General features: G+C 37.5%; 1 protein-coding gene across 3 annotated transcripts; it reads right to left on the bottom strand.

Moving 5' to 3' along the window:
* Positions 1-39829: 39829 nt before the first annotated feature.
* RSPO3 (R-spondin 3) lies at positions 39830-126828 on the bottom strand. Of its 3 annotated transcripts, XM_073219569.1 has the most exons (6): positions 126231-126828; positions 96575-96766; positions 94861-95007; positions 90080-90277; positions 85561-85697; positions 39830-41048 (listed from the first exon to the last, which is right to left on the bottom strand). In XM_073219569.1, exons 1-6 carry the CDS (start codon positions 126325-126327, stop codon positions 40824-40826), a joined length of 996 nt encoding a protein of 331 aa, XP_073075670.1. In that variant the 5' UTR covers positions 126328-126828; the 3' UTR covers positions 39830-40823. The 3 variants fall into 3 exon arrangements, with proteins under 3 accessions (XP_073075670.1, XP_017511042.1, XP_073075671.1); XM_017655553.3 differs by lacking the exon at positions 85561-85697; XM_073219570.1 differs by lacking the exon at positions 96575-96766.
* Positions 126829-144179: the final 17351 nt, after the last annotated feature.

The raw sequence follows: 144179 nt of genomic DNA, 5'->3' as shown, positions 1-144179 counted from the left end.
GTACATTTATTTACTCCTTTTGTGCTTCTGAAAATGTTTAATTCCTTAAACTCTTTTGTGTTATATTTTTAGTGGTTTTAAAATAAATGGTAATTTATTCAAATGATAGTTAAATAAATTAGTTGAAAAAGTGGTGTGATATATAAGAGATGCAATAGTATATAAACTTACATGATTATTAGATAGTCATGTGGCTTTTCCTCTTTGTCACTATACATCACTCTTTACCTATTATACTTGCTTTGCATGTATTATAATTCGTTATTTGAATATTCCACAAATAAAGAATGAATTGCATCCTCTTTATTTTCTACATTGTCCACTTATTTATAGTGATTGAGACAATCAGTTCTGGAAATACACCATGTATACATCTCAGGTCTGTGATATACTCATTGTGTATCTCTTTAACTATCTATTTCCTCAAAAGTAATGTGAAAATTGGTGTAGACTCTACTTTATTGGATTGTATTAAAATTAAACACTGTATTATATGTAAAGTGCTTAAGCACTGTATTACATATAACCCTATATTATCTATCATCTATCATCAGCAAATACTGAACATTCAATAAATGATAGAAAAAAAAATGAGAATTATTCCTAAAGCATCTTTCAAATACTAACAAATAAATTAAAAAACCCAGGAAGATAAACATATCCCAGTTTAATATCACTGAGTCTGTGACTCATGCTATTAGTGAAAATGTTACAGTTTTTAAATTTAGGCAGAGTATAATTCTATTAATATTTAACATATGTTTTGTGGGATGTTTATCAGTTCAAATATTGGAAGTTTTGATTTAATTATGTAAGCAGTAGAAAGTTATCCTTCAGTTTTGAGGAGGGTAATATCATGGTGAAGACAGTGGTAAAGGACAATCTGGCATGATGGGCAAGAGATCTGAAATGCGGTTGAAAGTAGAACTAGAAAGATAAGATAAGAAGTTTATTTTTATCTAGAGCTATGTGATGACAAGAGATTTGTAAGAGAGAATTGAGAAAAAATAGGAAATATTGCCAAGGAATAATGTACATCTTGGTAAAAATTGACAGTTTCCAGGATTTCAAAGTAAGTCTTTAAAACCTAAGTCCTTTACGCATCTATGAATTCTCAGAATTTTCAAAGGATAACTTTGCTTTTATTTATTTTTGGAAACTAAATACTTTTTAAAATTTTATGAGCACACAATTATTTCTTAAAAATGCAATTTAAAATTTTAAATTAGAACTTTCTCTACTAGTCAAGATTAACTAATAGGGACCCGATTTGACCCACATTTGTTGCCTTAAACAATTACAGAAAGAGACACATGAGAAATAAGTTTTCAGACATTGGACAACAAACAGCACAAGGCTGTGACTCCTGAGAGAAAGGAAATAAACAGTGAGAATCCTATGATTCTACCGGTTTATTGCTTAGAGACATGCTGTAGTAGTTATAGGGACCCAAACAGAGCTCAAGAATCTTGCTAAGTTGAAGAGAAAGGGTCAGGTTTTGGGGAGGCTGAGTTGGCTAGAATTTGCTGGTGAGATTACTGGGAGAGAAAAAAAACTGCAAAGAAAGAGTTACGGAGATTTTTAGAAGGCTTTCTTGAGTCTTTGGTTGAAAGTGATCTGCATGAGAGGAAAACTACCCAAGGATCACAGAAAGAAGTACCATGAAAGAGTGGGCAGAATAATTCCTAGAAATGACATAGGGTTGGGAATTGTTTGTTTTCCTATGGCAAACATGTGAAGACCACATAATACAAAGTTCATCAGATAGAATTCTCAAGAAAGCATCACCTTAGCAGAACTACATTAGCCCTAAATGGAAGGCTGCTTTGGAAACTGTTCACTCTGTTGGTGAAGGAGGGCTCCCCAACATCAAATAGTATAAGATGGTCAAATGCATGGCACCCAATAATGGACAGAAGAGATTGGTCTAAGTTTACTAACCACATAGATGACCATCTGGGGAGTGGACACCATCTGCCTCTCAGGGCCACATGGGGGTTGTACTTGAGAGCAAAGTAATCCCAAAGGACCTGTGGAAGGCAGGCTTTATTGTCACAAGATTTATCCCCTGATTCTTGTGGGATGTTATTATTACCTTGATTGAATAATTTCATGGGTTGAAACAATAAGATGAAACATGTTAAGTTGAGGACCAAAAGTGGTGCACCTGGTCTAGCTGATCAGGGGAACTAGACGGGCAGCCTTTCCCAGTCGGCAGGGGGCATATCTGATGAGTGCAGAGAAACTCACAGCAAGGCCTTTGGAGCCCTGTGAAGCTCAAAGATATCAAGGCAGCACTTGAAATTTTAGATTTTATATTACAGACTATGAAAAAGTACAAAATATTATAAAAGAAGACTCAAAATGATCTGATTATAAGTAACTTATCTATTATGTAATTTATCTGTAACTTACATGTTACAAGAAACATGCCAGAACAAAAATCAACACATGTTAAAGAAATATTACAAAATAGAGCAAATGATAGTATAAAATCCATAATGTCCATCACCAACCAGAGTTAAAATTAAAATTTAAAAAGTCTGCAAATGAGTAGAAAAATATAACCCATAACTACTAGAAAGATCAAGCAATAGAATTTGATCCAGAAGTGATAGGGATGATAAAATTAGCAATGATGTATAAACAGCTCTTATAAATATGACCCCATGGACATGAAGTAAGAACAAAAGATGAAATAATGAGGAGAAAATCTTCTTTTATGTAAAAGATATAAAAAATCCCACATGTAACTTCTTGAAATTGAAAAATACAGTATCAGAAATGAAAAATGCAAATGCACTGTATGGAATTAAAACAGACTAGACACAGTTGAAAAAGAGATCAGTGAACTTGAAGACATAGCAATAGAAACTAACTACAGTGAAGCACAAAGAGGAAAAATACATTTAATAAACAAAGTGAAGAATCAATATCCAATAGGACACTATCTAGCAGTATAATATATAAGTAATTGAAATCTCAGAGAAAAAGGATGGGGCTGGAGGGGTGTCAGAAAATAATCTGCAGTAATAATAGGAGAACATTTTCCAAATTTGATGAAATCACTGATCCAGGAAGATCAATTAAAAGTAACTCAGAAAACGATGCCCAATCACATTATAATCAAATTACAGAAAATCAGAGGAAATGAGAAAACCTTGAGACATAACCAGAGAAAAAGTCATAATGCTAGTGGAACATATCTAAGAATAACAGCAGAAATATTCAGAAGCCAGAAAACAGTGGCTATAGTACCATCTTCAAAACACTGAAAGAAAACATGGAAAATCTAGAATTTTAGCCAGTGAAAGTATGTCTTGAATACAGAAGAAAAATAAAATGTTTTCTCCAGATTAATAAAAGTTGAGAGAATTCATTGTTACCGAACATATACAACAAGAAATGTGGGAAATGGAAAATGATATCAGAAGGAAATTTGGATTTAAACTAAGGAATGAAAAGCATCTTAAATAATAAATAGATGGAAGATGGATATCTTATTCCTAACTAATCTTTTAATCTCCTTAAGCTATGAAGACTGTTTAAAGCAAACATAATAACAATGCATCGTGTAATTTAAATCATTTTTAGAATAAAATATATGACAAACATAGCAAAGGATGAGATGGGTAAATGGAAGAAATGGTTCTTAGACTACACATGAGTTTAAAAAATTATTTGAAGGTGAACTGAAATATTGAGGTATATTGTAGCCCTAAAGCAGTCACTAAACAATTAAATAAAAAAGGAAATGGTAATAAATCAGCAGTAGGAACAAAACAGAATAAAGAACGATCCACAATCCAAAAGAAGGAAGAAAAAAATGGGTCAAATTGCAGATGGGACAATTAGAAAACAAATGGCAAGACAAAAGATTTAAATTAAAAAGTATTGATAATTATATTTAATGTGAATAACCTGACACACCAATTAAAATGAAGAGAATTCAGAGATAGATTGGATTGTTTTTTAAAAGGTACAGCTATAGGCTGTCTCCAAGAAATGTAATATAAATAGAAAAGAGCAGAGGTTAAAAGTAAAAGCATGGGAAAAGATATGCCAGACATGGGAAAATATATACCATGTAAACACTAAACAAAAGAATGCTGGAAGACTTTCACTTCTGGTCAAGGTGAAGAACTATGGATGGGGTTTACCCATACATATGAAACAAATTTTAAAAATGTATAAATAACATGAAACAATAATTTTCAAAACACTGTACGTAAGGCTACAAAGACATTGATTTCTGACAAATGGGGAACCAATGAGGTGAGTCCTGTGATTTCCTTATTATAATGTTTTGAGAGTTTCTAGGCCATGGAGGGAGGAAATTGTCAAATTCCTTTAAAGATTTTAGTTATCAAAGCTAACCCAAGCAGGAATAGATAATCTGAACACTGCTATTATCTGTTACAGAGATTGAAGTTGTAGTTATAAAACTTCCCATAAAGATAACTCCAGGCTCAGATTGTTTACTTGATGAGTTCTAACAAATATTTAAAGGTAAAACAATATTAATTCCACACAACGTATTCCAAAAATTAATGAGTAAGGAATATTTTCTATCTTGTTTTATGAGGCTAAAAGTAAACGGACGCCCAAACCAGGCAAAGGCACTCCAAGAACAAAACAAAGAAATAAGAGAAAGTACAGATCAGTATTCCTCAGAATAATCTGTAGAAAAATTCCAAATGAAATTTTAGCAAATTGAGCCCTATATATTATAACAATATATTATAATATGTGGACTTTATCCCAGGAATACAAGGGTGGTTTAACAGAAAACAGACCAATGTATTTACTCTTACGAAGTAAAAAAGAAAAAAATCATATAAAAACTCATCTCAACAAAAACAGAAAAGTACTTAACACAATCTAATTCTAACAAAACAATCAGGATAAAAATGTTCAGCAAGGAAAGAACAAAAGAATATTTCCTCAACCTGAAGAAGGAAATCTACAAAACCTTAGTTAACATAATTCTTAGTGGTGAAAGAACAAATGTCTTCCCTCTAAGGTAGAACAGGATACAGTTATCTACTCTTAAATCCATCATTGGGAGGAAGGGCTTCATCATGACGGAGCTGCGTATTTGGAACAAAATTTCTCCTGTGTTTAACTGTGTGTGTACATGCACGTGCCTAAGTGTTTCTTACTCAGTGACAGAAGGAATAGAAAGATCATACACTGCATGATTCCTTCCCAGCAGCCAAAAGAATACAACCTTTCTTTCCATGCTTCCTTTTACTTAATAACTTTTGGTTAACTTGACAATTTATAACAAGTGGTGACTATATTTTGGATCCCAAATTTCGCCTAGTGTGGATTCAAATTCCACGTGGTATCAGTTCAAAGCCATTTTGTTTTGTTTTAAGAGAAACTGCTTTTTTTAAAGGAGGGATTAAAGTGAAAAGAACATTGGTCTACAATCAAAAGTTCTGGCTGTGATCTTGGTTCTGCCACTTAGGCAAGTACCTTAACCCTTCTTGGCCTCACTGCCTCATCCAATAAGTAAAGGACTAGACTAAAAGACTCCTTAATTCTTTTCTAGCTTGTAGTTTATACAAGTATTTAGAATAGTATCTCTCAAACTTTAGAGTGCATCAAAATCACCTGGAGAGTTTGTTAAAAACAGAGATTCCTGATTCCAGATCCAGAGATTTTGACTTAGTGTATTTAGGGTGAAGCCAGATAAATTTTCATTTCTGACACATTCCAAGGTTAAGATGCTACTACTGATTGCAAATCTGTTTCAAGACACTAGAATTGCAGTGCTGTATATTTTTTGATTAAAACTAGTTCAGAAACACTCCAGTAAGGCTATATGTTTTAAATAGCCCATCATAAAAATACATTTGTTGCTATAAAAAACTAGTATTTATTGATTATATTATCATCTATTTTTGGTTGATTTAGTACATGGTTGTTTTATGTGTGCATTAATAAATTTAGTACCTTTGTGTTTTTGATATTATATTTTACATTAAAAATATCTTTTATACACAATGTCTTTTGATTTGTATTTTGGTTGGTATTTTGAACATAGGCTCATGGTCTTTGGCCTTTCGTGAGCTCATAATGAAGTGGGGGAGACAAGCATAAACACAAACTCTTAAAGTATTAAATAACAATACTAAGTATTTCCTTAAAAAACACAACATACTCCTCTTAAAAGCGTGAGACGGACAGATTAATTCTAATTGGAGGGTGCAGAAAAGAGGAAACAAATATTACGTGCTGACTGGTGCCCAGGTCCTGATAATAAAGAGGAAATGCCATACTAAGGGAAACTATAAAATAGATGTGTGGACTTTTCTATATTAGAAGACGACTAACCTATTAGGAATTTTCTTTTGATGTGTTGTGTACAATTTTCAGGTGTATTACTTTTCAGTATACTAAGAATAATTAAGAAATGATTGTTCTCTAAAAAATATGTTTGGACATGAAAGCAGTCCCTCAAAAATGTTACTTTTAAATCCATTACTTCCCATTAACAATAATATCTTCTAAATTTTCATGTTCATGAAGAATAGATGAACAAACAGATAGTTAGCCAAATCAGACACTGGTCAAATTTACCATAAAATGAACAATATTTCTAAAAATGGATTTTGGTAAAAGCCATAACATAACATACATTTTCTGATTTACTTACAATACACAATTATATGAGTTACACATATAAACTCATACACATATGCATAATATGAGTTACACATATAAAATAAAATATTAAGAAATTTAAATTCTAGAGGTACACAGGTTTAGCCAGATCCATGTGCTACTCCTATGAGTTTTATTCTGCATTCTTTTATTCTAATTTCCTATTTGCATTATGATATTAGGGTTCATATGATATTCATAATGCTTGCTATAATTTATTGAATGATTAGTATGTGCTATTCACATAATATATATTTTCTTAAATGATCCCAACAATTCTAGAAAATAACTGGTACTAAGTTCATATCGAGTATGCCTTAAACAAGTCACCTATTTTGCAAATGGTAGTTTTTACTTGACTCCAGAGTAAATGCTTTGCCCACATCATCTGTTTAGCTTTGAACTATTCTATTTGGACTGGGAAGAAGAAATCCTGCTGATATAATTACCAATGGTGCAGTGCTGTTACCAGGTAGGTAGGTGTCCACTCCTACTTTTGTGGATGCCTCTTGATTAGCAAATAGAGCAGATGTTATGCTGAATTGGAGCTAGGTACTATTAACAGATCATATATATCAGATAGATTTACAGATTGAAATTCCTTTAGAATCATAAAGGACAATGAAAAGTTCTGAAATTTATGATCTTAAAAACAAGACTATGGAGTCTGAACAAGAAAGCCATGTAGGCAGGCAACACAACATTCACAATGTAAACACGTAATCCAGAGCATGAAGACAACTTTTTGGGCCAAGTAATGCAGCCTGTATGGTTAGTTCCAAATAAAACATGTGACTGTAGCCACACAGTCTCATTTTCTTTCCTTTTCTATAATTATCCAACCCTCCGGTTTACTAGATGCCTCAGAGACATTTTTTGCTCTTAAACTGTAGCTTCCCCTGACACTTCCTTCTGGAAAGTGTCCATGCTTGAACCCTTGATGGTTTCTCAAACATCCGTGCATTCCTAGGCTGCCTCTGCTTGAATAGTGTGGCAGCTGAATAATAGCCACAAGCTCTTTGACACTCCTTCTGTCAGGAAGTAGGGTCTATTTGCCCTCTTCTTGAACTTGGGCTGGCACTGTTGCCAGAACTATGAAAAAGGAGTGGGGACACCGAGCTGTTTGGCGAGAACTGAGTTTATTAGCATCAGCACTGGCTCAGTGGATTCCTATCCAAAGGCTGGGCCCCGAGTTCAGCAGGGCCATGCCTTTTACACATTTTCTAAAAAGTTAGCAGGGCAGAGGCCAGCACCCAGGAACCGTTGCAGTGGGAGCTATTGGATCACTATAGGTGTATTCAGGATTCTAGTTATATTTTAATTTATCTCTGTAAAGGTTACCCTGGTACCATTTTATAAACTAATGGGCTTCCATGGCTATGATCAACAAGCTGTTCCATACGACTGAGTCCCAGTGGTGGGGGTGGGAGAAATATATTGTTACATTGTTTCAACCTCAAGCATCCAAGCACCTTGTAATTCCTCTGCATTCTTGAAGCCTCAACAGCAACTTTGTGTCCTTGGCTTCCTTGGCTTCTCCACAGCACAAGGTTGTTTTGACTAATGGAACACGTGAAAGAGGCTTGGCCACTTCTAGATCTAGACCTTGATTTTATGAGACTAGCTTCTGGTTTGGTTTTCTGAAACCCCAAGCCACACAATGAGAAATCAGACTATGCTGCTGAGACCATTTGGAAAGGCTTGAGAATACATGGAAAGAGACAGACATCTAGCAGAGCTCAGCTTTCCAGTTAACAGTGGCTAGGTGTCATTCATGAAAGTGAAGCTACCTTAGATTTTCCAGCTCAGCACAGCCACCAGGTTAAAATCAGTTAGTCAGCACCCGGAGGAACAGAACAATTGCCTAGTTGTATATGTTCAAATCAGTGACCTACAAAATGATGATATGTAATAAAATGGTTATTGAGTCCTCCAGCTCCATCTATGTTGTTGCAAATGGTAATTTGTTTCTTTCTTATGGCTGAATAGTATTATGCTAAGTGAAATAAGCCAGGCAGAGAAAGACAAGTACCAAATGATTTCCCTCATTTGTGGAGTATAACAACAAAGCATAACTGAAGGAACAAAACAGCAGCACACTCATAAACTCCAAGAAGGGACTAGCTGTTACCAAAGGAGAGGGGTGTGGGATGGCAGATGGGGAGGGAGGGAGAACGTGATTGAGGGGTATTATGATTGGCACACATGGTGTGGGGGGTATCATGGGGAAGGCAGTGTAGCACAGAGAAGACAAGTAGTGACTCTGTGCCATCTTACTACACTGATGGACAGTGACTGCAATGGGGTATGGGGCGGACTCAATAATATGGGTGAATGTAGTAACCACATTGTTTTTCATGTGAAACCTTTATAAGAGTGTATATCAATAGTATCTTAATTAAAAAAATTGTAAAAAGAAAAGAAGACACAAATTACCAAAATCAGAAAAAAGAAGGTTATTGTGTCAAGTCATTAAATTTTGGAGTTGTTTTTACACAGCAAAAGATAATGGAAACAAATGGATATTCCAAATCAAGGACTTAGTTTTCCCTTCTAGGATAGTTCATGGGGGCTCCCCTCTGTTCTCTATTCCTAAAGATGGATAGTTCCCTTCAAATCCTACCAATGAAGCCATTCTTGCAATAGTAGCCTGGCTGCCTGAATTCCAGCTCCCAGTCTCATTATGCTGATCCTGTCCATTCTTTCTTAGTCCTGCTTATTTGTAAGTGCATCCTTTACTGAGTTGGTTTGTATATTGGAATGTCTTTATAAGTAGGCATGCCTTTTTTGTGTGTAAATCTCTGCAATTGTGTTACAATATGAGTCTTTTTGTATCAGTTTTCCATTACCTTGTGTCTGTTGATACCTTTCTGCCCAATCCTTTATCTTCACGTAGGGATCAGTTTTTACGTGCTTAGCTACCTTTCCATTTTTTTCTTTTCTGTATCTGCCTCTTTTTACTTATTTCTTTCAGTCTCTCCAGGGACAGGTAGTATAGCAAAGCAGATTAGTGTGCAGACAATGGAACCAGACTGCCTGGGATCAGACCACGGGTCTGTCATCTACTGCATGATGACCTTGTACAAATCTCTTAACATCTCAGTGTTGCAGTTTTCCCATCTGAAATATGAAGATGACACTAGTCCCCAACCTGTAGACTTGTTGGGTGATAAATACATACATGTGTATATATGTGCAGGTATTCAAATGATGCATGGGCCACAATAAGCACTTACTAAGCAAAAGGCATGATTGTTAAGTTTTGATTCTCATGCCTCCATTCCCTGTCCCCTGCCCTTTTCTTCCTCTGCTTTTCACCTTCCTCTGGAAAGCACCTAAAGTGGAAATTTTATCATCTTCAGAATAGATCAGTAGAATGCAACATTCTCATTAATAATTTTAAAGGATGAATAGATTGTGATACATTTCTCTCTCTTAAAAAATTCCATAATTGATACAAGAATCTTTAAACTTGTGTGGACATTGACTTATTTTTTCCTCTCTCCTGTGGTACAAAGACTGAATATATAAAAATATTACTCCTACAGGTTTAGTTTAGGGAAGGATTTCAACTTTTTTTTTTTTGGAGTGACACATCTGAGATGACAGTCCTACGAGGGACAGTTCTGTGGGTGGACTGTGAAATTTCTGACAGATCATCTCCAAGTTTATAATTACCTCTTGTATTCAAGACAGTATTTTCTTAAGCCAGGTTTTTCAGAAGCATTAGCATACTGATCTCCAGCCTTGTGATTTGTGAAGAAAGTGCTTGCAGGGGACCCCAGGAAGGGAGTAGGGTTAGCAGGACAGGGAAGCAAAAGAAACCAGGCAGGAGCCTCAGCCTAATTTGCAGACAATGTCAAATTCTTTGGAATGTAAAATTCACTCAGCGTTTGTCCTGATTGGAGAGGAAAAGAGCTTCATATTTCTGTGTCAGTGATAATTGGCCAAGGAGGCGTGGGAAGTACAGAAGCTCTCAGGCACCTTCAGTTCCTTTGCCTCAAATCTGTGGAGAAAACCACTTCAGTTGGTCTCAGGCAGCTTTCAAGGGTTTCCTGTATTGGGCAGAAACTGGTGGAGGGGTCCTTCAGGGATGGTAAAGGGGATCCAAGGAGAGGAAATCAGAACCCTAAGAGTGTCCTTGGCCTTACACATATCAAAAGGAAAGAAAGGAGAGTGACAATATTTTAGGAATAAAATTTGAATCAGTTCAAAGTTGCTTTTAAAGTGTAGTCTCACGTATGTTGGTGTTGTAATACACAGCAGCGGCATCCTCTGTGTCTGGTTGGTTTACCTCTTGCATCATGACAACACAGTTCATATGTAACTAGGTTAGACACTTGTTCTATTTTATTTTGTAGGAGTAGTAACTATAGTCTATCAGCACCTTAATTCAAACTCATTTTCCTTATAATTGTACTTACAAGCTGGCATAAGTAATAACGATGTAGGGAAGAGAAGACAGTCACTCCAAAGTTAACTGTATCACAGCTTCACTAACATTTTCAGGTCATCAACATTTCTAAGTGAGGTGGCAATATTTAACTTTTTCTGACTGTGGATTATCTGACATATCCCAGGGCCACCACGAAACAATGGGAATCAATGACTTCCCTGATTTCAGAGGTGCCAGATGGACCCTTAAACCTATTTGTAGGCTCTGCAAAGCCTTTCCATGATCATTAGAAAAGGCCAAGCAGTGTGGTAGTGAAGTTTGTATTTGGTAGCCTCAGTTTCTCTTTTGCGAGCCTTTTTTACGCCCTCTGGGAGTCCTGTGACTCCCCTGCCTTTGTGGCTATCCTCTACCGCAGGAGAAGAAAACTAATACTGAAGTTTATGCATAACCTGTATGGTGTTGTGTGTGACACTGTTACATAGATACATCCTCAACTGCTGTTTCTTTTTCTTCTCTCTGTCCTTTCCCTCCCTCCCCTCCTTTCTTTCCTCCTATCTGCTGTCCATCCAACCCTTCATCTATCCATCCATCCATAGAAGAAAGAAACTACCAGAGACAGGAAGAAAGAAGAGAGAGAGCATTTCAAGGTTAAGAAGTAAAACAGGCTGAAAGTATTTTATAGAACAAATGAGAAGAGTCAACTCTCTATAGAAATGAACTGATAGGGAAATTTGAGCAAGTAGATATAAAAAACCAAAGACTACTCTGAAAATAGTAATGAGGACTTTTAAACAAGATACAAATCCCAATGTAGGTGGCCTGATAAAAACTATCACAGTTATGGAAGAGAATGTAAGGTTATTCCAGATTGAAGTCATATAGATGCTATATATCCTTATTTATATTGGCTAAGTGTACACATGGTCCCCTTAGGAAAAAGGAACTAAAAGTCTATTTTAAAACTCCACCAAATTAGTATATCAGAATGCTGTATATATATTTAGTTGTAATAAAGTATATGAGTTTCTGAGTGTGCATATATATGTAGTGTGAACTTTAAGAGATTTTTATGGAAACAAACCAAACAAAGGAAGACTGGTGCTACCTGAGGTTGGCTGGAAACACCCACCGAGAACTCCAGTGGCTGAACTAGCCTCTACTAGCCTGCACTGATTTTTTTTTGACTTTGTTAATTGGGCCTAAATGGCCTAGAACCAAATTTCAATGAAAGACTCCCTTGCTTTGTTTCCTTCTGCTGCGAATGCACAGAAAACCAATAAAGCATTTGGTCCAAGGCATAGGGCAGAGCTGGTTGGATCCTCTTCCTCTGTATTTTCTTAGGTTGGCTGGGAGGAAAGCTCAAGGGATCTTCCTTGGCTGTCCTTATGCAGCTGGGTGGAAGCACTAGCCAGGGTTGTGCAACATGAATCAGATAAAAACCCAGCTCAGATTATATGAGGCCAAAAATATAAAGTATCTGAAAATTGTTTTCTTTCCATAAAACTAAACAAAATGAACCTCTTCTCTTAATCAAGAACATCCTTTGTTCCCACAGAGAAATGAAAAAAAAGTCCCTTAAATGGATCACACTCTCAAATTCTTCCTGAAGAAATACTAAAATTCTAAAATGTATATGGACACAGTTATTCCCTTTTTGCCTCTAATTCTGCTGTTGGAACTGATGTTGGACTGATGTTGGACTTCCCATGCTTTAGTAAGTCAACCCCAAGCCTAGCAGACCTTGAGCTTTTCTGCTCAGTAGGCTGCTTCCTTCTTCATGTACAGCTCTCATGCATTCCTGTTCTCATCCACCTGGTTCACTTGGGTGCTTGGTCCATGAATGGGAATATTCCCAAGCTGGGAAAACCAGAATCTCTTTCCAGGAACTGAATTTCTTTCTATCTCCTCTCTGGGCAGGAACTGTGGGACATGATTGAGTAGTTGGGAAGCATTCCACCTATTCATCATAATAAGAAATCCAAGAAAATAAAGCTGACCTCTCAGCTCCCTGATATAGAGATGAGATGTGGAGAGAATGTCTTGAGAATATTGCCATATATAATGGTAATACTATATATTATATATTAGCATACCATGACACCCTTTCCCTCAAATAAGGCACTTGAAATGAGCTTTTATAAAAAGGGCTGCTTGGTTTAGTCTTTCTGATAAAATAGAATCTTGATGATATTGAATAATCAATGCAGTCTAGAAGCAAAAATTTATGAATTTAAGAAATCTTTGAGGTAACACTAATTATTAATGATACCTAGGCTGAACTGATTATTCAATACGGTCAAAATTCTGGTATGTCAAAAAGATTAAACCAAGCCACACTTCTTATAATATCTATTTTAAGTGTCCTTTTTGAGGGGAGTGGGTGTCATGTATGCCACATCCAACAGGCAGAATTCCAAGAAAACTCCCAGGGACCCATGGTCATGTATAGCACATCCTCCCCACCCCCATGAATGTGCTGTAACTGTAAATATGATGGGCTATCACTCTTATGATTAGGTTACTAACCAGCTGACTAATCAGTCTCAAAATGAAATTATTCTCAGTGGGTTTAACTGAGAGTCAGCTCTTAAAAGAGTTGAGAAGCACGAGCATATCCTCTCTTACTGGCCTTCACTCCTACTTCAACATTCACGCTGTGTATTGACTCTGGGAGCCACAAGGCAACAAACTGCAGATGGCCTCTGGTTACCAGTCAATAGCCAGAAAGCAAACAGCTACCTCAGTCCTACAACTGCAAGGAGCTGAATTTTTCAAACAATCTGAATAAGCTCAGAAGAAAACATTCCAAATGAGAATGGCATCATTGTCAAGACCTTGACTGCAAAACAGTGAAACCCCAAGCAGAGGATTCAGCTAAGCCATGCTGACTCCTGAACTCTGGGGCATTTGAGATAAATTTGCATTGTCTTAGTAAGTCTCTGAGTTTGTGGCAATGTTGCTATATGGCAATAGACAACTATTATATTTGCTCATATATTATTTTATTCTTATAGCAATACACACATTTATGTTTTATCTCAGTGTTTGTAGATAATGAAACTGAGTTCAGAGGAATTAAACAACTTGCCAATGTTTACCTACTTAGGAAGTGCATAAAAGAATAGGGAGGGTTTAGAAATGCCATAGTAGGAGTGGAAATACCTATATCACGTGTGCAAATTGTGGAGCAGACTAAGAAAGAAAGAAGAAAATAAGGAAGGAAAAAAGAAAAAAGAGAGGGAAGAAGTGGACAGAAGGAGTCAAAGAAAATAAAGATGAAAGTAAAAATAAATAAGATAAACAGGGAGAAAAGAAAATAAAAAATTATAGAATGATATGTTGAAACTGAGGAAACTGTGACTCAGAGAGGGTAAAGTACTTGCCAAAAGTTAGCTTTTAAGGCATAAGGCATAGTTCTCAAGTCTTCTGGCTTTAAAATTCATGCATTTTTTTTTCAGGTTGACATAAATATTTGATTCTCTTTATTCGAAGACTTTCTATTTTTAAAGCAGTTGTGTATATTCTGCTCAGGCAAACCATGGGGCAAGTGCCTATTCCACCTACTCTCAACAAAAGAGTCATCAGTATCCCTCTGTTACCTATTGGGCTTTGTGGCAGATTTCTGGTTTTTTGCATTGCTAGTAGGAAGAGGCTGATTAAGATAAAACATGATAGATGTGGATGAGCTTTAATTCACACATTTTAACCTCAGTAAAAAGTTAATGCCTTGATGATTCAATGGGCTACAGAGAGATCAAGAAAAAGATGTGATTTTAGAAAGGAGAAAATAATAATAAAGCAGAAGGTAATAAAAGAAAGGAGGAGAGGGAAAGTTATAAAACAAAACTAAAGCAAAATAGATTTTTCACAATAAATCTTAAAATCCACTTTGGTATTTGTATTGTATTTTTGCAAGTCTTCAGTAGCTCTTGTTTGTGACTCATTTATTGTGGATGCAGTTTAATTGCACTATGCTTTAGACCATATGGACTATCAGAGTATCTAGAACACACTGATCCGTCCAACTTGTCATTATTTCATTGTACAACTTGACATGGGATTGCTTGCTTCAGATTATTTTTTGCTCCAGGGTTCAAAGTTTTTGATGGTTTTGATACATAATAACAATTACTTTCTTTGTTTTTTGAGGAGTAAGGTAAGCTTGTAGAGAAATAATGAATGCTAAGACCTATCCATAGTCTTCCCCATCACAGTTAATAGCCACTCCATCCCTCTAGTTGCTCAGACCAAAAAATATTGCAGTCATTCCTAACTCCTTCATTTCTTCCATACACTACTTATAATCTATGAGCAAATCTGGTAGCTCTGTTTTCATAATGATTCCAGGATCTGACTTACCACCAGCTCTGCTGCTACCACCCAATTCTAAGAGACCAGCTTTTCTTAACTACTTCCTTTGTTCCTTGTCCCATGCTATCTATTCTCAGTCTAGAAGCTAGAGTGGTTCCATTGAAATATCAGGCAGATCATGGCACTTCTCTGATCAAACTTCCAACACTCTTCATTGATCCTAGAGTAAAATCCCAAACTCATTCAGTATCACTTCCCTGAAATATCTAGCCACTCCATTTAAAGTTGCCAGCTGCCACCTTACCTCCTCTAGAATGAAATTTCACAAACACAGGGATTTTGTGTGTGTGTATTTTATTTACTGATGTACCCCAAGTACTTAGAAAAATGTCAGACTCTGAGTGAGTATGTACAAAATACTTGTTGAAGGAATAAAATAAATGATTACTGACTTGAGCCTCCTCTGAGGAATATAGCAGAAAGTTATCAAACCTTTTATTAACCTTGGTTGATCTGACCTTTTCTACTGATATTTGGGTATTATTTTATTATCCAATAGAGAAGTTATCAAAGGACTAAGATGAGACAGAATATGGCCATTTGAAGAAATGCAATGAAAGGGTTATTGCAGGAATTTAACAGGTACAAAGAGAAGTATCTGCAAGAAGTGGACTAGAGAAACAGACCAGGTGATGAATTCTCTGATCTCTGCTAAGTTTGGCTTTTATCCTGAAATGAGTATAGTAGGCCATTGCCAGGGTTCATGGGATTTGTGGGTCATCAAGGAAAAAATATGCTGATGAGAGGCAGTACCACACAGCAGACTTTCCTGGGGAGTGCTTGGACAGGGTCACATGAGGAGGGAAGCCTCTTGTAGTATGAGACTGTCTGGAGGTTTCTGGACAAAGGAGTCCATAAGAGGTTACTTGGTACATTTCTAATAAATGGTAGTTGCTACTAATTGTGTTAAAGCAATGGAGAACACTGGGAGGAAGTCCCATGGTGGGGGGTACCTGGCAGCAGTGTGGATTATGTGTGCGGCTCCAGCGACTTTTGACAGACACAATGAGGAATATCTTGTAGAAAACTACACAGAAGGCCAAATGTACGAGAGTGATCATGGAATAACATAAGGAACGTTATGGAAGTTAAATGGAAATAAAATAAGGACTATTATGGAAAAAAAGTGAATGGGTAAATGTGAAGGTTGAATGCAATTTCTGACTTGAAAAAATCATTGGGAAGTGGTGTTTGCCAAGTTCAGAAAAACAGATGAGCAAATTTAAAGGCAGGAGGAAGATGGTGAGTTCAATTTGGGACACACCTCTGAAACACTAAAGGCATCTAAGTCAGGAAGTTTTATTTGTTTTTCTTGAATTATGCTTTAGCTGGAGTTGGCCTGGACTGGAGATTTAGACATTGGAGTGTTAATATTCAGGGCCAGTTAAAATTCTGTAAATGAATGAGATTTTTCTTTCTGGGAGATAAAGGAGGAACTTCAAGGGTAGTTGATGTCACAATAATCATATGAGGAAAGATTTTCAAGAAGAAAAATGATAAATAAAATCATGAGTAGTAGAGAGGTCCTGTAAGGGAAGGACTGAAATGTGTCTACTGATTTTAGCAACAAGAAAGACATTTGTGGAAGGATCATGGGAAGATGGTGGCGTGAGTAGTTCAGAGGAAATCTCCTCGCTAAAACATATATATTTATGAAAATACAATAAATACAACTATTCCTAAAAGAGACACCAGTGGATGCAGTACAACAGCCAGGATACATCTACATCTGTGACAACTCAGCATCACAAGAAGGGGGTAAGATACAAGCCGTGGCCAGGCGGGACCTGAACGCTCCCCCACCCCAAAACCCAGTGGCAAGAAAGGAGTCAGAACAGGGAGGGAGTGAAAGCCCAGGACTGCTAAACATCCAGCTCTAGAAATCCACACCTGGAACGCAGACACAAGGTGAATGGGGTGCTGGATATTAGAGAAACAGTAAAGCAAAGCCTGTGGGCAGGTCCCCGCAACCGGTGCCCCTGCGACAAAAGAAAAGCAAGTGCTCTCTGCAAGTCTTAAAGTGACAGGGACCCCATAGCTGGACGAAGTTGTCCCGGCAGCTGGGAACAATGGGGAAACTTAGGCACCCTAAATGGAGGCAGTGCAGCTCTGAAGTCCCTCACAGGACTAGGAAGCCTGCCAGTCATTCCTCCAACTGGTGCAGACCCCAACACATGGGCCCAGTAGCAGGAGAGTGGGAGAGCTCACCAGGGGCAGAAGCACTAGAAGGAACAGAGAGCAGATCCGTGTGCTGCAGGGCTAGCCTGCAGCGGTGCTACCGAACAGCCTGGGCGTGACTTGCACGCACCGGCAGCAGTGAATCCAGAGCCTCGTAGAAGCCTGTGCGGAAAAGCTGCGCATGCACCAGCAGCAGAGCCAGAGGGAGCAGGCACGCTCCCAGGAGCCGACTGGAATACCAGCCCAATGCACAGCTGCCCGGGTCAGACCCAAAGGCTGCTGCTGCCACACAGCTGCCTGGCAGGGTCACCGCTAGCATGGAGGAGCACACCTGGCATGCCTGCCCCTCCCCGCAGGGCTCTGCACAGCTCTGACAGACACCCCATCCACAGCAGCTTAGGAGAATAACCCAGTGGCTGCTCCAGAGGTGCAGGTAGCCATCACAGGCAGTGGAGAAAGGCAAGGCATCCAGCAAGCAGGAAAGGACTTTCTTCTCCCAGCTGACACACCCACAACCTGCCTACAGCCACTGCAATCACCATGAAAAGGCAAAAAAATCTGGTCCAGACCAGGATAGTTACACCTGAGAAAGGATCTGCAGAGGCAGACCTAACCAGTCTCCCTGAAAAACAATTCAAAATAAAAATCATAAACATGCTGACAGAGCTGCAGAGAAATATGCAAGAGCTAAGGGATGAAGTCCAGAGGGAGATCACAGATGTCTGGAAGGAGATTACAGAAGTGAAACAAACTCTGGAAGGATTTATAAGCAGAATGGATAAGATGCAAGAGGCCATTGATGGAATAGAAACCAGAGAACAGGAATGCATAGAAGCTGATGCAGAGAGAGATAAAAGCATCTCCAGGAATGAAACAATATTAAGAGAACTGTGTGACCAATCCAAAAGGAACAATATCCACATTATAGGGGTACCAGAGGAAGAAGAGAGAGAAAAAGGGATAGAAAGTGTCTTTGAAGAAATAATTGCTGAGAACTTCCCCAAACTGGGGGAGGAAATAGTTGCTCAGACTATGGAGGCACACAGAACTCCTGAGAGATGGAATCCAAAGAGGTCAACACCAAGACACATAATTAAAATGGCAAAGATCAAGGACAGGGACAGAGTATTAAAGGCAGTCAGAGAGAGTAAAAAGGTCACCTACAAAGGAAAACCCATCAGGCTATCATCAGACTTCTCAACAGAAACCTTACAGGCCAGAAGAGAATGGCATGATATATTTAATGCAATGAAACAGAAGGGCCTTGAACCAAGGATACTGTATCCAGCACGATGATCATTTAAATATGATGGTGGGATTAAACAATTCCCAGACAAGCAAAAGTTGATGGAATTTGCCTCCCACAAACCACCTCTACAGGGCATCTTACAGGGACTGCTCTAGATGGGAGCACACCTAAAAAGAGCACAGAACAAAACACCCAATATATGAAGAATGGAGGAAGAGAAAAAAGAAGGGAAAGAAAAAATTATCAGACTGTGTTTATAACAGCTCAATAAGTGAGTGAGGTCAGACAGTAAGGTCAGTAAGATAATAAACAAGTTCACCTTGAACCTTTGGTAACCACAAATCTAAAGCCTGCAATGGCAACAAGTACATATCTTTCAATAATCACCCTAAATGTAAATGGACTAAGTGCACCAATCAAAAGACACAGAGTAATAGAATGGATAAAAAAGCAAGACCCATCTATATGCTGCTTACAAGAGACTCACCTCAAACCCAAAGACATGCAGACTGAAAGTCAAGGGATGGAAAAAGATATTTCATGCAAACAACAGGGAGAAAAGAGCAGCTGTTGCAGTACTAGTATCAGACAAAATAGACTTCAAAACAAAGAAAGTAACAAGAGATAAAGAAGGACATTACATAATGACAAAGGACTCAGTCCAACAAGAGGATATAACCATTATAAACATATATGCACCCAATAAAGGAGCACCAATATATGTGAAACAAATACTAACAGAATTAAAGGAGGAAATAGAATGCAATGCATTCATTTTGGGAGACTCCAACACACCACTCACCCCAAAGGACAGATCCACCAGACAGAAAATACGTAAGGACACAGGCACTGAACAACACACTAGAAAAGATGGACCTAAAAGACATCTATAGAACTCTACATCCAAAAGCAACAGGATACACATTCTTCTCAAGTGCTCATGGAACATTCTCCAGAATAGACCACATACTAGGCCACAAAAAGAGCCTCAGTAAATTCAAAAAGATGGAAATCCTACCAACCAACTTTTCAGACCACAAAGGTATAAAACTAGAAATAAATTGTACAAAGAAAGCAAAAAGGCTCACAAACACATGGAGGCTTAACAACATGCTCCTAAATAATCAATGGATCAATGAACAAATTAAAATAGAGATCAAGGAATATTTGGAAACAAATGACAACAATAACACAAAGCCCCAACTTCTGTGGGACGCAGCAAAAGCAGTCTTAAGAGGAAAGTATATAGCAATCCAGGCATATTTAAAGAAGGAAGAACAATTCCAAATGAATAGTCTAATGTCACAATTATCAAAATTGGAAAAAGAAGAACAAATGAAGCCTAAGGTCAGCAGATGGAGGGACATAATAAAGATCAGAGAAGAAATAAATAAAATTGAGAAGAATAATACAATAGAAAAAAATCAATGAAACCAAGAGCTGTTTCTTTGAGAAAATAAACAAAATAGATAAGCCTTTAGCCAGACTTATTAAGAGAAAAAGAGAGTCAACACACATCAACAGAATTAGAAATGAGAAAGGAAAAGTCATGACGGACCACACAGAAATACAAAGAATTATTAGAGAATACTATGAAAACCTATATGCTAACAAGCAGGAAAACCTAGGAGAAATGGACAACTTCTTAGAAAAATACAACCTTCCAAGACTGACACAGAAAGAAACAGAAAATCTAAACAGACCAATTACCAGCAACGAAATTGAAGCGGTAATCAAAAACCTACCAAAGAACAAAACCCCCGGGCCAGATGGATTTACCTCGGAATTTTATCAAACATACAGAGAAGACATAACACCCATTCTCCTTAAAGTTTTCTAAAAAATAGAAGAGGAGGGAATACTCCCAAACTGATTCTATGAAGCCAACATCACCCTAATACCAAAACCAGGCAAAGACCCTACCAAAAAAGAAAACTACAGACCAATATCCCTGGTGAACGTAGATGTAAAAATACTCAACAAAATATTAGCAAACCGAATTCAAAAATACATCAAGAGGATCATACACCATGACCAAGTGGGATTCATCCCAGGGATGCAAGGATGGTACAACATTGGAAAATCCATCAACATCATCCACCACATAAACAAAAAGAAGGACAAAAACCACATGATCATCTCCATAGATGCTGACAAAGCATTAAACAAAATTCAACATCCATTCATGATAAAAAATCTCAACAAAATGGGCATAGAGGGCAAGTACCTCAACATAATAAAGGCCATATATGATAAACCCACAGCTAACATTATACTGAACAGCGAGAAGCTGAAAGCTTTTCCTCTGAGATCGGGAACTAGACAGGGATGCCCACCCTCCCCACTGTTATTCAAAGTGGTACTGGAGGTCCTAGCCATGGCAATCAGACAAAACAAAGAAATATAAGGAATCCAGATTGGTAAAGAAGAAAATAAACTGTCACTATTTGCAGGTGACATGATATTGTACATAAAAAACCCTAAAGACTCCACTGCAAAACTACTAGAACTAATATTGGAATTCAGCAAAGTTGCAGGATACAAAATTAACACACAGAAATCTGTAGCTTTCCTATACACTAACAATGAACTAATAGAAAGAGAAATCAGGAAAACAATTCCATTCACAATAGTGTCAAAAAGAGTAAAATACCAAGGAATAAACCTAACCAAGGAAGTGAAAGACCTATACCCTGAAAACTATAAGACACTCTTAAGAGAAATTAAAGAGGTCACTAACAAATGGAAACTCATCCCTTGCTCCCGGCTAGGAAGAATTAATATTGTCGAAATGGCCATCCTGCCCAAAGCAATACACAGATTCAATGAAATCCCTGTCAAATTACCAACAGCATTCTTCAATGAACTGGAAAAAATAGTTCAAAAATTCATATGGAACCATCAAAGACCCTGAATAGCCAAAGCAATCCTGAGAAAGAAGAATAAAGTGGGGGGGGGTCTCGCTCCCCAACTTCAAGCTCTACTACAAAGCCACAGTAATCAAGACAATTTGGGCCTGCACAAGAACAGAGCCACAGACCAGTGGAACAGATAAGAGAGTCCAGACATTAACCCAAACATATATGGCCAATTAATATTTGATAAAGGAGCCATGGACATACAATGGGGAAATGACAGCTTCTTCAACAGATGGTGCTGGCAAAACAGGACAGCTACATGTAAGAGAATGAAACTGGATCACTGTCTAACCCCATATACAAAAGTAACTCCAAATGGATCAAAGACCTGAATGAAAGTCATGAAACCATAAAACTCTTAGAAAAAAACAGGCAAATATCTCATGGACATAAACATGAGTGACTTCTTCATGAACATATCTCCCCGGGTAAGGGAAACAAAGGCAAAAATGAACAAGTGGGACTATATCAAGCTGAAAAGCTTCTGTATAGCAAAGGACACCATCAATAGAACAAAAAGTTATCCTACAGTATGGGAGAACATATTCATAAATGACAGATCCGATAAAGGATTGACATCCAAAATATATAAAGAGCTCACACACCTCAACAAACAAAAAGCAAAAAATCCAATTAAAAAATGGGCAAAGGATCTGAACAGCACCTCTGCCAAGAAGAAGTTCAGATGACCAACAGACACATGAAAAGATGCTCCACATTGCTAATCATCAGAGAAATGCAAATTAAAACCACAATGAGATATCACCTCACACCAGTAAGGATCGCCATCATCGAAAAGACAAACAACAACAAATGTTGGCGAGGTTGTGGAGAAAGGGGAACCCTCCTACACTGCTGGTGGGAATGCAAACTATTTCAACCATTGTGGAAAGCAGTATGGAGGTTCCTCATATTGCTCAAAATAGAAATACCATTTGAACCAGAATTCCACTTCTAGGATTTACCCTAAGAATGCAGCACTACAGTTTGAAAAAGACAGATGCACCCCTATGTTTATCACTGCACTATTTACAATAGCCAAGAAATGGAAGCAACCTAAGTGTCCATCAGTAGATGAATGGATAAAGAAGATGAGGTACATATACACAATGGAAGATTACACAGCCATAAGAAAAAAACAGATGCTACCATTCGCAACAACATGGATGGAGCTAGAGGGTATTATGCTCAGTGAAATAAGCCAAGCAGAGAAGGACAAGTACCAAATGATTTCACTCGTATGTGGAGTATAAGAACAAAGGAAAACTGAAGGAACAAAACAGCAGCAGAATCACAGAACCCAAGAATGTACTAATAGTTACCAAAGGGAAAGGGACTGGGGACGATGGGTGGGAAAGGAGGGATAAGGGCAGGGAAAAAATAAGAGGGCATTACGATTAGCATGTATAGTGCGTGGGGGACACGGGGAGGGCTGCGCAGCACAGAGAAGACAAGTAGTGATTTTATAGCATCTTACTATGCAGATGGACAGTGACTGTGAAGGGGTATGTGGGGGGGACTTGGTGAAGGGGGGAACCTAGTAAACATAATGTTCTTTCTGTAGTTGTAGATTAATGATACCAAAAAAAAAAAAAAGAAAGACATTTGTGACATTGGATTTAATGAAGGTAAAGAAGCTAGTAGCTGAGATCTAATTGTTGAGACAGTCTTAGGGAATGGGGAAGTGGATGTAAATACATATTGCTCTTTGGAGGAATATGACTCTAAGAGGAAAAGGAAAAATAAGGTGATCACCACAAGTAGAGAAACAATACGGGAGATGCTGAAAGGAAAAGAGAAGTTAAAGAATCAGAAGAGTGGAAATATGCTTGATTTAAGAAAGGTTCCCAAGGAAATAGAAAGACATGATTTAAAGAACAGATGGAAGGATTAACATTAGAAATGCAGAACAACCATTTAGCTAACACAGATAGAGAAGGGGTAAATCTGGCTCTGACTATACACTTGCTTGTGTTGTACAGACAGGAAGTGGAGAACAGTCTTCAATGATGGTCTCTATTCTCTCTTTAAAGTGAAACTCATTTACTGAGAATGATGGAGAAAATTGTAGTGGTGAAGGTTTGAAAATATTGTGGAGAATGAGAGGGAAAGTAAACTAGGGAGAGTTAGAAGTTTTACTGTGTAGTATTAATAGCTCAACTGATGTGGCCGACCATGAATTTGTAGTGGCACCCATCCACATGGTTGTGCCATTTGTTTTCAGCAGACCTCGGCAGTCAGATATGAAACTGGAAAAGGAGTGACTGGTTGATCCAAGGCTAGAGTTTTGTTAAATAGGTGCAGAGGAAGGGCAAAGGGTAAGGGGCTCTGATCGTTTATGGCAGAAGTTTTTAAGTAAAAAATCCTTAGGGCTAAGTGCCCCATGGTTGATAATGATCCTTTATGCCTACTCTTAGCAAGGAGCAATGCTGTGTGTTTTACATATTTTAGTTCTTAATCCTCACATCAAATATGTGAGGTGGGTATTACCACTTTTATTTACAAATTAAGTCCAGCTAAACAATTTAATAAAATGAGCAGGAAAATAAGAGATTATGATAAGGTGAAGGACCAAGGACTAGAGTCGCTAATGAGATTGTGGAATACTGGTAGACCAACAGGATGAGAGGCAGAAATCTGAGGAAACTGTGGACAGAATGTGGCAATCTGGAAACCCAAACCTGGAAGAATTCTGGTTGCGGTACGTGTCAGGGAGTCCATACAGAGATATAGAGATGACAGTGTTGGAGTGTGGGATATAGTGTCTGGTCAGCTCAGAAGTGGTGGACATCCAAGACATGTAGGAATGGAGGTGAAAAGCTGACCTTGTGATCGATCTGCTCAAGGCTTTGATAAACGAATGTTGAGTGAATGAGTAGGGAGGGAGTCAGTTAATGGCAAGTGCAAATAAGTGTAAACATGCTTATTCTAGATATCCTGCATTTCAGGAAGTGAAGGTTTAAGAACAGCAACAGGAAATTTCATCCTTCTGGCTCTTCCTCCTCCACGCACACATCCTTCTCATACTTGGTGACTGCCCCTCCCAGAGTTGATTCTTTCCTTCTTTAATCTGTGTTGCTTCAAGTCTAAATTAAATTTCTACTTCTTACTTTCATCTCTCCCAGGCCATACCTAGAATATAGCTTATTACCAAACTGTTTGTACATTGAGCCCTCCATGTCTTTGTTTTATCTGACATTTGAGTGATTCTCTCAAAGACATAGGTGGACTGCAGAGAGGAGCTGGTGTGTAATTAGGGAAACCTGAATCCTCTCCCCTGCTGTGAAAATCCCACCACATGTGCAGGGATTCATGGGCCTCACATTTCCCAGTGAAGCTCAGGGCCAAACTTAAGCAGGCAGTGGAGTAAGGACACAAGTAAACTGTCACTTTTCAAGATTCCAGACTAACACATGTGGGGATTTTGTTATGAGTTTCTAAAGAAATTCTATCCTAGGTATGCAGATACCCCATTTAGCTAGTTCCCAGGACTTGAACCTGAGATGGAAATATCCTCAGCCCTGAGGGATGGCAAGCTGTCCACAGCACCATTGCTTTATCAGCTCCTTCTGACACCACATTGGACTCCTAGCTCCTATTAAGCTTGTGGTCAAGTAAAACCTCTAAGACTTGATTTCTTCCATGCCCATGCCTATTAATTCTCCTGCTCCTAAGTGGTTTGTTGTATTTAAATTAGGCCTAGGTTTTCTTTTATTAATGATCTTATCATTCTGGTCCCAGCCTATCATTCAGTATGTTTGGCTGTTCTACAATTTTTATTTTTTGATCTAAAGCATCAGTTATTTCTCGAGCATTGTCTTATTTTTTCCTAGACAAGCATGCTTTCTTTAGCTTCATACAAGCTATTGAGCTGAGGTGATAGTAAAGGATAACTGACAAAGACTGATGCACCATCATAGAACCTGCAGGATGACTTAGATAATTGTATCAATATTCTTTATATAGGTTTGCTCAGCCAGATTTGGAGCCATTTAATTATGGCTGCTTCTGTCAATCTTACTCATAAAAATATTTAGAGAAACTCTGTCCATTTTTTTGTTAAATTCAAGAAATAGCTTATGAGATTCCCTAATTTCTTATTTTAAAGACTCTAAAAAAACAAACCAAAACAAAACAAAAACCTCCCATACCAAAAAACATGGCAGAAAAGTGCAATTTGTAAGGTAGAGCCTTATGTCGGAGGGCTGTGGTGATTCCAGGGGTCCCGTATAGTCTCCTCTGATGGTGAGGTCTGCTATTTTTGCTACTACATCAATAGCTTACTATTAGTTTTAGACTTTTGCCAAATGTAAATACACAACTTTAGTGTTGTCTTCAGAATCTACATTTGTTCCTCATGACCAGGCTCTGTTAATCAGACAAAAGAATGTTTTGAAAATACAGTAAGTTTTAAAAATGAGCACTTTTTAAGAGGTGAAATAAGGTAACTGATGTTCTTTTTCAAAAGTTGTACAATCAATGTTAGAAAATTGCTTGACTTTGTGATCCTTGTATACCTGGTAAGATGATTTAGAATCTGACTTGAAAGCAAGCATTTCTCTTTTTATTTAGGAATTGTGAAGATACATAATTTTTACTGATTATCTGTGTTTCTATTGGACAGAAAACTAGAATTTTATACTTATCATTGGATCTGTATTCTATGCCTTACATTAGGTTTTTGTTTTTAGACATGAAAAAAGTTAATGGAGATAATTGAACCCTATTTTTGCTGAATATGTAGGCATAAGATACTTCCTATCAGCAAGTGAACACATTAATAAAACATATTATTTCTTAACTGAATAGCTGAAACCATGCCAATATGTAACAAAACAACAGTTTCATTAAACAGAATTCCGTATAGTGGACTGCTGCTGCATGTATTTGTAAAAAGAAAAGCAAATATGGAAAAAAAATTATGTTTCATATAAAATATACTTAAAGGTCTAAACTTTTCTTAGCAAATATTTTCAAGAAGGTAGTGATAGATTTTCTAGCAGGTAGTGATAGTTTACTTAGACATTTTTCTTTCTTATGAATGATTTGTATTCATAATTTAAACACTAGCTTACAACTTGACTGAGAAGGTGATAAGGCACTCTTAAATTGATATTAGTAATATTATATTTTATATTAAATATATACTCTATGTATTTTATTATTATACTTCATATTTACAGCATTTAGATTTTTAAAAGGACTATTGAATCCATTTTTAAATTTATCTGTAATCCATTTATAAATGTATCCATTGTACAAAAAGGTAGAAATTAATATAGTATATATAAGTTTTGGGAAAAAAATTGAGTAGATGATATAAGATAATTGACGTTCTTTTTCAAAAGTTGTACAATCGATGTTAGAAAATTGCTTGACTTTGTGATCCTTGTATACCTTGTTAGATTATTTAGAATACGACTTGAAAGCAAGCATTTCTCTTTTTTTATTGAGTTGAGAAAGTTGAGAACCTCCCAAAAGTTGAGAACCTTGACTGAGGTGTTAAGAAGAGCAGTACAATAGATTGCTTTCAGGCAGAAAAAACAATTAAGGCAAAACAGCATTACCAAATGTGTTCTTATAGAAAAGGAGGTAAAGAGATGGCCAAAAAAGAAATATCCTGTTGAGAATTATGAAGTGAGAAGGAAATTCAAGAAAGAACTGGAAGATGTGCTAGAGGAAATCAGGTTAGAATGGAAATACTGTTTGAACTGATGTCTGTTCACCAAGCTTACAACATTTGTGGTTGCACTTTTAGTCTTATTACAGTTTAGCGTAATCCCACTCCTAGTAAGTTCCTTTTTCTGCTTTGCTTGAGCAGGTGACCATTTTTTGTCTAATTTCTTTCCTCACAAAGAATCCAAGTCAGTCACAACTTGGCTGCCTGCGCCCTGCTTTGAGTTTGTTTTCTCCTCCACTTAACAGAAGAGTTTCTCTATGGCACTGCCTACGTTCCACACCTGCCATTCCCTGCCTCTGTTCTTAACATAGGGAGATCTGAATTCTGTCCTCACAGCGTTTTTGAAACACTTTTTTTTTGAAACCATTACCAGGTTGGCCAATCCTGAGAACACGCGGTCTTTAGACTGATTGATTTTGCTGCAGTGTTAAATATAATCGCACATTTTTTTAATGCCCACTCCCAGGGTTTCCATGTTGTTCTGTCTTTGTTCTTTACTTTCCTCTCAGTCTGTCTTCCTCAATTTCCTTCATTACTTTCTTTTCCTTTACTCACTCTTTAAATATTGCTGATTGGGTTCAGTCTCACTTCTCTTTTGCTGTATTCTCCTCAGGCCTACTCACCCATGCCCTCGGACTTGTTTATGAGATGATTAGTCCTAAATCATTATCTCCACATTTTATACATTTTAATCAACACCAGACCTATATTTTAGACTTCCATGAGTTCATCTCCACTGAATGTCTCACCCACCTCAAAATCCACAAAGCAGACAAGAATCCCGCTTTTGCCTGCACCGATTCCCCGGGTAGTGACTCTGCTCTCTTTGGGCCAAGAGAAAAGTGGGGTTCCTGGCACTCACCTGCTCCCTCCTACTGGCCACCACCACATGTTGGGGCTGCCTCCTCCAAATGACCTCTGATCTCTCTCCTCTCCTCTCTTCCACCTTTCTCTGTGAGTTAATTCATGCCCTGTTTATTTGGGAGTTGAGCAGTAAAATTTTATACCCCATCCTTAACACTGCTGCTCATCTGAGTCTTCTTTTCTTCATTCTTTAAAAAATTCCATCCTTTCATTGACACCAAAGCTATCTTTGTAAGGCAAAGAGAATCATTCGGTAGCCCTTAAAACCCTTAGCAAACTCGTTGCTCTTTGCAAGATGAAGTCCAGAGCCTTTCACACGGCATCTAAGGCCATCTGTCACCTGTGCCCTGCCCACGCACCTCCCAAACCTCCCGCCAGAACACAAGTCACTTTGATTTCCCCAAACAGCAAATGCTCTCTGTGCCCGACTCTTCTCATGGCCTGTGGTGCCATCGCTCCTTTCCTACCTTGTTTCTCTGGCAAGAACTCCTCGTACTTGAGGAATTAGCTCAGGTTGCCGGCCGCGCACCCTCTCCTGCCCCTGCACCACAGGCAGAGTTAGAGGCTTGTTCCTCTTGGCCTGCACACAAACATGCACATACTTAGGTAAGAGACATTAATAGCATTTGGTTACCTTATCTTTTTCTTGCATGAAGAAGATTTAAAGATAAGGGTTTTGTTTTGTGGATTTGTATTTAGCAGTATCGAGAATGCTACCTTGCAAATAGTAGGTAAATAATTCATTGGTTTAATAATTTCATTAAACAGTAAAGATTCGCTGATTCAACTGAATATTACAGGAAGTTTAATCATGGGAAATATATATGTGGTATATGTATGTGTGTCTAAGTATGTTTGTATACACTTACGTAAGTATGTCTATGAATTTGTTACACAGTGGTTTGGAAATTCTGAATATTTTAAACAAAGCACATACCAAATCTGATGATGATAGTGATAATTTACCGAGTATGGACTATGTGCCTGGCAAGCTAACTACTTTGTTTCCTTTAATCCTCACAACACCTCTGTAGAGACTGTATATCTACTTTATACAAGAGGATACCAAGAGTCAATGAAGTTAAATTACTTTTCAGAGATTGCACAGTTGAGTCTGGTGAAGGGTTTTAAAAATGCAAGTCTTCCCATCTCCAAAGCTTGGCCTCTTTCCACCAAATTTTGCTCAGTAAAGCAACTCCAAACTAATTTCCCCTTATTTTCCAATGATTCCCTCTAACTATTCATCTTGACTGTTCCTTCCAAAGTGCATTTGGATTGTTTTGTGTGCAAATGGAGTGTACTGACCGGGAGAGAAACAGGAGCCAGGAGCCCCGGGAGAGAGCACTCTGGGGGTTGGGGGAAGAGATACACATAAAGGCTAACACTGAGCCCCCCGTGTTTGTACTTCCCCTTCCTCCCTTTCTGTTGAGTTATGGAGTATTTGTTTTTGGCTAAATATACTTTGTTTTGCCACATTTAGAAGCTTTCAGAAATGACAAGAAAATGCTCTTCCTTAAACTTGCAATATAAATGCATTTTTGGTTTTGTTTGCTGAATTTCTGTTTGTTAAAAGAGAGGAAATGGTTACTCATTGACGCTGAGGATGATTCTGGAGGCTGGGTACATGTGATCTACCTCCAACCTTCATATCTCTTGCACACACAAGAGAGACTAGAATTTAGAATACCTTTCTGCATCCTGTTTCTAACTGGCATTTTGGTTAATCAGAAAAAAGGGAGAAGAAAAACAGGATGTATAAATGACTGTAATTTTCAAAAGACATTTTTTTTTAAAGGAAAACCGAGTTCCTCATTTTGCTGGTATATTTTAGGCCATATGTGAGAAATACAATAAATATATTTTATTTTATCAGGAGCAGACTTAGCAGATGAGATAATATCTCAGACTAAATATCAGCAGTTTTCCTCTGCCAAACTCTAAACCTACAGAAAGAGAAATTAGTACACTTTTTAAAAACACTTATATGAGATTAAATATCCTTCCATACTTATTTGATTAAATGAGAAATATATATTATCCCACTGGTACTGGTAATTAACAGGTTTGTTTCATTTTTTTAAAACCAAGCTTTATGACCTGAAAACAAGAAACAATTGAGGATATATCCTTTCAGAAAAACTTAGCTGATTATTAATAAAGATTTTAGGAGGTACAACAATTTTCTCACAAATTATCTAAGTTTCTAATACTTTTCTTTCTTTGACATGGCAAATACAATGCCTACTTTGTTACCTACAAAAATTTTACCAGCTTATTCCATAAACTAAGCAAAGTGACTTCTAAGTAAGTATGTACCTAACAATCCTTAAACTTACTAGGAGAGACTCAAGCATTCCATATACTGATTTGGTACAGGAAGATAGCTTGACCAGTCACTGTAGGTTCTCTATAAATATTAATTAAATGATTTCACTACACATAAGCTGGATGCATATCAGAAGCACATGAAACAGATCTTTTTGTTCATCATAGCAATGAGAAATAACAATTAATATTCTCTTACAATGAAAGTGTTGCATTTTCCTAGTACATTATGCTGGAGGGTTGGTTTTCCAAGGTCACAATACAGTAGTTTTCTTGTTTAACAGTACTAACAACAATTTGAGCTAAAGATAAACCATTTTCATATCTAAATGAACTGGCTTAGTTACTGAATGCTTATTATCAGAGTTTCAAATAGCAGAAAACAAGAGAATTAACATACTATTAAGATGAGCTCAAATGAAAAGACATTCTGTACAGGTAGATTTATATTCTTTGGGATTTTACAGTACATCTTTAGTTTGTGCTTGGTTAATCATGGAAAGCATTTCTTATGTTAAAGAAATGAAATCCATTATTAACAACACTAAGAACAGTTAGCACTGTCTCTCATCCCACTCCATCCAAAACTTTGCCTCCAGATTTTATTTTGTACTTATTTTGCAATGTTATTATTATGACAGTCCAAGCTGTTCATGTTTTAAAGTTACATTGGTCAGTTTATTTATAGAGAGATAGTTTTTTGAAGTGAAGACAATGTACTCTGGGTGTGGGTTAAGCTACATAGCACTAGAAAGAACGGGTGTGGCTGGTTTTCTCTTTTCATTTCCTTTCATTATGTGGATTTTGTTTCTTTTTTTTTTCCTTTTCTTTTTCTTTAATTCTGTAAGGTTTTACATGATTTACTCTGTGAGGAATAGTTGAGCTTCTGGAACTGCACAGGAAATGAAGGAAACACAAGACAGAATGGTTGACGGGGCCCTAGAATGTTTGTTTCCAAATCTGGCTCCTGTGAAAAGTGAAATGAGATTTTCCCAAGGCACCCATTATACAGAGCAGTTTGTTATGCTTTGATTGAATAACTAGTACTCCTCAAACCGGGCTTCATCTGGGCCACCAGGCAAGGGGTGGCTGGGGGACCAGGTGGGTGTGTGTGCAGTTTGGCTCCATCAAGGTTGAGGAGGCCCTATGTGCTGAAAGGCTTTGCTATCCTTTATCTTTATGTACTGTAAAATAAAGCAATATTGAACTGTAACAGCAATATGAGAAAGTTCAACAAAGTTCTCATTTTTTGCATCATGACTACGTCAATGCCACTTGGTAATATTGAATCTTTCTTTCAAAACTTGATTTATAATGTAAAACAACAATTTTCTTTTTCAAAAGTGGTCTCTCCTTACTTCTGCTTCGCCATGTTTCTCAGAGTGTGCTTAGTCTTTCTATTGGTAAATCTGGCACTAAGTTGGTGGTAGTACAGGCTGGGGGTATTGCAAATTGAAGCTGAGAATCCAGGGAGGCCAGGGGAAGCACTGAGAGTTTTGGATTAGGGCTGGTGTGGTGTCTTTAGAACCATTATGCACACTTTGCAGTTAGACTGACGCACATCTGACACACTAGAATACATAGTGGATTCCATTTTTAATTATTTCCCTCTGCTTTAGCATTATTTTTCTTTCCACACTTCAAGAAGTGATTTGGAATGCATTTGTTCTCTGAAATATTTTTCTTAATTCACTTTTCACTTAATGATTGAGTTTGGTGCAGTGTTTCAAGGCTGATTTGCTACTTTCTCTTTGAGGATCTGAAATAATCTTACACCCAGCTACTTCTCCAGTCAAAATGCTACTTAAAGGTATAGTTTATTTTTTTCAGTCCTCTGAAGCACTGCTTAGGGAGTACATCAGGTCCTTAGCTCTGCTAGCTAGTTCAGTAGTTCAGTTATGATAGTTTTTTATAGATAATGATGCTTTCTTTCAAAGTGGTAATTAAATCACCCTATCTCTGCAAAATTAGATTTCTGTGTTTTCGCATTTTCTGGGTTTTGTTTTTTTCTGGTATCAAAACTCGTTAAGTTATATAACTATGAAAGCAGTCATATGTTTTATCATTTTTACAGGTTGGAAAACATTAATGCTTACTTTGGATGCCAGGATTGGGAGACCAATTATTACAAAAAACCACAAGGCCTTTAACCTCTATCTAGAGACCTGACAGAAAAATTTTAGAGGCTATTAATATAGCCAATATAGCCCTTACATATCAAAATACTATTTTGAATTGGGTATCTCTGTTGGCCCCTCAAAGAACAATTGCTAATTAGCTATATTATAAAGATCAGAATCTATATTTTGATTTTTAATTTATTTAAATGATACTTCATTAATGAATGGTGATATCATCTCAGTGTGTTCCTACCTGCCTACCCCAATCATATGTTGAAATACTGATGTCCAATTGAGAGTGGGACCTTTGGGAGGGACCTAATGAGGATGGAGCCCTCACAAATATGATTATTGCCCTATAAAAGAGACCCCACAGAGCTCCCTATCTCCTTCCACCATTTGAGGACACAGAAAGAAGTTGGCATCTATGGATTAAAAAGTGGACCCTCACTAGACACCAAATCTGCTAGCTCCTTGATCTTGGACTTCCAGCTTCTGGAAGTGTTAATCTATAAGCTCCCCAGTCTCTGGTATTTGTTATAGCAGTCCAAATGGACTAAGATAAACAGGAAGTGCCTCCACTGACTGGTTTTATATTCATTTTTCAAAGTAACTGTATTAAACCTGAAACAAGTGATGCTTTTCTATAGTAATTTCTCTATAAGTTTACTAATTTTCCCTTATTCTTTGTCAATTTAGACTTAACATATTTATTATTTAACTGGCTGGATATTTTGGGGGTGTGGAAAGGGTAGAGTCAAGAAAACTGATACTGGCCCTGAATTTCATATTGCTCAGGCCTGCAGGAATGTCTATGACCAAATAATCTATTCTGATGATTACAAAAAGGATAATTTTCATAATAAGTTTGGAAAGATAATCTAATGACCTCTTCCTTTCTATAAATAATACCATTTTGGATTTGACTGGATTATGTAGATATAGAAATTAAGCTCAATTCTCTTGACATTTCACATGTGGCATATTACATTGCTATACTTCAAATATTGTAAATAGTAGAAATACTGGCTTACCACAATAATTCATTCTTCTCCCCTCCCATCCTTAAAACTCCAACATTTAAAGAAATACTAGGATAGCAATCAAGAAAGTAGAATTTATTTGCATGAAGATGACTCACTTACCTAAACTGATTCTGCTGGTCTGTGGCCTTTTGGAATCATAAAACTGGTTTGCATAAAACTAAAATTCATTTTCCTGTAGCATTTGGTGTGATCCTAAAGTAAGTCATAAGCATTTTTTTTTACTATGGGTAAAAGATCAGTAGGGGCAACCTTAGTGATAAATAATGACCTGCTCCTAAATAGTTACCATATGAGGAAAATCCCTTGATGTGAAATACCAAGTGTTTTTTTTTCTTTTTTGCTTTTATTTAACTGTTGATTTAATAAGTGTAAATAATATTTGTTCCTTTGTTTTATGTTAGTAGAGGAACTTCTCCAACTTATTCCTAGATAAATTTTTAAACCATTAGGTTGTGTTTTGCCTTCTCTAGTTAATCAAAAACCATAAACAAGCAAAGTATAGGACCAAAGCTGAGAAAGAAGCCAATGGTCTGGACGATTGCTATTCCAGCCATGGAGAGCCCAGTGCAGCAGTATGTTTTATCTGCTGTTGTTTTTTGCACAGCATTCTTGGGGAGAGGCTGTCACTGACCTATAGATGAGAGTAAGGGTCCCCATTCTTTTTTGGGATCAGAAGTTTTCTTTTCATTTTTTTCAAACTTTTAGACTGTCATGACCAAATAAATGGTTGATTGAGCTGCTGCTGAACTTCCTATCTCTTGGGAGGTTGGGACCAACCGAGAATATGCATGGTTCTCAGAGGAGAGAAAGACACATAGTTGTGTCAACTGACTCAAACATGTCTCTCCTAAAGATTCAAGTTTCAGTGGGCCCTTATGTGACCATGTTTGGGTGCCACAAATTTACAAAGTGAAGTGGTATCTCCTACTCCACTTTAGCTTCAGTGATAGCATCTAAAGAAGAAGACACCAGAAGGAAATGCTGCAGGCTGCATTCTCATATATGTGGTCACCTCAAGAATTAGTACTTTTATTAACTCCTTCTTGGGAAGGATGTGGATAATCTCCTCTAAGAATAAAGTCTCCTGTGAGGTCAACAGTGTGAAGGATGGGCAGGAGAGACAATTTGTTGCTGCAGCAAGTGACTAGCTAGCAAAAATAGTAATTTATATGTTTATTGTGCTTTACAATGTCAAAGCACTTATAAACGTATGATTTCAGATTTTGTTGCGAAGGTAAATGTCTCTGTTAAATTTTTAATGAGTTGTTAAATTGGTTGAAACAATCTTAAAATTGTTAAAATCTATTTGTAATGGAAATTTGATAGGGATAAGTAAAATAGTAACTCATACTAATTGTAGAAAAGTACATTAGTATTATTTTTATTTTTAATAAAATGCTGAAGTGGTAGGTAGATGCAAGATAAAGGTAGAAAACATAGTTTAGTGTTGTAAGAGAGCAAATGTAGATGATCAGGTGTGTGCCTGTAGACTATGTGTTAATCCAAGCTAGACAAGGGCATTAAAACATCCACGGATGCAGAAGATTGACCTGATTGTTTATAGTTCATAATGCGTGATCAAAACCAAAAGTTTCTGTGATGACTGCCCTTGTACTGTTCACCATGTAAGAACTTATTCACTATGTAAGAATTTGTTCACTATATAAGAACTTGTTCGCTATGCTTCAGAAGATTGGAGACTGATGAGAATTAGGCTTGGGGTGGATTAATGATTGTGCATTGAGCATTGACTCCCCTATACAGAATTTTATTGTTGTTAACAACCATTTGATCAATAAATATGAGAGATGCCCTCTCAAAAAAAGAAGTGGAAAAATAAATAAATAAATTAGAAAATTAAGACAAAAAAAATATTAACGTAACATATGCTCAATAAATATTTATTGAATAAAAAAAAGTACATTATTTAAACCTCACTTAGAGCACTGATAATTAAAGCTACTTTAAAATAATTAAAACAAATTTTTAAAAATTTGTTTAAAAATTTTTCTAATATGTATATGCCAATTCTTTATTTTTAAAAATAAAACTTGTTAGTAGATGACTCAGTATCTTGGATTGTCTCAATATCATTTTGAATAATATTTTTTTGAACAAGTTTAAGATATTTTTCAAACTGTTTATATATCAAATTATTTTATGATCATGTAATTCTCTCTTCTGAAATTATGGTGCCAGTTTTCCAGTCTATGGATATTCTTACTAGTTGAGGTTCTCTTACAACTGTATTTTCATGGCTATGAAAAAAAGGGGTTACTATTTTTTGTCTTCCTTACTTCTTTTCTCCCTCCCTCCCTTTTTTCCTTCCTTCATTTTTTTAACCTGCTTTGGGATGGATATGTTCCTCTCTGAATTACTTGAGAGACAGGACAGGCAAGGAAAGGTGTGTGATGATTAAAATATTGATCCTGAATGTCTGAAGTAGATGGGAGAAAGTGAGGTATTATCTGAGGGAAGTTGTTTCTGCAGTTTCAACAGTAAGAAAGACCTGCTGATGTTTGCTCCTGTGTCATTTCAGTTCTGAAAAGGACTCAGGGGAAGGATGATAGTGTTGGCAGATGTCCTGCTACCACCACAAGAGAACCGAAGTGAGAGTGCTGTCATGGAGCAGTAGAGCGGTCCAGACATCCCCAGGGAGCCACACCTGCTGCTCCCTTTCTGTTTGACTTTTGTCCTTTTCTGATGGCACCTGATTCTCATTTCTTCTTTTTTGCTCCAAACATTTGCCTCTTCCCCTCCACTGCCCAACCAGCCAGCTTACAGGCCCTCTGGACTGCACACACAGATACAGACAGAGACACACACTCGCACTCACACATATGATCACATTTGAGTTCAGATTCAGAGCTGAGGTTTACAGTGGGTTGAGGCCTCTGTGATTTGACTTCTCAGCTTCTTCATGAGGCACTAGTTCAGATCATGGGAAACTACTTCCATAATGAGTGTCATGGACACTCTTGGAACTAATAAGAAGTAGGATTTTGAAGGGATATGATGTAGGGGAAGGAGCATGTTCTTTGGAGCCAGCCAGAGCTGGGAGTGACTGCCAGGCTCACTGGTAGCTGATTGTGTGACTTTCGGCATTTTTCTTTGCCTCAGTTTCCTCATTTGAAAACAAGGATATAAATAACTCTCAGAGGGCTTGGGGATGATTACATTATATAACTTAGTCAAAGAGTAAGTGGCTAGCCCAAAGGAGGCAAAATTATTTTTTGTTTCTCTTTTTCAAAGAAGTCTAGAAATATAGTAAAAATGATAATACACTTAGTGAGATGAAGTGTCATTACTTGTAATGGGAAAAGTCTCAATTGATTTGACCACCATATTTATTTAATCTTATTCTTTCAATGGAGTAGGATTTATATTAGCTTCCAGTAGAACTCTGCATTACAAGAAATAACAAAATCAGCCTTAAAAAGAGGCCCTCTCTCCCAATTTGCCCAGATATAATTGCAGTTATATTGAGAAAGAGCCCAGTCAATCTCTCTGCTATTAAAATATGTCCATGGGAAGATGGAGTGTCTTTATCTATGCCCACTGATTAAAAAATGTATACTTTGAAGAATACTACTTAGTTTCTTAATTTTAAGAGGATGGAAGACAAAACTGGCACTTACATTTTAGTTACTATGATTCATTTAGTTTCTATGATTTTCACATATATAGTTATTCCTTGAATGGTTATATGTGTACACTTATATGGATATTACACATATTAATCATGAAATAAAGTTCATTTATATGTATGACTTGTAGAAGGAGTCATTACTTTATATCAATATTTATATACAGAATAGTTACTATTATATTGAATGATGAACCTTTACTTCTTGTTACAATTTCACAGAATAGATGTTGTCACTTCCATCCTGCCAATGAGGGATGAACGCTTTGAGGGATCGTACAACTGATGCAAGGTCACACAAGTTACAGCCAGTTAAGGACCAGAGCTGGATGTGACCCAGGCTGCCTGACGTTAGCTATGGGGAACTTTCTACTTTCTTGGCTGTCTCACTTCATGGCGATCAGCCCCTATTGCTGGTATTAGCTATATTTAAATATTCCTTTTTTTCCTTACCAATGTTGCTTATTTCACTATTTTAATGACCATTATGTGAACAACTTTTAATTCAGTATCATCAGAGCAGCAGAGTTTGGCCCATATGCTCTAAGAGCCTATACATTTCTACTCTGGGGAAAAGCCGGGTTGGGGAACCCAAAGGACACTGTCACTAATGGGAACTCATTAGGGTCGTCGCCCTGAACTAACAGACAAGTCATATCTTTCCCTGCTAGTGATCATCTCCAGCCCACTTTCATGGTGCACATAAGATATGGGGACCCAGAGCAGTTAAGTGATTAGCCAACGGCTAACACCTGGGCCCAGAACCTAACTGCCAAAAGAAGACAGAGACCTCCCCTTGGCTATAAAGCAGAGTTTGGAGACCAGGAGTGTGAATTAGACCTAGATTTATGTTGCGATTCTCTCTTGATTCTCTCTGTATAATGTACCAGCCATCTATTACCATCAGTAGTTTACGGTATCTTAGAGACAGAATCAGAGCAGCAAGTTAATGCCTTTTGTGACTAGTACAGGACCTTTACCAGAAGTTCACCATGAGTTTTTGCTCAAACTTGAGTAGGTGCTAGTTTGAAGATCATAATGTTCCATGTACCTAAAGATCTATTACAGGTGGACTGAGAATTGCAGTTAAAATTGATGTCATCTTTGTCCTCACTTATATTTCACCCGGTGTATGAATATTAATGCTAATTTTCATTTCTCTTTTGTTTGTAGTAATTCTACTTTTATTTAAGTGCTGCATTAAGGATTCAGATTATGTACTAGTACCTGGAGGACCACAGGGTAAACATCTTAAGCCAAGACACATGGGAAGACATGATAGCCATTTGCCACAGTTGCTGTGTCCTTGTTTATTTAACCCTTTTTTCCATGCTGCATATGCAGGCATAGATCTTCTCAGTAACTTCTTATTGAAAGAATGAAGACAATGATAAACATGGAAAAATAATCTGGCTTCTTATGCTTGACTAGATAAGATTGAGGACAAAGATAGTGTTGAAACCATCCAAAAGTTCTAGAGCATGGGAATAAATTGTTTAACTTCCAGCTTATATAATTCTGTAGGAAAAGATTTGCTGCTCCTTGATGACGTAATTTGTATTTGAAGATAGAATTGTTTGTTTTTATACATTAAGACTAGATCTAGTTAGTCAAAACACTTATCTAATGTGGACAAGGAAAGAAATAGGAATATATCATTCCAAAATTTTATATCTTGGGAAAGGAAAAATAAGTGAAAAACAAATTAAGCCAAGCAGTCCACATGAGCTGTACAGTTGGTAGAGAAAGAGTCACTAGAGACGGGCAGGCAGAAGCCAGAATTACTGTCAGTTCTTCAGAAAGCAGTGATCTCTAGAGGGGTAGGAAGTATAGTGCACAGAGCAGCTGAGCATCCTTCCATTACAACAGGAAGGTTAAGGTAGGTCATGAGATTCTGTGCTCCTTTCTCAGAGATGTCTCCTCCTGCCCTGTGATGGCTGTGTCTTCTGTGAAACACTGGTGAGGCCTTGCCTTCAGCTAGGGTGACTTCAATCCCCAAAAGAGATTCACAGACTGAGAAAATATGGAGAAGAAAAGGCCAAATGTTCAAGATGCAGGAGAAACGAACATAAAAGATGCTGAATTCTAAGCAATGAAGGAGTAGTGGTGAAATCATTTGGGGAAAGGGGGTCATGTGTCTATAACTATACTTTTGTTGATTAAAGTGAGAAAGAAGTTGAATAAATATCTCCTAAAACCCTATTAAATCTCCATCTGTTCAGATAAAGGCAGATTCAAAAAGCCAACACTGAGAAATGTAAGATGTTTTGAATTACATAGGATATAGAATCCTCTTTCCTAATTCATAAGTCTGTGAGAGCAACATTTTTCAACAAAACAAACAATAAAGCAAAATGAACATAATTTTAAAAACTATCAACAAATATATTTATTGTGGTGGCTTTCCCCCCTACTAGATACACCTTATTAGAAAGTAGTATCCCTTTTAGTTCCAGATGGACCATTAAGCAGGTAACAAAATTGTTTTTCCCTCAGTTGAGAAAGAAAACTCATGACTTTGCAAACATGTTATTTTCTCCTTGCTCTAGTTTTTGTTTTCTATGACATTAGAATTTTCTTCTAATAAGTATGCTTTTGTTTCTGGGAGTAGTTACAGGTACATGTTTACAGACTTATATAACCCAAGGGTAGCAGAGGCTGAACCTCACAGTGCTGATATAGATTGGAGACCTGTTCCAGGTAATCACAACCCTTCACAGTTTTTGTACAGCACAAAAATTATCTCCAACTCTATGCTTTCTTCCACATTTTGCTTTTCTCCAATCCCATCTGTTGTATGTAACTCTCATGCTTCTTGCTGAAGGACAGGATGAGGGCAAAAGAACCAATCTTAAAACAGTTGTTTCTGTGGTGGTAATTCCTAGGATTCCAAATGCCGGGCCCTAACATCTGAGCACTTTCTAGATCTTGTGGACAAAACAACACTGTCCTTTGAAAGATATTTCTCTCCCCACATCTCTCCTTTGTTTTGAAGGGACACTACATCTTTGAATTTGCAAAACTATCTTTTGCTTCTTAAAGCAGTAGCTTGAAAAAACCTTTTTATAGGGAAATGATGTTGCTTCTCTAGATGTCATCCTTATGCTTATATCTTCCTGCCTATTGAAAGTTATGTACAAAATTTATTGTCTCTTAAAAATGCACAGAAGCATGTAAGATAGCCATTTGAAAGCATCCCTTCTTTGAATTTTTGGCTCTTTGTTGTTAACTATGCTTGTATGAAGAATATAGCAACTTTTCAGAATGTTGTTTAGACTGAGCAGTAGCTGATACGTTGTCCATTTGTGGTCCTAATGGCTAGAGCACCTGTCCTGGGCATCTGGTTGAGATAGCAGCATCATGAGTCTATAAAAATCTCATGGGACCTTCTAGTGTACAGTGCTGACTGATACCGATTTCTGTTGTTTATCTTGGACCTTCCGCTTCTTCTGCTGCTGTTTGTCTTTGTTTTCTTGTTGTTCTGGAGTTTCTCTGCTAGGTTCCAGACCTTTGTTATCAGGTATTGCGTCCTTATTTTCTTCTTTATTAATTTTTTTCCTTTTTCTCTCCCTTCCTTTTTTTCCTGAAATGAAAGGATACACCTTTAAAAAAATAACATTCAATCATGTTCTGTTTGGTCATTCTAAGTTTTTAAAAAGGAATCAGATTTCTCTAGTTCAATTAGGTTGCATACCATACCTGTAGATACCAAAAAAATCTATTTAAATGATTCACTCAACTGCTTCTTATTAAGTCTGTACTATATTTCAAAGCAATGTAAACATGAAACACATACAAACTGTAATGAAGTAATTCATATATTTTTATAGTTCTGAATTCTAGAGGGTTATATTGTTATAACTGGTAATTATTTTACATGATATATATTTATGGATATTTAATACAAAGTCTTGAGAAGATTTCTTGCCATGTAGGAAAGATATTTATTAGTGTGTATATGGTATCTGGCTCCTATTTAAGGCACTACTTTGTGATCAAGTTTTTCTAAGTAGCAGTCAACTATTTGCAATCTGCTGATATATATGTATGCTATGTACTAGAACTGAACTGATTTGGTTACAAATATGCAAATAAGAGCTCATGAGGAATACTAAGATAACTGTATTTTAACACAAATACTTATATGTTAAAATTAATTTCCATTGCAGTTTCTCTACATGCAGAGGGCATTTTGACTACAAGTTACCAATAAGCCTCTGAAATAAGCTTACAACAGCAAGGACTTTGTGTCTTTATCAATCAAATGAGTTGATGTGTATTGGATATATACTGGAATATATGGAGGCCCCTGACCTTGAATTGGGTTTGAAGCATAGATTTAATTCAGATTCACACTATGAGGTATTTTAAAAAGTGGCAACACCATGACTTTAAAGGTTTTTGATATGGGAAGACATATTGAAAGGTAGACTGGAGTCAAGGTGAATTGAATTTCATTCTGTTGGCATTGGAGAACCACTCAGACTTTTATAGGAAGAGAATATTTCAATCAAAGTGCATGAGCTTCGCACCAACTTGGATGGATTGGTTAATTTATGTCTAAATAGTGAATTTACTAGATTACTTATTTTCATGTAAACATTTTATGTATACAATCTACACCATAAAATAATTTCTGAGGGAATGGTTTTAATAATGTCCATTAACACATATACCCTAGTGAAAAATCACTGATTTAAATCAATATTATGGTAAATGAAAACTAGGAACTGATGACTCCTTGATATGGGACAAATTCTGATAATACATATTGCCCCATACTGAGCCATGTAAAATTTTAAATTAGTCTCTGTCTACAAAAAGTCACTTCGGAAAAAAAATTTTAGAGAAATTATTTGCATGCGAGAACCAAAATATTTCCATGTCCTGAAATAAGCTGCAAATATTAAATTCTGTGGTTTGGCTTTCCTTTTCTTGAGCTCTGGTTTCAGAATCTTAGGGAGCAATATTATTAATACTGTTTATGTATAGTTGGCCAACATAGTCTCCTTGGATTAATGATTTTATGCCACAGCACAATGACTTTATGCTCAGCTTAGTCTGAGACTGTATTTACAAAACCTTTCAGTTCCTTTTTGTAAATTCTCCATGTTGGGCTCAACATAACATATTTCCAAATTCCAAATATGATAGGAGAAGAGATAACAAAAATGAGAATATTCAGACCACTGTAAAGCAAATTTCAGTCAAATTGTTCTGGATATGTAGAGCCGAAAAAAGAATATCAGAGTCAACTCTTAGGCCTAGGGTTGAGCTAGTTGTATACTGATTCACCAATTCCATTCTTCTTGGTCACTGAACAGACAAAATTGAAGAGTGAATTTACCTTCATGAATATGTAGCATAATTTAATTTCATAAAGCTGTACAAACCGAAAGAGAGAAATGCTGACTTACACAGTATATATTTGGTTTTCAGAAGGACATGACTGCAAAGGTTAGATTACATAAGATTTCCATTTTGAGGAGCATTTTGGAGGTGTTCAAGTTCAACTCTAAAAACATTGTCAGTGAAAATTATTCCAAAGGTCCGTGAAAACTATTGATCCCAAACAAAATGTTACTTTTGCGGAAATCATCTAAAAGTTCAGTGTTTGACATTGTTCTCTTTATGATGGTCCAACATCTTACAGCTGTGATCCCAACTATAATGCTTTGGACACATTAAGAAATATATTGCTTTGATCTTGGTCACAGATTGATTTATCTGTTTTTTTAGCTACACGTGACAACATACTAGATTTAGAGTGCATTTCTGCTTATTAGCAAACTGATAGGATTATTTCTTAAGACAGGCAGAAACATTTTTGGAAGTAGCTTGAAACTCAGCATTATAGTTTTATTATCCAAGGAATAACTGTTTAGTCTGGGCAGTGAGTGAAAGGGGAGGTGCTAGTAAAGTAACAGGAAACTAGCACATTGTACATTGTTGTTGCCCCACAGAGGGTTATTGCACAACAGAAAAATGGGATTATTATTTTTTACATGCCATGTGTTAGTGGTTGGAAATGTTAACTACCCCTTTTCATAAATAATATATTTTTCCCTTGTCCAAGAAATAAAATAGCAGTGCAGAAAAGTGGCTCTAGTCCATTAAAAATCACGTGTAATTTGGGAAATTTTGTAAGGTTTTCATTAAAGGGGACTTTTTTCTATGCTGATGACTTTTCATTGATGTGGTCAGTAGTTATTTTTATACTTTTATGGAGTAATTTTGCAAATTAAGCATTCCAGTTATCACAATCTAGCATATATGTTTGTATTTTGTCATTCTCTGATTACCCATGCATTCCCATGATTAAAAGAAAGTCCATTTTTTCTTGATGTTCTAACTATGAGAGTGGTGTTTGGATAGAAACCATCCAAGAGAAATTGCTATTACCAATCAAATTTAACCTGAGCCTTTTGAGGGAAGCACTATGGTGTAACATTTTTGTTTATAGAGTCAGAAAAACACAGTCATATTCTAGGTCTGCTACCAATAGGTTGTGTGACTTTTGGCAAGTTGTTGATATCTCTCAGGATTAGCTGTCTGATATTAAAAATGTGGATAATCATTACTATTTGCTTAAGTTTGTGAGGATTACACAAGATGCTTATAAAGCACTTAACAAAGTGCCTGGTACATATTAATCAAGGGAGAAATGAAAGCTAATGTCATTAGCTCATGATGCAAACATGAATTAAACCTCTACCCCATGCCAAAAATGTGCTAAAACTTGGGGATACAAGTGAGATACAAAGACAGACACAATATAGTTACGTGCTAATGCTTATATAAGGGCAGGTACACGATCCTTTTGGCAGTACAGGAAGGAAAGCATTGACTCTGCCAATGGAGATCAAAAAAGACTCCCCAGCTGGGGTGATGTCTGAGCTGGGTAAAGAATGACAGAGTTTTTGCCAGGGTGATGAGGGAAAAAGGACATGTCAGGCAGTGAACAACATGTCAATGGCATGAAGGCATGCAAGGCCACGGTGAATCCAGGGAACTGAAAGTAGACTTCCTTGGTTTGATCAGAGTCTATATATAGGCTATTACCCAGAGATGCTTGAACGATACACTGGACTTGATTGCCATGTTGGGAGTTTGTCCTGAGGATGAAAGGTACTGAAACCTGGAGAAGGGCAAGTACCAGAATCTGAGAGTAGGGCAGAGTTTGGATGTTTCTGTGACTAGTTTAGAAAAGGCCAATAGGATATTCTGACATTTGACCTTATTTCCTATTTCAGAAACACTTCTGTAAGTAATAAGAACCCACAGAGCAAGTGTAGGTAGTGACTGGTATTTATTCTTTTAACTTTAATGTTTTAATAATAGTAACTGAAATCTCTGTGCAGCTCATATAGCCACATATCATTTAAGATTTCACTGCAAACCAATATCACATGGTTGAATATATGATAGGCATTTAAAAAATTCTGGAATTATTTCCAATTAATACAAAAATACATAGTCATTTATACAAGCACCTCCTAAGGTCTTCTGCAGACCAGGTTTCCAAGCATAGACGACTTTGAAAAACACAGATTCCCAGGCACCTTCCTAGAGATTATGATTCAGTAGTTCTTATGATGGGCCCAGGAACTTGTAGTTAATAACAAGTTCACCCTCAGTTTACTCTGATAGGCAGCCTCAGTTAAGAGCCAAAGCTCTAGATCAATAGAAAGATCCAGTATCTTTAAACATATACCCTCAAATTTTCACATCGCATGTTTTTCATTTAATTTCTAGTATTTTTTACCCAATGGAAATCAAGTACATTTTTAAAACTTAGGGTTGCTACTCATTTTTAAGGCATTAGGTACATTTAGAATAGACACATAAAAAATGAAAATTCATTGCAGATTGTTTTTCTAAAACTTGTTCAAATAGAAATACTAACTATAAAGAACAAACATGTAAGAAAGAGCGAAAACAAAAGATGAGCCTCAATTATTTTTTCCTAAGTTTTGTATTGCATATTTAAGTTTCAAGTGAAAATAAAAACCATAAAAAATGTTCAATTACCATTTTAATTGTAATGGAGATATGAATAAAAACAGCTGTACTCCCTAGAATCACAAATGTAATTTATTTATTGAAATTACTGAAATTATGAGTTTCAGCTCACAATTTTCTGGATGTTTGGAAAACCTGCCTGTTATCTTTACAAAAGCTTCCTTTTGGTGAATTTTGTGAAAGACACCACTAAGGGGAGCCATTGAGCTTTAAGCAGCCCCACATCACAAACTAAATTAAAAATTTTCTCAAAAAGCTAAAAATGTGTCCTACACTGTAGACTGGGTACTAAACTAAACTAAACCATCACTGAATCTACAACTCAAACCAATTAAACAAATATCTCAATAAAAATACACAATTTATCACTAGATCTTTTTCCTTTATTAGATGTGGAATGAAATTCTATAGGAAACCCACAGCTTTATACCTTCACAAAAGCACACATGGTGTGAAAATGGGGTTAATCTGGTGATTTTTGAAACTTAAGTTGACCTGATTTTTATATATAGTGAATGGTCCTTTTAGTTAAGATAACACTGGAGAAATTTTGCAAAGGAGGGAAAATTACTACACTGTAACTTCTTCAGCAATTATTGTCTATTGTTTAGGTACATATTTAAAGGCCTTTGAACTGTGGGCTATATAAACACAGGACAGCCTGACCCAGTGGTGAAGAACACAGCTGAAAGTCAGCGAGGCCAAATTCCTTCTAGCTATATTATTACCAAGTAGAATTGACTTGAGAAACACATTCAAACCTTCTGCCTTTTTGTTCATTTTAATAAAATAGAAATGTGTCTTTCCTTGCTGTTATTTTAACCTAGGAGTTTACAGGAAATATAGTAAAATTAAGAAAGAATAGACAGTTTTTCTTTTTCTTTTTGGCAAATAAGCATACACTTAATTTCTCCATTTTGAAATTTAAAGCTCTGTGAATTATTTACTCCCTAATTTAATACTTGAATTGATTCAATTGCATTTCTATTTAATTTCCAAGATGTTTCAAATTATTCACAGAAAAATAATTTGATATATCATTACATATTTTACTAAATGCTGTTAGTTTGGGAAATTACCTAAAGCCCATATTTGCAAAGATAACTCTGATTATTAAAATACATTAAGATTGAAATAGCATTTTGCCACCAATTGAGAAGGGGATGCAATCAATATGTGTTACATTTTCCAGAGAATTCCAAAACAAGACTGTCCTGACTGTAAGACGCTGAGTGCAAAGTTAAGGAGGTGAAAGAGGATAAACTCAAGTTTTTAACATGGCACTCAGGGTCCTGTTCTCTGCCAACTGACCCCTGCTTATTTTGTCATCCACTTTGATGACGGCCTCACATTTCTCTTCCTAGTCACCCCTGCACTTCACTCACCACACCCACAGTGTTACTGAGTGCATAGATCTGATACATTTACCTGGAACGCATTCTTTAGTATCCCTTGCTCTAACAGACTTGGTGTTTTAATTCTCTGTGCACATGTCCCTCTCTTCCTCATTCTTCCAACCTTTTCCTGGGCAGGTAATTTATATTTCTCCTCTCTTTGCCCCTTAAAGTCCCTATTAGTAATCTGTTGCAATCATCAAGGTGAAGATGACTTGGGCAGTCTGCTTTTGAAAATAGTAAGAGTAATGATAACTGAAATGCAGTTAACATTTAAATGTGCCAGGCATATGAGAACCATTACCATAAGCTCCATTAGAATCCTCATCTAACAGATGAGGAAAGTCAGGGCTCTTAACCACTGCACTCTGCTGCCTGCACATTGCATCTCGATAGAGTACCAGATGACATGGCATCCTGGGTTTATTTCACATTTAAGCTACTAAAAGAAAAAGGAGCAGGGGGCAGAGAAAGTGTTTGGGTGTGGACTAACATTATAATAGAGGGGTTTAATAAAAACTAAGGTTTAGAACACACTTACTTAACCTCTTGAAATGTGAATTTTCTAAGCAGCAAGCTGCCTATCAGAACCTGACGGCATTTTGGAGTAGATGTTTTGTGTCAGTTATGTTCAGTTATCTCATTTTCTATTCTTGTCTGTTTTTTTTGCCACAGTCTATTTTTCGGTATTTCCAATCCTCTTCCAATAATAAAGAGGTAGAACATAGTATTCGTGAAATTTGGAAATTATGTGTCATTTATATCTAATTTAGATACTTTATTTTACCTTTAAACTACCACTGTTACATTTTGGAAATCCTAACAAAATTACCAGAGATTTCTGTATTTTGTTCTATTTAATATGAAAAAGAGAAAGAAAAACTGTACAGATTTAAATTTAAAACTCCTTCTCAGATTGGAATGTAGTCCTATTATAAATTGTTTCATTTTATGAAGCAAACATCATCAATATCAATAATCACTTTTTAAAATCTGTGATTTTGTAATCTGCTTTAGCATAATGAACTTTATTTTGCCAAATCAAATATTGTCCTTATGAACTGATTATTGCCAGTTGGCCCTTACTGATGCTTTTCCTCTGGCATTTAAATAATTTCATTACTCATTGAAGATTCAGGATCTGAAATTCTGAATTTTAGCTCTAAGTGCTGATAGAAGTTTCTACAGCCCTTTCATCCAAGGTAATTCCATTCCACCTTATTACTTCTGGTGCCCAGAACCCTAGCCAGGACTCCTTGCATTCAAGAGGGACATTAGCTAAAGTCCAAAAAAACCAGATACTGGATACTGCATGCTAGGGTGTCTTCTTGTTGTGACTAATCAGTATTAAAAGAACAGCTAAAAGTACAAAGTGTAGAAAATACCCAAAGATTTTTTACTATTTGCAATATTTAAAATTTACTCATTGGAAAAGTAAAGGATATCCTTTATTTTCCAATAATTTTAAAACATAGTAGGGCATTACAATTTATATTACTATTTTAAATTTAGCAATGGACTTATTTCTCTTGGATCAACTACTTTTCACTAAAAGTTCATTTGAAATTTGAAAGTAATTTCAGTGTAAAAATTTCTTGACTTTGAAATTCTATCTACTGCTTTAGGTTACATTGTACAAAACTCTCAGAAACTAAATCACACACATTAACTTACATGTTGAAAATTTTTTGATGTTTGTATAAAGTGTTTTGAACTGGATCTTGGGTCTCATACAATTGTATCTATTTATATCTAAGCATATAAACTTTGGTTTTCACTTGCTGTCAAGGGGTGTGTTGGTAAATTTCACCTATCAAATCTAGTCAAATTTAGTTCATTACTTCTGCCATAAAATTCACGACTAGTTTGTGACATGAATATTAGTGCTTGCTTAAGAAAAAAAATACTCTGCATGTGATATTTTGATTGTGTTATATTGTGTTTATGAACTTGTAATAGGGAGATTTATGTGTATTTTGCTTATATTCAGAAATTCAGACAGTGATATGGCTGGCCCCCCTATTTCAAAAACCATTGAAATCTGCCTAGTAACAATGTCAAATGTCCTCCCCCAGATTTTCAGTTTAGACTAGTCTTTTCAAAGTATTAATGACTATCTCAGAAAGGAATTGATGTGTTTCTCTGTTTTGTAATACTCCTACCCTACCTTGTCTCCTTACTCACTGCCTACCTTTGGCTGTGCTGGCTGTTGCTGTAGATTACCATGTTATATCTCAAGATATAGAAAATGTATGAGTTGACAGAATCTTTATTTCAAATATTTCTTTCACATCATACTTTAGAAAAGTCTGTTCTGGCAATTTAAGTATTTTTTAAAAACTCAGTGAAATAGCCTTTTTGAAAATTCCTATTGCCAGATTTAAAATATGTAAATAGTATCACAGATAGGTTTTCCTATAAAATTAGTTGAAAGCAGAATACAGTTGTCATTCAGACCATCTATCAAATGGTTCCCTTAAGAAGTCTGAACAAATGATGTCTTTAGTATGTCATTATAATTAATTCCTTTTTAAAACTTTTTGCATTCTTTGATAAATCGGTTTGCCTAATTTTGTGTCAGTTTGAATTTTAAATGGAACAATTTAATGTATCACTAATCAACAATTAGGTTGAAAGTACTGCCTACAGTGCTTGTTGTTTTGAAAATCTGAGTCAAAATTATTTCTTCCTGAACTTTTATTTTCTTTCTCTAAATCTTTCTGATTTGACAACCATGCTCTCTGAGCCCTCAAAATACATAGTAAAGTAACGTAATAAAGAATGCTTAAATTTGTTGACTTACCTGATTAACGTACCTTTGAAAATTAGAAACTTCAGTTTTATTAATATTTAAATTTGAAAGTTAATAATATTAAAAATTTTTTTCATCCTTACAAATTCTCATGAGAGAGCACAGTAATAGTGAGTTTTCATGCCAAGCTTATGATAACACTGATATTTGAATTTTCCCCATTTTCCTTTAGTTAGATGAAGAAACTGTAGGCCCACAGTTCAGTTTTTCATACTGGAAATGAATGTTCTGGAATCTGTTTATGGTAAATATCCACCAAATATCTTATTTTTTTTAAAAGAGAATGACTAAGCCAAGAGCACTGTCTTCATCTTTGATGAAATATAGCTTTCCAATTAACAGGAAAGTCCTTCATTTCAAAAGGCTGAACAGAATGCTACTTGAAAATTCATTCCAGCTGGTTCAATTGAAGAACTGAAAGAATTCCAGAGAAAGAATATTCACTTGGCATTTATCATTTGATTTTCATTTGGATAAATTTCCATTTGCTCCAGGAACTTGTCTCAGAATTTTATTCTTCTGAGACAGAAAAAGAAGTGTTGATAGCCATGTTTGTATTGTACATTCTCCCTTACCCAAATTGCTGCTCAGTTGTATTGACAGGAGCGGATGGCCTCATGCTTACTGACATATTTTCAGTGATTGATTATACAAGAAATGTTGATATTATTCTAGCCTCTTTCATCATTTTATGAACTAGTTGACTAGGCTGTCTAATTCTAATTCTATCACAGCCCATGCTTTCTTTTCTTTAAAGCTTTCTACTGTTCTACGGGGGGAAAATGTAACTCTAATTGGAATTACATCACAAGGGGAAAAATAACTACCATGTCTCTTACTTAGCATGTGTTACTCCATGATATTTTAGTAAATATGTCACACACTATGGTAGCTATAATTTAATACTTTCAACTAATTATTGATTACCTATGTAAAGAAAATTTTTATGCACCTTCAGTACATTCTCAAATGTTTTCACTTTGCTTCAGTATTTTCTTTTTTTGTTACTGACTCTATCTCAAACCATTGATTTCTTAACTAGTTTGGAAGACACTGAAAACCTTACTTAGTTTCCACTGTATTAAAATTTATAATGAATACATTTTATTCACTCAAATGAGACTATAAGGGTCACATTTCACCTATGGCAGAAAACGCAAACTATTTTAAGTACTTTTTTTCCCACTTTGTTGGTACAAATATCTGTTCTCAATCAGAAATACTTTCCACATGCATTTTCATAACTAGCAAGATAGGTCCTTGTAATTACTTCACAATAGTGGTTGCAAATGCTTGAATGGAATATGACTGATTTAATTTCCTTAACAATTTTTAGCAGCTGAATGTTCACTAATCTAGAAATATTGACCTTATAATTAAGCAAGATTAGTAAGAGTTTACTGCATCTCATTTTACAGCTTTTCACTGCACTCCCTTTACTACTGTATTGATGTGTGTTAGGGTGGGGGAGAAGAGCTGAGAGGGTAGACACATGTGCAACAAATGTGGGTATATGTTTGTGTGTGTGTGTGTGTGTGTGGTGTGTGTGTGTGCGTATATATATATATATACGCACACACACACACACACATATTTATTTTTAGGTCCCTTTCCACCACAGATGGAAAAGTTCTATTTTTCTGGTGGATTTAAAAATATCAATTCAAAGACAGAGAGCCTGTTTTCCAATTTAATTTTCAATGAGTCTGAAAAGAGAGTCCTATTACAAGAGTCCTTCAGAAACTTGAATCCTCTCTTTTTCTCTTTGCAAACCTTCAAAATGTTGTGGGGGAATGTAGAATACAGGGCTAATAAACATCTGATGAATGAAGAAGAAATCAAAGAATTACATTCACTCTTTGGATCCTTAACCTTCTGTATGTGAACTTCCCTTCCCAACTTTGACATTATGATTAGAAGCCCAATTTCTCTCCTCTTTCTTTGCTACTAAATAGTTCATTTGTTCCCATTGTTTTGATTGGGTCCCTAAGTGTATCACAATATATTATCAACTGAATTTTGATCTATATTTCTAGGCCCTTTTGTTAATATGTTTAAGTGATAATGAGCTACACTTCTATTTTTTGTAATATTAGCAAGAACAGTGTAGTAACTGTAAATACAATGAACTTATCTTTATAGAAACTCAACCTTAATTTTGATTCCCTATAAAAAATATTTAAAAAGGAAATACAATTCACAGGAAAGGTGGTTTTGGGTGGATGGATGATACTGGGGCTTCTAGCATTGGGCTCCTGTTCATTTGCATTATTTTGTGCCCCGGGAACCTTGAGCCAAATGAGGTCCATGCACCAGGTGCACAGGTATTGCATTTCTACCATTGCTCCAAAGAATATGGTAGCTTTGGCTCTATTTCCACCTACAGTCTGTACCCGTAGCTATGTGATAAATATTTGTTGAAAAAATTAAATGAAAAGATGAATAACTCTTTTCTTGATTTGCAGGAAAGCTGGGAATGAGAGGCTTAAGGAGAGATGCTTTTGGTGTACCTCTCACCCAGGCAAGCATGCTGTGACTACCTGGTATTTCAAATAGTTTGTCTTAATGAGTGCCATTTATTATTACGAGGTCCTCAGCCAGCTAGACACTCTTGTTTCAATATCAGCTTCCAGTGGCTATAGCCCACTCCAGAGAGATACATCGTGGTCTTAAGGGAATAGCTGACTTGTCATACCCTGGATGATCATCTTCGGGACCAAATCAGTGATGAGTAACTAGAGTATCCCTAAGGCTGCTTCAAGAGACCTTAAAAGTCCAGGCTGCAGCAGAGAGACTCCTGTGCTCTTCTATTTTGAGAAATAATTAAAATTCCAGAACAGTTTCAGAGATTTGAAGGCCGCCTCCTGGCCCAAAGCTGGCCTAATACAATGTTTCTGAGACCAGAAAATTAGAGGTGGTCAGGTAGAAGAAAAGAGAAGGGGAATGGAGAGAGGAAGGGGCTTTGGATGATTATAAACAGTTGAAAGATGGAAAAATAAATTTTTCTTCATTAAATTATCTTCCATAGCAGACAAAAATGATGCTTTATTTGGTTGGGAATGTAGTCTTCTTTTAAAATAATGAAATAGGACCATGGCTTATCTTAGTCGAATCTTGGGCCTTTGGAAGTAGCACTGCACAGTCTTAGAAGCCTGATTTCCCTGAGTATTGAATGACTGTGGCTTTTGTTATAATTCATTGATTTTCAGTGGAATTCCACCAAAATGAAGGATCATTTGGTAGTATAATGAAACTTCCAATTTAAGAGGGTTTAGCAAGGGCAGCAAATGGCATATGTAATCAAATGGGGAAGTATGGGGAGAAAAATTCCTAGGACAGATTTAAGCAAATGAGCAAAAAATTAAAGAAACTGTGATGATTTCTTAAGGAATGAATGTGTCTCCTTCAATTTCCATGAAAATGAGTATTTGTTTAACTGAGTATTTAAACATCAAACAAGGTGATCTTGGAAATAACAAGGCCAAATGAAACAGAAAAAAAGTTTTAAAGGGATGAATAGTTTTTGATAACCCATTTTTTTTGGCTTTTATTTTCTGAGCAAAGTGAACAATCTTCCTGTGTGCCTGAAGACCATACTAAGGTAGAAAGGGGAATATGTGATCAATGATGGTGTATAAACCCTTCTCTTAACTACAGAGAATTTTTAGGGGAAAGGGTAGTGGTCAGGAGGTGATTAAAAATACTAGGGAATAAAAATATTTAAGGAAGGCAGAAGTAAGATTGGCAGATTTATCTGCTGTGCTGGGGGCTGGGGTATAGGAAGGAGAATATTTCTTCTTCATTACAGCTTGGTCTCCCTTAATAAAGTGCACTTTTGGGCTCTGCAAATTCGGTTGTTACTTTTTAGGTGCAGCGGTCTTAAGGAGTTAAGCACAAAATGTCTCCTGGGCAACCTCCCCTGAGGATGAACAGGTCTGGGTGTTGGCATGTGAATCTGTCCTAGCAGAAAACTACCAGGGATTTCTAAAAATGAGCAAATGTTTCAGAGATCACTGAATGACTGCATAGATGATTTTCACTGCTTCTTATAACATGTGGTGAACAGTTGCGTTCCTTATGTATGTTAACATATATACCACTTTTTATTTATACATGGATTAATATAGTAACATATTTTGTAGTATGAGAGTAGTCACTCCTTGTTTATATACATATTTCAACATACATTTCAAGGGCTGCTTTCTCCATGAAGTCTTCCTTGATTGTTCCAGCAGGTGAGCAGGTATACAATAAAGTAGAGCTTCAATGACCTCAGACTTTGAAGTTAGAAAGTTCTGAGTCTGATTCCATTTAGTCATTGTCTAAACATTGGGGGATGATACTTAAATTCTCAATACCTCATATTAAAAAAATGTGTGGCATTAAGTTACATGTCAAAAACCTGAAAGAATTATCAGCAAACATGCATGTTAGGTTGGTTCTACTACGTATCAACAAGGTTAAGTGCAGCACTTTTCGGTGCTTCAGGTGCTTCCTTTATGATCTAGAACAGATAATTCCTGGTATTCTTACTATTTGAGAAAGGTGTGAGGAAGAAATGATATAAACTCTTAGAAAAAAGAGAGAATTATGAAATTATAGCTTCTAAAATAATGATGGTGATGATGTTCTCTATGAAAATTTAAAACAGTTGAGTGAATCACGTCCCCCTTGAAAACAGAACAGCCTTACTCTAACTAGAGTAAAACCTTAGGGCCATTTAATTCTTTTAAGACTTTTGGCGGAAGTTGTTAACCCCTTTAGATCCATCTGCTTTAGTAAAATTTTGAAAACTTTACCCCTTATATATCTCTTGGATGTGTTATTCTCTCTTCAGTCTCGATTAGTTCAAGCCTCTTACATCTCTAGAATGCATTTTGGCAAGACTAGGGACATGCTTTTTTGACTTCCAGATGTTTTCTACCCTGCTGCCAGTGTACCTTCGTACAGCACAGAGGGCGTCTGTTGTTCCTGTTGGTCCCTTGTTTTTAAGGCTCCTCAGTGCTTGTACCCCCTGCTGGTCATGGTTCGGAGGGCCCTTTACAATTTGACTCTGGCCGATTTTACAGAGCAGCATTTCTTTCCCTAATTTGCCACACTACATATCTAATGATTCTTTAAGCATATCATGCTCTTTCCTGCTTCTGTGCTTTAGACGCTGCTCAACAGAAAGCTTCTTTAGCAGGAAAAAATCTACTTATACTTTGAGAGCCAATAAAAATTTGCCTCCTCTGTTTCCATACCCACCCATCTACTTTGCCATTATTTGTTTACAACCAACTCTCCCATGAAATTATGAACTCTCAAATGAATCTCACACGTATTTGTGTATTTTCCTTGCCATTTTCACTTCTAGCATCTAAAAGAGTTCTTGGCATAGAGTAATTATACAATACACAAAGTCAAATGAAAGAAGGAATAGACAGAATGTTCAAGGCCAGAACCATGCAAAGCAAAATTAGTGGTGACACCATAAGGCCTAAACAACACAAGAGTTTAATAACAGTTCTATTCATAAAACCAAATTTTCTAGTAGGACAAGTTATTTTATTGGACTTACTTTTCCTTTGTCACAATTACATTGCAATGTCAGTTTCCTTATGCTATTCTTAGTGAAGGAGTCTTTGCTTTGGACGATGATATGATCCATATGAGGTATGACATCATTACCTCACCCCAGCCGGGAAGCAGTGAGGATACAAGGCTTATCTACAGTACCATTCCATACAGCTTCCAAATTCTAGACTTCAGTTTATCCTCTGATTAATATGCACAACACACACATGCTGAGTTCAGGATGATAGATTTGGTCATATTTTTCTACAGTCTGTTTATAAGAAGGATTAACATTCCTTTTTAAAATCATGAAAGGTAGTCAGAGGGGACACACAAACAGAGTAATGAAAGAACTGGGCAGACTTCACTGCATCTGTCAACAATTTCTCATGGAGGAAATCATCACTGTGTGTTTACTTCATAAAAATGAGCAATACCAGTTAATACTTGTCTTTGGCTTGGTGACCATTTACTTAGATAGGGCTCATTAAGAGAGTGTTATGTGAAATAGGGGTCCTTCAAATTTCCAAGAAGCGAGATCTTTTTACTGGAACTGCCTTGTGGAAGGCAGAATAATAGCCTCCTAGAGATGGCCATCTCCTAAACCTGGAAACTGTGATGTTACCTTATATAGCAGAAGGGAATTAAGGTTGCTAATCAGCTGACTGTGAGATGAAGAGATCATCTGGGATTATCCAGTTGGGCCCAGGCTAATTACGAATCCTTAAAAGTGGAAGAGATGGCAAAAGAGAGGGTCAGAGAGATTCTATGTAAAAAATGACTCAACCTGCCATTTCTGGCTTTGAAGGGGGAGGAAAGGGCTGTGAGCCAAGGAATATGGGCAGACTCTACGGGCTGAGAAAGACAAGGAAATGGATTTTCCCCTAGAGCCTCCTGAAGACACCTTGATTTTAGCCTGAACTTCTGGCCTGGGGAATTGTAAGATGATAAATTTATGTTATTTAAGCTACTGAATTTTGGTAGTTTATGGCACCAAAGAAAACTAATATGAGTCTAAACTTTGTAATGGTTTTCTTCTATTTCAGTTCTTAAATATAGGCCAAAACAGTTTTGAAGACCACCATCCCACTATTCAAATGCTCTAGGTAACCTGAATGGATCATCTTGGTTATGAACAGCACCCATCTTGTCTACACAGAATGTTAGAATGTTAAATACTTTAAGTTCCTTCCTGGAAACGTTATTCCAGGAAATGTGGAGAAATTGAATGTATTGATGACCAGATACAAAATAACAGCTCAAAGGCAGACAAGTGTCAGAAAGAACCACATTCTAACTTTTTTTAAAGCTCATACTTACACTATTCATCCAATTCTTTAGAGAACTAAAAATTTGCTTTTCCAAAAAATGATCTGATTAATTATAAGCCAAATTATGAAATAATCTTCTTTTACATATATGGTGGATACCTTTTCAATGTCAGTTTGTGAACAAGGATTCCTATTAAGCAGAAATTCATCTGGACTGTATCATCTGCAAGATCAGCTTTAAGAGAAATGAAAGAATGTAAAAACAGGGAGATTGTTTAAGAATGAAATTATACTTTCCTCCATGCACCCACACCACTGAGGTTACAGAACTTTGGGGAATTTATTCCAATGTTTTCTGTACTCCTGGTGTTCAGTGCTTCAGTTCTTGCTATCAGAACATCCTGGGGTCAGAAAGTTTTGCCCTTTCAGATACTTTTTTCAGCCGATAAAGGCTTCTGAGCTAACAAGAAATCAAAATGGGATGCTGCATTATGTCAGAACTGTATGTTTAGTCTGCCTTCCTAGAAATAATCAAGAAAAGTTACATGTGAAAAGACACAGATGCTCCTTTCTCAGCAATATTTTCATACTTTTGAAGTATAATACGAAAAAAATCTAGCTGAAATCTAGAACAAATACGTATTTTGTATGTCTGCATGTTTTATTTATTTCATTTATAAAAGTTCACAAAATATAAGTATCTTTTGGAAATGCCTGGGATTACATATACAATATAATTGTATTACACTGTATATAACATGGAATACAAGGCAATACATGTTATATCACATTGATGTTGACTCTTAGCTCAGCATGTTTTTTCTTTGAAAGTTCATAGGAAATTGATAATCTACTTCTGATTCTGACTTATAATGAGTATATTTATAGCATAGGGAATATTTTGTTTGTCAGACCGCCAATCATTTTAGAAAAATCTTTGGAGGGGTGCTAAAACTAAGTTGTCCCAAATTTAATCATATTATTTATGTTTTATTTTTTGTGATTATGTGAAAAAAGGCTCAAATTAAAGCTGCTTTAATAAATATTTTTTGTTATAAACTTATTAAGAAGCTTGTGTGTATATTCTTAGAGAATCTCAAGGAGTTGTCTGCAACATTTACAGTTGGTGTCCAGCCCAAATTCTACAAAATGTCTCCACCTGTCAACTACATTATATAACATACTGTTCAAAAATTTATACAGTGAAATAGAATTAGTTGATATTTTGATATTTGGATTCAAGATAAAGACTCTCTTACATTGGATGTACAGACTTAGAAGAGCAGTTAAGTAAATACCTACTGATATTCAAGGAATACCAGGTTCATTTCACACTTCATTCTGTTTTTGAAAGGAGTGAAAGAAGGACTGTATCTGACAGATTATGAGACTAATCCCAGTGTAATAAAATTTATTTGATTCCATTGTTGAGAACAACAACAAAGCAAATTCTAAATAGCTAAAGCAAAATTTTAAGACCATTTGGCTCTATCTGACTCCCCTCCCTGGAGTGCCATTAAACAATTGACTTTTGAAGAAAAACAAACACATTAGTAAAAAATTTGTCTTTGTGAGTCTTTTTTACCTTTGTCTTTCATCTTTCATTCAATTTCTGAAGAGAGAAAGCAAATGCAAATCTTTTCAATTTACATTCTTTACAACTTCTTTTTGGTTCCTGTTTCACCATTTTGGCTTTTCACGCAGCTCTAATTATTCATTCCTATAGTTTGAAATGTACTATGTTCATACCTTATCAATAGTTCTAATAAAACATAGAATTAAATTCTTGTGACCAACACTTATCACTGGTATGGAATATTTAGTGCCAACTTCGGACCGATTCCAGGTCATATTTGTATCCACATCCTCCTTTTAACAGGGCCCTACCCTCTGCCCTCTTGGGCTCACATGCAGTTCTTGACTGTATGGCCAGCTGGGTTTAAGAAGGAGGTGGACCTCCGAGATGACAGCTAAGTGTGTCTCTTCTGTACAGCTGAGATATGGAATTGTCATTGGTGAGCATTTGGTACAATTTGGTAGCTTGAAAGGCTGGGAATTCACATTTGTGATATTTTAGCAGATTTTAGTCTCATTGGCTTATTCCCAAGAATTGGGTAACATGTTACATTTTTGATGATTTGTCGGTTATTTGTTATTCTTTAAAATTCCCAAGGAATGAGCAAAATATCCAGTGGGAACATTGACGTGAGCAATAGACTTTTATAAGCCATCAGCCGTGGCACATCACATTAAAAACCCCAAAGGCAGGCCAATTTTGGGTCAGCATTCTCCCCAGTTCGAGGAAGGCTCTACCATTAAGAACGGATGAAGTTCACAAGAAGTCTTGGACAAAAATGTGAGGTTTGGGGGGAGGGGTGCATGTTTATTGGAAATAAAAGTTTTCTGTCATAGGGGGTGCAATCATGGGGATTATCAAGGGTATAATAACTCACCTGCAAGAAATTCATATTTTGCAAACAGGTGTCAACTGAGCTAAATGAAGATGAAGTTTGACTTTTATTGGAAATAAAAAATAGACAAACCCTGGAGTAGAATATATCTTTTTTAAAGCTTGTCTTGAGTTCTTGGATTATCATAAATTCATCTTAAATTACTTTCTGGTGATCATGAGATAAAGTGCCTTTTTTTTTCTTCCTACACATGAAAACGTATCATGCTCTTTAAGAAGGTTACGTTTTTCTATCCGTCTGACCATATCAATAATAGTCATGAAAAATAGCCAACTTACATGAGATTTTAGGACCCAAAGAAGCTGATCATTATGAGTATTTCAGGTCTATTCACAAAAGGAAATAAGGTGTCTGACACAGGAGGGTCAACCCCTTTGCTACAGGCTTGTACTCCAGCTTTCTTTTCTGATTAGTCATTGCTGTGACTCCCACTCTGAGATTCATTGCATGACCCTTAGAGATGAATGATCCTCCACTTAATCTTAGCCAATGCAATCTGGACAACCTCAGGGTTGGTGAGGCTCCTCTTGGGTGGTTTTCATTTGTTTTAAGAACATTAAAGTATCTCATAAATCTATATTTATTATATTGGTGAGTAATCTACTATAATTAAATATGAAATGCTGAAGACAATGTTAAGGTAACATTGGGGTCACAAACCTCTTTTTATGGTGGTTTCATGGCTGCAAAAATACCCTGGAATTTGCTTTTGTCTTTATGTCTGCATCTGTTTAACATTACAAAGAATCCAACAGCATATCATTTTCAGATGGGCACTTTAGAAGTGTTTTAAAATAAGTGATGTTTTTTGATGACAAATACACAGCGCTTATAAGAAAACAATTTAAGCTGTTTTAATTTTTAGAAAGCATGTGGTCAACAATACCCTCATGCAGTATAATGTGTCCTCACTTACTAGCATTACAAAATTTGGTGATCCAGTCTTAATGAATACAGTCTTTAAGATCAATCAGAATTGATACTGGATCTATTCTTACTAGTTTCCAGACTGAGACCAGTATGGATATGCAGAAATCAGGCTGAGTAATACCAAAATCAGCTTAAGTATCTATATTTGTAATCTATGACTGAGAACAGACTGTGATGTGCGCTAAAATTAACTTTTGAGTTATTGTCAGGGAGACAGGGATTTGCTAAGCAAATCAATAGTGAAGCAAATGGTTGTTTGTAGAGGTATTAAAATTATCAAAATATATGAAGTTTTCCAGAACTTTCTACTTATTTATGAAAATAACCAGAGTTACCAAGCAGTTTTATTTGATACTTGAAGTGATCACCTAAGCAATTTACAATTGGCAGCAATAGATTAACCATATGCAGTTGAAGAAAACAACACAGTTGAATGTCTTTCAAACATACTCCTTAATTCACATGAGCAATGCATTTACTTCTTCGAATTTTCTAATTTTTTAATATGTGGCAAGATGCATACCCTTCACCTACCTCCTAAAAAACTAAATAATGTTTTTTGGAATTTATCTTCAATAAAGGATATCTCTAAGACAAATGAACAAAATGAAATGAATGGGCATACCTAAAGATAAGAGACACACATATAGGGATAAATTCAAAAATCACTAAATAACCACAAATCAATAAATAACTCAGACTGGGAATGTGTGTATGTCAGAGGATAAATGAATTGTAGGATATAAAGAGAGCAAGGTGAGCATTTGGTGCTAGCAAGTAAGCCGGGGAAATCACTTTTTTTCACATTGATGTGTGCTATAAAATCTATTCACTCAAAAGTTGAAAGATTGAATAAATTTCAGGCATCCATGCCTAAAGTAAGGGATATAAATGAAAGACACCTTAGAGTTCCTCGCTCACATGATTCCATGGCCAGTTTAATATGCAAGATAAAGCTGCCCAAGTGAGAAAGCTTCTGTGTAAATCTACACACTGCTTCTGTCAGCTTCTCTTCAAGCCGGCCTTGAAAGATTATACTGAGTACTTAATATGAAATCTATCGTATGCATGAGAACAAATACAAATAGACCATGACGTAGGCTTTGTTAAAAAACAAGTATGTTGGTGACTATGTTTGTAGTTCTCTGACTCCATGCTACTATTTTATATTACTGTGTAGTAGACACATACTTAAGTTTTGAGGAAAATGGAGTAAGCCTACTTCCATTCTAATGGCTTTAGAGAATATGGTGGCAGTGAAGTCCACCTGAAAAGCCAAGTCCTCATCTTCCCATAGGACACCAGTAACATAATAAAATCCAGCACAGAAGCAGTTTGATCGTTTATCTCTATGCTGATTTCTTTCTTTCTGTTTTTTATTGAAGTATCATTGATGTACAGTCTTATGAAGTCTTCACACAAACAACATTGTGGTTTCAACATTCACCCATATTATCAAGTCCTCATTCCCCCCATCCCACTGCCATTACAGTCACTGTCTATCATCTATGTTGATTTCTTAACATCTTATGTTTCTTTGGCTTTTCTCACACATCTTGGTCTTTTCTTGATGGGAGCATATCCACTATTCCAAAACTTGGCTAAGTGAAGTGTTTGTAAGAATACACAGGCAGTGCCAAAGCAGCCACCAACAACTTTTTCCTATTTCCGTTAGGCCATCCTTGAATCTGAGAATCTCTAATTATGTTTTAAGTGCTTCAGAAGGCTTAATAGACCACTAGTAGATTTTACCACATCTTAATTCTGAAAGTCAATATATCATTTAAAGGAAACATATCCATGTGTTTTGCACTAAGCTTATTTTGTGAGCTCAACTTGATGTCTGAATAATATTTAAAAGCCTCTTTAAATTTTTAAGTCTTCACCAAGAGCAATGTACCACATACCCTTAGTAATGTGCCAGCCCTTGGCAGCCCAAACAAAAGGCTGTAAACAGATATCCAATACTAGTACTAGAGAAAATAAATTCTCTCATCCTTTCCACAACAAATAGCTGATTGCCCTCTGTTTGCCTACTTGGATGAGCATGCTCTACATTTATAATGTTAGAATGCAACTCTAATTGTGTTCACAGGCAGTTTCCTTTGTTGCCACAGCAAAACCACTATATTCTAGGAGGAATTTTGTAGCATAGCCCTAGCTTCAGTCTCACGTGCCTTCAGCAGATGTCTACAGCAATTGAGAGCTGCATGTGGTTTTTCCATACAGTTGTGAGTTCCCACAGAACAAACCCAAAGTCAATGCTGCAGCTACTTTATTCACACACGCACGTTGTGTTCTCTCTTGGAACTCTATCCATTTACAGCTTCAGGCTTGAAGCCTCCTGGGGTGGGAACTCTGCACCACGTCTGGCATATCCACTGACTTAACACGACACTTAGGAGACCATATATACTTGTCAAGTGAATCAAAAATCCGAACCTTTGAACTACATTTTTAGTGAATTTCATTTTATATCTTCAGTGTTATTTTATAGTAGTTGGATGGGACATTAATTTTCATAACCTTTTAAAAGGCCAAATGAGGATCTTTATTAGGATCCATATTTAAATATAATCCTTTGAAAATTGCATAAAGCACTTGCAGCCTGCATGTCACTGACTCTATTGATGATAGTGTCTTTGTTTAGACAGCCCGATGCTGCTAACATAACAGTTCGCTGTATTTGAATATGGTGCTGGCAATTGTGAAAACCCTTTGGCTTTAAAACATCATTGTGATTTGAAGCCAAAGAGGACTCATTGGCCAATTTGCTCATTAAGCTCAAGTTTGTTCTTTGAAAAATACAGTGGTTGTAAAACAGAAAGACTTAGCAGTTTTGGTGGTAGAAAAAGAATGTTCTCAATTTTATCAGCAACAACAATGACAAGATTAAGAAATAATGGATAATTCCAACCACATGTGTGGTGAGTATAATTAGAAAAGGTCAAACAAATAGAAATAAATGGTCATCTTGAATATGTAGCAAAAGTGTTAGAAGAGACAACATGGGAAGAAGACTAGAATAACAGACGAAAGATCCAGGGTCTAGTTCTGAATGACTTATTTACTAGCTAACACTCTTAAGGTGCTTATTAACATTTTGTGGCCTCAGTTGCTTGAAATCTCACATACTTGAAGTCAGGCCTAGGTTTGAGTCCTGTGTCTGCCACCTACTATGTGTGATTTTAAGTCAATTATTCATATTCAAGGCATCAATTTTCTCATTTTTAAAATGGAGTTGATAACAACAATGAAGAGATACCCAGAATATTTAAAGGACCACATGATGTAATTATGCAAAACTGCCAAGATTTAGACAAATCTTATTATTAAATCACAGTCCAGTTGGAAAGGATCTCTATCAATGGATATGTGTTGTTGGGTTTGAGGAAGCACTGACAATCCAAGCAAATTCTTCTTCTGTTTTTCAGCTTTTTGTAAGATGATACTGAATCCCTTGTAATTCCTGGAAAACTATTTTTATCTCTTCTTCAGTAATCAGCAGTCTCATCTATATTGTAATCATTTCTTCACATTTCCAGAAGAATGTAACTAGGTGACTGACTGAACTACTATGCTCCAATTCGTAGTGGCCAGAGGTGAATAAATTCCTTTTCAAGTATTATATTATTTAGTGGGGATCCACGAAACATTATGATTTAAACCAACTCAGAATTCGGATATTACTTTTAAAAATTTTCTGATTATAAAAGCTATACATGTTAAACAATTTGGTTTTAGATGGTGAGATCAATAGTTAAGGGCTTATTAGTAATTCATAAGCCTCCTTTTCTCCGGAAAGGAGGCTTGTGAAACAGGCATTTTAGTTTAAAGGAATAGAGTTTCATGGCAATCTAATGTTTAATATGATGAATTAAAAATTCTTTTATGTTTCCTATGGAACTTTGGGTGCTTGCAGTTAGAGGATTCTGGATCACATTTTAGTAGTTTTATTCTTCTCATTATCTTAATACATGTATTTAGGTCCTTTGGGTCTCAAACTAACTAATTTTTTTTTAACATTTAGTGTTGTACACACATTTTTATTTAAGCAATGAACATCTGTCATCTGCCATTTATTAATATTAATTATAAATGGTCAGTGGCTCATGGGATCCAAGTACAGCAGCTGAGATTTTTCTAAATAAAATCTCCTTAGAGTTTATATAAAAAGTGTTCAGAGTAATTCTCCTAAGCTCCTTGCCAATTCAAGGCTGGTTTGCAACATAGTGTTTTAGATTATGCATTTAGCAATTAAAAAAGAGAGATATATGACAGAAACACTGCAAAAAGCATTGTGCCAGGGAATTAAGCAGGACAAATATGTTGTTCAAAATAATATGGTACCAGTAGATGAATGGATAAAGAGGATGTGGTACATATACACAATGGAATACTATTCAGCCATAAGAAAGAAACAAATCCTACCATTTGCAACAACATGAATGGAGCTGGAGGACATTATGCTCAGTGAAATAAGCCAGGCGGAGAAAGACAAGTGCCAAATGATTTCCCTCATTTGTGGAGTATAACAAAGAAGCAAAACTGAGGGAACAAAATAGCAGTAGACTCACAGACTCCAAAAAGAGACTTGCATTTACCAAAGGGGAGGGTTGTGGGCGGGTGGGTGGGGAGGGAGAGAGGTGGGTAATGAAGGGTATTATGTTTAGTACAGGTGGTATGAGGAGTCATGAGGAAAACAGTATAGCACAAAGAAGGCACATAGTGGATCTGTGGCATCTGCTGCACTGATGGACAGTAATGGCATTGGGGTATGGTGGGGACTTGATAATATGGGTGAATGTAGTAACCACATTGTTTTTTTCATGTGAAACCTTCATAAGAGTGTATATCAATAATACCCTAATAAAAAATAAAAAAAATATATATAGTACCATGTATTAGTATTACTACAAGTTAAAGTTTGTAGGTACAGTGTATATGTTTGGAATGTTACAAGATTTCATCTCTTTTCCATAGTTTTGCTGCTTTAGATGACAAATGTGGAAGTGACATTTCCATAAATTAATAGAAATAAGTATAAATTGAGGAAAAAATCAAGAAACCAATAAATACAAAGCCCAACATGTTAGTATATCTTGAGAGAGCTAGTGCTCACAGGTACTTGTTCCTTATCACCCCAGAAGATCCTACAGCTACAGCTTAATCTACATTAAGGCATCTGACTGACATAACCTCTGCATGATGCCTCGAGGGGCACACTGACATATTTTTCCCTTCCGAGATGCTAGCAATTTTCCTAAGAAAAAAATTGTGTGCTTTACTATAGCAAAGGGTCCATAGGAATGTCAAGTTCAGGTTTCACCTGAATCTCATTGAAAAACATAAAAGAGATCTTATAAACCATTTTGCTTAATGGTTTCATGTAGAGTTCTCTAGCACACGCCTATTAGTTGGTTAGCCCTTAGTTCAATGCTAGCACTTAAAATTTTTAATTATTTTATTGTTGTAAAATGCACATAACATAAAATTTACAATCTTAGCCATATTTAAGAGGATATATTAGTGGTATTAACTATGTTCACACTGTTGTGCCACCATCACCACTATCCATCTCCAAAAATCTTTTCTATCTTGCAAAACTGAAATTCTGTACCACCTAAATAACAATTCCAATTCCTCCCTACCCACAGTCCCTACTAATCCTCATTCTACTTTCTGTCTCTATGAATTTTACACTCTAGGTTTCTTATACAAGTGGAATCATATAGTATTTGCCTTTTATGTGACTCACTTATTTCACACAGCATTACATTCTTAAGGTTCATCCATGCTGTAGCATGTGACAGAATTTCCTTCCTTAATTTTTTTTTTTTACTGAGGTGAAATTGACATACAACATTATATTGATTTCAGGTGCAAAAAATAATGGTTTGATATTTATATACATATATACATTGTAAAATGATCACTGCAATAAGTCTGGTTACCATCCATCTGTTACCATACAATGTTTACTTTTAGGATTTACTCTTGGCAGCTTTCAAGAATGCTTTACATTATTATTGTTGATAGTCCCCATGCAATAGTCACCATTACATCTCTATGACATTGATATTATTACTGGAATTTTGTACTCTTGACTTCCTTCATCCATTTCACCCAAGCCCCAATACCACTACACTCTGGCAATCACTATTCTATTTTTTGTATCCACGATTTTTGTTTTTGCTTTGTTCATTTGTATTTTTTATGATTGCACATATAAGTAATATTATAAAGTATCATCATTCTCTGTCTGGTTTATTTTGCTAAGCATAATTCCTGTGAGGTCCATCCATGTTGTCACAAATGGCAAAAGTTTATTCCTTTTTATAGCTGAGTAGTATTCCACTGCATATAGCACATCTTTGTCCACTCATCCATTGATAGACACAGGTTTTTCCACATCCTGGCAAATGTAAATAATGGCAATGGACATAGGGATGCATGTATCTTTTTGAATCAGTGTTTTCGTTTTCTTCAGATAACCTAGAAGTGGAATAGCTGAATTGTATGGTAGGTCTAGTTTTAATTTTGGGGTGAGCCTCCATAATATTTTCCATAGTGGTTGCATTGATTTACATTCCCACCAATAATGTATGAGGATCCCCTTTTCTCACATCCTCACCAACATTCGTTATTTCCTGGCTTTTTGATAATAGTCATTCTAACAGATGTGAGGTGCTATCTCATTGTGGATTGGAATTGCATTTCCCTGGTGAGTAGTGATGTTGGGCATGTTTTCATGTGCCTGTTGGCCACCTGTATGTTTTCTTTAGAAAAATATTCAGGTCCACTGTCCATTATTTAATTAGATTATTTGTTTTTTCTATTGAGTTTTATGAGTTCTTTATATATTAGCCCCTTACCTAATATATGATTTGCAGATATTTTCTCCCATTTAATAGGTTGTCTTTTCATTTTACTTATAGTTTCCTTTGCTGTGCAGAAGCTTTTTAGTTTGATGTGGTCCCATTTGTTTGCTTCCACTTTTGTAGCCCTTGCTTTGAAGTCATATCAAAAATTCACCACCAAGACCAATGTCAAGGAGCTTATTGCCTGTATTTTCTTCTAAGAGTCTTAATGGTTTCAAGTCTTACATTCAAGTCTTTAATTCATTTTGAGTTAATTTTTGTGCATGGTGTGAGTAGTCTAGTTTCATTCTTTTTCACGTGGCTGTAGGTTTTCCCAACACCATGTGTTGAAGAGACCTTTCCCTATTCTATATTCTCGGCTCCTTTGTCATAAACTACTTGACCATATATGGGTGGGTTTACTTCTGGGTTCTTTACTATGTTCCATTGATCTATGCTTGTTTTTATGCCAATACCATATATTTTGATTACTATAGCTTTGTACTATAGTTTGAAAACAGGGAGTGTGCTACCTCAAGACTTATCCAGTGTTCCTTCTCAAGATTGCTTTGGCTATTTGGAGTCTTATGTGGTTCCATACAAATTTTAGGATTATTTGTTCTATTTCTGTGAAAAATTTTGAAATTTTAATAGGGATTCCATTTGCATTGAATCTGTATATTGTTTTGGGAAATATGGACATTTTAACAATATTATTTCAATCATGAGCACAGAATATCTTTCCATTTCTTTGTATCTTCTTAAATTTCTTTCAGCAGTGCACAGGTCTTTCACATCCTTTGTTAAATCTATTCCTAAATTTATTTTATTGTTTTTGATGTAATTATAAATAGGATTGTTTTCTTAATTTCTCTTTCTAAGAAAGTGTTAGTGTATACAGATGCAGCTGATTTTTATATTGATTTTGAGCTTTGCCACTTTACTGAATTCAATAACTAATTCTAACAGCTGTTTGGTGGAGGCTTTAGGAGCTCATACTCTGAGCTGTATGGCTAAGAGTTTATGTGTATTTTCTTATACACATAAAATTATTCATCCACAAATAGTGACAGTTTTACTTCTTTCTTTCTGATTTGGATGGCTTTTATTTATTTTTCTCATTTAATTGCTCAGGCAAGAACTTCCAGTGCTATGTTAAATAAAAGTGGGGAGAGTGGGTATTCTTGTCTTGTTCTTGGCCTTGGAGGAAAAGCTTTTAGCTTTTCACGGTTGAGTATGTTTGCTGTGGGCTTGTCATATGTGGCCATTGTTACACTGAGGTATGTTCTCTCTATGCACACTTTGTTGAGAACTTTTTTATCAAAAATGGATGTTGAATTTTATCAAATGTTTTTTCCTCATCTATTGAGGTGATCACATGATTTTTATCCTCTACTTTGTTTTTGTGGTATATCACATTGATTGATTTAAAATAGTGAACCATCCTTGCATCCCTGAAGAATTTCTTTCCTTTTTAAGGCTGAATAACATTCCATTGTTTGTGTATTCACGACAGTTAGCTTATCCATTCACCTGTCAATGGACACTTGGATTGCTTTTACCTTTTGGCTACTGTGAATAATGCTGCTATGAACATGGGTGTACAAATATCTCTGAGACCCTGCTTTCAATAATTTCAGGTATATAACTAGATGTGAAATTGATGGAACCATAATGCTGTTTTCCATAGTGACTCTACCATTTTACACTGCCACAAACAATGCACAAATGTACCAATTTCTGCATATGTTTAACAACAATAGCACTTCTACTTTATCTATTTTATATGCCTGGCTCTGCATAAAATTTCTATAAAGCAGAGGGTTCTATTACAAAAGCCCATTTAAAAACTATTTTCTAATTCAGTCTTCTCATATTGTAGATAGCCCAGCAATCTATTACCAGGAGCAAAACAAGGCTCAATAAAATGCTCAATCAAAGGCTGCTCTTCTCCCTGTAAGATACCTCTTGCTTGCCTCCCCTCTTCATTACTTTTCATTTTGGTTCCACTTTTTTGGTGCCCCTTCACAGACCAACTTTCCAGGGAGAACTCTTTTAGCCAACTACTCAAATCTGCTTTTCAGAATACCTGACCCTAAGTCACCTCAGGCAATGAGAGCAAACATACTGAGAAAGACCTATTTTAGTTAAGGGATATTCCTTTTTTTTCCACTGTAGCAGCTAAGGACAGCTCAAGTAGGTGGCATCCTTTGCTGTTTAAAATAGGACTGACAAGAAGTGACTCAAAAAGAAAAAAGCAGGTAAGTTAGTACAGTGATAAATTATGAAATATCTATATAGCTTCACACACTGAATTAATAACATCAACACAGCTGTTGATGGAAAGCAATAAAACCACACTATAGAAAATACTGTCTATAAAGTAGCATGCTCTAGGGGAAACTGCAGTGCACCAGGATCCTTATTCCTCTTCTGTCATTATCAGCCTTGTGTTAAGGTCACTTGGGCAAAGTCACTTTATCTCTTTAGATCTTGGTGTCATTTGTTGCCAAAAAGAAGACTAATGAACTGCTCATCTCTAAGGTCTCTTGTGACTCTCATTCTGTTGTTTCATTTTTTGCAATCACAGAAGAAAAATAAAATTTTTCCTAACACACGTCCTCTTAATTACATAGGCAGAAGCAGAAGTGAGTTTATGAGTGACACAGGGCAAGATCGCTTACATAGACAGCTCTCCACGTGTATGCACAGATCACATTATACTAGTGTGCCTAGTACTATTTCTAGCACACAATTGCTGCTCAGTAAGTGTTTGTTGAATGACCATCCATATATATAAGATTAAACTTATCTAACCAGTTTTTAAAAAATTAGCAACCCAGAAGGAAAAGTGATTATTTAAAATTTAGAAAAAGCCACTACAAACATAATCAAATAAGTAATAGAACAAGAAAAGTACTTGCCATACACATGACAAAAGGTTAATATCCCTACTATCAAAGAATTCCTACAACTGATTCAGGAAAGCAATTACTCAATAGAAAAATGGACAAAACATATAAATAGGTATCCTGTAAAAACTCAAATAATTAGAAAACATGTAAGTAGCCTTACTAGTAGTAAGGCTGATCTTACTAGTAGGAAAATGTCAGTAATAAAACAGCAGGACACCACTGTCAGTCCAACAGACTGACAAGAGTTTAAAGGACTAACACCATCCAGTTCTGGCAGGGATATAAGGAAAAAGTCATTTCTGATGTACTGTAAATGTGAGCTATTAAAATATTTTTGAAAGTAATCTGGCAGAATACATTAGTATTTAAAATGTGTACATCCCTTGATTTATCCACCTAATGTTTGGGACTCCATTCTATATTATATCTCACAATTATTGAGTGCTTACCATGTGCCAGACAAAAGTCTAAGAATTTTATAAAGAGTTAATTTATTAACTCTTTATACACACTACAGAACTGCTCACAATACACCTCTGTGAGGTCATCACTTTTATTATCTCACTTTGCAGATGAGGTAAGCAGGATATACAAAGGCTAAGAAATTTGTTGAAAGTCACAGAATAGTTAAAAGCACAGATGGGATTTGGTACTGTGATTCCAAAGCTTAGATTCTAAATATTATGATGTATCACCTCTTGTACCTCTGATAGAAACTGAGTGCATCTTCATTCACATTACAGAGTTGTTTATTATAGGAGCAAGAGCAAAAAAAACGGGAAACATTTTTATTATCTATGTATATCATTAAGGTATATTGGTATGTATACCATGCATAGCATATATACCATTATTGGCACTAAAAAGGAATGCTTTTGTGAAAACTAAACAAAGAAACAAACAGCAAATCCAGAGTCGAATTAAGATGTTTCTGCCTTTCAAATGATTTCATTAGTGTTTTCCATCACTAAATGGATGTTGCAAGTACTAAACATTATATTTTGAAGATTGTGAACATGAAAAGAAACAATGATTCTAAGAGTAGATAATACTTTGGAAATTGAAGAAATCTGCAGGGATGGGAGGAAAGGATAAGGCAAGATACAAAACAGGAAGAAAGGCACTAAGTGCATAAAACATGGTAGGAAGCCAAAGGGCTGAGGGAGAGAAATTAAATATAATAACTCCCTTCTCCTACATTTCAAAGCAAAATTTGACAAACCGGACAAGTGTTTCACAGCTTTGCCCATGAAATACTTTGGTAAACTTGTCTTAGCTATGGAAACAATGAAACAAGTCAAATTAGAAATAAAACAAGATCTTTGTATGATTTTGGTATTGTTTAAAAAGCAGATATGCATCATGTCAGATGTTTACAGTGTATACTTATTATTCTGAAGGATATTTCATGATTATATGTCCATATTCCATAAAATATAATGAGCTATCTAATTAGTATTCTACTGATTACACTGTAGAAAATTACATTATTATTTCTGTCAATTAGGATAATCAGGTTGCAATTAATGAGGCATTAATGGCTGATATTAAGTATGTATAGATTTCTATGGCTGTCTTATTTCTGGAATTAGCAATTACTCATATCTCCCAAGTGTGTATTTAGTATACTGATATTTCTTTGCCTAAAATGTGATATTATTCAATAAAATCCATGAAAAATAAGTGGCATTTGTGCTTCCAGACATTAGATTTCATGTAATACAAAAGTAAAAATGGTCATCTCATTTAAAAGTGTACATGTTTTGCTTTAGGTATAAAATGTAACTGGATTCTGTTCAGAAACTCTTCCCTAAATCTGATCCTTTGCAAAAAATAAGAAAATCAGGCTTTTCTAGCAGAAACAATAAATAAACAAAACAATCCTTTTCAAGGCATAATTCTCAATTATGGCAGCCTGGGCTTACAGAGACTAAAGTTATGACCGGGTGGTGTATACACAGTATAAACACAAAAGTTCAGTAATTAGCTTTGAGTTAATTTTCAAGTTCCAGTGGCCTGGTGCATAATCAGGCAAAAGGTCGTTACCCACACTGGTATATTTCACATAGAACACACAGCAGCTAGAAATGGAAATGGACATGTCTTCACTTAAGTTTGCACAAATCAATCCCAGAAACCACTCATATAGGAGTAGTGGATTCTTTTTTATATTCATTTTAGAGCCAGTTCACTCACACAAAAATGTTTTTAGCAAACCAGAGAAGTCAGAAAAAACTTAGTTAAATTAAATAGATGAAAAAAAATTGGTTACTTTTCCACACTTAAATTTTTTGCCCATAAGTAATATTGGACAGGGATTACCCTACAGAAGGGTATATGCTTCTAGATTTTGTTAATTTTGAACTTTTTTTTGGAAGGAGCTCATGTGCATCTGTTTTGTCAGCCTAACACCCTTGTTTCTGCATAGAATTGCCAAAATGGCTCACATGTAAGGATTTCCATGGAGGAACTCCTCCAGGAGGAGGGCCATCACCATAGACAACCACATTATAACACGAACTAGGGGTGGGTAGACTGGGAGGGAAGTGGGAAATTCCTGTGTTCCATCAAATTTTCTTTCATAGTGCTGTGAATTGCTTCCTTTTTCCTCTGAAGTCTCAGCCCCCTACCTACTTCTCCTTAGTTCAAGATGCCATATATACGCCTCAGTGCCCTTGACTGTCTTTAGAATCTATGTCCATGGATGCCCAATATATATGTATTTACACTTTTTTTCTTCTCCTGTTAATCTGTCTCATGTTAATTTGATTCTTAAACCAGCTCAAGAGGTAGAAGAAATTTTTTCCTCCCCATAAAGAGTGAAATTGCACACCCAAGAGATACCTTCCTTCCGCCCTCTTGCTGGTGAACATGGAGCACAGTATGGAGTACCTTGCCTGGACTTTCAAATATGCTATTGTTGGAATACTAGTTCACATGTACAATGCTAACTTTGAATTAAGTTCCTTTGGCTTTGCCTTAATTAGTTCTTCCTGCTGACTTTAAATAACAGAAGAAGATAAATGAGGATGAGGAGGAGGAAGAAAAACTCTTCTTTTGCTGGCTCACCTGCTACTATAACAAGGCTGCATGGTAGAATAGTCTTCTGCAGAAGTTTCTTTGTGGAATATTTAAACATAATTACTTTTAGTTAAAAACAAAAACAAAACTGTTTTTAAGGTGGTGTAGTATCTTCAGGATTTCTTGATGCTTACATTATTTACATGAGGTATAATGCCCAATTTAAGGAACTAACTAAGCCTACTTTTAAAAAATGTTGCATATAGGTATTATGGTCATTTTTCTCCTTTTTAGAGAAATAAAGAAAGATTGATAATGAAAAAAAATGTTTCACATGTCTTTGGCCTCAACAATGGTCATGTGACTTAGGCAGACCAATCACAGTACTGTAGTTCCCCAGCCACAGTGATTGGTTCAAGGGATGGACAAATGACTCAAGCAGGGTCAGTTTGAGTCCTTTCATGAGCTTGGAGGAGGGGACACTGAAGGAGAGAGAGAGTACTATCTGTTTTTTTGGATTGAAGCAATATGGATACAGACTTAAGGCTGCTCAGAGCCAGCTTTCTCCCTGAATGGAAAAAGATTCTCTGCAGCAGGGAGAACAAGGCCAATGAACAGAGAAGAACAGAGGCAGCATGAGTTGAAATGGCAAGAAAGAGCCAAATAATATTGTATGACCCCTTTGAGCAAGCTGTGCCTAAAGCTGAAGGTTTTCTTTTTGCTTAAGGTAAATTAAAATCTGTCATTTTTCAACTAAAATGCTCTGATGACTATAGAAGGGGTAACATAAACTTGCTGAAAAAAGATTATCAATGGGGAAAAAAAATACTAATACTAATATGCGTTTTTCTGTTAAAGCAATAGTCACATGTGTTTGCAGATAATGTTTTTGGAGAAACTAAAATACAGAAAGAAAAATTAAAGAAGTATTTTTAATTTAGGACTTGCAAAATTGGGTGCTTTGAACTAAAGGTAAAAAGGAATGAACTGAAGATTAAATACAAAGAGAAATATATGTGGACAGCAGAAACATAGTGGACTAAGAGGTTTTGAATAATTTTCCATTTACACTCAGTTTGTACATGTTAGTAATAATAATAGCCCAGAGGTTCCAGACACTATGGTAGAAACTTTATACTTGGATTTGTCCATCAGTAAAAAATATATACCTCATTCTTTTTGGGTCCAGTTTGACTCATCTACAAGGATTAAACTTTTGAGTGGTCCATTCCCATTCTGAAAATGATATGGTTTTAATGTAAACAAGTTTCAGAACGTTTCTGTTTCAATGATATCACAGGATTTAATTGTAACCTCATTGCATTCACTTGGTCACACCTCTTTGGAGGCCTAAGGACAAGGTATCCAGTTGTTTGTGTCAGGCTATAAAAATCTCCAAAGTTAGTCTGTAATGCTTCTATGAAGAAGTTGCTGGAGTAAATAAAAAGAGAACAAGATAATGATCTTTGGAAAGAATAATTCTCTTGTGCCTTCAAATGTGGGGTGTCTTCTCTGCCAAAGAGGTTTTAGCAACACCAGCAGTTTCAAGGAGCAACTGTATTAGGGAGGTAGGAAGGAGGACAGGGGCATGAAAGGAGGAAGTGTCTTTTTGCTGGAGAAATGTTTATTTTGTAATTAGCAAAGGACAAGAAGGCCCTTTTGGAAACTATACTTGGGGGTCCAGAATTTAAATTTATGCTGATGCTCTCTGAATCTCTCTCTAGGGAACCCTTCTAATTGGCAGGGATCTCAGTTGGCTGGAACAGGCTGCAAATGAAGCCAAGATCTTGGGGTCATTTCTCCAAAGGGTCCCGTTAACTCAGCTCAGTTCCACAGCCACAAGCTGCACCTTTAACCCCACTTAGCCATCTTGCAAACACACATTAGCACACCAACATGATGGTCACAGAAAAAATACAGAGGCTCACCTTGAGACCAAACAAAAAGTAGGCAGAGATATCTAATTATTGCCAACAAACCAAATGTCTTTGTAAATGTGTTAGCAAACTCTAATGAAGACTGCAGCTACTGTTGGAGCAATTGCAAAGATGAAAACTCAACATGAATATAGGCTACAAGTACACTGATCACCAACGGTCATTACCTGTGGTAATGATGCCAACACATAGGACAGGAGATTCACAATGGGAGAAGTACAATGAATAATCTACACTACATCTCCTATATCAACTATTGAGTGTGTTGTTACAAAGAAAGAGACAGTACCTTAGTAAGAGAGTGTTGACTGAATGAGCAAACACACTTATCTAACGGCAAATAAGAGAAAGACCCCTGTGGTAGATTGCAAAAATGGTTACAGCTCTCCACCCAACCTGTATATATAAGCCATCTTGCAGCTCCTCCCACCAAGAGCTAAACTCTTCAACTCTTGAATCGGGAATGGCCTTGTGACGGGCATAGGTTAACAGAATGTGGTGAAAGTAAAACTGTGCCAGTTCTGAACCTGGCCTCAAGAGGAATTGCTTCTCCTCACCCCCTCGGAGCCTTGTAGAGCTGCCAGCCACCTGGATGATGATAGAAACACAGTACAATTTCCTCAGTCCTCAGCCAGACAACCACAGGAGGGAACCAAGCCAGAATTGCAAAGTGGACCTCAGCCCAAATGGCCCACCCATATTTACTGTTAAATAAATATTGCTGTTTTAAGAGTCTATATTTTGGGGTTAGTTGTTATGCAGAAAAAGTTAACTGAAACAGCTTCACCCTCAGGCATGGGATCTAAATAATGGCAAGATCATTGTTTGTTTAGGGGTTTAAAATGCTTTGTATGCTACAGCTACTACTATAGTTAACGACCTGACCAGTGCGTATTATGTTCCACTTATCAGTGTGTGGGAAAACAACAGATATTTTTAAATATCACAAAAAAGAAATTTCAGAAACCATAGGTATTTGCAAGGATGATTTGTGGTAAAGAGTGTTTGGGAAGAGGGATGCTGACATACACACCAACAGAGCAAAGCAGCCTGAAAATGACTTCACTACCATCACAGCAAGGAAGGGGCTGCACAGACAGTGAGAACACTTAAGTATTTCCCACCATGAATAATGTCCACCATGAATTTTGACCATCACTAATAATGTCCCAAATATCTTAGCCTACAAAAGATGGAATAATATGAACTTGGCATTAATTATAAGGAGATCCTAACTGCTGGTTGAATGATACAAAATGGTACAGTACACAGGATTGCAAGGCAGGAAGTAAAAGGCTTCTAATTTTCTGCAGAGTTTTTCCTTTAACATCGAGAAATTTAAGAATGTACAATGGGATTGTCAATATGTTAGAGGCCAGAAACTGAACAATTATCATTTCATTTTTTTCAACATTTATTTAGGTACTGGCTATAGTCTTTCAGCCTCATTATTACAGAGGGGAGTAAACTATATGTATAAAGGATCATAGCATATTCTTCAACCTAGAAACATGGTCAACAGAAAATCCTCCCAAAGATCCTGCTATTGTAATATAAGTGTTAGGGGATATAATGAGAGGTTGGGGCCTCTTGTAGAGGCTATACATTTCTTTAAGTTATATAGGTAATAAATTCTGAAACATATCCATCGAGTTTGCAAGCTGATTTGGTGTTTCAGGCATTAAATTGGTGTCAGTGGGAAAGAAACAAAAAAGAATAAAAGTTGAGCAATTTAGCTAAAGAGAAAAACATATTCATATAAAATCAGGACTAGGTTATAAGTGAACATGACTGAAAAGGATCTGAAGATGAACTGATTTTGGGGGGATTTTTAGAGGTCAGTGGTGTCTATATCCTTCAAAACCAGTAGAACACCTGTACTATTCTTAAAAGCCTAATGTTAAATTAGGTTATTGTATACACAAACTGGAATTCTTTAATGAATAACAATTATACTCTAGGTCTGGTATTAGTATTACAAAACTCAGAGAGTGAAAATTTTGAAGTATCAGGTTGAGTCATTGTGGGGAAGTTGGGGTTCCTATAAACAGGATTCTCACTGAACTTAAACCACCTGATGATATAACTGGCCTGTTGCTAGGCTACCGCTTCCACACCTCCCACACCTTGAGGCAGTAAGCTATTATTGCACTATATAGAGAGCTTGACCCAGTGCTCTGGGCAGAGGCAGAGATGTTAGTGCTCGACCTACGGAGAACAAGCCAGGTAATAAACCAAAAGAACGTTCACCCAAAAGAACGTTTGCTGTCATTTTCTTTGGTCACATTGAATCCATAGCGAATTTGCTCAGGGCTGAAACCCATTGGCAAGACAATTAGCAAAGTTGGCAGGGTTCATTGTTGACCAAGGAAAAAGACAGGCTGCCCTTATGGGAGGGGTGCTTCAGCAGGCATCCCCTGTGAATGGGGTGGCAGTAGATTGTCCCACAATGGGTATGTGGTCTGAGGTGGCTTGCCTCCTAGAGGACTGGGCCACACCCCAGGACTGGAGGCAAGTGGAAGTGACACCTGAGGCTGTAGAGGTGGCCCTTGGTATACATAGTAAGTAGGTCTTTTGAGAGACAGAGTGCTCATGAGGCAGCGGGGACTGTGGGATGGCTGCTTCTCACAGTATTAAAAAAGTCTACAGAAGAGAAGGACATGCTCCTAAAAAATACCCAAATGGTGGCATGAGAACCCAAGCTGCAAACTTCTGTGGATTCCCTGAAGAAGGAAGTGGCATTTCCTGAAGAAGGAATGCAGGAGGAGGTGGCGTGAGAGCACCGGCAGTGAGGTGCCATTGAAGAGATAAAAGATTCCTTACAGAAAGAGATGGCAGCAATGCCAGGTGCTCTGAAGGAGGAAAAGGCCATAGGGAAAAAGAAAAACTCCTGAGGTGGCACGAGAACACCAGATGCAAACATTGAGGTGAAGGTAAGAAACCTGCTGAAGACTGAGCTAGCATTGCTGCAAGGGATGGTAGAAAAGGTACAGGTTGTAGCAGAAGAGGCACTCGGTGGAGGGGAGAGAAAGGTGCCATCAGCCCCTGGAAATGGAGGAGCTGGTGAAGGATGAAGGGGTGGTGCCAGAGGCACTGACCCCTCCTGTATTGAAAACATGGCCAGTGGTTGTAAAGAAAATAAAGACCCAGCAGCTAAAAGTTCCCCAAGAGGAGAAACAGTCCCCTCTCCAAGTCATGGAGCACTCTATGCTCCGCCCCTTTACTCAGGCTTAGCTGGTGGATTTGGGCTCCCAGTTTAGGCAGAAGCCCTCTGAGTCAATATCAGCTTGGCTCCTGCATCTGTGGGACTTAGGGGTGGATGGAATTGTTCTGTTGGGATCAGAGATAGGAAAGCTGTGTTCCCTGACAGTGCAGCCTGCCTTGAGGCAGTGATTACAAAATGCACATCAGACCCCAGGGAGGCACTCTCTCCTCAACTGGCTCATGGCTGCACTTCATGCTGTGTGGCCCAATCAGGGCGATGTACCATCCTCTCCTGTTAGATGGCAGATGTATGCTGAGCTCCAACAAGTGTTACAGGAGCCAGGCATAAGAAATGCCATCTATAGTCCAGAGAATTATGACCCAGATCACTGCTGGGATGAGAAATACTGTGCTTAAATGGCTCCAACATCCTCCTTTGGGTCTCTGGTGGCCATTCTTCCCCCTCACTTAGGGCAGCCAATAAGCAAGATGACATTTACAGTAGCAGACTCAGGAAAGGCTGAAGCAATGAGAACACAAAAAGAAGTAAGGTCTGCTACTCACAAGAAGAATTTAAAGAGCCCCATGAAGGTTACGAGGACCCAGATGTGGGTTGATTTAATACAGGCAGGAGAAGATGGAAGGAAATCAGATGGGAAGTCAAATAAGATCTTACCAGAGCTATGGCAACAACTGAAACTAGAACAGCAGTTCCAGCCATTAAGACCAAAGAGGCAGAGGTCAAAGACAGAGCCACAAGTCCAGCCTGTTTGTTTGCAAGACTTCCTGCTGGAGAGTGAGCCAACCTCACTTGGGCTCACACAGGAAGATGATTGGGGAACACAGTTTGACTGAGGGGAAGGTCGAGGTGTCTGCCCTGAGGGACCAGTGGGGGAACCAGAGGCCATATGTTGAAATAGCTATCCATTGGTCCCCAGTGAACATACAACATGTCCTGGCTCTGGTGGACCTGGGGGCTGAATGCTCACTGATTCATGGTAACCCTGAGCAGTTCCTGGGACCCCCACTATCATAGATGGATGGGGGATAAGGCTATCAGAGTGAAACAAGTCCAAATCCCTTTGGGAATAGGGCATCTACCCCCAAAAGAGTATACTGTGTATATATCTCCTATCCCTGAGTATACTTTGGGGATTGATATCCTGCAGGGTCTACGGTTGCAGACCACTGCAGGTGAGTTCAGACTGAGAGTATGTGTGGTGAAGGCAGTTTTGAGGGGACATGCTAGGCACCTGCCCAGAACTTTGCCTGTTCCTTGGTGGGTGACTACTACCAAACAATAGAAATTGCCTGGAGGGCATAAAGAGATTGGAGAAACTCTCCAGGAGCTGGAAAAGGTGGTATTATAAAGCCGACCCATAGTCCTTTCAGTTCCCCAGTGTGGCCAGTAAAAAAGCCAGATGACTATGGATTACAGAGAACTGAATAAAGTCATACCCCCTATTCATGCTGCTGTCCCCTCTATTGCAGACCTGATGGATACCCTCAGCCGTAAACTAGGAACACACCATTATGTGGTAGATCTTGCTAATGCCTTCTTTTCCATTGACACTGAGCAGGAAAGTCAGAACAGCTTGCCTTCACATGGGAAGGACAGCAATGGACTTTCACTGTCCTTCCACAGGGATACCTCCACAGCCCCACCATCTGTCATGGACTTGTAGCCCAGGAGTTGGCTACACAGGAGAAACTACCAATGGTGTGGCTGTACCATTATATTGATGATGTCATGCTCACGTAGATTCTCTTTCAGATCTAGAAGGTGCAGCACCTAGACTGTTACAACATTTATAGGAGAAAGGATGGGCTGTGAACAGTACCAAGGTTCAGGGACCTGGTTCGTCTGTCAAATTCTTGGGGTTTCATCTGGTCAGGTAAGACCAAAGTTATACCAGAAGCAGTTATAGATAAAGTCCAGGCCCTTCTTACCCCTACAACTGTAGCATTGCTACAGGAGTTTATGAGTCTTCTAGGCTACTGGAGAGTATTTATCCTTCACTTGGCACAAATTCTGAAGTCCTTATACCAGTTGGGCATAGGGTGGTACTGGGATGAGACATGTGCACCTGCCTTTACTACAGCAAAATGGGCAGTCAAGGCTGTGCAGGCATTGAGTGTGATAGACCCATCAAGACCCTGTGAGCTGGATGTTCATGTGACTGAAGACGGTTATGGCTGGGGTCTCTGTCAGCGACTTGAATGAACTTGCTAACCTACTGGATTCTGATCACAAGTCTAGAAAGTGGCAGAGGTACGATACATGTTGATAGAGAAACAACTGGCTGCTGTGTGTCATGCCTTGCTGGCTACAGAACCCATCACTGGAATGGCCCTGATAAAGGTAATAACCATGTATCCCATCTTGTGGTGGGTACAAGACTGGACCTAAAAGCCAAGGAGTAGTATGGCCCAAATGCCCACACTGGCCAAGTGCAGTTCTTACCTAGAGCCCACTCTAGTAGCCCCTTGAGTGAAGAACTCCAATGCTTATTGGGGCCGGTGACATATACTAGTGAAAAGCAGGAAGAACTTGATTTTGAACCATTAGTAGCAGAGAGTCCCTATCAGGAGGGAAGAGCCCCTATACCTGAAGATGCATGGTACACAGATGACTCTAGCTGTGGGCAGCCCCCAAAATGGAGGGCATAGCTTTCCATCCTAAGGCTGAGACAATATGGATGGAAGATGTTGAGGGGAAGAGAAGCCAATGGACAGAGTTGTGTGCCGTGTGGCTTGTGATCAGCCAGGAGCCATCCCCTATAGTTGTCTGCACTGACAGCTGGGCTGTCTATGGGTGCTTGACCCTGTGGCTACCAACCTGGTACCATGACAACTGGCTGGTTGGTCACCGACCCCTTTGGGGGCAAGAAGTGGGGCAAGACTTACGGTCCTGTGGTCAGACCAAAAAGTTACAGTATATCATATGACAGGTCATTTGCCACTGGCATCCCCAGGAAATGATGAAGCAGATAAATTGGCCCAGATATGTTGGTTAGAAGGAAAGCCTGCCTCTGATGTAGCCCAATGGTTACATCAGTGTTTGTTGTATGCAAGGCAAAAGACAACATGGACTGTAGCCCATCAGTGGGGCTTGCCTTTGACCTTTGAAGAAGTTAGTAGAGCCCGGCAGGATTGTGCTGTGTGCTCCAAAAGGGACTTACACCATGTTCCACAGCAACATGGGACAAAAGCTAAGGGGCCTATACCTGTTGTCAGGTGGCAGATAGACTATATTGGGCTTCTACCTGTGTCAGAAGGATATCGGTACGCGATGACTTGTGTGGACACAGCTACTGGACTTCTGGTTGCTTTTCCTACCTGTTGTGCAGACCAGCAGGTGACCAAAAGAGGCCTGGAGGATCCCTTTGCTGCCTACGGCCAAGCACAGGTGATTGAGAGTGATCAGGGCACCCATTTTACTGGACATACACTGCAACAATGGGTGCAACAGCTGAAAATCAAGTGGAAGTTTCATGTGCCTCAGAATCCTACCACAGCAGACATGATAGAGAGGCACAATGGCTTGTTAAAATCTGAACTAAAGTCAGATACCAATAGTCTGTGGGGATGGTCAGTCCGCTTATGAACTGTGCTATGGCATTTGAATGAGAGTCCCCAAAAGGGAGCCTGAGCCCTGTAGACATGTTAACACATATGGCTGCCTCCCCTGTACAACTGCAAGTACAAACCAAGGAAGAATCACTGAAGCCGGGGTTCGGCCACCAGAATAATACCTTGCTGCCAGCATCAACTGCACTGAACCCCAGATTCCACTGAGTGGACGTGGCCTTGGACCTTTTGACACATGGACCAACGATGGCTGGCTCTCCTGGGACCTTAGGGACAAGGTCTGGAAGCTGGCCTCCTGTGTATTCCTGGAATAACAGCAGGATGGCCCCCAAAAGTCACAGTAGTGTATCCTGAACGGCCAGAAGGTAGGAGCATCTTATGGGGGAGTTTTGTTTTATCATTATGGCCAGTGCATGTACCTCCCATAGCACTATATATAGACCCTTCAGTAACCCCCACGGGGAAAGGAGTAAAAGTATGGTATACTAGACCTGGAAGGGACCCCTTCCTGCTACAGTCCTATCACAGGACCACTCTCTTGCATGCATCCTACCTGATGGACAAGATTTGCCTACATTGGTGTCATTAAAACATGTGTCTTTGTGGTCTTTGTGGATTGAGAACTTCCTCTGGCTTGAGGATTATTATAATGTTTTTTACCTGTACCTTGTTATATCTTAGTTTTTGTTATTATCTCTAAATTGTTATCCTCTGTTGCTGTTGGAATCTGGTTACAGTGCTCCAGCTTTCTCACAAAGGGACCATTGCAGAAGGCTGAAAGTGTGTAGATTGTAAGGCGAGAATCCTGGAGGGGTGGAGTGTGGGATGTTCGGGTTCCTATGGCCAGGATCCTCACTGAACTTAAACCACCTGATGATGTAACTGGCCTGTTGCTGGGCTGCCGCTTCCACACCTTAAGGCAATAAGCTACTATTGTACTATATAGAGAGCTCGGCCCAGTGCTCTGGGCAGAGGCAGAGATGCTAGTGCTCAACCTACTGCCAGGAGAACAAGGCGGGTAATAAACCCTTTCACCCCAAAGAATGTTTGCTGTCATATTCTTTGGTCACATTGAATCCATAGCAAACTTGCCCAGGGCTGAAACCCGTGGCAAGACAGCCATACAAAACTGCTAATATTTGGCCACTTATGACCTACAAAAAAGGAAGTTCCATGTAGTTCAACCTATTGGGAGAGTATTAAAACACAGGAGATGGCTGTAGCCTCATAAGTAGTCTTGGTGAAAAGAAAGGTAAATGGTGATTAAACAACTGGCAGTCTTCTCCACTGAGGATATTAAATGAAAAATTGGGTTTAGCCTTTAAGAGGAGATATATACATTTATATTAAGGAATATCTCTCTCAGAGTAAAGGGTGTCATTTACTGAAATGGACTATACCTTTCCTGGTGGTTTTAAATATACCTGAATATTTTTAGGTGGTACTTGAGTATTTTAAATTAAAAGAATTTTAATTTTTAATAAAGTTTGATTATTACCTTATGTTGAGGGGACAAAATCTTCCCCTCTGTTCCATCAATTTGTCCTTGCTGCCAGGCTTCATATGAGGGTTTTCATTGGCAGCACCCGGTCTGCCCCAGAATCAGAACAAACAACGCATTTGGGCAGGGACTGACCAGGCCCCAAGAAGGGATAACAAAGAGGGAGTGTTGAGTTTTATAGCAGGGTTTCTCATCCTTGGCTCTAATAGCAGATAGCTGTGTGGGACTGTTCTGTGTATGGTAGGCTATTTAGCAGCATCCCTGGCCTCTACCCACTAGATGTCTGTACTGTTCCCCTCCCCCACGTTGTGATAATCAGATGTTTCACCTGTGAAGCAAAATCATGCCTGGTTGAGAACCACAGTCTCTAATGGCCTTACCTTAGCTCTGTATTTTGTTGAATTTTCTCTGACCTATGTCAAAGGACTAGCCTACTAACTGGGATAGAGAGAGAGAGCAGAAAGCTCCCTTCCTCTAGTGCTTAAATAGGATGTGTGTCTGTGGGCCAGCTGGTTTTCCTCCATGAGGTGAAGGTGGGGAGAGTACATCATGTAGATACTCTAAGCCAACTGGCATCCTACAATTTTGAGCTAATGAATCCATCTATTTGGATTTTGATGAATTGTTCTGGGACTCTTGGCTAAATGTCTTGGTTTGAATTTGAATGAATATTTAACATACATCCTTCCTGTAGAAAATCTGTATTCATCACTGGAATAGTTGTAAAGATTTTAAGAAGTAAACTAAATACAGAAGAGCAGACCTAGGGACAAAGCAGACTCATCATTTTTATTTCTTTTAAAACTGATTTTGCTGTAATTTTAAATATAGTGCTTGTGATAAACATAATATATATTTATAATACTGCATTTGACAGCATGTTTAATAACAATTGTAAGTTAACATATAACACTTTTCCTTTCTGTAAAACCTACTAGACTTTTACTACTTTGTTTTAATTTGGGGAAGGCATCTAAGGTGATCTATAATATACTCAAATAATGCAATAATTCCCAAACTACTTTTTCTCCCTAGAAATATTTCTAAATTTTTTTAAACAGGCATATGTCCTTTTGTTGTGCTTCACTTTATTGCACTTTGCAGATAGCGCATTTTTTATGAATTGAAAGTTTGTGGCAACCCTGCATATAGCAAGTCCATTGGCACCATTTCCCCAAAAGAATCTGCTCTCTTTGTGTCTGTGTGTCACATTTTGGTAATTCTCACAATATGTCAAAGCTTTTTGTTATTATTATATTTTATGGTGATCTGTGATCACAAATTTTTTATTTTAATTGTTTTGGGGCACCACAAAACTTGCTATATGATACAGCAAACTTAATAAATTTGTGTGCGTGTGTGTGTTGATTGCTCCACCAGCCAGTCATTTCCCCATCTTTCCTCCTCTCCTCAGGCCTCTCTATTCCCTGAGACATGATATTGAAATTAGGAATTAGGCCAATGAATAACTCAAAAACAGCCTCTAAGTGTTCAAGTGAAAGGAAAAGAGTCATAAGTCTCTCACTTTAAATCAAAAGCTAGAAATGATCAGGCTCATCAAGGAATGCATATCAAAAGTGGGAATAGACTGAAAGCTAGGTCTCTTGTGCCAGTTAGCCAAGTTGTAAATGCAAGGGAAAAGTTCTTGAAGGAAATCAGAAGTACTACTCCAATGAAAATAGGAATGATAAGAAATTAAACTGCTTTTTTTTGCTGATACGGAGGAAGTTTTAGTGATCAAGATAGAAGATCAAACCAGCTATAACATTCCCTTAAACCAAGCCCTAATCTAGAGCAAGACCTTAATTGTCCTCAACTTAATAAAAGATAAGAGAGGAGAGGAAGCTGCAGAAAAAAAGTCTGAAGCTAGCAGAGGTTGATACAAGAGTTTTAAGGGAAGAAGCTGTAACATGTATCTCCATAACATAAAGGTGCAGGTGAAGCAGCAAGTGCTGATGTAGACGCTGCAGCAAGTTATCCAGAAGACATAGCTAACTAAGTGATAAAGGTGGCTACAGTAAACAACAGATTTTCAGTGTACACTAAACAGCCCTTTCTCTTAGATGTAGATTCCATCTAGGACTTGCATAGCTAAAGAGAAGTCAATGCCTGGCTTCAAAGCTTCAAAGGACAGACTGACTCCCTTATTAGGGGCTCATGCAGCTGGTGACTTTAAGTTGAAGCCAATGATCATTTACCATTCCAAAAATCCTAAGGCCCTTAAGAGTTATGCTAAATCCACTCTGCCTGAGTTCTATAAATGGAACCACAAAGCCTGGATGACAGCACATCTGTTTACAACATGGTTTACTGAATATGTTAAGCCCACTGTTGAGACCTACTGCTCAGAAAAAATGATTCCTTTCAACATATTACTACTCATTGATAATGCACCTGGTCACCCAAGGGCTCTGATGGAAATGCATGAGATTAATGCTGTTTTCATGCCTGATAATGCAATGTCCATACCTCAGTCCATGGATCAAGGAATTCAACCTTCAAGTATTATTCTTTAAGAAATACATTTTGTAAGGTTATAGCTGCTAGAGATAGTGATTCCTCTGATGGATCTAGACAAAGTCAACTGAAAACCTTGTGGAAGAGACTCACCATTCTAGATGCCAGTAAGAACATTTGTAATTCATGGGAAGAGCTCAAAATATCAACATTAATGGGAGTTTGGAAGAAGTAGATTCCAATCCTCATGGATGACTTTAAGGGATTCACGACTTCCATGGAGGAAACAACTGCAGATGTGGTGGAAATAGCAAGAGAACCAGAATTAGAACTGGAGCCTGAAGATGGGACTGAATTGCTACAATCTTATGATAGAACTTGAATGGATGAGGAGTTCCTTCTTATGGATGAGCAAAGAAAATGGTTTCTTGAGATGGAATCTACTCCTGGTGAAGATGTTGTGAAGATTGTTGAAATGACAAGAAAGGATTTAAAATATATAAACTTCACTGATAGAGCAGCAGTAGGGTTCAAGAGGACTCAGTCCAATTTTGAAAGAAACTCTACTGTTGGTAAAATGCTGTCGAACAGCATCACAGGCTATAGAGAAATCATTCATGAAAGAAAGAGTCAATTGATGTAGCAAACTTCATGACTGTCTTATTCCAAGAAAATGCCACAGTCACCCCAACCTTGGCAACCACCACCCTGATCAATCGGCAGCCATCAACATGAAGGCAAGACCCTCCACCAGCGAAAAGGTTGCTACTGGCTGAAAGCTCATATGATGGTTAGCATTGTTTTTAGCAATAAAGTATTTTTTTAACTAAGCCATGTACATTGTTTTCAGACATAATTCTGTTTCACATTTAATAGACTACATTATGGTGTAAACATAACTTTCATGGACACGAGAAATCAAAAAATTCATTTGACTCACTTTGTGATGTTCGATTTATGGGGACTTCTGGAACCAAATCTCCACTGTACACCTGTATTTATCTTTTAATGGATTTCTTTTCTCTTTCTCTGCTAGGAGGGATGTTATTTCTTCTTTACATCAAGAAAGCAAAATCTGCCCCATTTGTTCTATGACTACCTGTCTCTTTTCTTAATCCCAAGATCAGGCACTACATGTAGTTAATTAGTATCTTCTTCATGCAATTAGCCAAAGATCAAAATTCCTTTCATTCTTTGTGAATTTCCTGAAAACTCAATTCCTATAGGAAATTCTGTTCAATTAATTAAAGGAAAGTATAAATGAATGAGAAATATGATCCTCTTCCCTCTGACCAAACCCCAGCCCCACAAACAAAACATCACCCTTTGCATCAAATACAGGTACAAATGTATTTCCTTGTCTTATTTCACTTCTCCTTATCTGAGATGGTTACACCCAGTATATCAAAAGAGTCAATAAGTATAAGTTGATGACCATTGAAAGTGCTATTTTCTCCTTGTTTTCATCTATGTCAATGTACTGTTTTAATGCATTTGGGATACTAGTCTATATATTAGCCTTTACAATCTCTTAAAACATATGATACATTTCTTTGACATTTCAGACATATAAATCAATTGGTATAGACTCAAGCCAGAAACTATTGCAATGCTAGTAACTTCTTATTAAAGCCAGTAATTAATTCATAGAGAAGTTAGGAGTGATTAAAAGGTAGGATTCAGGTAAAGAAAAATAATCCTGAAAGGTAATCGGATACAAATTTAGATTCTGGGCTACGAATGTAATGGAAATTAACATTTATCTCCTCAGATTCATTTGCTCTTAACTATTCTAAGCATGAGAGTAATGTTCGTAAAGAAAAATGAGTGTGTGAGTATGAGATGGAAACCAGTTTTTCCAAAATATACACATATTACACAGCATTGCACAACTAGAATAGTCTATTCTGTTACTAAAACCTACTTTCTTTTATTCTGCTTCTTTGTATACATTTTGGGAAGTCATTTCTGGATCTTATCATTCTTCCCTTGAGGCCTTGCCTTTGGCAAGTGCAACACAGCAGAAAAAGTCCTGAACACATGCTCCATACCTTTTCCAAATATGAGTTATCTACCTCTGTCCATTATTAACTTCTTCACCAGGAATGATACAGATTTAAGTTTAAATTCAAGTTTAAGTTTAAATGCAGGATTCTAAATTTTGTTTTAAAAAACCTTATCTTTCAGTTCACTCATCTAGAAATGCTGTAGCCATGAACCTAAAAGATCTTATTTCATGGGTCTATAAGCAGTCAGGAGCAACTCAATAGCTATTCTGAGGGGTAGAAGAAATCATCTTTATTGTGTTTATCTTTATATGTGTGTATACATTTGATTATATATATATATATATATCAGAGTCTAAATATATATATCAGAGTCTAAAGAGAGCACTCTGGGTAATGTTCTTATTTTGATATGATATTTGATATAGCGGTATGTCCGGAGGTCACAATTACTTTTCTATTTGGTTTCTTCATGTCAAATGGTGTATTTAGTAAGTTACCATTAAGAGAAGTTACAAAAACTGTTTAGAAGAAATAAGAAATAAAGGGAGAAGTGGTTTCTTTCTTATCTTAAATTTCTAGGGCACTTGGGAAAAAAATTTGACAGATAATATATATAGAAAAATTAACAGAGATTAAATAATAGAGGAACTAAATCTGGAATTTAATTTTAAGTGTGATCCATATTTCCTACTTGGTAGTCTATGCATTATCAAATTTGAAATAGAATAAAGCACCTAAATTTTTATAGTTGCATAAAGTTCTCTTTGTAAATGTGAAATGTCACTATGTCTTACTCAGAGTGGAGTAAAAAAGAGCAGAAAGAAACTTTGAAGCCAAGCTTATGTCACAGGTTACTATTTTAAACTTCTGTGGCATTATTTATCTTATCTTTGCTAGTTTTCAAAACAGACATTTTCAATGTTAATATTTAAGTCAAGTGCTACCAAAATATACTAGAAGACCACATTCTCAAATAAAATATGATTTTGTATCATAGCTTAGTTTTTCTACTGGGTAAGATATACTTCACTTATAAAACCAAGTATACTGAATACTGATTAGTAATGGAGAATCTTTGTGGAAAGAATTAAGATGAGCAAAGACCACCTGTAAGTCATTAAATTTCAAGTAAATGTAATAAACATAAGTAAATGTACGGCTATGGGAGCTTACCAACAAGTAAAGTGATGAAATATTTGATTTTCAAATCCAACTTTTGAAATCTAAGATGTTTTAAATTAATTGGTAACAAAAGCCAGAAAGACCTTTTTCACTAGCCAACTTTCATTCCTTAAACTTAATTTTAATCAAAACCTCTCACAAATTTACAAAAACTTGATGTTCCCTTTAAGACAATTCCTATCTTCAAGAATTTTATCACATTAAGTACTTAATTACTAATGGGGCAAACAGCCTTTACATATTCTGATGATGGCCAATTCTTTTGGTACAGTGAGACACTTTGCAAAATACAGGTCCCAAGGTGACCTAACTTCTTTCTTGCGTGATCAATGTTCAAGTTTGTATAACACGGTTCTCTGTGTACCCACTGAACATTGTTTGCATATCTATAATTTCTCTAAGTATCTGATATTGTGATTGATTATCTGTTAAAACAGTTTAATCCTCCACTGGACTCTGTATACCTTCAGGATATTCAGTTTTGAATCACCAGGGCTTAGCACTGTGTATGGCCATAAAGTAAAAATTCAATAAAACTATGCAGAATGAATGAAATAAGCAAAAACAGTTCAACTACAGAGGCAGCCAAACTCCTTTTAGTTGAGAGGATCAGTTATTGGTTCACCAGATAACTACTGATAGTTACATTAAACTACTTGATGTATTTGTTCTCAGTGGTGCTGAGGACATTACTGAGAAAGAAGGAAAAATTATATTCCAACAACTGCAGATCTTCTAAATAGAAATGTAATCACCCTAAAACATCATATTAAATGGTATATTTCTCCTTGGCAATCATAAGACTTCAGAACAAGCCCTGACACAGGGTTATTTAATATTCAACTAATAGGTTCAGCAATCTTGTATATAAAATTAGTGTAATATGAAAAAAGTCTGGGGATAAAACATCATTAATGCTTGTATTATATTTATAAAATATGGCCTTGGACATTTACTTCATATACAAAGTCAGTATTAAAAACATGTCCATTTAAATATTTTAAAAATCCCATGTAACCTTTAAAATATGTCTAGCTACAAAAGCTTATAACCTAATTGCTCTACTTTGGTTTGTGGGCAATGAAGAAAGGAGTAGCTTGATGGCTGGTGCCCCATCATCATGTTTTTTTGCCTAATGGCATTAGACTTTGTGTTTGTGAGGTGTCTCAAAAGTGTTTTAGGCATCGAGAAGACGGGTGACAGGAAAGATAATGGCACCTCGAAAATAGAGACCTAAATCCCTATAAGGGAGCCTCCTTCATTAGGACTGAATTAGTACACTTGTACAGTAGTTTACAGTTCTGTACCATTTAAAAAATTTACACATCCATATTCTGTAATTTACAGCCGACACATTGGTTGGTACACATTTAAGGGTTTTAGACATGAGTGGTAATACTAAATGGTTCTTAAGAAATAAAGTGAAATTCACATCAATTTATGAGGCATCACATAAGCACGTTTTGTTAGTATGACTGTACCTCGTTCTCCCTTCTGACACTTCTTTCTTTGCACTGTACACTTTCTTGTCTCACTGGTAGGGGGACACAGGTTACCCTTTGTTGATGGATGCTGTGTTATTTCTCGGACCCGGGTTTCAGTTCCTCTTTTGAAGCCACACGTTTTTCCTTTCTTTGCGCATGGACTCCAAGGGCCCCACTCACCGGCCTCGCAGTGCGCTGAAATAGAAGAGCAGAAACAGCCTCAGCTGCCTCACAAGTATTTTCGCGATCGTTAAATAAACTAAAAGATTTGCTTCCATGAATACTTGCTCAAATTCTGAGCAGAAATCCTGCAAACAAATCCTTGGGCAAGATAACTTAAAGAGAAAGGGAAAGGCATGAACAGAATAGCTGCAGGTTTTTAGTAGTCATATTACCAGGTAAACTTGCTCTTGCATTGGGTTTACTTTTCACCCTAAAGTTGATTAACCCGGCACTAAAATAATTATCCACAATTGACCAATGTGTTACAATTTCTAAACCACTGCTACAATTGGTTGATCCTGACCATAACTTGATAGAATAGTCATTGTTATGGGCTAGAGAATTGATTCTCAAACTTTACAGTGCAACAAAATCACCTGGAGGGTTTGCTAACGAAACACGGGACCTCACTCCCAGAGTTTTTGATGCAGTTGTCTGGGTTGGGGGGCCTGGGACTTTGCATTTCTAACAATATCTGTTATACCGTTGGTAGTACTGAGAACACACTTTGAGAACTCTGTTAGAGGATGGTTAAGCTAAAAAGGAACATTGGCCCTTGCCCTACAATTCATTGCCTTTTCTACTTTATGTGTTGTTGGGTACTTCAGTATTATCATTTTTTAAGTGGCATGGTTCAAGCAGCAGCATCTATTGTAAATGAATACTGGGTCCATTTTAGCTAATAAACTGTTTCTACAATTAATGTGATGAAACGATTTCTAAGATGAACTGAAATACTTTTTCTCAAACTTCTTTGGTTGATTTGTGTTCCTTTTCCTGTATGTATTAATCTCAATGAGGGCTTTCCAAGGCCTTGTAACAGATTTTTTCACTTCTACTGAAAATAAATATCTGCAAGGTGCTATCTTTATATTTAGGTCCATAAAACTTCCTAATTTAGAACAACTGGAAGGTCTTATAACAACAACTTTTTCAGATGACATAAAACTCTCTTTCCATGAAAACAAGTTGCCAGTAAACTTTGTTGCTTTCTTTTGATTTAAATAATTCTTATTTTAGAGGGGAAAGCTATCTTTCATACAACCTGAAGAAATATAACCTAAATGTTTGGGAAATTTAAATCCACTTGCCATACAATTTTTAACATGATTTTTCCATCACTTTCAGGTATCTGAATGCAAAACATTTATCAGAGTTAAAAGGAAATAATTAGATAAGTGAATTTAAGTTTCCATGAACTTAAATGAACTTTCTTGAACCACTTTCAAAATTGTCTTCATGCTCAGTTATATCCATTATAATTTTGGTTAAAAACAGAGCAACCAAGTCACTTAATGACATCATAAGATCTTGCCAGTTAAGGACGTATCTCCTATCCTGATAATAAATCAATAAAAAGCAGTGGATCTTTAGTACATACAAATAAAAACACCTCTAAGAAAGCAAATAGAAAAATAAAAATAAAAGCTTATGAGTTGTCATTTTGTCTAGTATTCATTCAATGCCAGAACTAAGAGGGCTAAATTAGAAAAAATGGTCATGTTGTAGAAGTGACCAGAATCTTGGTGCTTTTTCACAATAGCGAAGGTGGTGTAGGCAAACATATACCTAGATTCCAGAAAAACAGATGTAAAAAATTATGGGATAGGTATCTGTGATTCCTTAGTCAGATGATGACTGGTTCTAAATATGAAATTCTTAGATAATTCCACTGAGGAAGGAGGGAAAATATGAAAAACTAATAAGTTTAGATAGAAAAAAGCTTTAATAACTTTTTAGTAGATGGGATAGTTAAAAAGCCTTGAGAGGAAGAGAATTTTTCCTAGAGAAATACTGTAGAATGAACCTGTCCAAAAAATATTTCTGGAAGAAAATGGAAATTTTGTAAAGACTACAGAAAAAAGGTGAATTAAGTTTTATTTAGGCCATTAAGTGTGAAATGTAGATACTGGGGCACTATTTGGTTAAGAAGTAATTAAGAAAAAGAAATATTTAACTTATGTATTAAGAATAATCTTAATGCTGGAAGTCTTCAGAAGTATCTCAAAAAAGTCATTAGCTCCCTGTTCCCAGAAGTGGCCATGCTGTGGTTGATCTTCAGTCTGGAAAGCTGTAAAAGGGATTCTTGAATTGGGAGAAAAGTTCAACTGGATGTCCCATCAGTAATGGCCTTATAACACTATTACTCAATTACTCTCTTTTACTATCACTATTAGTCTATTTTTTGTTGACTAATTGCGTGGTTCCCTAGACAACATAGTAAGGGCATTGTCCTTGCTCCACATTGTTTGGAGAAGGGCATCTTCCCTTCTTGACAACTTGAACAAGGTCACCTGTTCAAGAGGAGTCATGAGGATGACAGAATGACAGTGTAGAAAGGAAGCAAGTATTTGGGGCACAAATGGAGGAAATAGGTTCTTCTATAAATTTGGGTTCTGTGGACATGTATGCTTAATGTGACCTGCAAAGCACGGAGAGTGGATATGTTATGACGTGAAACTTTCAGTCTGATTCTGTATCAGGGTGCTATTTTCTATTTGTGATCTTTCTTCTCAATTAAAACTCTGAGTGAGAAATCACACAGCATACAACTTAGCAAAGGGATAGACACATTCTTCAACCTCTTGGGTGAGCACTAGAGACTTAGAATCGAGGTACTAATTATAGCAGTGACAATAACTCGCATTGCATTCTTGGTATCACCATTTCAGCTCTCTGGGTCCTAGTTTTCATACTTGTTGAAGGATCAGGCTTTAATGTTCCCTTGTGATAATCAAGCAGGTTATCATTTTTTCATGAATTTCTGGGGCAAGCCCATGGGCAAGGCCTGCGTAGTGCTCGTAGGCTTGACACCACCTGATGGGAGGCATCCCTTATGGAGCAAACAACAGGCATCAGCCCTGAACAAAAGTTGCAGGTTTGCACAATTACTATGTCCTAGGTCATTTATACCTATCTGTTCAATGAGCCAGATTCAGTAAAGAGTGTTTAGATTCCCAAACTTTATGTTCAAATAAATAAATTTCTTAAAGTTTGTGTTAAGAACTAGTTTTGATCTAAATAGTATAAATTACCAGTAAGCTTTAAAACCGAATCCGACAGTGCCAGATGTTAAATGCTGATGGGAAAGCATTAATACATTTAAGATAAGTAGGCTTTCAAAGACTGAACACTTATACCTTCAACAACTAAGAAAATCTGAACATGTGCCTCTTTTCCTGGGTAGAGAAATACCACAAACTTTCTTTAACTCATCCTGAATTTCTGTCCTTGAATATCTCACAGAATTGTTTCTTATTTTTTCCACAGTTTGGAACTTACTACCTTGAATCATTAGCCCTCAGGACCCACAAAGGGATGAGTGTAAAGTGCTTCTCTGTATCTTTTACCCTATTTCTAAGTTGTTTTTCTGTGTGTTTTTTTTTTTACCAGAGGGAAAAAAAGCAACCAAAATGAGCCATGATCTGTTTCATGATTGTTGTTTTCCAGATGCTTTGGAAATTATCTTTAAAATACCAACCGTTTATTTCATTCTCCCAAAAACTTTGTTTAGAAATAAACATTCCATGTGAACCTGAAATGGTTAAACCACCACTTTAGCATTATTACTCCAGCACTTGAGATTCTAATGGATCTATCTGTGGGGACCCCAGGGAAGTCCTGGAGACTATCTTGTACTGGATCAGGAGGACATTCGTGTGCATATGCCAACACTGGTGCAGCATCAAAGGTTCTCGTAGCTCTTGCCCAGGGGATTTTGAGATTTAGTATGCTGTGTTCCCATTTGGTTTAGCATCTGCTCCCCAACTGTTCATCAAGCTCATAGCTGTAGTAGCTGCACAACATTTAAGAGGGGGAAAACATAGCCTGACAGTGATTCGTTGTTTAGACAAACAACTTGTCTAAGGGACCTCCCCTCCAGGAAACACAGTATGCAATTAATTAATCAGACCCTGGGACTCTGTTCTTCTGCCAGTTTGAGCAAGTCCAAAATCCTCTCCTTGTTTCTGAATACCTGTGCAAACAGGACATTTCAGCAAAAGAGTTTGAGAGAAGAGTTTTTTAACTACATTGTTACCAATTCCTTAGGTCTCTGATCCATCTACTGAGTATTAATGAGTTATATCTAGAGAATATATTTCCTGCCTTTGGAAAATAACTTTGGTCCCTGTTTCATATGAGATCTAGGTGTTTTCTGAAACTCTTGCCCTATGGGGGAAATTTAATCCAAGATCAAATTTATATATACATAATATATACTATATAAACATATATATATAACAATTTACTGTAAGTAAAACTTCATGAAATAATGATGCAAAATAAATCTATAATGAAAAGAAGAGTTGAAACAGTTATTGACAGTCTGTAAGAAATAATGGAGCACTCATGGGGTGTTAAATTGTACTGTGATAAATATTGAGTAAGGTGATGCGAAGCCCATTAAGATGGTATCTTCGTAAAGGACTGAGGAAAGCTTCTTAGAGACAGTCCCTCGGGTTCTTGTGAAATAGCACTTTGAGCAGCACTTGCATGGAAACTGACATCATCTGAAGCACTTCTCATCTTCTCTAAACATTAGAGCTCCTCCTTACCAATGCTGACGCACTCCATGGTATGGTTGTTGGCTTCCAACCCTTCTGGGCAATTGTCAAGGCACTTCCCGAGGTGTAAGTAAAATCCATTTTTACACTTTGTGCAGAAATTTTTGTTGAAACAGGTATCACAGTCAGCTTTGCATTCTGAAAGAGAAAAAAAAGAAATATGCCTTTATCATCTTCATTTAACCATTGTTTGTCCAGTTCTACATGCTTACAACACAGGAACGTAGGACTTCTGTATCAGATAAACACTTGGGATTCAAAATTATTTTGCCAAACTGAATTAATGATTCCTCCATAGTCATTTAGTTGGTGTACATCAGTCATTGATTTCAAAATTATTATACTGATTGACTTATAAAACAATTTTGGCAATATGTCTATGGCCAAGAATATGTATAAGACCAAGTATTTACTTTTATTAAATGATAGAAAATTGAAAGTGTTACATCAGAACTTTAATGAACTAAACTGAGATATTGACTTTGTGCTGCTCTGAGGTCTATTCATTCATTCAATCAATATTTATTGCCCAAGTACTATTTTAGGTATTGATTGATAGTAGTGCATAGAAAAGAAATAAGGCCCAGATTTCACAAAGCTTACATTCTAGAAGGGGAAGCACAATACAGGATAATAATAGTTGACCCTTTCCTGTGATTACTGTCAGACACGACTGCAAATATTTTACAATATTAAGTCATTTAAGCCTTATAACAACCCAGCAAAGTAGACCTAATTATGATTCTTGTCTTACTAATAAGGAAACTGAAGCTCGGAGATTTTATGTAACTATCCCAGGAGGACAGAGCAGAGTGGTTTTTGAGACAAGACAGTCTGGTTCTACAGTGATCCGCTCTTTGGAAAAAATAACAACAAAAGGTAGGAAAAAGAAATGGAAAATGACTGGTAAGGGGAAGAGGTTGATTATTTTGAAGAAGGTGGTCATGGAATGTCTCTACAAGAAGGTGACATATGAGCAGAATCTTGAATGAATGGAGAAAGTGAGTCAAGCAAGGGTGTGGGTGATGAGCTTTCCAAACTCCAGAACAAGTGACTGTAGATCAGTAACTGCAAAGGCCTTGCGGTGGGTAGATTTTGTAAGAAGGCTAGTGAGGTTAGTGCAAAGGGTTTCAGGGACAGTCATATGAGATGAATTTGGAGAGGTAAGCAGGGCCACATTTGACATATAATCAAGGAGTGATATTTCCTAATTTACATTTTAAAAGTTACTTGGTGTACAGTGGGGAAATAGACTTTCAGAGTCCAGATGAAAGGTGATATGTTTCTTACATTTATTTCCAACTGATAAATAAATCTTACAGTTGCTATACAGGGATCGTTCTTGAAGCAAAAATAGCTGAATTGATTCCTTAAGGCATTAAATACTTGGATTTTGTGATGGCAATGGGAACTTAGATGGTACTGATACTTGCAGAAATGTTCTGTAGGTTCATTGAATAAAATTATATTCTCAGTTTTTGCTTTTATAATGCAAAAAAAATAACAAAATAACAAAACATTAACCTTGAGTGATTTTTATAAGTGGTAAAACCTTTCCTGAGGCTTAAGTCTAAGTCTGGTTTAGCCTAATTATCAAGTAGACATTATTTACTTAACATTGAATATCACAAATATCCTAGAGGCCATTTCAAATCTGGAAAGTCCCCAAGGATGAGATAAAGTATAATTTTGTGTAGGCACTTACTTGTACACTTATTTATATCTGGATATCGAATTCCATAATATCCACTTGGACATGAAGAGAGACACACTCCAATCTGCTTCATGCCAATTCTTTCCAGAACAAAAAATAGTTTGGGCTTACATGACAAACATCCATTGTAATCTGAACACGTTGCACAGCCTCCTTGGCAGCCTTGACTGACGTTAGGATGCACTGAGAGGACAAATGTAGAAAGACCAAAACAAAGGTTAAACCGTAAGTGTCAAAATTCAGTGGCATTATTTGGGCAAGATATAAATTTTCTCTCATTAATCTTCAGTTTATTGGCAATTTGTGAATGAGTTGGTATTTTTCCCTCTCTTTTCTTTGGTCTTGTATATCTTCTATGATCTGTTATTTCCTTTTAACATATACATACATTATTCTTACATTCGAAGTTCTTAAAATATGAGCATTTGAAAAATAAGAATATATTGTCTCGAACTATTTATAGGTTACTAGCACCCTGGCAGATTGTAGACTGGGTAATTTTGTACCCATTCCCTGAAATCAATACACATTAGTTTTACTTTTCATTTATGTGGTGGATGATGAACTTGTCTCCAATTTCTTCAGGTAAGGCTGACAACATAGACTGGGACTTAGCTTGAGTAAGGACACTACATTCTAGGATACTTTTTCAACTATGGTCCATGAGAGAACAGAATTTTACTCTTTGATCCGTTGCAAATTAATTTTGAAAATATGTATCTATTTAGCATCCCCCCGCGCTGTCCTGAAATATTTCTTGTCACATGAGTTTAGTATTTATCAGTTCAAATTGATTTAATGGTGAAAATGTGACATTTTTACCTTACCTGTATTTCCATGTGGATCAGATGTGAATACAGTTGACCTCTGAACAATGCAGGGGTTAGTTGTGCTGATACCCATACAGCCAAAAATCCATGTATAACTTTGACTCCCCGAAAAGTTAATCTACTAATAGCCTATGGTTGACAAGAAGTCTTATTGATAACATAGTCTATTTACACACATTTTGTATATTACATGGATCATATACTGTATTCCTACAATAAAATATGCTAGAGAAAAGAAAATGTTTTTTCAGATTCCTACAATAAAGTACGCTAGAGAAAAGAAAATGTTTTTTCAAATTGTTGCAAATCTCAAAAAAATTTCCAAAGTATTTATCGAAAAGAATCTGTATATAAGTGGACCCATGCAGTTCAACCCTATGTTGTTTAAGGGTCAACTGTATTAATAAAATTTATCATAATTTATGTTCAACATTTTATCTTTTGGGAGAGAAGTCTTATCATTTTTGTGCCATCATTTTCCATTTACTTCCGAGGCAAAAATATATATTTGGTAAGAACATGACCAGTCCACACTAAGAACTACTGCTACACATATTCCTGAGAATTACGAGGTTTCCAAGAGTCATCAATACATGTGGTGAGACTATTCATTAGCAAGTCTGGACAAATATAAACAAACATTTGGAAGATTCATGTTTGCTTGCTATCTTTATGACTTTCAACCTCCTCATGACTATTAACTGGACATCAATATCTATGTCTGAGCTGATGAAAAGTGGCGACCTATGGTGAATCTCTCATGCAGCTGGTGTTTGGGATTTCTTCTCCTAATGTTTTCTCTATTCAAATACAATATTAATAGCTTTATTGTCCTTTCAGGAATCTAGAAGGGAAGAAACCTGACCCGTACAAGAAGCAAAAGTTGATGCACAGGAGTTTAAAGGCATCCCTGTGTATTTCTGACTTCTTTTGTTTGATTTAAGGAGGAATAGGCTCTGATGGACCTGCCATTATTAAGTCTATCTTCACGGTGATGTTTGCTTATTGCTAAGTTCTTCACCACAAAAATAAATCACACCAGGCTTAGTTAGAAAGGGTACCCATAAGCTCAATCAGCCTTCCCACAGGGATGTATGAGTTAGCTACAGAGAGGTCATTTGATTGACCAGCACCCTCTGCCTAGAGGAAATCATCCCTGAATCAGCCACAGGAACCACAAGCAGCTTATTCTCATTCCAAGACGTTTTGTAAATAAACTGAGGAAATGTGTGGGGGAAGGGAAGAAGTCTGCTTTTCTTCTACAAGCTCCTATGTGGGGTAGGGTGGACATATAAAGTGGCACAGGACATTTAGACATATAGGACCTAGGGGACATGTAAGTGAAAACTGCTTTCCAAGTAACTGGGTCATTTTTCATGCCAGTAAATCAGCACTAGAGACAGACAGAAAATATGTAATATTTGAAGTGGAGAAAGACCCTAAAAAGAAAAAGGGTGAAAGAGTTCCAGTATCTAACTGACCCATTTCAGGATGTAAGAGGTATAGGTAAAAACCTGTAAAACCTTTTCATAAAAGCTGCCTATGAAAAAGTGGACCCCATTTTGACAAAAAAAAAAAATCACACCAAGCTCAGGGCAGTAGGTGACTCTGAATTTAAATGAAGATGGATTGGACTGGTCTATGCCAATCTGCCTCCATCTCTGAAATGCAGCTGTTCAAAGGAAACACAGGTTTAATTTCAGATACCTTGAAACTTTTGTCAATTATGATATAATTTTAAACAGATCATTTATGAAAATAAACATGATTTCCATGTTCAGCATCTCAAAAACTGATATACCTTAAAATAAATTTCATTTTAAAAGTTGCATCTTGGATGCTTGGAAATTTCTCCAGGAGATCATTCTGTACGGGTCCCATGATCGGCAACCACTTCCACTGCAATTATGAGATGTGCCAAACTACCTTGCACGCCTCCCTTTTTGAAAAATTTACTGATGAAATGCAGCATGAACACCTCATACATTGTGCTACAATCATTGTTTTTGTTTGCCTTTTTCCCTATTTTGCCTTTTTTAAACAAAGTTTTTGACAAAATAGAGTTGTGAAGAAGTAAATAAGACATAATTATCCTAAGTGGCAAAGAAAATTCCTGTTTGTTTTTAATCAGGGAATTTTTAATATCAGCAGGTACAAATAATGACAAACTTGATTTCTTCACGAAGGTTTAAGTATAAGCCTGGGGGAATTGAGAAAAATTGATACTATGAAGCTTGGATTCTATGATTTTAGATTTTTTCTTTACAGTTGAGTAGCATAGTGATTGCTTTCTTGAATGCTGACTAAGGGTCACTCAAATTATAGTCACTATTACACAACTAGATACAAATTTCCCAAACCTCATCTTAAGGCAAACGTTTTTACTTTTTATATGGTAACGACAGAAAACTTGCTCTGTATTGACCGTAACAACACTTTCAGCCTTAAAATTGTATGATTCTAAGAAAGAGAACAGAATTCTACATTGTCATGCTTCTCCTTTTCTTCCATTTCGATAATTACTTCATTTTGTATTTCTGAATCAGTTTTTTTCAAACAATATTTTTGTACTATTATTTTACATGAGCAATGGAGGCATTGTGGTTAAGAGGTTTCATAGACTAACATATGAACTTAATCTTAGAAAATCAGTTAAGTTATCAGTATATAAATGATCATGATGGTTAGAGGGGAGGAACACCACCATTACCTACATCAAGAAGTTGCATAAGCTTGAAGCAATTGCGGTATAAGTAGCGGTTAAGGGATGTATAAGGGGTACCGAGAAGACTGGAAGCACAGGGTAGATGTAGATTATGGAACTCTTTGTGGGCTGGGCCAAGGAAATTATTCTGTAGATATGGGGAATTTGATCTGCTGTGTGATACAAACACATTTGAATTTTTTAGGAAGGTAATTTTCCCAGCAGCATGGCAGGCTTGGACACTAGGAGAAATGGAATGTTGTGGTTAAGGTAAAAGGCTGAGGATAGCTTAAAATACAGCAGAGGCAGTGTAATGTGCCAAGGAAGGGATTACTCCAAGGATATTTAGTAAGGGAATCAATCAAATATAGTGATTAACAGAACGTGGGCTGAATAAATAAGAGAATTTGGGAAGGTATGTGTCGAGTTTTAGCCAGTGGATAGAAAAGGGAGGGATGGCTGGGGGAAGTAAAAGTCTGCAGTTGGAGGTCTGGGGCAAGGTACACAGAATAAAAAGTTCTAAAAATATAGACATGGGTTGGGACCTTTGACTTTATAGGTATTATGAAATAAAATCATGAAATAAACCAGAAAGTGATGTTTAATAGATGGAGCTTAGTATTGCAGTGGTTGATAGAGATGTACATGTGAATCTCTGGTAGTAGCTACTTAATGAAAGATGTCCTCAGGCTCTAAAGATTGCCAGAAAAAGGAAGCAGTCCAAAATACGGGGCATTTAGTAAAAGAAATAAAGTACAGTATCAGCTGATTTTAGTAATAACTTTAATTTCTATACTTTTTTCTTTCAATGCATGGGTCTCATAGAAAGCTAAATTGTCTGCAGTAACTGCTGTTAGTAAGGATAAAAGCTATCACAATTATTTATTTTGAAACCCAAAACTAGGACTCAAATGTTGTAAACTACTGGAAAAGCAGTGAGTTTAGATTAAACATAGAACCTAGGTCTCTAATATCTGTCTCTTCATATACAAGTAAACTTTAGATGTGTAATGTGGGTAAATATGAGTGGAAAAATTGGCAGAATTCATGGGAACTTTAAATTGGGAACTTCTGATTATAAATATGTCAAATACAAGGTAAAATTAATGTCTTTTCCTAAAATTGAGAAAGAGGAAAGTATCTTGTGTCTGAAGGTTAAGTATGAAAGAGTATATTTTAATGCATAACTTAACCCAATTTTCAGTGTCAACTGCTGACACTCCGTTGAGTAAGTGACTTCTATATCTCTAGCTGTTAAACAAGACTTCCTACTGTTTCTCTATTTAAGAATCTTGTGATGCTTATATGGTGCAACAACCCCTAAAGGCTATTGTCATGAGAATGAATTCAACTTTTGTGACAGAACATCCAGAACATAGAGTTTTAAATGGTGCTAGAGTATTTGGTAGATATGCAACTGTCAGCTAGTTGTTTTCAGTGTTTATGATATACCAAACCAATTGCAGCACTGGAATCTAAGTTCTGTTTCTGTTCAAGTTTCAAGGATTTGCCTTATTTTAATCCCCTTTCTAAAGCCCAACTGCAAACATGCTACCATCTATTTTAAATTGCTGTTTGGAAGAAACCCATTATGGCATGCTGCCAATTACCTCTGATGGTCATTGATTTGTGGCCAGAGAATTTCAGAAGTGCAAAATTTAACAGACTTTTAGGCTTATAAAAGAGGTTCAACTAAAGGAAATGCTTAATGGAAATGCCTAACTTATTGATTTTATAACTCATATGGTCACATTAACAAATTAACAAATATGATAAAAGTTATTTTCAATTAAAAAAGTACAGATCCTCCCTAAGGCATTTTTCTCTATACAACATACCCTGCCTGCTCTTCTCTATGTAGTGGCCTTAAAAGACATGGTAGGGAGAGGAGACTAGTGGAATTCTGTGACCAAAGTTATTATACATGTGTCCTTTCCTTTTACAAGGATGTTTACACTGACTGCAAGCTTCTGGAAGGCAGGAGTTGGGTTGGTCTTGATAATGTCTTTATACTTTTCTTGGTAATTCCCATCTTCTAAACAAGGCAGCTGTTTATTTAGTAGGTTCTCGGTAAAGCCTTTCTGATTATTTAATAGAGGAAGGAAATAAACATACAATATAAGCTATTTATTTGTGTTTTTAAAAATAATAAAGATGTCAAAGCAGTAAATATTTGATAGAAAATACCTATGATAATTGATTTTAAGTGGGTGTACCTATAAACATCTGGTAAAGAAGTCAAGTTTCAAGTCACCTACAGTTTGAGGATTCATAATTATGAAATAAATTGTTCAAAATAAAATAACTAAAGCTTTCCTAGGTGCCCTTTACTTCAGTTATCCATTTCCCTAGAGAAAATGTAGACTTCTGTCTTGCCTAACCTAGGACAGCACATTTCTATCATACCTTGGGACTTGATTGTTATATAATACTTTTTAAGTTTAATGGAATGTTATGCTCACAGAAAAAGATATTTTGTGGGTCCATTGGAAAGTTTGGAAATATCAAAATCTTTAGGAAAAAATCTAATATTAAAAGTTTGAATTACTTGGCAGTCTCTTTCAAATTCTATTGAATCTATCCCAGAAAATATTGAGAGTCAGTGTTTCCTATTCGTTCATAAGTTAAAGCTTCCAAGGAAGCACTGACAATGTCTTTTGGTCAATGTGGGGTATTAGGTATAGAATATCAGTACCAAATAAAATATCAAAAGCCGTGTCAATGAATGTAATTGCTTCTTGGTATGCAATACCCCTCTACATTCTCAAAGGATTATATTTAGATGAATAGAGGTCTATCTCAGTCCTGCATTATTATTTTTGAATACAATTTATTGAAAAAGCCACATTTATATATACCAACATATATAGATTTTGCTATTTAAAAAAATCTATGTAACATCTGATGGTTTTACTGTTTTAATATACCTATGTTTTAATCATTGCATGAATTAAAATTCACCTATGCTATTTAAATATATGTAAACACACATACTTACATATAATTAGACACATGATACACACACATTCTATTTGGTCTTTTATCAAGGTCAATAGCATGGCCATTAATTGACCTGAAACTGTTGGGCTAATAGAGACTGCTACATCTTTTGTCCTTGTGAATCAACCCTGAATACTCTGGAAGTTTGTGTCCACACCAATAGGTTCACAAAATTCCTACCAGTCTCAGAGAGGAATGTATTCACCAGCTGCTGGACACAGCCCAGTTAGGGCCCCACCATTATTATGTGGGGAAACATACTGTTTTTAATGGAAACTATTTCTTTGAGAACTTGGGAAACCTTTCTTTTTCTTTTACCGAATAATAATTTCCTGAAGGGAGTCTAATATTTATATTCTATAAATACTTTAAAATAAAGCCACAGCAATAAAACAGACCTAACATTAAATAGCAATTAGCTAGACTTTCCACTAAAATCAAGCCAGCTTGAAATATTAAGAAAATGGCTATCAAATCATGGCAGGCACAGAATTCCTGAAATCTAAGATGTGATGAACACTTGATAGCTAGATGCCAACTTGGTGGCTAATGGCTGTGGTTTGCTTCTCCATAGGCTATAAAATCGGACTAGAAATGAAAGACGAAAGTGGGATGCATTGTTTTCATTTTGTGGAGACTATGTTTAAGGCTTTCAACAAAAATTTCTGAGAACTCACTGTGTGCTCAACACTAATGATGCAGAAAATGTAGGAGTGAACAAGATGTCTGTTTCCTTACCTCTTGGTGTCAGTTAGTAAGCAAGTAGAGAAATAATTAAACGCTTAAAGACTGTGTCGGGAGTTGTAAGGAAATAAACAGGTGGACAAGGCAGAGAATAACTCTAGGGAGCAACCAGATACAGTGTTAGGGGAGGCTCCTTTAAAGCGGTTACCCTTTAACTGAGAGCTGGATAATGAGGAGTCTGCTATGAAGGCCTGAGGAGAAGGAGTATTCCAGGTATCAGCAAGTGCAAAGGTCCTAAGGCTGTGGGAAAACACTGACAGGAGGGGCCGCACACGGAACAAATGAGGCTGTAGCGCTGTGCCGGTGTGAGCCGAGGCTAGACCCAACAGACCCCTGTGGACCAAAGTAAATAGCTGGCGTTATATAGCAAGTGCATTTGGGCTCTACATTGCTAAGTAGTATCAGAAAGAAAGGAAAGAACAACACCTTATCTCCTGATTTTTTGTTGAATCCATTTCACTTTACTTTTTGTTAATTTTGTGAGTCATGAACAGAAACAGCACCTCATATTCCATGAAAACATATTTGTTCTCCTATTAATTTTTATATTAGAGGAGAATGTCCTAAGTAGCCACAACTTGGGAATTTATATTCAGATTCCAATCTATGCAGAGGTTGTGCCTCGGCCTATATGCTCTTTGTTCCTGGAAACACTTGATTTCTCCTTTGTTCCTCCCATCTCCTCCAGCAGTGATTTTAGTTCACTTTGGGGTTTCACATCTTCATTCTCTTTTATTGGAGTGTGTGTGTGTGTGTGTGTGTGTGTGAGGTGATGGTGGGAAGAAACAGCAAAGTTATGAAATATATAAGAGGTCACAAGAACAAATAAAGAGGATAAAAAGTAAAGCATTTTTCAATCTTGCCTATAATCTTGTTTGTTTTTTTCTGAATTCTTGCCATTAGTGATGCATATTGACACCTCCTAATTAACTTAGAGCAGCAGCACTATAGTTTTCATTTGTAATATAACCTTCCTTTTAAAATTTCAGTATTATGTTCTTTTTCTACTAAATGAATCAATAACCTCTGGACTAATTCCAAAGTTGATTCTTCAAAAGTAGTGAAAACAATATTAGTTTTCCTGTGACCTATCAGATAACCATAGTTGAGTCTGCTGCTGAAACTGCAACAGAAAGCATTTACAGGAATAAAAACAGTGCTTTTTCTTTTAACCACAAGTAGAAAATCTATCATAAAATTAATGCACTCTGCTAGGGGTGTAAAATGTAAGGTACTGAATCAGCATCTCCAGCTGTTGCTAAGGGAGGGAAAGCTTCCCCTGTCCAAGTGGCCATGTTCCCAGGTGGAGGTGAACAGAGGACAAGAGGGCATGGATAGGGGTAACAGAGACCCAGATTCCATAAAGAGCCAGGTCCTGTTGGTTGATGAGTTAGTGGGTGGTAATAGCATTTTTCGTGAGACAGATCCAACAGTGTTCATCCAACAGTGGGAATCATTATGTGCTCTGGTCTAGTGGAGAGAGCCATTCCTGTTTTTTTTTTTTAGAACAGAATTAATCAGAAATCAACATAAACTGAAAATGTGATAGTTTAATGGTAATGAATCTGCATGGGTGTGATTCCATAACTACTAAGCTTGCATTCTTGAATGAAACAAACTTGAGTTTGTGCTAAAAACAAACTCCACTTTGTTATAGTATGAATAAACTTGGATCTTCTTGCCACACAGCATGCTAAAGTAGCATATCTGATGGCTAAAGTCTTTGCATAAGCAAACAGCAGGCAAGGGACTTGTGGTATTTTAACAGGCACAAGAAGATGTGCAAATAGTGGGTACACCATTAAATAAATCCAGCTCCCTCTGTCATATCTAAAATCATGGGCAGAAAAATAAGTGGACTTATCTCTTAAATTCACAAAACTGTGGACAAAATAGAAGGTCATGACATGCATCTTTGTGAGTGTGATGCATCTTTGTACTTACGTACATGGCTCACTGCATCATAACCTCATTCTGAAATGGGCCCTTCATACTTCTCAGAGAAGTGCAAGGACAGGGCAGCAGACTGTCGGTCTGGACTCACAAAGAATTCTGACATTTACTAGCTGAATAACCAAACTTTATTTCTTCATCCAGACATTCATTTAAACAATTAAATTATCCAACATCCAAAGATGAATGAAACCAATAATCTGCATCAAGGAGTTGCCAGTCTGGTTATTTATTTGGACAAAAGCTGCCTAACCTCTGAAAGCCTGGGCTTCCTCACCTTTAGCGTGGGGATATCCACTTCACAGATACCTGGGGACACTAATGAGGCATGTGGAAGTACCGAGCACTCTTAAAGCACTCATCACAGATTAATTGGTGTAAGACATTTTGTTTTACCCAAGAAGTACTAACTACATCCTTCTGCTGTTTCCACTCTTACTTGAGGCAGCCAGGAGCTTAGTCAATAATAATTCTCTCAAAAATCTCCAAGCAAAGAGGCTGGAGAGATGCTGATGCTTCTTTCTAGAACAGGAGATTTGGGGAGCCTTGGGGAGCCAAATAGGGACTCATTAATAGTCATAGGGAGGAGCTATTTTTTAAAGACCACAGACACAATTTTTAATGGGTAAAAATGAGGGTCTCACACAACATTCTGGAAAAGAAGTCCTCTGGGACTCTAGTAACCCACTAAAGACAAGAACCTTTAAACAGACTGAAAGAGGTATCATCATAGAGATGATGTCAGAATGGTATAGAGCCCAAAGGTCTATGCCAGTGATTTTAAAACTTTACTGTGTGTAAAAATGACCTGCTACTTTTTAATAATGCAGATGTATAGGTTGATTCAGAAATGAAGAGGTGGGCTTAGGTAATTGCATTTATAAGAAGTACCCCAGGTGAATGCAATGCAGGTGATACACACACCACACTTTCAGTATCATAACATTTCAGTATCTTCACAAATAAATTTTTATTCAGTGATTATTGAAATACACTTATCAATGTTCAAGAAGCCTACCCTACAGTTAGCAGGGTAGTCTTTTTATATTCTAAGGGCCATAAGTATATAAATCAGACATTTAATGCATTAGGAATTAACACACAGGAGCAATTCCTGATGGCCCAAGGTATCTGAAAACTTCAGAGAGTGGTTAGGAATAGCTTTGAGATGTGAAGGAAAAGAATTTAGACAGATGGAAAGGAGGAAAGAGAGAGAATGCTATGATCAAGAGTGTTTATGTAGGGATTTATAAAGAAGATTTGGGGGAGTGGTGAATATAACTGTGGAATTTAAAAGGATCTTAGAGCTCTTCCCTCTTAAGTTTCATATGAGAACACTGAGGTCCACACAGTTAATTAGCTTCCAGCTGATAGAATCATAAACCTTTGGAACTTTGGAGGGATTTAGTTCAAACAGCTTCCCAAGAACAGTCTATTTAATCATGTCTAGTAAAACAAATCTTATGATATTTGGGGGCAACCAATATAGTTATTTTACAGCATCTCCTCATATTCAACATCTTAAAACATCTCCCCATATTGAATGTAAATCTGTCTTTAAGGAAGTTCTACTACCACAGAGAACACCCAGTATGTTTTCTATTTTTTTTCTTAGGACAGTTTGTCAAATAATGCTTGGTGCTTTGGACGGAAAGATGGATAAGATGTAGGAGTTCAAGGTACGGTGAGATAATAAACAAAGTAAAGCCGGTGTGGTAAATATGATGTAAGAGTCCTTGGTAGAAAGGAAACAACTACCCACCAGGAAGCACCTACTTGGGTGCTCTCTGATATTTAAGCTGGATTTTGAGAAAGAAGGGGCAACTAGGTGGGGGTTTGAATTTAATCTTATATGTAATTTGGAGGAACTGTTTAACAATATATCAGTGACGTGATCTGATTTGGTTTCAGTAAATACTGTCTGATGGCAGAAAGAAGAATCACTGGGGAAGTGAGGCTAAAGGTTGAGACAGTCAAGAGGGTGCTGTGCTCTATACCTGGCTATTGCTGTTAGCTGAATTAGAACAGCATTAATAGGATGCAAAAGGCAGGCATGGATTTTAAGTTATTTCTGAAGAAGAATGGGCAGGATTGACATGATTTGACATTTTAAAATGGGCAAATGAAGGAGGAGGAAATGTTGACTTGGGGGTTTCTATTTTGGGAGATCAGGCACAGTTAACTGAGATAAAGGATTCAGGTATCAAACTTAAAGGACAGGTTACTGATGGCCAGAGAAAGGCAGGTAAAAATGATTATTTTGCAGTCCTGGAGGCTTGGATTTGTTCTATTTCCCCTTTTTATCCCAATCACATAGACCAGGATTAGGCATATTAACAGATTCATAGTAAATCATAAAAATAAATAAATCCCTTCATTTTATAAAAAAACAAAACTTACAAAACCCCCTCAAAACAAAATCAGGCTTATGGAGTTTTGGTGCTTTGACTAGGATCACCTAGCATTAGGGTGATTTTTGGTTTATGGAGAGAAATAGAGGGGGAAAAAGTTAAGATAAATTTAGGAGGTATATGAGTATCAGGCTAAGAAGTTACTATAAGAAGATAGCAAGGGAACATTACAGTTTTGAAAGGCAATGGAATGTTTTTTAGGGAAAGTTGTCCATGCATTATAGGAGTTCAGAAAACAAAGTTGGGGGGATGGTTCCAATCCAGCATTTCAACCATCACCCCTAAACGTGTAAGAGCTAAGAGTTTTACAAAGCCAAAGAGAGCCAAAATGCTGGAGCTAAGTATAATTTCTTACAGCATCAATATCCCATTACATTTTTCAGTGTTTGAGAGCACTCCCTGGTGCTCAGTTCTGGGTGACTAGTCACTGTGCATGCAGCAGGACCTGGAAAGCTGGTCATGAACACTCCCCAGAGTAGGAGCAGAGACACCTGAGAGGTACTCCTCTGATTTTTCATCTTCCTCACTGGATAAAACCACTGTAGGCCTGTATACCTATATATCATTTTCCTGTAGGCCATGATAAATGATCACTCTACATTGAGATTACAGAGCCAACACCTTTTGTTACAGAAAGAGACCCAACATGGTTCTTTTTCCATCATACCCCAATGGGCATGTTGCTTTGGACATTCTGTATCCCCAGAAGACTCATTGATCAATTTTAATTAGGAAGCTAATTTCAGGATCCTAATTAATACCCTATATTTAACAAAAATAATGATTACAGTCAGTGAAATAGCAAAGTGGAACACTTTTTCCCCTTAATCGTTTTACAAAATAATAGTATCACTACAAGCCTGTATTTTTATTTCTTTTTTTTTTAGCTTATAAAGACTGTTAGGGGAGCCATCAGCTTAGAATTTTATTCTCTGTTCTTTTTTTATTGAAGTATCATTGACATAAAATCTTATATTGGTTTCAAGTACACAACACGATGTTTCAACAATTACCTATATTATTAAATCCTCACCCCCACTAGTGCAGTTACTATCTGTTGACATAAGAAGGTGTTACAGAATCACTGACTATATTCTCCATGCTGTACTACTATTCTTATGACCAACTTATATTATGATTGAGAATGTTTGTGCCTCTTTATCCTCCTCACCCTTCCCACCCATACACTACAACCTCTTTCCTATAGTAACCACCAGTCACTTCTCAGTGTCTATGAGTCTACTGTTATTTTGTTTAAAATTTTATTCTTAGATTTGAAAGTATTTTTTCTGAGTTTTCAGTCTTTCAAATAGCTTATTTGATACCTTTTCCTTTGTAACTCCTTCCCCTCATGATGTGCTCACACATGGGTATTTCAATGGGAAAGGACCTTAAAGACCCACCAGTTCACCTTGTCAGCCAGGAAGAATAATCTCATCCATAATCAAGATTTCCCCTAAGTTATATGCCCTTTGTTGTCAAACCCACAAAAATCATGCTAATAGTAGGAACTTCATAGGAGATAAATGTTGGGGGGTGGGGGAGCATTGTGGCAATGCAGAGTACTTTGATGAGAGCAATTTTTAAAAAAATTGTGCCCTATCATGAATCATGTTAGACTAGGGCAGCATGATTTATAGTAACTTTTCAAGATTTGGATCTCAAAGAGTAAGGAAATAAGAGATTGTGAAATAAATCTTCACCCAGTGAAGAGATAATTCTCTTTGAAAGATAATTAATTAAACAAATAAGAAATCAGATTGCCAGAAGATCCACAGAGCACTTGTCTGGAATGTCAGTCCTTGCAACCATCCACTCGGCGGCGTTCAATGTCACAGAATGGCCATATGCATTGTTACTACTCTTGGCTCCACTGTGAAGTGATATCCTTGAAGTTACTTACTTCTCTAGTCTCTCTTTTACCTCTTAAGTAACCTGAGAGGATTATGCTGCATATATTATTACCCAAAACCTTCCTAGTTATTAAAACATGTTGTACCTAATCCACAGGTGCTCTTTCTTTAGTAGTTTCTTTTTCATAAATAGCACCATCCAGAAACTAAAGCCAGAAATCTAGGATCCCTTCTTAAAACCATCTCCAATCCTCTTTCCTATGGATTCCACCTCCTTAAATAACAGAGTTCCCATCTTTTTGTTTTCTACTCCTGCTACTCTACCATTTAGCAATTACAGTGACCCCTGCTTTACAGACAGTTTGCAGGCTTCTTATTGCACTTCCTAAGTAGCAACTTCTTTAGTTTGCTTGCTTTGTTCTCTCTCATCCTCTTTTTTTGTCTAATGAGGAAGCCTTAGTTGCATATCAGCTGCAGCAAGAGAACTCACCCTCATTTAAACCTTCTCTGGCATTCTCCTCTAACAGGCTTACTGAAAAACAGACTGTAATGGGGGAGGCTGTGCTTTAGGTCAGAAGATCTGGGTACATACTTAATTCTATCATTTCTGGCTGTGTCATTTTGGTTTATTACTTAATTGTTTTCAGCCTCAGTTTCTTCATTTATAAAACAGTTAACAATATAGCAAGAGATTGTTGTGAGGTTTATGTGAGATAACACATAAAATACCGGATACTTATCTTTCTTTACTCAAAACCCTTCACAAGTTAGTAATAATGTACAGAAAAGAACTGGATCATGTTATTTTCAAGACTCTGATTCTGGCAACTGAAATCTTTAAAGCTATGAGTTGATGTTAGGAAAGGTCATCAACAGACTTACATAAGAAATCCAAGTAACTTGTTGACATGTGTTTGCCAAGCGGGTACTTTAAGTAGATCAGATTGTATGTTCCATGCAGTGGTCAAGGGGTTACCATAAAAGGTTTGAAAAATGTCTCTGAGAGATGAACAAAAAATGCACTATTTTTAAACATACAATATTTTAATGTTTGTTTGGTAAAAGTAATTCCAGTTAATGAACCAGTGTGAAAGTTCAGCTATAGAAATTAGTCAATGTACTGAAAATGGAAATACGCTCAGCCAAACTATGCTACTTCATTACAAGCTTTATCTAACAATGCCAACTACGTTTATAGTGTGCATAACATACTTCCTATGATTGTCACAAATGTCATGTTAAATGATGACTCCTATTCATTGGTCATAAATTTTCAGACAAGAAAATACTGGAAAGCCCAATAAATTCCATTGTTTTTATTTGATCTTCCTTCCATTTTCCTGCTGCATCCCCACATGCTGTCTAGTATCCTGTTTTCCAGAGAAAAATCTGGGTGTACATTAGGCTCATTTGTAAACCATCTAATTAATTTTTGATTTTTTAAACATTTCTTAAAAAGAAATGTTATTCAATTTAGAGTATCTAGCAACTCTAATTTATGTTATGCTAAATATCATTTAATTCTGGCTTTGTAATTTCTTTTCTTTAACAGTGTGACATGCTACAAGAGTAGATTTCAAGTGTGTTTTGCTCACTTTTGTAATCCCAGCACTTACTATATGTTCAATAAGTATCTGTTGAATAAATGAATGAATTTATGTTGTTTTAATTCTGGCTAAGTTTAAATTCAAAATTTCCCCCTACTTTTCCCCCAACAGAACTTTTTTCACTTGTTAGCTTTTCAAAATATGGCCTAAAAAACTCCATGAAAGTACAAAGAGAAATGCATGCTTTTGAATTCAAGCCCTAAATCTACATTCTTGAAGTTCAGACAGACAACTCTCTAAGGTCAGAACATGCTACATGAAGGACAGTGGAAAGAGCTTTGGTCTGGACTATTGGAGGGACTTCAAGAACAGTCTTCTGCTTTCAGAAAATGGGAAGATTATGGGTCTCATTTTATAGTAGATGCAAGTGAAATACAGACTAAATGGTTTGTCTAAATTATACAGCAGAGTATTAATAAGGAGTCTATCCAGCTGCCTTTTAATGTGGGATTTCTCTATAGTACAAACTCAGGAAAATCTAGATTCTTAAACAGCAATCAGAAAGATGTTACTCTCCTGTAATGAAGTTTATGAACTTTCCATTTCCTCTCCTTTATATCTCTTTTTATTATTTTCTTTGCTAAATCATGAACAAATACAGGATCCAAGTGGAATTCTACTGGAGACTCAGCACTGAACGACTGTCCCATTATATTTTTGAAGCAAAAGGAGTAAAATCCCATTGTAGTTATTTTAACATTACTTACGTAGCATCTTCTTCTAAAATGCTTGTCCTCAGGGGAAAAAAACCAAATTAAAGTAAAAACAAAATCCTACTCCCACAAAGTAAAAAAATACTCCCACATATAGTAGTGAGAAATCTTTGACTGACTTACCAAAAAAGAAACTGAATTAAAATTTATGTTTTTTTATATTTTAGTATAGGCCATAAATCAACAGAGGAAGGAGGAAACACTAGCTTGGATGTACACCTTTCGTAGTCAAGTATCACAGTTAATCATTAATAATGTAGAATTAATTTGAAATCTGGTCACTGAAGCCTCTGATGCTTTAAATTACTTAGCTGTGTAATCCCCTAGTATATAATAAACACTTGAAAATGCTGTGCAAACAGGAAAGCACAGAAGTGGAACACTGGTGAGCTTCCACCCCTTGAGGCAAGGTACTGCCCTATTTTAACAAGTGATATTTGATATATGCACTAGAGCCCAATCATTATCCCTTTAAATAGTTCTTGAATAATAATATAGAAACCAAAGTGTATGTCAGATGGGATCTCAGATGCATTACATCATTTTGGTGGGAACATGGAGAACTAGCTAAGAATTGCATTTCAACTGGCATGGTAATAAAAAGATCCATAATTGCTCCCTACCTTTTTTAAACCATTAAAACATTAGTAGCAAAGTTTTACTACTTTCAGTTTAAATTAACTCATTTCCCCTAATTCTGTGCATATTAAAACATATCATCTCTTTAGTGATAACTTAAAATAATTATTTTGCAGTTCAGATTACATACAGTTCAATCTAATTTCTGTCTTGATCCTTTTTCCCTTAGTCTTCTCTCCAATATACAGTATTGGAATCTGTGTATCAGACAACATAAGGCCTGCTATTACAAACATTAATAAGATCTATCATTTAGGAGTAGTTACTTATTCTTTGTTTAATCTCTAATGGAAAGGATTTCTCTAAATATTTACACCAGAACAGTTGTCAGAATGAATCCTGCAAAATTGCTGGCATACTCCCAGGAGCAGGGGGCCAGCATGTGGGGAAATGGAGATTCCTGGTCCCTGGTCATATAATTTTAAGCAGCCTTAGAATTTCAGGGAGCTGCTTGCTAGAATATGAAAGGTTTGTATTAACAGAAAGGTATGTCGATGTGCAGACCAATTCAAGTAAAGTATTTGAATGGCCACTTTTGTTTATTGCTCTAGTAAAAATTACTCTCCATTTGCTTCACATTTAAAGTAAAAGGATTATTTAAGTTTCGAAACTCAGTAAATTAATTGTATATGAGGAAAGAAACTTGTAGAAGTGTGAAGAAACACCAATCTTACTCTGCGCAATGGCCCTCAAGGTGCTTAATATATAGAAGTGACTTGTTCCTTTCATGAATTGCTGAGTGAGAGTCAGTAAGCAAGAGTTAGACAGGAGAGAATTGAAATATGCCAAGATAAATGTAGCAGTGTCTTATAAACTAACATGATGATGTGTGTTTGTTTTTTCTCTGGAAGATTCTAAAATTACGGCTGCTCAACTCATTTTAGTAATGGTATAGAATTTGGGGAGTGGATGAAGAAGTGAATTTGGGCTAGGAGGGGTGGAGAAAATACCCTGCACTGGAAAATCTTGGCAATTTTCATTTGAAGAGTGTTCTTATCTGATGAATGATAGCACTCTGCTCTACTGCCTGTTAATCCAGTAGTTTGGTTTAAAACTGTTGCATAAAGGTTTCTGGGATTGTAAACTCTCCATATGTAGTATGGGCAATATGTTAAGTTGAGAAGCAAACAGTTTATAATGAATTCTTGGAATGTCAGTGATATGTCCCATGGGTGCTAAGAATGGTAGGGGTAACCTGAAATGGTTTGGAGTTCCTCTTCCTGGAACTCTCCCTTATTGTATTAGAAATTAAACTTTATGGCACATAACGGTCACAAGTCTGAAAACACACATGAATAGGGGTTGGCTCCTGGAGACTCAGTGCTGGGAGTGCTGGGTGGGATGGCACATGCTATTGGGCCAAGTATGCACTGACATGATCCTGCAAGCCTAACTAGCTTCTAAGGGAATCTCACTGATTTATGTTAAAAGCTTGTATCTATATCTATGTCTGGAGAGAACTGCGAAGTTGGATGGAGGTCTTGGAAATGTGCTATAGGAAAGAGAGACTGCCTCTAATTTTAAATTATATCAGTCTTTGTGGAAAGGGCTAAGAGTTATCAACTTGAGAATGGCATGAAATGAGTGGGTGAACTGAGGCCAGAGGAATTAAGGATACTACCTTTGTGATTTATTTCTTGCTGGAAAATAAGGTGAATTCTGTGAGAGAAAATATGCAGCTGTTCAATATGTTCAGATTTAGTTTGCCACCAAGGAGCATTTGTCTGTATCTTTTGTGCTTCGTGGCATAAATTACATATCATCAAGATGCAGTGATACAAGTAAACACAAGTCACAGTTTTGCTGCTAAGCTGTCAAAAATTAGAATTCTTCTGTTCTTTGGTTAGTTCACAAATTCAAGACCAAAGAAAATCAAATATGTAGTTCCACTAAATTGCTGATATCTTATTGACAGCAGGTCATTATAACTCTTTGCTGTGCACAGTGCATGAGGTCAGGGTTCGTTTGTCAAATTTTACCTGAAGATTGCCAGTTGCCAAAGACTAGCTAGAAAAAGAATCTGACTGCCAGTCTGTCTGTGGATTTAAAATAAGCAATATCACCCAAACATGTTTGGACAAAGAGAGCTAGCAGTTTTAAGTACTGAATTACACTGAAGTCTTTCTGAATCCTAAAGGAATGTGAAATTTACTACATTTAAGGACAATGATCATTGGGACTTCTGTGTCTCTGTTCAGTTAAAGACACATCACATGAAGTGACAGAGTATCTGTTCTGGGTATTTGAGGCAATGCCAAGAGTTTCAGACAAACTTCACTTAGGTTATTTTGCACAGATATATTTGTGCTACTTAAACATTTTCTTATAGAAAGGTTTCACAATCTTCTGATTTCTAACTGAAAGTTTAAAATTAGAGCAACACTTAGTTATGACAATTTCTACTGTTACTTACAGCCTTGTCTTTCTAAATGGTATTGTTTTTAGTAGGAGAAATTGTCAAGTTTGCTTTTGACCTTTCCCTGGCTCTAGAGGCTTTAGAATTCTTGTTCTGGTGACATGTACTACTGTTTTCTTATTTCCAAATGTTACTTCAGTAACAATATATCTACATTGACCTTAGGATGTTTACAAGGATCCCTTCTCTTTCCATCCTAATCAGACACCTCTTTTACAAAGACTCAGACTAAATTCCTTGGGTTCTTTTTATCTACTCAGGAAGGGAGGAGGAGAACTTGAAATGATGACAGCAGGAGTTCTGTATGTGTGCATTTGCGCTTATGTAGGCAGACAAGGTGGTTTATAGGATGATGGTGACATGAATCGTGCACGTATCCAGGCGGCCTATTTCCATCTCCTGCATGCTTAGGGTGAATAACCTACTGAGGAAAAAAATTGGTGGAAAAGCACTATTTTCTGATGGATTTCCTGCTCTCTGTAACTCATGATTGCTCCCAATCCTTAGGGACAAGTAACTAGGTCTGACCACAAAGCAATGGCTCAAGCATGCTGTGATGACCCTCCTCCCAAGGATCCTGGCTTTCTTCAGTCTAATTACTTTTGGCAATTGTGGTTATTGGGATTTGGCCTAGTGATCTGCTAGAACCCAAATTCTCCCAAGCAGCCCCCTCAACAGGCAGAATTAAGTCTGACAGGAAGCCCAGACTTCCACCTCACTTTTACATGGCGTTTTCCCTTGTTTATGACAAGGTTTGAAAATCCTTCATGGACTAGAAAAGAATAATAAGCAGGATTTAATGAAGATAACCACCCAAAGAAGAGCCCATTAGGAGAGAAGTAAAAACAGTAAGCTTGTGAATAAACAAATTATGGCATAACTTAACTCATTAAAAGAGAAGCAAAATTATGCTATTTATAGTAGTTTTACTAATCACCAGTAGTCAGTCTAAAGTTAGTCAGGGATTGTAGAAACTGTAAAGAAAGGGATGTTTATTTCTTGTTAGGCAGTTTTTAACCATTATGTTTTTCCTAAACATGAAGAGGACTCTAAGGCACATTACCAATCATTATTCATTATTAAGTGGCTTTGAAAGAATTTTTGGGGAGGCTTGATAGCCCTTCTATCCTATTTACTGTTTGATTTATCCATAGTACAGTTCAGCAGCAAGGCCACTTATTCAGCCCGACCTGTGCTCTTACTCTGTGATGCCAGCATCTGTTAAACTCACTATCATGTCCCACTGTGTGCACTTTGCTTTGGCTGTGACAATTCTCTCCCAGGTAGCCTCGTCTGCACTAGTCAGTATCACACATTTAATGACACTATTGATAAACAATATGGGGCTGCCTGACTGTTTTGTATTTTAAACTACTATCTGCTCAAATGAAATATATCTCATCTCTTATCACACTCCACAAAAGTCTATTTTTGTCTAAACCTCATGAAACTGGCCTTGTTTTCAACAGATGCTTAGCCGTAATAGTTATCCCTGAATGAAGGGCCCAACAGTAGTGCTCATTCTTGGCTACACATTAGAGCCACCAAGACTACTTTTGAATATATACATATCCAGGCCCCATCCCCAGAGATTGTTTAGTTTGAAGTTTAGGGTGGAGTCCAGGATTGCTGGTTTCTTTTTTTTTTTTTTAAGAGCTACAGGTGATTCTAATTTGAAATCAGGGTTGAAAATCACTATACCAAGGCCCGCAAAGCAAGAATTTGGGGAGTGGAGGTTACTGTTAATGCTCATGGTAAGAGTGACATAAATAACAGATTTTATGAAGCATCATAAAGAACTTTTCTGGATAACCAAAACTAGCCAGTGAAATATCTATTGTGGTTGTAAATTACCTAGAAGGATTTTGATATTTAACCACAAAATTATAGACTTTGCCACGTCCTCATGCCTAAGTTAATCTTCTCTTGGATATGCACACTGTAGATGGGAAGAATAATCTTGAGTATTTCATTTAAACTTTGCTATTTTATTGCTTCTAATGAAAGAAACCAGCAACTTTTTATGTTTAAAAACCATCAGTAGGACAGGCTTAAAGAAAGAAAAGAAAAGGGGTGGAGAAAAGAAAGAGGTAGGAGGGATAGTCCTAGAATAACTGAAGCAAACACTACAGTAATCATTAAAAAGACTTATTTGTAGATGAGGAGGAAGAATAATAGCCAAAGAGAGAGCAAGGGAAAAAAAGAGTAAGGTGGAGTTTGAGAAAATTCCTCCATGATTGTCTCAAGTATCTACCCCAGCAGTTGAGGTGATGTGGAGAAATCAAGGAAGGACATGGGCTTTGGCATCAGATGTGGGCTGGAATCCAGGTCCACAACATGTTTGTTGAGTGACCTTAGGCAACTAGCGTGGGGCCATTGGCATTTTCCTAATAGCGTAAGTGTAAGGACTAAATGAGATGGTATTTGCAAAAACATCAAGTACAGGGACTGGCAATCACAGTTGACTGAAACATGGAAGTTATTTAAATAATAATCATTATCACACACTCATTTTGACAAATAAATATAAATGTATATTAAGATAAAGTGCATGTGAATATAACAGTGGCTCTGAGGAAAGCCATGGTTTGCCATGAGGTATTTATACATTGATGTAAAAATTTACCTCTTTCTTATCAGTAAAATATGACTGATACCTGTTCCCATTATGTGTCAGGCTTTGTTGGGATGACTGTGTTCCTATCTGTGAGGCCCCTTTGTATGAGAGGAGAACACAATAATGGGAAGCCAGCTGCCCTTTTTCTTACCAACTTAGCAAGCATATGTTAAGAAAACAGTGTCCTAAAATAGCAGCTCACAGATTCTGTTATTTTATATTGTGTGGTGGTGGTTTGTATTATGTGGTTATAAAATGGGGGCTGCTTTACCACTTACTCTCAGGAATGTAGTTTGTATTGGGGTATAATTATAAATATGCTTACCAGCTAGTTTTCTGAGGACAATTTTTTGGGAGTGAATATAGTGCATTGCATTATTGTGTATTCATTTTAGAAAGATGCTTAAGGTAACTGAATCTAATCCCATGCCCATGCTAAGTGTTCAGAAGAGAACTAGAGGAATAGTCACTCTGAAAAATATAACCCTTTCTGGTACAGAAAGCCCAAACTGAATAGGAGGAGAAAGAAAGGGCATGGGCCCGACTGTTACTAAAGCTGGACAATTACTTGGTAGGGATGTTGCAGAAGTAATCCATACAGAGGTAACAAAGATGGGCTGGGTTCCTTCATCCCATCCTGAGCTTATCTTGTTTTAAGAGAGCACATTTTGTAGGGAAATCTGCTAGAGTGTAGAATGCCAGCGTTACAGGTAGATGCTAGATCCAAATGCAATGATATTAAAAGACCATTTTTTCACCTTAACAAAACTTATCTTTCATTACCATAAAGTTTTTCAAGTTGCCTATGATTTGTGGCAAAGTAATATAGTTCCACAGGGGATGAGAATTCCAAGAATGATCTTCAGTTGGAAGATCTGGCAACTTAATATTGCAGCTCACGATACCAGTGACCATATTCTTATATATTACAGAGACTATAAAAATGAGAAACCATACTTGAGAATGATATAACTAGATTCTTTAAAATAGCCAAAGTACTTTGATGTAATTAATCTTATTATGTTACTAACAATGAGATTGGGTCTCACTGTTAGCTAAGCAAACACTTTTAATAACAATAAGCAAGTACCACTAGGTGTTAGTCATGCATTCAACAGTCCCTTTATGTGACTCAAAACACTTACCATCAGTCCCTGACACTGAAACTTTGATTCTGAATTACTAAATATCCTCCTGGCCCTCAAAGTAAAGTCAATTCAAAAGGAAAATAAATTTCCAAAAGGAAACCAAATTTGCTTCTCCTATTTTCCCATCTTTTTGATTATCTCCAGTGTTTTTCCATTCACTCAGACCTGAGTTCTTACACTCCAAACAAACAAAAAAATAGTTTAGTGCCAAAGATGGCCCTCTTGATGTTTTCCCTTCATGTCCAATTAGTTGCTAAGACCTATGGGTTTGATCAATAAAAATTGTCTGCTTCCGTACTTCTTGCTCAATCACTGTCATAGCACAGGGCCTTGTTACTTTAACCTGGGCCACTGTAATTGCCGCTTCCCTCCCAGCACAGGCCACTTCTGAAAGCCTGTCATGGTAGGGGAGTCCTAAAGCATTTCTTAAGTTGCTTTAATAAACCCGCTCCCTGTGACTCTGCCAAAGGAAAGATGAACCTGCTGAAAATCAAGCATGACGATTGATACTATGGCTGTGGTCTTCAGGTCTAGAAATTGTGAACCATGGGAAATGGCACAATGAATTAATTCTCTACTTTGGAAAGTTACTTACTTTATTACTTTTTAGATGATGAATTTACTACCAATAAATGGATACTTATATTTATTTGGATTCTTAATCTTTATCTACTAAACTTAGCTGAACAAGACAACCAAGTTGGGAAGTCCTGTTTAACCCCTAGTTGTGACTTGTTCTCATATCAAAAGATTAAAATTTGGAAAGGCGATAGGAATCATTTCGATTTAAATTTCTGAGCAACCACCTAGTGTGGTAAAGGGACTTGACTGGGTTAGCCAGATTTTAGTTAGCAGGGCTGGATCTAGAATACAAGTCTTCTATTTCTCAAACTACTTTCTCCAACATACACTGGGAATTCTCCCTCAATGGCTTCTTAGGTCCCATACCATGAGTTTATGAAGCTTGCTATTCATCACATTCATAAAGGTCAGATGGTACCCTAATAAGGTAGTGTTTTGAAGACTGATTCAATTTTACATAAGGCAGAAAGATAGTTAAAAGGTATTAAATATATATTTACTTGGGTGATCATATTCCTTAGTACCATTGAGTGCTCTCTAAAAAATTTCCCGAAGAGTTTTAGTGACAGCAGATGGTAACTAGTTCCATTGCCAAGATTACAAATGTGGCATAAATGCTCTTATCAGATAAGAGGCACCTGCAGCTATATTTTTTTAAATGAATTTTTGGAATTATTCAAACTTCCCATTTTTGAAAAGAATTCAGGTATTTTGCTTAAATATTTCACGGTGTTGAAAGACATTTGAAGCAGAAAATAGGATGTCTTAGCACTCAATGGCACTTAGATGCTAAGCATTCTCAACACCCCCACAAACCTTGGAAATGAACATTCTTTTCTTTCCAGTATTACTGGATGAGAACTTTAATCAGAATGCTAATGATATTCCTGGATGGAAAGATCAGATGGACAGAATTCAATAAATAGAAGAAATAGGCAGATGTGTATTTTATACTTCATGTATTTTGTTAAGGTATAATTGCAAAGCATTTCAGGCTTATTAGGTTGTCCAAAAGATAGTCAATTTTGAGATTACTCAATCATTTTAAACCTTAAGAAAAAAATTCATAACCAAGAAAGCAACCCACATTTTTCCTCAAAATCAAAAAGCAAGGTAAAAAAAATCTATATAATATATGATGCAACACTTTTTCAAGTAACCTTTCTCAAAAAAGTTCTAGTGTATAATGCAGTACTCAGAGAAGAAAATAGTCCTAAGTAAAACACATAATTTCAACACACTGTCTTGCATGATCCTTACCATGCTCTCAAAACTGAATGATGTTTTCCTAATGGTAACCAAAGTCGATTACATTTCATGAAACATAATACCCATTCTGATGGCATTTCAAGAATTCACTATTTGCAAAAGGTTGTGGGGAAGGGGTGAGTGAATAGTGAGGAAATGGGAAGAGAGATTATGTCAATGTCCAAAATAAAACATTTGGATAAAAAATAAGGGGGGAGAGATGATTTAGTAAAACAATGTACACTGAAGTTTTATTTTTTTGATAGTTCATTCTTGTAACTGCAGAGGGATCATTTGGTCTTAACTCTATCCAGGATTTGGACAACTCCATATTGTACTCTATCAGCATTACATAGAATTTAAAAGAACTATGCATTTAAAAATATTAACCATTTAACTCAAAAATATTTTAGACATTTAGTGTTAATCTGGAGCTCTCTGTCCAGATTCAAATACTCTAAAATGATTAGACGACTAATAAATTCCTGTTTTTTAGTAGCATGGCAAGGGTTTCACCATAATAAGTTGAAAATCAAATTTAACTACGTGTTGTAATTTCCATTCATTGCTTTCTGGGGATCTAATTTGTGGAATATTAAATGCCAGAGAAATATTTAATGAAGAAAGAAATGATTTAGCAAAACTTATCTTCTTACTAGTTTAAATACTGTTCATATTTCATGCTTAAAGGAATATTGAAATGATGACTTTAAATCAATTTCATAGGCATTCTTATATTCTCAATTACTTTACATAGAATAACTTGGGATTAAACAGACTATTTAAAAATTATTTTTTACTAAAATCCTTCTATTAAGTAATAAACAGAATTAAAATAGTATAACAAAAGGAAGTTTTAAGAAACAACTCTAACATTGTATTCATGATTAAATTAAAATTCACAAAAATAAGAATCTTTTGCTTGTATTTAAATGTTCCTTTTAGTGCCTAAGAATTTGAACTTGTGGCTCTGATTCATACAGATATCATGATTGTTACAGAATATACTTTCTTTAGCAATGTTACTTATGTCTCTATTGTTTCCCTCAAAGATAAGGTAAACTGGTGTCAAAAATAGATGCAAAGATGTAGCCAATATCCAGATACTTCCATTCAAAATTAATATTAAAAAATGTATAGTAGAATGAAAGATTTTTCTGTTTTATGGTTGTTAACTTGTTATTTTCAAGGATTAGCAAGTGTAATCACCAAGAGTGTATCAGAATCTCAAAGAATGGCTCAGTGTATGAAACAAGGTCAGGAGCAATGACCAGTATATTCCAATAAATCAGTTTTTATTTTATTAACATTAAAATTATCTCCCTTATATTCTTATTTATTTCAGACATTTTTATAAATGATTTTAAAAAGTCTCATAGACTTTGCAATGGGTACTTTGTAATTAGTATGCTATAATGACTTTTCAAAACTTGCATTTTCTGGAATCTAAACAATTGAAGCCCAATTCATAGATGTCATCAAATGAAAAGGACATTGTAGTGGTATCTGATGTTTCTAAAAATAGTCTTCTGGCATAATATGATCATACAATGTCTTCTGAATGACCAAATAATATATTATATTTTGCAATTTTCACTGTTACTATTAGATATCTAATTCTTTGACATTGATCACTACTATGTAATACACATAAATGTCGGTTCAAAATTTCCAGTCAGCTAGAACAGCTTATTTTCCAAACATATTGGGTAAATAATGGATAAGATTTATTACTTAATGTGCCTGACATTTTCTTTCTGACATGGATCAATATATAGCATAAACAGCAAGAGACAAGTTCCATTTAACTAGCTGTATAGCTTTTTATAGGTTACTTAGTCTCTGATTTTTGGGTTCTCTCTGTAAAATGGGATTATTAATACCTGCCTCTATACTCTATACTCATAAGTAGCTATTTAAGGGCCCAAGTGAATAATTAAAGTTAAAATGAGGTGCAGTAGCATAAGGTATTATGATTATGATTATTATGGCAAATGTGATCTTTACTTTTATTAGCAGATAACCTGGAATGAACAAGGTGTCTGTGCCAAGTTGCAAAGGCTGAGCTGGAAATGAGTTAAATCCTGGAGTTGGCGTTCTTGATTTAGCATCCTGTACTTAAAGCTATGGTTTACCTTTGAAAATGTGGCTAGCTGGGGATTTTTTATGACATTTCATTTTTATCTTGAATAGATTTAATTTGGTCATCTCTAAGAGTTGTATGAATCCAAACAGGTAAAAATGTTATTTTCTATTTATTCACCCATAACTCAACAGACATTTTTTAAAGTACAAAACTGTGTAAAGTGTTTCTTTTATAGTAGTAAACAGGACCACTGGTTTGCAACAAAGTGGACACAAATGGCGTAGCAGTTGTTTTAGGGAAACAAGAGAGTACTGATAAGGCTTTATCTGCTGTATCTGAGGTTTAGCCATGGTTCGTTGGACTTGACAATATTTAACACTGCAAATGGATATCTTTTTTTAAATAAGAAACTTTTCTATTAAAACATTCAAGAGACTCTTTAAGAACCTTTGAAAAAAAGTTCTTACACTTTTATTTTCTACCTCTCATATCATTAGTTAAGATTTTAATAGTTTAGAAGAGCAGAGCTTTTTAACTACAAGCCAGAAATGATACTCTTAAATATTCACTTTACTTGTCTCTTGAAGAAAAATAAAAGAAACAACAGTTTTTTTCTAAAATACTTTTGACTGCAACCTTATTTTTTATTTAAAAAAAAAACCCTTTTCCTAGTCTGTACTTGGGGAAAGTTTTTTAAACGTTTCTTTCGAAGACTTCCTAATAAATGTGTGCAAATGCAATCTGCAAAACGAGTTTCTGTACACTTTACAAAGATCTTTCCTTACCCTCCACCCCGCCTCCCTCATTCTCCAAAAAAGCCACACTGCACCTGCCAAGAGTTTAGTCTGTCTCTTCGGAGGACGCAAGAGGTCGCCCCTCTCCCAGGATTGCCCCAGCAAGCTCCAGAGCGTAGGAGCAAGGAGCATCCCCAACCGCGGAAGCCCTCTCCCAGCCTCACTCCCACAGAATAATTTAATTTCAACCCAATTCCATCCACTCTCTCTTTTATCCCCACTATACAACCAGAGGGCGCCTTTGACTTGGCCTTGAGACATTAAGGCCAGTCGAAAAGCAGCTCGCAGGACTCCAGGATCCCTCTTCATCCAGCCTGGAAGTGCACCACCCCGCCGCTCCCGCAGCGCCACCCGCAGCTTCTCTGGCCGTTGTCCTAGCTGGAGGAGGTGGGCACGAATGATGGTCAGCTTTCTTTCGTGTACCTTACTTCAGAAACAGTGTCCCCCAAACTGCAGTCAGAGTCACCTCTAACACTAACGCTCAGGACCCTGTCATGCCCCAGAGGTTGGGTGGCTCCTGGCCCTGGGTTTCACAGTTGGTGAAGGAGGGAGTGGGCTGCTGGCGCTGAGTGGGCACCGGTGGGAAGAGCAAATGAAAGCAAGAGGCTGCGCTGGTGCCCAGCATCCTTTTCCCCAGAGACCTGCGACTCGATTCCCTCAGCCAGACCCCGCGAGTGGGGAAGGCGGGCACCTCCAGGAGCCAGGGCCAGGCTCGAGCCCCAGGCCGCTCCTTCTGTGAGGCGACCGCACAGCTGAGTGAAAGGGTGGGCGGAGAAGTTACGAAAAATACAAACCATTCAGAGGCCAAGAATAATAAATCGGATGCCGTGACATGTTTAACTTAGGCCCTCCTGCCTCCTGCAACGAGATTCTAGAGGCGGTGCGGCTGGGCCCGAGCCCCAGCCACGCTTTTGAAAGGCAATTTTCAGGTGAATCAAACTTTGCCCGAGGTAAGCGACACAAAGGAGCTTTGAGGTGACCCTCACGTCCAGGGGCAGGGCAGAGGCAAACAGCGGCGGAATAGCGATTTCTGCCTCTCCATCTCACATAAGCCCTTGCTGTGTCCGCCCTGCACCGCGCCTGCCCCGAGGAGCTCGGCGGGCAGGCTGTGGGAGAGGTCTGGGCGCGCGGGCCGGGCGCTGCTGAGAGTCGTTTGCACCCCGTGCACGGGAGGTCCGACGGGCCAAGGCGCTTGCACCGCCTTCTCTGCCCCACGAGCTCCGGGAAGGTTTCTCCCTCCTCTTATCCCACCAGTGCCCCCATTCCGGAGCCAGGGTTGCCCCTGCTCTGCTACTGGCGAGCGGACAGATGCCAGAGCATCCCCGGGCTACCTGGGAGCAGGGAGAGGTGCCATACTCGCGTCTGCCTCCTCATCTCTGGAAGCGCCGCCCTTCAGACAGACCAACTCGGTTGAAGGTGTCCTGCGGGTACCCGCTGAATCCCAACTAGGGCACTGTCTTAAGGCTTCACAAGCCAACCTTCCAAGGTACAGGAGTCAGGAGAAGGGGCAGCGTGGAGGCGAACCTGAGTCTTTTGGGGAGCCCTACCCGCAGTATGTGTCTGCCCCAGGGGACCCACTTAAACGTGCCTGAGGTGGTAAAAGCTCTCACGCGTGACAGGCAAAACTGTAACCGGAAACCTGGCACCTTCGACTCCCAGCGACCGGCTCCGCAGTCCTGAGACCCCGGGGGAGTGGGACAGCGAGTGGCTCCGCGAGCGCGCAGACCCGCGAACCCCGAGCGCCCTGCGCACCCACAGGTTCCGCTCGTGCGAGGTCGGGGCAGGCGGCCACGCAGGCGTCCGCTCTCTGGTCCCCGGGCTGTAAGCCTGGTGCAGCGGGAGAGCCCGACCAGGTCTCTCCGCGCGAGGCGGCTACCCGAGGTGAGCGGCCGCCGCGGCCGCGCCTCCTCCGGCGTTTGCTCCGTGGTCAGGGCATCCCCGCGGGTCTGGCGTCTGGGCGGCCGGGGCCTCGAGGCCCCCGTCCCAGTATCGGGAAGGAAAGCACAAATCCCTAGGGCTAGTCTAACGAAGGACCGAACTTCTCCGGGAACCTTAAGTTACCACGGAATGGGAGCCACTCCAGCGTACGAACCGCCCGGCGCTGGCACGGGCGAGGATGCGCGGGAAGAGCCGGGCGCGAAGGGAGGCGTGAAGACGGAGCCTAAACCGTTACCTCCTCTCGGAGGCGCGGGGCGCAGGGCCGGAGGACCGCCGCCGCCGGGAGCCGCCTCGGCACGCGCAAAGCCACACGACAGGTGAACGCGGCGGGAGGGAGGAAACGCACAAAAAACCCTGCACTTACTTCTTCGCTGGCGCCTTCCTCGAGAGGCGTTTTGGCTGCCGATGTATTCCATAAAGTTCAAAATGATAAAAAACCAAGAAATCAGTCGCAAGTGCATAGTAACCCAGTAATGTTTCCCTTCCTTTTCTCCTTTTTCTTTTGATTGTTAATTATATTGAGTGTTTTAGAAATAAATGTAGGTGTTAGAGAGCAAAAGAGTGAGGACCGAAGCAGCGGACTTCTCCACTTCGATCCGACAGGCGTGCTGGATGGCAAGCGAAGAGGTCGGGCGGACAGGGACCAACTACTGTACTTTCAGATTGTCCGAGCCCTGAACTGCGGCGGCTCCGCGAGGGTGGCTGTCAACGCCGCGAGCGAGGGTTCCACGAGCAGCGAACGGCCTCGCCCGGGCGGCCGCAGGTAGCATGGTGCGCGGCGCGGCTGGCGGGCGGGATCCGGGCGGCGGCCCCCCGGGCTCAGAGGGCGCGGCGGCTGCGGCGGCAGCGGCGGGGGCCCCGGGCGCGCAGGGGAGCGGGCGCGGTCGGCAGCGCGGCCATGGCCAAGGGGCGGCGGAGAGACCCTGAGCTGCTTCTGCCGTTCGCGAGCAGGAGACGCTCCAGTGGTGGAGGCAGGGAGGAGGGAGGGAGGGAAGGACGGACGAACGGGGAGGGGAGGGGGATGGCTGCGGGGGGCGGGGGGAGCTCAGGGGCGGGGAAGGAAACTGCTGGAGCAACAACCCTGAGCGACCTCAATAACTTTCAATTTCAAGAGGGAAAGAGGGAGCTGGAAAAGTACAGGCGTTGTGATTTGGCAGCGGGACGGGAAGAGGCGCCTAAGGGGTCCCGGGTCTGCGGCGGAGCATCTCTGGACGCGGCAAAGAAGGCGAGAGAGCACGAGCTCGGGGGTGGAGGAGGCACAGTGTGCGGAGAAGAGCCCCTCAGAAGGGCAGCTCTCGCGGGGAGAGACGGCGCTCTCCCGCTGGGGAGTGCGGAGGCCGAAGGTCCAGCGGGCGCAAGACCCTCCGACCCCCACTTGCGAGTCCGGCTGGTCCCTGGCGCCCCCGTCCGGGCGTCCCCGGCTCTCCGGGGTGAGCGCCTCCGCTCCCGGCTCCTCGACCCCCAGCGCCGGCGCGCCACGACTGGCCCCGGGCAACTCGCTGCTCGCCCCCTTGGCGGATCGCTTAAGGGTTTCTGGCAGCGGACTCCTCAGTTTTCTAGAGCACCTCCTCTGCTACTTTTCTCCCTTTCTTCCTTTCAATAAAAGTAGCTGCAATTGGGCGCCCGACGGGTGGGGAGGAACCTCAGGGGCGCTGGCGGTTAGCTCGCCCGAGAGTTACCTGCCCGGCGAGGGTAGGACTCAGAGGCGTGGGCGCTCTGGACTGTCCATTTGGAAATTTAATTGTGCTACAGCTTTCCTCCAAAACGAGCCTTTGCTGAGGTTTTGGAAGGTTTTCCCTCGGGCTAGTTCTCTCCGTAGTCTGCTTGCCCTTGCTCGGCGCTCTCTTTTTGACCCTCAGTCTTCCAATCATCTTGAGAGGATCTGTTGTGCAACTTAGTTTCTCATCTGGGGGATTGGGAATGGTATTTGGAAAGACATTTCCCTGTCTTGGGGGGAGAACGGGAGGGTGCACTACTTCCTTCTGTTCCCAGAGCAGGTAGGGACCCCACTGCTGCGCAAAATAAGGTTCTCCTGCCCACTCAAGGTGGGAGAGCCCAGGGCCAGCACTCCTGAGCCGTGTACACCCTGGATGTTTAGTCAATGGGAGGCTTCGCACCTCTTTTATCCAGTAGCACAAGTCGATGAGCTTCCAGGAGTATTTAGTTGGAAGTCACAAGCCCCCAAAATGATTTTGTATAAACTTGTCCCACGTGCTAACGGAGTATCTGATATTAGTGCAATTTCCGAAGGACTACACTCTGTATGTAGCATTACAGTTTTACACAGGCCCAAACTTCTGAGGTCATTTTGAAAAAGCCCCTGATTCAGAGACACCTTGCTAATTTGTATATTCAAATAATTAGCTTTAGAAAACCGCTAATGCCTTGCAAGAAAATAAGTAAGATTTGTATTTCTCTCTTTCCTCCATTTGTGATTCCTATTACTGGATTGCCTTCAATTTGTGTGTCAATAAATAAGAGGAGAAAAAAAGGCTACCTTCTCTATCCATCCCATTTTGCAAGCTTGCAATGCTTCGAATTGTTGCATGTCTCTGAAGTATTCAGTGGTGTAGTTGTTACACATCCCAAAAGTAAGGGTGAAGATGAAATGTCCTGAATGCAAAAGGAAGGAACATGAAATATATATTCTTGTCAAGGTGTTAAAAGTTAGAATCTGAGAGACTGGCCTTTCCATGCTAATTCCTGAATTAAATATCATTTATTACTTTGCATACCTGTATTGGAATTCTAAAGGTAGGAATCATTTTCTTTAGATTTTATATTACAGGGAAGACAACAATCACATCAAGATTGTGGTTTGGGGATAATTTTATAAGAATTCCCATTGGTAACATTTTTCTCTGGTAGAACTGTATTTTCTATACATCACACACACACCCTGAACCCCCTCCCCCCAACACACACCACACTCCCCCTCCTTTATCTGTTGCATAATGTCCAGTTACAAATGACTGAGTTTATCACTTCGAACCAGAAAAGTAACAGATAACAGGACAATCCCTATAATGATTATCCAAAGAAGAAGCTACTCTATTTTTCTGTGCCCATCCCAGTCAACTTTGCTTTCCTTCTTAATACTTCAGATCCTGAATATCTGCACCATAAAATGTGGGGGATTTAAAGGCTGTGGGAGGCTCCCTTTGAAAAGGACTGCAGAGACAGCCTTTTTAATCCGGGATACTTGAGCCGGATGGGATGAGATTGCAAAAGGGATGTAAAAAAGCAATTTGGTGAACAACTTCAGGGAAATAAACACAAAGAAAGACATTTACTTTTCACTGTGTGTTGTGCAGACATATGTTAGTTGGATGGGAACAGGAATGACAGTATAAATAAATAAACAAACACAGTGAGAGGCTGCAGTTCCTGAGCCATCCCAGAAAAGAAGTACTAGATGCAGTGGGCAGGAAAAGCTTGTCAAGGAATAAGCGCTGTTCATAGGAAGCATAAGGAAAACATTAAAGAAATGGCGAGTGTATTCTTTCTCTCTTGACGCTATGCTTTAGAATAACTTTTTCCTGATCCATGTTACCATACTATTAAATGTGTGTTTACTTGCCTGGCCTGAGTCTTAAATTTCCTCAACTGTCCTAGAAGCTTATGGAAAGCATGCCATGGCCTATTTTGTGCAACATAGTATCTTCTTTTTTTTTTTAATCAAGAAAACAACACTCACAGAAGCCTGTGGCTGTCAACAGATTCCAGGGCCTAAAGCAAGTTAAAAACCATAGGCTCAGCAGAGAAGTCAACATTTGCTTGTTATTTTTCTCCAGAAAACATTTAAGTCACAGGGAGCCTGAATAACCAGGAGTTTAAGAGAAGCCAGGAGATTAGAGTAGTTTTGGACAAAGATAGGGGATTAAACACATCCAGACTAGTTACTACAACTTCTCATCTCGTCTTTACCACCAACCTAACCAGGCAGTAACAATAGTAACAAGTTATTTTTGTCCATGGTAGCAGTGGCACTTTACGGAAAGAAAATGATTGTCATGTTGTTGAATCTATACTCAAATATGTGAAAGGCGGTGTGCTCCAGAAAGAGAGCAAGCCCAATAGTTCCTAATGGGATATAACTAGTAGTGATGAGAGATGTTTGGCAAAGTTCAGGCTGACATCAGTCATTATACCACAGAGCTAACATGCAGATCCTGAAAATGCTCAAGTCTCCAGTTACTCAGATCTGGAGGCATCTGAGTGTGTAAGTCAACCGTGGTACTGCTGGCGGTGGTCTGTGTAACTGACACAGCTAGAAGTCAGCGCTGAAATACAGAGCAGACAGCAGTATTTAAAAGCCATTGAAATGAGTAGCTGCAAGACAACTACTATTTTTGGAGACAGAAATAAAGAAGACAGAATTATTATAGCAATTTAAAACAATGATTAAATGGTTATATAGCACTAAGAAAATGAGAAAATCAAGACCCATGATGGATTACTTTCTGTCAACAAGAAAGAATGTTCTTCCTCCTGATGAAGTTATGGGACACTTATAAAATTGTGGTGAGCGCTGTCTGGTGTGCCTATTTTTAAAAACTTCTTTTTTTCAAAAATTCTTTGCTGGGCTCATTTTATTCTTTTTTTTTCTCTTTTTTTAAGTTTTTTTTTAATTGAAGTATAGTTAATATACAGTATTATGTTGGTTTCAAGTATACAATATGTGATTTGACAGTTACCTACATTATTAATGCTCACCCCAACTACTGTTGTTAGTATCTGTCAAACATAGAAAGATGTTACAGATTGATAGACTATTGAACTTCCTGGGCTCATTTTAAAAGTAAACATCCAACAGTACTTAATATAAAGAATTGAACACCCCAGAAAATTTTATTTGATTATACAGCTTTAATATTAATGAGGCTCTGTGTTGTAGGAAGAAAGGCACTAGACCAGCAATCTAGGCATCAAGGTGAGTCCTTGTTCTGTATATTGTTGTATTGTTGCATTTCAGATTTCTTTGTCTGATAAATGAAGAATTCAACTAAATCATCTCCAAAGTCCCTTTAGCTCTGCAAATAGTGTCAGTATATCCGAAGAAGAGAGACAGACTTATAATTTCAAATGTCAAAGCTATTTCTAGTTATGTGACATCACAGCTTTCACATCCAGAATTGCGTTTAATTGAATAGGTCCAGATTTAGAAATCTGCTTGCAAACTCATTCATTTTCTGGAAATTCCTAACCCATTACAAGAATCCTAGATGATGCTGGCCTAGCAAACTAAGTCCAGGACCAGCTTGATCTTTCTAGACGTCTGTAGACTTCAGGACAAGGAAAACACATTTTAGACCTCAGGTTCTGAACAGATGCCCAGAAAGAGTAGGGAAAAGGGACTTTTGTACCTCATGGAGGTACCACTCAATCTCTGACTGTTTTCAGGAATCATAGGTGAGGAAGGAACATGGATTTCACTGAGTGAGGACTTTCCTTTTTATTTTGTGTTATTCCTTCTTTTCCCTATTCTTATCTTTGGATGAGGATTTCTACCCATGTCTTCTTTGTGACAGGAAACTCTAAAGAAAGTCAACAGTAAAGCCTGAGTGGCTGTGGTCACAGCTTTTGATTGAGGGATTACTATCAAAGACATAAAAGTACTATAAGATATGGTGCAAGGCTAAATGAAGGATACTTTTAATAAACAATTTTTTTTGCAGTTGCTTTTGCATGTGTTATCTCAAAGCAGCCTCAGAACACTTAGTTCATGGATGAGAGAACTGGAGCTAGGAAAGTGAAGCTGCTTGTGTAAGCTTATACAGAAAGTATTCTGCTTATTTTACACTATCTCAACATCTATTTTCACCCTGCCCCCGCAAGATGTTGACTTCAATGGAGTAGCCAACAAAGCTTCCTTCATCTGGTTTCTGGCTGGGTTCTGTCACTGGCCCCAGCAGGAGATCAGGGCATGGCAGGAGAGAGTGATTCTGCAACCTCCCTCTTTTGGCATCTTTCTGGAAGTAGGTGTAACCCTCAGGGTGGCAAGCAGCCCCTTTTCCATGTCTCTTGCTCTCCACCAGATGTTTCTTCTCCTTGCCTTTTTGAGCCTAGGAGTGGAAATGGCTTCCCATTGTTTCTAGTCCCTGATGCCTCAACAACTCCTGTTGTGGCCCTTAACTCTGTCCTATTAGAGATGCCTTTTGTAAAAGTATCTTCCAAAAATTCTTGCTTTGTCCCTAAGTGACACATAAGTGTCAGGGTTGGCTCAGTCAGAGAAGGGACTTGAAACCACATTGTATGATTTAAAGCCAATGCTTTTCCTTCCATTTCTTTCATCTGGCCTTTCCAGAGGAATGCACTCTTATTAAAACTGAGATGGGTGAAAGGGAGGCAATCAGAGGGGCCTGGAGGGCTATAAGCCGGGCAGGTTTGTCAAGTAAGGAAGGGAGTACACAGCAGACATCAGAGCAAGGTCATGGGCTAAAACAGAGTGAATAACTAGAATCAGAATGGCAAGGAACAAGTTTATGTTCAAAACTGTAGCCAGGTATCAGAAACAATGTGATAAACAGGAAAAGAAGGAGCGAGACAGGAAAGAGCAGCAGCAAAAGGTGAAATTGATACTAAGGCTGTTTTAATTAAGCTAATTTTTAATTATTTATTTTTTCCTGCTAGGTCTAAATCTAGTCTTGAACAATCCCTAAGTGAGTAAGGGTACCTTATTGGAAAGAGTAGTGAAGTGTGGCCGCTAGGGTAAATCAGTCATCCATTTATCACAGAAATACTAATCAATGGTGCTGACAGTCGGTGACTGCAGGCCGGACAGAGAAGTGGAGTTTTTTGCATGGTCTTTAAGACAAAAATACTGAGGGGATGACTTTTTAGGTTGTATTGGTGTTCTGATTGAAAGCAATGTTATAGTTTATGACAGAAATAAAATGGCATAGAGAAACACATATGGGCCTGAACAACAAGCTTTAGGAAACATCTTTTCAAAGCAGCTACATAAAACCAAACAACCCCTCTCCTTGAATATGCTTACCTGTTATTTACAGTTTACATTTGCTACTACTGACTCTTTTAGGTAGCTACTTTGCTCAGCTGGTCACTGTTGTTTCAGCATTCACTGAACATGTGGCAAACACCATCCTAGGCTCTAGGGATACAAAACTATGAAGACTAGGGTCTTGCCCTCACTGAGGGAGGCAGGCACACATAAACCATTAAAAGCTTCCATGAGATAAATGCTATGCGATAAGGGCTATGTGGTATGTTGTGGGAAGAGGAAAGAGGAACAATGCTTTGAAGGAGGAGATAAACTCTCTGTCTAAGATGTACAGCATTTAAGGGACGAATGGTGAGTCTTAATGTGGATAAGGAAGGATTCCTTACTTTGCTTCAGACTGGCCCTGATTCAGAGGTGGAGGGATAAGCTCTTCTATCTTGTTTTGTGGAGGTCAGTGGTCACAGTTGGCTGCCTGCTGGCTTGGGAGGCAGCCATACTCTGAGAGTGGTATCAGGCTTCCTCCTCCAGCAATCCAGCGAAGCTCAGTGCTGACCATGTGGGAGTGTGGTTACCCGCTGACGCCTGTGCAGGGGTCTATGTAGGTTAATAGCTACACCGTGGGCAGATTCCTGTCATGTGAGAAAAATGGCATTTCATTTCTCCTACTTCCTATAAGTGTTTCAGTAAATTTAGAGTAACCAACAGAGGAATGAGGGGCAGCCTTCCTAGGTGTCTGGCTTCTCTGGTTCTCCTGTCCACCCCCATGCAACACCATTCTCCATATGTTCTAGTATTCCTGTGCAACATGTCCTCCCCAGGCAGTGCTTTGTACTCCCAACCGCACCCAGAAATCCTGTGGTGTCTCATCCATTTGGTTGCCTGCACTCCCCACATGAGAAGCTCCCTACTCTGACATCCAGCCATAGTTTTCAAGTTAGTGATAAAGGTTTAGCTCAGCTCTGCCCTTCTCTTCCCTGATATATTCCTTTCTTTTAGAAACATATCTTGAAATTAGAGTGACCTGTGAAGTATGCCCTCTATGTAGGGAATTTCAAGCCATTAGGAGTCACAGAAGGGTTCTGGTTGGCTAGTGGTCCTGACATTTGGACACTAGCCTACTTGTCATCTTTTCCAATTTGGTGGGTGGTAGTCTGTATTTGTAGGTGAGATTGCCTCAGTGAGAAGTATTCTGCAAGAAGATGGAGGGAGGCAAAGGACTTGCCTCCCCAGAAGCTTGTGTCTGTTACATATTGCTGTATAACAAACCACCCTTAAATTAGTGAGTTAAATTGTCTCTCAATTTTGTGGCTCTCCTTCTGGTTTACTCTCATCCACTTAAGTGCCTCACTCACATGTCAGCTATCCAGTCCGTGGGCCTGGACTCAAATGAGATGGCAGAGATGGTAGGCCTCTTTCCCAAGGTGTTTTTTCATCCTCTGAGCATGGAGCTGTCTGGGTTCCAGATTCACAGAAGGGGCAGTTGGAAGGCAGCATGGAAGTCCTCCAGTGTTACTTCCATTACATTCTTCGATTAAAGCAAGTTACAGGGGTAGCCCAGATTCCAGTATTTATCCAATAGACTCCATCTTTTAATATGAGAAGCCAAAGAGTATTTGGCTGTTTTAAGCTATCACAGAGCTAATGAACAAGTTATTGGCCACTGTATAAAAGTATCAAGCTTTAGAACCCTTTGACCAGTCAGAAAACTGACACTGAATTGAAACAAGAAAGCAAGACTAAGGTTTGCCATATACTCTAAAGAGGTTTCTCATTCTAAATTAGTTCTTTCCCTGGACTGACCTTCAATTCTAGTTCTGAGGACTCAGAATATCAAATAAGTACAAAGTTCCAAGCCATTTTGGGGACAAATTTTTGGCCTTCATTCCATAAGTAGAGAGTCACTTACATTTAATGAAATAGGTGCAGTCATTTTCCACTACAAAGTAGATTTACCTTCAGAGTTTAGGAAAGGAAGTAAACTAATGGATTTACTCCCTCAGCATTAACTGATTCTCTGACTTTCTTAAAATTGATACACTGATATTGAATGACTTTATGGTGAATTTTCATTCTTTGTGCTCATAATTTCAATACTTTTTTAGTGACATTATAAATTACATAAAATATGGTATCTTTCATGTTTTTGTTAAAAATAGTTGGTATAGTTATTAGACATTCAAGGCCAGCCTGGCATCTAATAGATAAGTAATAACATGGAGATCTCACCACCAAATAATGATATTTATACCTATAGCTTGGTTTTTCTCTCTATGTGTATATATTTTTTCATCTATTTTCATTGCTGAAATTATTCACATCATTATGTTCACTACTTGAAATCATCACAATCAGAAATTTATTTTAAGTGCAAATACTTTCAATAAAGTTAAAAATGAGTGACTTATTTTAATTAGATTGCTTTATTCTTAACAGATCTCTGATATGTGGCAAGGGGAGAAAGTGACCTGTACTAGGCACTATGAAACATGAGAATGTGTGAGATTTGTGTTTAATAAGGAAGTTTAGTGTTGCTGGGAAATGGCAAAGTGAGGGCAGAAACAGAAGCTGCAAGAAAAAGCAGCAGAAGGGGAAGTGTGAGTGGTTCAAGGATGAACTTAGTCTCCTAGGTATGACCTAACAAAGCATTAATAAAAATTTAAATTTGACACCTTACTGCAATCCCTTTAACATAGGAGGAGATTGTGTAAAAGATTACATAATGGATTGTTCTAAAAATAATTCAGAATTTCCTGACAGATTCACCTGAGAGTAGTTAAATCCTATGACATAAGAAAGAAGAAAAATTATCCTGAAAGTGCAATGCAGATTGAAGTAGATGAATATATATTCTCAAACGCACACACACAAATGAAGCAAAACAACTATATCATTTTCACTCTTTACCCATTTAAAAAAATATAGTAATAGGCCAGTCTCTTCTTGAAAGTCAATCATTCATGTCCTTTTTCATGTAGGAGTAGAATTGTTGTGAATATTTAGGGTCTTGTATTAAATGTCCATAAAGAACTTTTAATCTAAGGTCAAAGGATGAAGTAAAACTCCTCCCAATGCTAGTTGGACCTAATATAATAGTTCAAGGAAAGATCTACTGGGGGCTAGAGACATCTGTACAGCACCCAAATTTGGGTGAAAAGTGACTAAAAGAGGTCCCCTACAATGCTGGCCTTGGCAGGGCCTTGTGGTAGCCATGCAGTTGTCTGACAAAGTTAGGCATGGAATGTCTAAACTGAAAAAAATGAGATCAAAAGTGATTAAGTTACTTCAACATCCAAGCTTTAAGAGCCAGGGTCACATTCTCTTTCTGCTGCTGTGATGATCATGCAAGCACATAACAAAATGAAGCCTTCATCAGACTAGATCCCTGTGGGATTATGGTGAGCAGCCTCTCACTCCCTAACCCCTGCTGACTGTGCTGGAAATACAGCATGAGTGAGCAACACAACTTTGTAGTTATTGGGCTACTGAGATTTCCATGAGTTATATTCTGACTCCTTCAGTTAGCATAGGTCCTAGTATGTAAATCAAGATAAGTATGCAGAAGGAAAATAAGTAAGGGAATAAATACAGGCAATTTCCATCAAAATAACAAAGAGAAGTAACAATAATTTACAGGGTAGAATTTAATAGGTCCTTACTGATAATGGGCAAGATTGACTGAAAAACGGAACAGCTGAACCCCTCCCCAGGAATAAGATACATTTGCTGTTGCTTATTTAGTTGGCATTTTGAGGTTAAATGAAAAATGGTTTCTTTTATTTGATGTCCATTGTTAAAGAATGACTACCTTTAATGTTAAGACGAAATACACACATTTTATAAAACCGAAGGGTTTGGTAGTTAATCTCATCTTTCATACTTGGCCAATATTTCAGTCTGGTACCACAACTCCCTCCCTCTGAGGTGAACACAAAGTCAGCTCTGCTTCTGCACTGCCGCTAAGTGTGATGGGACTGTGGCACTCTGGACCAGCAGGTCCTCAGGGGCTTCAAGATCCATTATATACAGGGCTCTAGGCTGTGACTGCTCATCAGTGGGAGTTGGAGTAAAATGGGGAAACCTGTTTGTCGCCTGAACCTGATGTAAGAACTTTAAAGCATCCTGGAGAGAACAAAGTGTAGTGTATACTGTTTTTAAAGACTGGAGGGGTGGGGAAATTTCCAGTTTTTGCAAGTTTTTCAAAATAAAGAACAATTTCCATAATGCAGGTTGTACCAGCATAATTTTCGGTACTGAACTGAAGTTTCAAAAGCAAACCAAAATCTTTGCCTAGACACTGGTAAAACTTCTGATTTGTAATGAAAGTTTTAGTGGGCTTTGACTTGCAAAATTCACAGAATTCTAGAACTGTAAGGATTCTTACATCTAGTATATACTCTTTTATTTCATATATATGAGGAAACTGAGAACTGAAATATTAAATGACTTGTCCAAGGCCATCCTGGCAAAGCTGAGACTAAAACCCACTCTGTTTCATTACTAGGAGGATTTTGTTGACTATACCAGGATTCTGAATGCTTTCTTTCAGCATTCAGTGTTTCCTTACTCCTGTAACTTTAGAAATCCATATCCTTTTGTTTCATATCAATGGAGTCTGAGAACAGCTCATTCATTTACTAGTTCATTCATTCACTCACTCACATTTATTCAACATTCCTTTAACACCTTCTTTGGGTCTTGTTATTGATCCTCACTGCCATTTTCAAATGAGGAATTCTTCATAGAGCTTAAACTAATTGTGAATTTACCCATTCCCTTGGGTTAAACACTCTGCTTACAGTTCTTTTAATAATTCTCAATTGACTTTCACATACTCGTATTTACAAAGTCTAGGGTTGGGTAAATTCTGAGTATAATATAAGGAAGTCTTTATAGCTCTGCATATACCTTTGTAACTTGTGTATTTGTTCTATAGTAGAAAACTGCAATACGAATTTGCTATACAAGTGGCCCTGTTTTTTTCTTCAGTCATAAAAAGAAAATTATAACCTGATTAAATAAATCAGGCAGTGTATTTATCCCATGTATTCTCTTATACTTGTACTGCTGAAATGTATTCATTTATTCTCAAATGTGTTGCCAATGCATTTCAGCCCCGGGCAAATTTGCTATGGATTCAGTGTGACCAAAGAAAATGACAGCAAAACCTTCTTGGGGTTTATACCCAATTTTATTTCCAGGTGGCAGGTCAGTCACTAGAAACCCATTTACTCAGAGCGAATCTGTATGCAGCAAGCCAGTCTCTGCTTCTGGGCCCCTCTGTCCGTACAGCTGTCCTCTGGGCCTCTCTGCACAGTCGTCCCGCACAGCCGTTCTCTGGGCCTCTGTCCTCGGTGCTGCCACCACTCCAGCCTCTGCTCTGCTCTCCTGCAGCCTTGTAGCCCTGCCACCCTGTCATGCCCAGAGCACTGGGCAGAGCTCTTTATATAGAGTCAACAGCCATGTATTGCCCACAGGTGTGCAGTGAGCTAGTCAACCATGGCCAGGTGAGAATCCTGGCCACAGGAACTCTCATTTTATCCAATCAAATCACTGTAATGTATAAAAAACACTTGGATTCTTCTTCCACACTTCTGAGTGAATTCAGAGTGCTACTATGTGTGCAATAAGCATAAATGTATTAAATGTTGGAAAGCAACGCCAAATAAATGAAGGACGCATGCCTCCAGGAGCTCCTAATTTAGTCATGAAGAAGATATAAAGAAATATATGAACAACAAAAATGTTACATTATATTACTTTCTTATAGCTAGAAAAAGGTTACTATTTAAGTTACAGAGAAATGAGCAAAACTAGGTCAGTTCAGTGAAGGAATCAGTCTTTGAAGACTTGAGGGTTAAGCCAGATTTTGAAACTAATCTAAGGGAAATACAGGACAAGGGCAGTTCAGGTGTTGAAGTTATTACTGTCCAAAGGCAAGATATAGGCTCAAATTTTTCCCTCTCTTCTTTGAGATCAATTGAATAACCCACTCTGTAAATTTGCCCCTTAAAATGTTCAGATTCGCATTCAACAGCAGTTCCTGAGAGCTCATGTTCCAGGCTCACTGCAAGGCACTGTAGCATGTTTTCACATTTGTTCACTTAATAGTTCTTTCATCCAGGCAGGTTGGCAGGTTGTTCTCAATCTTTTTCTTCGTGCTATTTGTCTTACTCACCATTGGAATCTGAAATATATAAATAGCGTGTGTGTGGGAGAGAGAGAGAGAAGGGAGGCGAATGAGTGAGCCCCAGCTCTGGCTCTGGCCCCATTCCCAAAGACATCAGTGTAACAGGCCTTGCCGCTCACATGTGGTCCACAGAGCAGCAGCACAGAGATCACCTTGCGAGAAATGCAGAATCTCGGTACCCACCCCAGACCTGCTGAATCACAATCTACTGAATCATTTTCCCAGGTGATTTGTGTGCATGCACATTCAAGTTTGAGGAACTGCTTTGTGATGTAACCATTTGAGGGAACTTTCAAAAGTACTGATGAATGGACTCTACTGAACACAATTATCAGAATCTCTGGGGTTGGGGCATCTGTGTAATTTAAACACTTATCAGGAGGTTTTAGTGTGCCAATAGCATTGAACACACTGCTCTGCTCTTTCCCAAATATATCTAAAGATAAAAATCACATTCAGCCTTTGTAAACAAAATAGATTCCAGAGTCTAGGTTTAGGACCTACTGAATCAGAATTTCTAAACAAGACACCTGTTCATCTGTATATTTAACAAGCAGCTCAGGTGACATTTATTAACTCTTAGGAGGCCTGGGAAACACTGCTAATCCTGTGGTGTTCCATTCATCTGCTGACCGTGTAGGAGCTCAGTTATGTTTCAATGCCTCTGTATCCTTTTACCAGGTGTCATGACCGAATGGACTCACAAAACAAGGAGGTAAACATGGAAAGGAGAGACTATGATATGAGATATAGGTTCTAAAATACCTGATGGGGTGGGAGCAGAGGTAGAGGTGGGACTCAAATCAGCCTGCATCCCTTTATCTTTATCAAGAGCCATTGCTGCACCTAGATCAGTGAATGATTCTTAATGATTCTAAATCTCTTTGTTTGGGGAAGGGTTGGTGATAAATGGGGACATTTCAGAGAAGATAACCATAGCTTTTAGGGGAAGGGAGAGCAAATCAGAATGGTTAACTAGACTGAGCGTCTTGGGGTATATGAAGGGAATGAGTTATTCTTCAATATTGTGGGAAGCCATCCTTTGGATTCCTTTTACTCATATTTAACCCCCAGACTGAGGAATACTGATTTCAAGAACATGTAGTCTCTTTACTGGTAAATGTCACTTACTGCATCTGTTCATCTTAACACAGAGCACCGCATTGGCTGGGAAGATAAATTCTTCATAAAATTGTTAGTGGTCATTCAAGACCTTGTTCTTTCCAAGGCTTTGCACTGATTTATAGAACCATTTATACTTTTATTTGTTACATTTAGTGGTAGGAAAATGCCATGTATTTTAAATATCTACATAGAGAAATGTGTGGAGCACTCTGCTAGGTGCTACAGATAAAAAATATGGGAGTATACAGTCAGTCTCTGCCTCTGAAAGGCTTAAAATTTATTGGGTGGGGAGAGTAGGGAGCCAGAACTTGTATGCATAAGATATAAACAACAATGGAGCAGAGTACATATTGAAAGCCGATGGGAAATTCAGACAAGTAAGTGCTAGAGGAGTTAAGTGCTGTTATGCCTGTGGGTAATTGTGCTTTGGGCTCACCCTTTATAAGGTGCCTATGTGAACTAAGAGACTGTAATTCTACTTCATCACCTACTCTCACTTATAACTTTAACAATTATTTAACTTTGCTAGATATTAGCTGAATGCAAAGGCTTCTTGGATTTCCCAGGGGGTGTAAACTTAAGTACTTCAGAGACACAATGAGTTATCAGGTTTGAGTATCTAGGGAAATTTTAAGACCCTAAGATAATTAGTCTTTGTAATATGCTCCCAAACTGGACATTTGGCAGATAACTATTGTCCTGCCTTCTCATTCTAGCAAGGGGTTGTGATTTCCCAACAAAAGCAGAGGAATTGCAAAACAGCAGGACTTTGCTACAGTTAGTAATTAATGAGGTGCTAAAAGTGCCAAAGCAGAGGCTCCCAGATGCCGTGTGTGACTCAAAGGGATAAAAAGCACCCAGAAATTCAAACAAGAGTGTCATTTAAATAAACAGAAAGTCAAGTGAGTCCAGTCTGTGGAATGGGAAGTGGTCTACTGACATCAGGAGTCATCATACAACTGTGTAATACAATATAATCAGGATTAGTCACTGTATTTTGCAACTTGTGAAAAAGTGGAGTTCTTTTTTTTTCAATTTTGTAGAAAGTGAGCAATTATCTACTTTGAGTACTCAAGAAAGTCAAAATGAACTCCTAATGTGCCATAGTGTTCAAATAAATAACCAGTCTGCTACAGGTTCCCACCAGCATGACTTTCCTCTGCCCCTTTAATATACATTAATCAATCAAGTTAATTATTAATATTAGTAGACAAGCAAAAGTACTTTACTAATCAACTAAAAGCTGGACACCCAAGGCCTAATGAGAGCTTTCTTTACTGGGAGGAGCATTCCTGAAGAAGAATGACACAAGAGGTCATTTTGGACCTTGAGAGCTGCCTAAAATGTAATGTTTTCCTGCAGAATAGAATTCCTGCCTAAACTCAAATGAGTGTCAAGGTATTTTCAAATAAAGATTTTTATGGTTTCTTCTTCCATGTTATTTTCAAGAGCATTGATTAAATTTTGGGGTTGTAGTTGCTAAAATAACACTGTAACAGGGTCTATCAACATAAGATAGCAGAAGCTCATTAAACAGAGCTTGCTAAAATGTATATCTATCCATAACTATATCCATGTATGTATATACATATATTTATTATATATATATATATATATATGTATTTTATGTAGTTTCTCTGTTAGAATGGGGAAGTACTAAAAAGATCAGATGTCATTTAATTATCCTGGCATGGGTATTATTTCTATGAGGGATTTTATAAACACTTCTATTATTATTGATGTATGGTACTTGATGCTTCAGTGACCTTCAGAAAACTCTCATGTTGAATAAGTCTACTTGAGATTGAGAATGCAAAACATGTGGAAGAAATCTCTTAAATGTATTCAAGTGTTAAGATATTAGGAGAATTCAGCAACTTCTTTATTTGCCTTTTTGCGATAAGGAACTGATACATGTATATCTTACCATAAAGGAACATAAAACATTTGCACATTTACAAGCGAATGTATGTATATTTATTTATTTTTGTGAAAAGCTGAATTTCATTGATTTTGGTTAGAGAACTTCAAATTGTAGGAATAAGGCCTTCATGCTAGATTTATTTGATTTGTTAAATGCTAGTTCATTAAAAAAAGAAAACACTACCTGTCTCATACATACTAAAGCTATTATTGTGAATGTGGAATTTTAATAGTTAAAATCACAGAGTATTTAATGGTTTATTTTCGGGATTTCTGGTACCAGTAGGTGAATGAGTTAGACATAAATGTAGTTTACTCAGCAAAGTCATTTCAGCTCTATCCATTAAGAACAACTGAATTGTTTTTTCCTTTTTTTTTAAATTTAAGGAAACTAGTAGATTTTCTCAGGGAGGGGGAGTATTGTATCAAGTACTTTCCATGTTTTAAATTGTGTTTTGAAGAATTTACTGAATCAAGTCTTTTCCTCCAGCATACTCTAGAGGGAGTCAAATCTAAGAAAGTTCTGTTTAGTGCATTTCAACAGCCATTGGTTCTTTTTAGAAATTCCTTTTCTTGGTGACAACACTGTTTTGACCCTCTTAGTTAATAAGGGTCCAGCCACGGAGTTGGTTAGAACCTGGAGATAATGAGGTCAAGGTAGAGACTGACACCCTGTGTGAACCAGTTAACATCTCACAGAAAAAATACCCTCTCCCTTGGTCACAGGCCGCACAGTTCAGCCTGTGAACCAGGCATATTTGGGCATGAATGGGGAGAGAAGAAAAGGTAGTATGTAGAATAGGAGAGTATTTATGAGCCAAGGAAAATCCTTCCTTCTGTACTGGAATCATAAACTCCACTTTGGGCCTCAGTGCTGCCATTAATTAGTTATATATTAGGAGATACCTTTTATACTCTTTGAAATTCAGTTTTTCAATTCTGCTAAAATAAATGGTTGAACTAAAAAGGTCTCAGATCTAAATTTTATGATATTTTAACAGATGATAATTTATGGTTTGCATAAAAGCACACCTTGAAAATCTGAGTATGAGCCTATAGCTCCTAGGAAATCGTAGAATCTAGCATTTTTTTCTGTACTATGTTCGTACCATCACTAAATGTGCACAACTGGACTATGGGTTCTTCCTCCAAATGATTCTTGGACTTTGATCACACTATTTCTTTCTGCACTTATTGCACTCTTTCTTCCACTTGGAATTCCTTCAGCTTCTATCTACAATTATAGAAATCTTATATGTTTTTCAAGGCCCTTCTCAGCTGGTATGTGCTCCGTGAAAAATGCCTTGTTCCTCCCAACACTGTGGGAATGATGTTTGCTTCCACTGAACTTTCCTGGAATTTTGCTTTAATTTTTCTTTTGGCATTATCATTCTCTGCCTTGCATTATGGTTGTTTTTTGGACATGACTTACGTCTTAGACAAATCTTCAAGCTCCTTAAGTGAGCTAAACTTTACATTCTTCATTTTAAGCAACATGGTCTACTCTTTGGAGATGCTCAGCAAAAATTTGCTGACAGAATGAATAAAAGAATCCATTGAAAAAAGAACATTTAGTTTTTGAAAACATACTTAAGGACACATGGAGTCTATTTTAGCATCACTAATTGCAGATCTTTAGGCTTCATACTTGAATGCTAAGAAGCTCCTGTGTTTGTGAGGAAGTAATATTAGGAAACTTTCTATTTAGGAATGGAAGGAGGAAAAAATATATTTTGTACTTCTTTGCATTTTGTACTTTACATATTTATTTCTAAGAAATCATATGCTTTGATTTTCTTCTCTGGCAACTAAAACTGTTATGTACTCAAAGCAATTATTGAATAATTATTATTTAAGATTTGCATAACATTTCCACACAGTTAGTCTGTAGATGTACACACTGGAGATAAGGAGTATCCATTATTTTTCTCATCAGGTATAAGTTTATTTCTAGATTTCAAATCTCCAAATAGAGCTGGACATAGAATCAGAAATTCTTCCATTTAGTACAGGATGTGTATTAGGATTTTGCTTCCATTTCTCAGTTGTTTTTGTACCATTGATTTCTGTTATGCCTTTTTCTTACCTTCCATTTTCACTTCTACATTTGTTTC

This window comes from Manis javanica, chromosome 13 (assembly GCF_040802235.1).
Source record: "Manis javanica isolate MJ-LG chromosome 13, MJ_LKY, whole genome shotgun sequence".
In the NCBI taxonomy this organism is placed as follows: Eukaryota; Metazoa; Chordata; class Mammalia; order Pholidota; family Manidae; genus Manis; species Manis javanica.
Note: the sequence above shows the minus strand (reverse complement) of the source record. Positions and strands in the feature narration are given on the sequence as shown.

Coding starts and splice junctions, on each gene's coding strand:
- RSPO3 (XM_073219569.1), bottom strand. CDS start 126,327: ATGCACTTGCGACTGATTTCTTGGTTTTTTATCATTTTGAACTTTATG. Junction 95,008..96,574: donor AGATATAAATAAGTGTACAA/GTAAGTGCCTAC, acceptor TTTCTCTTTCAG/AATGCAAAGCTGACTGTGAT. Junction 85,698..90,079: donor GTGTCAGAAGGGAGAACGAG/GTACAGTCATAC, acceptor CCACATCTGCAG/TTGTTTCCTCCATGGAAGTC.